Source organism: Malus domestica, chromosome 12 (assembly GCF_042453785.1).
Source record: "Malus domestica chromosome 12, GDT2T_hap1".
Classification (NCBI taxonomy): domain Eukaryota; kingdom Viridiplantae; phylum Streptophyta; class Magnoliopsida; order Rosales; family Rosaceae; genus Malus; species Malus domestica.
Window position 1 is genome coordinate 7,963,110 of NC_091672.1, and position 141,666 is coordinate 8,104,775.

Genomic DNA, 141,666 nt, shown 5'->3' on the forward strand with positions numbered 1-141,666 from the left:
TCTAATACACTACTTGACACACCCCGTCCCGAAGGAGAGCATGCTGGCCGTCACGTGAGAGTGACGTAACCATTTACACAGTTCGGAAGCTTTAAAAAAAATACAATTACTAAGATGAAACACCCGAGGGTGAGTCCTACTTTTGTGAATTCTGTCAGAACACCGTTGGATTCCTCGTGGCCACCAAAGCTCTGCTATCTAGAACCTGGAGGGGCGCAAAACAAAGTTGAGTGGGTCAGTAAAACAAAGTTTTTCGAAAACATTTCAATTAACACATTTCTAACCCCTCGCTGTAAAACCTGTATACTTTCCCAGAAATTAACATATATATACCATATATAATCTCAAACTCAAATCTCAAGTCTTTAACACTTTTCAAGAAAATATGCCATGCTATGCATCAAAACATAATAAAGATGCATCAATATAACAGGTGAAATAAGGAATCAACCGGAGACCCTGCAGTTGGTCCTGTACGGTTAATTCTATAGCTCAATATCTAATCCAGCCGGAGTCACCACGGTGACCTGTACGGCACTGCTGGAGTCACCAACTGTAACCTGTACGGCACTACACTGCACATAAGTCGGAACTACCTGAAGTAGTCTGTACGACAAGAATGGTGAAATAATACGCTCTAGTGCTTCTCTCATCAATCATCTGCGCGCATAATCTAAGGTCACCTACTAGTCGGAACCACCTCTAGTGATCTGTACGACTAGCATGTTGGAACCCTCTCATGGTCTGTACGACATGCACCTACTTGGATCCAAGGTGAGCGTGTGGTGCGGTGAATACTATAAGCACTAACACCAGGGGTGCAGGTTATGAGCTCTCAACACAAATCACATCATCATTAATTCATATAAACCATATAAACTCACCTGTGCGTCCACAACACCAATTCACACATATATATACATCAATTATCAATTCATATATTTCATAATGTGCATGCATGGCATTTTAAATCATACTTTCATTTAAATTCAATTTCTAGGAAAAATCAATAGTATATAGGTAAATACAAAAAATACTGCCCACTCACTTGGAGTTCGCCCTACAACTCCCTAGCACAATACATCAAGGCGTCATCACGATCGGCGCCTAGAACAATAATCAAATCCAACCTCAGAAATCATATCGATAGAATATATAACTTATATAAAACACGTCACTACGCAGTTCGATCCGGAAGATCTGCAACTCAGATTTCCAATCCATAACTTCCAGAGGTCCACAATATACCTCTAGGACAACATCCTAAAATTTCATTACCATCCAACGGTCTGATCTCCGTCAATTTCCAAAACCAAGTGACGGTTAACATTCTATTTTATGAACTTACAACTCAAATTCCAGAAGATCCGTAAATTCCCGATCCGTAAGTTCCTATAATCCTCAAATATTACGTACTACGACGTATCAAAGTTTGGTGACGATCCAACGGTCGGATCGTAAATTCACATTTTCACCTAACCACGAATCGTAACGAACTTAGGTTCAATTACTCAATTTACGTCCATCAATTATCAAAACTGAACCTAGAGCATTAAACACATGCTAAGAATGACATTGGTGGGCCACTGGCCATGCGCCGCCGGAAAATCCAACTATTTCAAAAAATTCTCAAAAAATACAGAATTTAAGATCTCAACGAGTAGAGCAAACTTTATACCTGAGGCGAAGGACAATTTGGCCTGGAAACACTTCAATTTCACCAAAATCCGTGCGGAACCCTAGAATTGGGTGAGTTCCAATTCGTCTTCAAATCAACTCCGACGTCCCAATAAATGCTTGGGCTTTGTTCTAGGCCTCAAGAGGAAGCTATGGGTGGTGGCAATTGAAAGAAATTGCCTCGGGATTGGGTGATTCGAAGCCAAAGTCGCCGCACCCCTTCTTGCGGTTTTCTCCATTTTCAAGGCCAAATGTCTCCAAATTTGAGATGGAATGGATAGAGGAGAGGTCATGGAGAAGTTTCCAAGTGATTTCTTGAAGCAATTCGCTGGAAAAATGGTGGAATTTCGACGGAAATGTGTAGAAAACCCGACGGGTCGCGGGCGGGTCAAAATGGGTCCGGCCGATCCCCTCCTTTTCCTTCTCCCTTCTTTCCTCCTTTCCCTGATTCGGATTGGTCCTTCCCTTCTCTCACTGTTCCGATTGGTCCATCTCCTCCTTCCTTGGTTGGGCAGCCAATCCCCCTTCTTCTTTCTTTTATTTCTGATAGGGCAGTCCACCTCTCTCCCCTCTCTAACTGGGCAGTGCCCAACCTTTAATTCCCCTTCTTAAAACTGAAATTCTACCACAAATAATTGAATTACTAAAATGTCCCAAACTTTAAACGTTAATATCTTCTTCGATATAACTCCAAATCATGAACCGTTTGCGCCCACGAGTCCGTAGCGACGAGTACTACGAGGATATGCCAAGAAAACAAATCTTAGATGACACGACACAACGATTAACCTCGAACAATGCGCGTGCCTCAAAGGGCATTTTTTTGTAAAATCCTTTATTAAAACTTTAGAAACTCTTAAAATCAGGGACGGGCTGTCACACTACTATTGTGATATTTTGTACTAATAATATAATGTCAAGTAAAATTTTATGCACGTAACATTGTATTATTAATGCTATGGTACAACTTATTCATAACTACTCGTGGCATAAGAGAAATTTTTTATTATTTTTGGAACATGGATGATACATTATGTGTCATTATAGAAGTGGACGCAATTTTTATTTTTGAAGTTGTTAATTCTTTAACACAAATAACACCAATTGTATTGTGTCATATGATGTACCAACTGTGTTCCGGTCATATTGAAAAATCTCTTGTGGCATAGAAGTTGATGTCTTTATATTGCGGCACTGAGTCCGTTTACTTTGATTCTTTGCAGCTATACCAACCTAGCTGATTCTTCAAACACTTTGAAGTAACCACTTGCCAAAACTTCCATTAATTACCAGTTTGGTTGCTGGTGATTAGTCTCCAATGGCTGATCCCATGGCCACCCAAACGTCGTCACCTTTGCCTCATTTTCCGACCCCTCCACTGAAATACGAGGTTTTCGTGAGTTTTAGAGGTTTGGACACTCGGAAAACTTTCACTGACCATTTGTACAAGGCTCTAGTTCGAGACGGAATCCACACTTTCAGGGATGAAGAAAAGCTGGAGAGCGGAAAACCCATATCAAAGGAACTCGCCAGAGCAATCGCAGAATCGCAAATTTTCGTCGTCGTTCTTTCGAGAAACTACGCAACCTCCACATGGTGCCTGGATGAACTTGCAAATATGGTTGAACTTGCGGCAAACGATGAGTCTAGACTGATTCTGCCGGTATTCTATGACGTGACACCGCCGGAAGTCAGAAAACAGACCGGAGTTTGTTTTGAAGAGGCGTTCGCTAAACATGAAAAAGATTTCGAAGGAGAAACAGAGAAGGTGACAAGGTGGAAGAGTTCACTGACTACAATAGCCGACCTTTCAGGATTTGATCCAAGCCATTATAGGTATGTGGTGCTTCTATTATGTATTTCATTTGTTTAGGTTGAAAATTTCTCATTTCAATATATGTTTTTCTTAATGTTCGTTTAACTAATGTGTACCTTGAGCAACCGTAATTTCCCTTCTTGTGCTCAAAATTCTATGCTGCAGGAATTTCATATTTGAGCTTAGAATATAAAACACAACAAAAACCATCTTATATAGAAGTTAATGAAATTCAAAACATTTTAGCAAGAAGTAAACATATAACCATCATCTTTGAGTACACAGCAATGTGCCACTTTTAAACTAAACCAAATGGGTTGCATCTTAGTCCAAATAAAATGGTCCTTAATTTGAATCAATAGAAGTTACATTTGGTCAAGAATCTTTAAGGCCAAACAACTTATATGTCATGCTTCATTTCCTTAAAATTGGTATATGAGATTTAATGTGGTTCATATCGGAAACATTTAAAACTTGAAGACATAGAACTATCCTTCCCAATTCTTTCTAGGTATTTTTTATATATTTATTTTTCTCTCTTTCCTTGTTTAGAAAGGGCATCTTAATTCACCAAGAAAGAAAAGGCACTTTATTTATGATTCAACGATATATTCACATTCAACTCAACTATGAAACCTAAAAACCAAAACCTACAGATAAACAAATAGATCATCAACCCATGCTTTTCTTGTATTTGAGTACATGCCAAGTGATTGTAAATTATTTAATGCCCAAAAACTGTATCTTGAGAAACTAAATGGCTGTAACCCATGTTTCACTGTTCGGCAAATACTTAACATTATGCTTCAACTGTTTGGCAGATACGAGACAGAACTGATTGGAAAGATAGTTGAACGTATTTTCCGTGAATTGCATAACACAAATCACACGTTCTCTGATGATCTAAAGGACTTCGTTGGTACGGTTCAAGTAGATAAAATCGAATCCAACATGCGTTCGTCTATAGGGTCGGAAGAAGTTTGTATGATTGGGATTTGTGGGATGGTAGGGGTTGGTAAGAGTACCATTGCAAAAGCTCTTTCTCAAAGAATTCGCAATCATTTTGAAGCTTTCAGTTTCATTTCTAAGGTTCGAGAGATATCTAAAAAACAAAGTTTATTTCACATCCAAGAACAACTATGTGCTCACTTGTTGGATAGAAAAGTAACTACGATGAATGTCAACGAAGTGATAAGTAAGGGATTGTGCAGCAAACAGGTTCTGATAATTCTCGACAACGTGGATGAATTAGAACAAATAGAAGCTGTAGCTGGAAAGGATGGCAAAGATTTTTATAACCGGTTTGGTAAGGGTAGCAGAATCATTGTAACCACAACAGATGAATGGTTGTTGATCAAGTATAAGCCAAGAATATACATGGTTGAGAAACTTACTGACAAGGAAGCTCTTCTTCTCTTCTGCCGGAAAGCCTTCAACGAGGATTGTCCTATAAATGGCTATGAGAAATTGTCTTATGAATTTGTAGATAAATGTGATGGTCTTCCTTTGGCTCTTGAAGTGTTGGGTTCCTCCCTCCTGGAAAGAAGTGTGGAAGAATGGTCCAGTACGTTGGCTTCTTTGAAAGATCATAATTGTTCTGGCTTGGAGAGAATTATTGGTAATCTTAAAGTAAGTTATTATGGATTAACGCATTCAGAACAGAAGAAAATGTTTTTGGACGTTGCATGTTTCTTCAATGGGGAGGATGTTTATCGGGTAAAAAAGATATTTGAAAGTTGTGGCTACCATCCAGGTATCAATATAAAGATTCTCCGCGAGAAAAATTTGGTAAGCATCATAGGAGGAAAATTGTGGATGCATGATTTACTACAAAAAATGGGCAGAGAAATTGTTCGTGGAGAAAATAAAGAGAAGGGAAAATGCAGCAGATTGTGGCTTTGCACAGATGCCCCTCATGTAATAAAGAAATATAAGGTGAGAAGTTTAATGAAATGCTCATGTTTTTATCTCGATTAAAAAGTTGTCTAGTTATAATTTTAGAGGTAAGATACATACTTCATTTGAATTTGATTTTTTTTAATTGGATTTTCAATGTTGTCTTTTTTTTCCAATGGCTATTAGGGGACAGATGCTGTTAAAGGCATTTTCTTAAGCTCGCCTAAGCAAGAGAAAGTACACTTGAAGAAAGACACATTCTTAAACATGGACGATCTAAAACTGTTGAAAATTCACAATGTGATATTTTCTGGATGCCTGGAGTCTCTTTCAGATGAGTTAAGGTTCTTGGAATGGCACGCATATCCTTTAAAATTGATGCCTTCAAGTTTTGAACCGGAAAACCTTGTTGAACTGCACTTGCCTCGAAGCAAAATAGAGAAATTATGGGAGGAATTTGAGAAGGTAATAATGTTTATATACTCCATGCATTTCTTATTGCTGAATTTATTTGACAAATTTGAGGCTTTCGGAGAATGCTACTTATACTCAAACATATACATTTTCCTCCCTTTTTCTTTACAGCCTTTGGAAAAGTTGGTAATACTCAACCTTACTAATTGTGAAATGTTGATCGAGACCCCCGACTTCGGCAAAGTCCCAAACCTTGAGCAGCTAATCCTTAAAGGTTGCACATGCTTGTCTGAGGTTCCCGATTAATCAACTTGAGATCTCTTATGACTTTCATTCTTTCGGGATGTTCCAGACTTGAAAAGCTTCCAGAGATTGGAGAAGACATGAAACAATTAAGGGAACTGCATTTAGATGGGACAGCTATAGAAGTGCTACCGACGTCAATCAAGCATCTGACCGGACTTACTGTGCTCAATCTCAAAGACTGCAAAAACCTTTTGTGTCTGCCTGACATCATTTGTACTAGTTTGACATCCCTTCAAACTTTGACCATCTCAGGGTGTGCGAATCTTAGAGAGTTGCCAGAAAACCTTGGTTGTTTAAAATGTTTACAGGAGCTTGATGCAAGCGGGACAGCTATAAAACAGCTACCAGCATCAATCAAGGATCTGACCAGGCTTAGCAAGCTTTATCTCAGATATTGCAAAAACCTTTGCAGTTTGCCAGCAACCATTTGTACTAGTTTGACATTACTTCAAATTCTCAACCTCTCAGGGTGTTCGAATCTTGACGAGTTGCCGGAGAACTTGGGGAGTTTAGAATGTTTACAGGAGCTTTATGCTGGCGGGACTGCTATAAGTGAAGTACCTGAAAGCATCTCTCAACTTTCTCAACTTGGAGAACTTGTATTGGATGATTGTAGCAAGCTTCGGTCCTGGCCAAGACTTCCATTTAGTATAAGATGGGTAAGGGCACATAATTGTCCCTTGTTGGAGGGAGCACATTCAGATAAAATAATGGTATGGAATTCACCTGCTGCTGGATTTAGTTTTATAGATCGCCGAAGTGATAAAACCAAAGGTCAGGCATATTGGCTACCGCCTAAATATCTTTTGAGGGAGTCCTATCAAACATACTTTGAGGTCCTCTCTCTCTCTCTCTCTCTCTCTCTCTCTCTCCATCCACCTTTCTAATTAGCTGTTTTTATTTTTATTTTTTATTTTTAACTTATCTCGCTTCTATTTTACAGGATGCAATTCATCGCAGTACTATGTTAGAATATTCTTATCGATCAAATAAAATTCCAGCATGGTTGAGCCGTCAGAGTACTGAATCCACTGTAACAATCCCACTGCCTCGTGATGTTGATGGTATAAGTAAATGGATGGGACTTGCTCTATGTTTTGTCTGTGTAGCTGCACCGAAGCATGATAATTTGGAAGATGAGCCAGAATTTGATGAGAAATCGCAATCAAACCTCACTCGCAATTTCCGCATTGATCATTATACAACTGAAGATCCTCATGAACGTCCGCAAGTGCTTAATTACGGTGATCTTGATTTCACTGGACCATTTATACATTGGTTGTATATACCACGAACTGGCCTTGAAGAATGTTCAAATAAACGCTTCATCCGAGCTTTGATTACACCTGATAGCCCAGAAGTAAAAGTGAAAGAGTGTGGGGCGGGCGAGTCAAATAAACTCGGAACACGTGACCACATTTGTCAGTAAAATGATTAAGCACAATAAAAATTTCTATAACGGCCATCAGCCTGAAGAAGAAGACGAAAACGAAGATGGTATGAGAAGTGTTCCGTCGACAAGTGGGGTTCAAATTCAACAAGAAATACAAAAAGAAGAAACTACTAGTTCAACTCCCATTGTAGGTCAATTGAGAAGAAACGTAGTGTCATTGCTTGAAAAACTATTTGAGGTACTCTCTCTCTCTCTCTCTCTCTCTCATACGCACACAACAAAAATGACAACTTGATTACTGATATCATGAGTGTGAATACATGTAGGGATTGCGGAGGGGCCTTCCAAATATCTACGATTATGGTTTTATTTTTTCCCGACGAGAAAAATTACAATGGTTCAGTGAACAGAGAACTACGTCTGCATGCACGGTCAACTTAACTCTACCTCCGTATCTGCATAATGATGAGAAATGGGCGGGACTTTCTCTATATGTTGTTTGCAGTCTGCCTCAAGGTGTTCAATTTGGCCGCATTTACTATGAGTGTCATTTGTATACACCTAATGAAGCTGTGGGTGTGGAAGCACTGATGCATCGACTAATGTTATGGTCCCCGTTGGATAACAATGTGGGGTCACATCGACTCCTTATTGTTCATATACCACGAGTACGTTTTCCGGAACGCTTGAATCGGTGTCATTTCATTCAAGCTTTATTTGGATGTAGAACTCCAGGTGTGAAGGTTGAAATGTGCGGGATACGTATACGACCAAGACTTGAAAGGGTTAATCCAAACAATAACCCATTGCACCACCACAACGGGTCGCCCTGTTTACTACGGAACTGGTGATTTTACAGATACCAAGAAATATAATGGAACTAGTTTGGGATTTACAAGTTTGTTAATGAATTTTCTTGAAGCAGCCAAATCCACGGAGCACAGCTCAGTGAGCGAAGTTTGTCCTCGTTTCATGCCATTTGATTTTCGCAGAGAAACTTATTCTGCAGAGGAATCTCAACACGAAAGAAAAAGAACATCAGCTTGTCAGGATGAAGCAAGAGGAAGTAATTGGGACTTTCTACGACGGGAGATTGCCCTTTCTTTAGGAATTGATTACGAGTTTCTACAGCAGGAGATTGCTCGTTCTTATGATCATGTCTACAATATAAGCTTGGATCAGAGTCGGCTCCTGGTAAAATTATAGTTTGAGTTTTTGCGCTCTTTCTGTCTCTGTCTCTGTGTGTGTGAGTGTGTATATATATATCTACCGATATATATGTGTTTGGATCAAAACTTGAACTTTGGGCTCAAGTTAGGAGCTGGCCCAAAAGGAGGCCCAAAGGGAAAGTCAGCCGAAGCCCAGTCGAAATCCAGAAAAGCAGAAAGGGCATTTTCTGACTTGGTGCAGCTCATGAAGACCACTTGCTTACCTACCCAAAGGTCAAGTGGTATAAACTGACCAGCTACACAGCCCATAAAATACTTTATGATGGCAGTACATGTAAAATAGTTGATGAGTCATTACCCTTCAAACCGCATTCGAGCAAGGTTGCTGCTACAGGAGAACAAACCGAGTTGTCTATATAAGAAGAAAGAGAAACGAGGAACGAGGACACTCAATCAAACAAACAAATGCAAGAACAAACTCTGCTCAAAGCCAGATTTGCCTTCAAAACGAAGCTGTAGTCAGCCCAAGCCTTCATCCCTCTCGGGACAAGCCTTCATCCCTGGCGGGATAAACCTTCACTCAAACCCTTGTAATAGCTCTGCTACCTTGTTCAACCTTGCTGTAGTATTGATTCATCTTTTGTAAATCTCTCTCCCTCTCTGAAGCTTTCAAACCCTTACCCTTGATAAACTACAAAGATAGGAACCTGCAAGACGACCAGGCTTGCCCGACCTTCTTTGTTTTTGTCTTTTCATTCATTAGCCTAGCAATATGTTGTATACTTCCAGTTATATTCAAGTTATTTCTAGCAAGATGACTATTAAAAGGCTTGCTCAGTACTTGGATCCAATTTGAATATATCTTCAGTGTTCAAACCAAATCCAAGTCCTAAACCCTCGGGCATGTAAATCTGATTAGTTAAAAGTCCTTGGCCTCAAGGCATAAAAAAGAACCTTATGTGGACTTAACCCATCCACGACAATCCTTGATAAACGAAAAGTCCGAAGTTACTTGGGGCGCAAGTAATTGACCTACCTCTTAGTCTTATTTCTATTACATTATGATTATCATAGAACGCTTAAGCATGGGAAGGATTCTGATAGGAAGCCTCAAGGCCTACACCTAAGGCCTCACGAAGGCACCTATTTGGATTCATTCCGTTCTGCGGTCTAGAACGTTTGAGTATAAGAACGAACTCTAATGGGAAGCCTCAAGGCCTACATCTAAGGCCCTACAAAGGCACCTATTTGGGTTCATTCTACCTCTCGAACTTGGGTAATCAGAAGTATAATAGTTATAAGACTCATGCATTCATGAGAACAAATATGATGTGTTCGAGCACTGATTTAGTTATTGATAGGAAGCCTCAAGGCCTGCACCTAAGGTCCCACAAAGGCACCTGTTATAACTAACATGGTTTCTCGGGTATATACATATACAACCAAAACTCGACATCCATTTCACATCTGCCATACTGAAGATGGCAGTGGCACGCCTGAGCACTTAAAAGTTAACCTTGATTGTGAGCCTTAAGGCCTACACCTAAGGCCCCACAAATGCACATCTCAAAGTTAACTCTGTCCTTCTCTTTCAGCTTGCCCGACGAGCCTTGCCCGAAGAGTTTTGCCCGACGAGACTTGCCCGACAAAGCTCGACAGTGAAGCAGAAGCCTGACAGCAGCCCTCAACCGGCGCCAACCTCCCGGGGGGCTGTGTGCTCGTCGGCCAGGAAACATCCCCGACGGAAATTCCTGACGCGAACATAGTTTTGGCACGCCCGGTGGGATCTCATTTGATCAGAAGATATATGTCAAAATGCCAGAAGATTTGCAAACCACGTTGCTACAAATGTTGCAAAGATTGGAGAAAGCTTCCACAGGCTCCAGAAAAGAAACAGACCTGGTTCCTCCCGAGGGAAAGAGACTTAAAACCAGCCCTCCAGAATAGTTGGTGGTAGACCAACCTACAGTTCCCTTTTCAGAAGCCCCTGTAAATATGATTAATATGGCATGGGTTGGGAAGGGAAAAGAAAGAATCACAAGGGAACCAGAGGAAGAAAGATTGGCTAAAAAACCTACTGGAGGGGTGATTAAATCGCCCGAATATCCAAAAGCAGCCATAATCAAGGGGATGGTTATGTGTAGTAAGTGCCAATGCGAGTGTGAGCTTGAAATTCCTCCGGCTGGAATCCTCATTGATCATGAACTGATCAGGAGGAAGGAAGAAGATGAAAGGAGGAAAGCCCACGAAAAGATCAAGCAGGCTACGAAAAAAGACACTTCCCGAAGCGTTTTTCAACGATTAGGAGGTGATTCCCAACCCAAAGCTTTGTCAGAAGTATTTCGAAACCATGAGTCTTCTGAAGAGGCAGAAGATATAGAGGCTAAGATACGGAGGGGTACAGATCATCCTCAATATGGCCAGATGGGAAGGGAAATCAAGAGGATGGATGGGATAACAAATCCTATCAGAAAAGAAAAACCTGCCCACCTCGGGCGAAAATGGTACGTAGTTGGAAAGAACGGACAGCTTACCAAACAAATGGGAGCCTCCATGGTCAGGAGGGTTCAAAGGCAGCACAAAGCCTACATGAATTCCCTGAAGACGCCCGCAAAATCCGAAGCCTCCAAAAATAAAAAATTGGAGAAAACATCATATGGGGGAAATAGTCAGCTCCGCTGGAGAAGTAAGAGAGATGTGGAAAAAGCCAATAGCAAGAATGAAGGCGAGGGGAATCACGTGCCGCAGAGCCAGCACCCTGGGAAGTATCAGATCTTGATGAGAGCTCAAGAAGATCTGGTCATGGTGCCAAACCCCGGGTGGAAGCCAGAACCTATTTGCGTTGGAGCTGTTTCATCTGAAAGGAGACCACCTTCTCTGCCCTTGGTGGATCTTTTTGGTGAAGTTCCAAAGCAAACGCTGTATGCGGGCATGAATCAACAGGAGGGGGCACCAGAACCACTACTTCCAGCTGATGCAATGGCCTGGTTGGACGAATTTATGGACCAGATTGGGGGCAATAAAGAAGATCTGCCCGAGCCTAGTAATTTTCATATCAACATGGCGTATGTATTATCCGCCATGTTTGGTGCCAGACCTGATCAGCCCGCTACTATGGAGGATGATTACTTGACAACTGAGCCAATGATGACACATGTCAATGTGGAGGTAGTCGAAGAAGAAGAGTCGGGCAAGGCTGAATCCACTGAAGCGTCCAAAGATAGTCCTTTCAGGATTTATACAGACAAAATGGTGTTTAGCCGCCCGAACAGCTCGTTGGCCAATCATTTGAAGCCCATATATGTTGCTGCTCATTTGGAAGGTGTGCCCTTTAAAAGAATTCTAATTGATGGAGGAGCAGCTGTTAATGTGTTACCAGCCAAGCAAATGAGGAAAATGGGAAGAGGCACAAATGATCTTATTCCCACAGACCTCACGGTCTCTAGCTTCTCAAGCGTTATCACCAAAACTCATGGGATATTGCCTTTAGAAGTGGATTTGGGATCTAAATAGATCATGCTGGCATTCTTTGTGGTGGACTGCACTTCCACTTATGGGGCCTTACTCGGAAGAGATTGGATCCACCAAAGTCTGGCTATACCCTCCACTCTTCATCAACAAGTGGCTGTTTACCATGAAGCGGGCACATAAGGACCAGGCTTTTGGGAAATGGTAGAGGCCGAATCACGGCCATTTCTCCCCACAGCCAATGTTGCGGAAGCAAGTTTCTACAACCCCAACGTAGGAATCTTGAAGTGTTCAGGAGCTGACGAGAACGGCCGCCCTACCAAGATGACGGCCCAAAAGCTTTTGGAACAAGGAATGCTCATTACTAGAGAGGAGTGGGATAAACCTTGGATCCTCCCAAATCCCCTACACCATCAATGACTAAACAAAAGAAGAAAGATCAGGTAACGGCAGTCAGATCCCTGATTAAAAGACTGTTGGTATATGGGAAGGGAAGAAAACAAGAAAGGGAGCTCTTGGACAAGGAAGAGCAGGAATGGCAGGTGGGAACTTCAACCAGCTAGCATGAAAGCAAGGAGGAATCTTGCAGAGAAGAATTGGAAAGGGCCATTCAAATGGCCGAGTGCATTTATGACCTAGATGGGCCAGATGACTTGCCCGAGAGCCCGGAGTTGGTCGAATTTTTATGTGCAGAACCTGATAAGCCACCACCAGAAGTCCAGGATCCTCTGGAAATTATTGATCTAGGAACAGAGGAGGATCCAAGACCAATACAAATTAGTGGTTTATTGGGGGTCGATGATCGGGCGAAGATTATCTACCTTTTGCAAGAGTTCAAAGACTGTTTTGCTTGGCATTATACTGAGATGCTAGGTTTAGATTCAGCCTTGGTGGAACATAGAATGCCCATCAAGGAGGGATACAAACCTGTTAAGCAAGCACCACGAATGATGTCAAAGGAGATAGAAGAAAAGGTCAAAGAAGAGATTGAAAGGCTAGTAAAAGCTGGCTTTATCAGACCAGCCAAATATGTGGAGTGGTTGGCCAACATTGTACCCGTTTTAAAAGTTATAACAAAAGCAGTATGATGTTGTGTGGATTACAGAAATATTAATGGCGCTACACCAAAAGATGAATATCCCATGCCCATGGCTGATTTATCCATAGATGCAGTAGCAAAACATAAAGTCCTATCTTTTATGGATGGGAATGCCGGGTATAATCAGATAAAGATGGCTCCAGAAGATATACACAAAACAGCTTTTAGGTGTCCCGGTCATGTGGGGGCATATGAATATCTGGTCATGCCATTCGGGCTCAAGAACGCTGGTGCAACTTACCAGAGGGCAATGAATGCCATCTTTCACGATCTTATTGGCCAGAGCATGGAGGTATACATCGATGACATAGTGGTGAAGTCCAAGACAGAAGAACAGCATCTGGAAGATCTCAGACAAACATTAGCAAGGATGAGGATCCACAAATTAAAGATGAATCCAAAGAAGTGCGCGTTTGGAGTAAGAGCGGGCAACTTCTTGGGATTTCTGGTGCATCAAAGAGGTGTAGAAGTGGACAAGAACAAATCTCGGGCAATAATGGAGTCACCTTCACCCACCAACAAGGTGAAACTCCAGAGGCTACTGGGCAAAATTAACTTCTTAAGAAGATTCATTGCTAATTTAGCAGGCAAGATCCAGCTGCTGACTCCTTTACTAAGATTGAAAGATAAAGAGAACTTCGAATGGGGATCATCGCACCAACAGGACTTTGACAGCATCAAGGCCTATTTGACTTCTCCACCAGTGTTGGTGCCACCTCAAAGGGGAAAACCCTTGAAGCTGTATATTTCTGCCTCAGAAAAGTCAATCGGGAGTTTGCTAGCCCAAAATAATGAAGATGGGAAAGAGCAGGCAGTGTACTACCTCAGTAGAATTCTGACCGAGGTAGAGACAAGGTATTCCCCGGTAGAGAGATTATGCTTGGCTTTATATTTCACTGCCAGTAAATTAAGGCATTATATGTTACCTTGTCACGTGTACATCATCGCCAAGACAGATGTGATAAAATACATGTTGTCAAAGCCAATGCTCACATGAAGGATTGGGAAATGGATTCTAGCATTATCAGAATTCAGTTTTCAGTACGTACCCCAAAGGGCAGTCAAAGGCCAAGCAATTGCTGACTTCCTGGCCGAGCACCAAGAATCTCAAAGTGAGGTAATCAATATCCCAGGAAGCCTGGAGGTTACTAGCATTTGGATCCCGCCAAGAAAAGATATTTCGGGCAAAAAAGACTGGGTCTAGCAAGAGATAAGAAGAGTAGCTGGTCTCTGGATCACTTATTGGAAGTTGTATTTCAATGGATCTCACACTCATAAGGCTTCAGGAGCGGGGATTGTAATTGTAAGCCCTCAGGGAGTTTATCATTATTATTCATTTCTCCTGGACTACCAAGGAAATACTAATAATCGGGCAGAGTATGAGGCCTTAATAATTGGTCTGGAAATCTTGATGGATCTGGGGGCAGTAGAGGTAGAGGTCTTTGAGGATTCAGATTTGGTAATAAACTAGTTAAATTGGGAGTTCAAGTGCAGACATATTACCATGGCGGGGTATTACTTGGCAGCTACGCAATTGTTGAGTTTCTGGGATTCTGAGATATCTGTCAATCATGTTCCCAGGGGATCCAACTTAGCGGCCAACGAGATGGCACAACTAGCCTTAGGAGTGCCAATACAGGAGAGAAAATATGGGGTAGATGTCGAGATCCAAAGAAGAAACCTTCCTTCCATTTTAGAAAGGGGATTCAATCTAGATATAATGGTGCTAGAAGCCGAGATAGAAGATTGAAGGTCACCTATCATCCATCATTTGAAGGATCCCTTTTCGCCTTCGCCTACAAGCAAGAAGGATAGACAGCAAGCAACCAAGTATGTCTTATGGGCGAAGAACTTGCTAAAAAAAACTCCAGATGGGTTAGTGTTGAAATGCTTGGGCCAAGAAGAATCCATGAGGGTAATGGCCGAAGTACATGAAGGAGTATGTGGAGCACATCAGGCTGGAACGAAGATGAGATGGTTGCTTAGAAGGTATGGTTATTTATGGCCCGACATGGAAAAAGATTGCAAGTCTTATGCCCGAGGTTGTGAAGAATGTCAAAGGCACGGACCTTTCCAGCATGTGCCCTCGGTACCTTTAAATCCAGTGGTCAAACCTTGGCCCTTCAGAGGATGGGCGATGGACTTCATCGGGCAAATCTATCTAGCTTTTAGTAAAGGGCATACCTTCATAATTGTATCAACGGATTATTTCACCAAGTGGGTGGAAGCATCAGCAGTAAAATCCATAACTTCAGCCACAGTCAAGAATTTTATCGAGACCAAGATTCTGCACAGATATGGGGTGCTCGAAACTATAGTGACGGATCGTGGGCCATCTTTTATTTCAAAAGAAGTTGAGGAGTTTGCAAGTAAGTACAAAACAAAGATGATCCAGTCCAGTCCGTACTACCCTCAATCAAATGGCCAGGCAGAAGCCAGCAATAAGATCCTGGTCAACATTATCAAGAGAATGGTGATTGATAGTCCAGAAAAGTGGCATGAAAATCTGGGGAACACTTTGTGGGCATACAGAACTTCCAAGAAGGCAGGAACAGGGACAACTCCTTATGCTTTGACTTTCGGGCAAGATGCAGTGCTCCCCGTGGAAATCAATGTAAGTTCTGTAAGAATTCAAAATCAATTTGGGTTGCATAATGAAGAGTACATCGAAGCCATGTGTCAAGGAATTGAAGACTTGGATGTAACCCGAATTGAAGCTTTGAACCAGATTCAAGAAGGAAAGCGAGCCGTTGCCTGAGCTTATAACAAAAAGGTGAAGATGAAGTCTTTCGAGGAAGGGGATTTAGTATGGAAGACAGTCCTCCATCTAGGAGCTCAGCTCAGGGGCTTTGGAAAATGGAGCCCGACATGGGAAGGTCCTTTCATTATTAGTCGCGTTTTGGATAGAGGGGGATACTACTTGGCAGACCTTGAGGGAAACATGCATAAACATCCCATTAATGTTAAATTCTTAAAGAAATATTGTCCTACGTTGTGGGATGTTAGAGATTGTTATATTGAAGAGGATGCAAGGTAAAGCAAGCTTCGGGATATCAATGTGCAGTGTATATTTATCAATCATTCAAGAAGATGGAAAGACAAGAGTTGCTGAGATAATGTATATTTCATTTTGACAAATTGATGAAATTTACAAAAGATTCAAAGCCGACGTATTACAATCAATTCTCCTTCTAGATGCAATGGTATCTTCAGCTGATTTTCCGATGTTTTCATGGATAGAACCCGATCAGGTGATGATCGGGTTGTGCGGCCAACATGAGCCTGGTAGAGGATCCTCAGACAGGACCATCACCATAAGTGATGGTGAAGCCCGACTTATCACCGCAACAAGCAGGAAGACAAGCCTTCGAGAGGAAACCGCCTGACCAAGGGTGTTGGAGATAGCGGGGTGTTCGACCAAGGGTGTTGGAGATAGCAATCCTTTGATGAAAGCCCTTTTTCTCACGAAAAGGGAGTTTTAGGAAACCCTACTCAAAGCTTGAGGAACCCATTTCTTAGTTTCTGAACGCTCGAGGAAGATGGAAGAGAAGGCTGAAGAGGATTTGATGGCTTGACAGAAGAAATTCCGAGCCAGAATTTATAGAGCCCCCAGATGATAGTTCAAAGGTCGTGAGGAGAGCAAGGGGCACAGGGTTGCCTTCATCCTGTCTAGAAAACACAAAGTTCCAAAAGAATGATATACACGCATGCGGATATTCAATCAATGATGGCGTCTGGGATTCCAATCTTAATATTGATTGAAGGGGGCACTATTTGGATCAAAACTTGAACTTTGGGCTCAAGTAAGGAGCTAGCCCAAAAGGAGGCCCAAAGGGAAAGTCAGCCGAAACCCAGTCGAAATCCAGAAAAGCAGAAAGGGCCTTTTCTGACTTGGTGCAGCTTATGAAGACCACTTGCTTAACTACCCAAATGGCAAGTGGTATAGACTCACCAGCTACACAGCCCATAAAGTACTTTATGATGGCAGTACATGTAAAATAGCTGATGAGTCATTACCCTTCAAACCGCATTTGGGCAAGGTTGCTGCTACAGGAGAACAAACCGAGTTGTCTATATAAGAAGAAAGAGAAACCAGGAACGAGGACACTCAATCAAACAAACAAATGCAAGCACAAACTCTGCTCAAAGCCAGATTTGCCTTCAAAATGAAGCTGTAGTCAGCCCAAGCCTTCATCCCTCTCGGGATAAGCCTTCATCCCTCGCGGGATAAACTTTCACTCAAACCCTTGTAATAGCTCTGCTACCTTGTTCAACCTTGCTGTAGTATCGATTCATCTTTTGTAAATCTCTCTCCCTCTCTAAAGCTTTCAAACCCTTACCCTTGATAAACTACAAAGATAGGAACCTGCAAGACGACCAGGCTTGCCCGACAAGGTTAAACCTTGCTCGACCTTCTTTGTTTTTGTCTTTTCATTCATTAGCCTAGCAATATGTTGTATACTTCCAGTTATATTCAAGTTATTTCTAGCAAGATGACTATTAAAAGGCTTTCTCAGTACTTGGATCCGATTTGAATATATCTTTAGTGTTCAAACCAGATCCAAGTCCTAAGCCCTCGGGCATGTAAATTTGATTAGTTAAAAGTCCTTGGCCTCAAGGCATAAAAAAGAACCTTATGTGGACTTAACCCATCCACGACAATCCTTGATAAACGAGAAGTCCGAAGTTACTTGGGGCGCAAGTAATCGACCTACCTCTTAGTCTTATTTCTATTACATTATGATTATCATAGAACGCTTAAACATGGGAAGGATTCTGATAGGAAGCCTCAAGGCCTACACCTAAGGCCCCACGAAGGCACCTATTTGGATTCATTCCGTTCTGCGGTCTAGAACGTTTGAGTATAAGAACGAACTCTAATGGGAAGCCTCAAGGCCTACATCTAAGGCCCTACAAAGGCACCTATTTGGGTTCATTCTACCTCTCGAACTCGGGTAATCAGAAGTATAATAGTTATAAGACTCATGCATTCATGAGAACAAATATGATGTGTTCGAGCACTGGTTTAGTTATTGATAGGAAGCCTCAAGGCCTGCACCTAAGGCCCCACAAAGGCACCTGTTATAACTAACACGGTTTCTCGGGTATATACATATACAACCAAAACTCGACATCCATTTCACATATGCCATATTGAAGATGGCAGTGGCACGCCTGAGCACTTAAAAGTTAACCTTGATTGTGAGCCTTAAGGCCTACACCTAAGGCCCCACAAAGGCACCTCTCAAAGTTAACTTTGTCCTTCTCTTTCAGCCTTGCCCGACGAGCCTTGCCCGAAGAGTCTTGCCCGACGAGACTTGCCCGACAAAGCCCGACAGTGAAGCAGAAACCCGACAGCAGCCCTCAACCGGCACCAACCTCCCGAGGAGCTGTGTGCTCGTCGGCCAGGAAACATCCCTGACGGAAATTCCTAACGCGAACAATATGTATAAATATTCATCTATCCTATCTCTCATGTTTTGCAGGACTTCGACCGTGACTTGATAAATAATTCTTGTTTCCCTCCCAATGAGATTATAGACTGGTTCGAGGGTAAAAGCAGAGATCACTCTGTAAAAGTCTCTCTACCACCAAATCTATATGAAGACAGCAATTGGAGTGGACTAGCTTTATGTGCTTACTTTTCAGTCCTCATCCGTTCAAATACCGACCATGAAAATTTGGATCTTGATATTTCTCACAATCTTACATGTCGTTTAGAAACTGATAAAGGTTCTCTGGATTCTCCCCATAGCTATTGCACCCCCAAGCAAGAATTCAAGTGGTTGAATCGTATGGGAGGATTCATTTGGTTGTCCTATATACCACGATGTTGGTTTTCGAATCAGTTGAATGAAGGAGGGCACCTGGAGGCTTCAATTGTAAGCGATTGTGGAAGCTTGGGTGTGCATAGGTGTGGGCTCCGTCTTATATATCTGAAAGATGAAGAAGGGCTCAAGGAGACCATAATGCACTGCATGACTTCCTTGTCTGATACCAATGAAGGGGAAGAAAAACAACACCAGAACTGTGAGGTAGGATCATCTAGTATTACAAGCGTCGACATTGTAAATCCTTGAGAAATCAGAGCAGCCCAGTGATAAGAAATGGGTAGGGTTCCCTCACACACACACACACACACACACACACACACACACACATATATATATATACATATATATTTAAATGTATATCTCACACCTTGTCTATCCTTACAGATTTTTTACTGTTATTCGATCTATAATTCTTGTTTCCCTTCAAGCATCAGTCTAGAGTGGTTTGGGGATCAGAGCAATGGTTCCTCAGTAATAAATCCACTACCACCAAATTTGTATAGTGACACTAATTGGAAAGGATTGGCTCTATGTGCTTACTTCTCCGTTGGGGAAAATCCTACTGCTGAGCTAGACAATTTGAATCGAGATATTCCCCACCATCTGATTGTCATTTGGAATAAGAAAGAGGTACAATAATGGATTAAGAAAATCTATTTGCAGAAATTCTATGTGCAGGACATCCCCTTATGCATTAAGAAAATCTCTTTTCTACTTAATTCTCTTCAACTTTGATCCCATTTGGTTGATTATTTAGGGTATATAATGATCCTTTGGGTTTTTAGTATCACATTTTGCTCCTAACATCAAAGTGATTAACTAATACGAGATCAGAAACCTAAAGTCTAAGGTCTAAATGATGATTCCATAGCATAAAACAATCAAGCTTGTCAATAATGGGATCAAAGTAGGATTATTGAGTAGAAGACAGGTTTTCTCACTCGTCAAAGACAAGACATCTTGCACAAAGTCAAACTGAATTATATAAACTGTTGAATTAGTGGCCAACTTTCGGCTAATAAACAATCAATAGTATAAACAAAAGGAAGGAGGACAACATCATGTCTTTAGTGAAAAGAAAATGATGATGTCTATTAGGAATGATTATGTTTCCTTTTGCTTTGGCTTTTTCAAAGGTAGAAAATTCAGCTTTTGTCCCCCACTTATTGCCTTTAGAAATGAGAGAAACAGAAGGACAGTTGAAGAAGTGTAGCAGAAAAATAAAGGCGGCAGCAGAGAAGAGAAAGAAGAGGTAGTGCCGAAGCCTCTCTTTGAAGAGAAGAAGAAAGTGCTTATCTCTTTGGTTAGTAATCATCCACTAAGGTAGTTGTTGTTGTAATAGCTTTGAGTTTTGTATAGAGAGGAAATTATTCATTATATTTCTCTCTATTAGTTTCTTTGGTGTGTGAGAGCTATTGGTTGTATTGGAGTTTGGGTTGTAAGCTTGCCAACACTTTGTAAACTTCCATTTGGTTGATAGTGGATTATTGGGTGAGCTCCTACTGCTCCGAGGACGTACTCCAGTTATACTGACTGTTGAGGAACCTCGTTAAAATCTTGGTGTCTTTTATATTTTGTTCTTGCATTCCATTTGATATATTTTCTGTGGGTTAGCTTGAGCTGGTTCCAACGGGTTTGGTGCTATCCTAGCACAACATAAACATGTACATATATCTACATATCTGACTCCTTGTCTCTCTTCCGTTACAGGACTTCGATCGTTTCTTTGTATACAATACAATTCATGTTTCCCTTCAAACATAGATCTAGAATGGTTTGGCCATCAAAGCAATGACTACTCGCTAACAATCAGTCTGCCACAAAATCTAAACATGGACAGTAATTGGCTCGGATTGGTTGTATGTGCAAACTTTGCAATCCTGGAGGATCTGACTTCCGAGATTGACAAATTGGATATCCCAGCAATTTCTCACAACCTTAGTTGTCATTTTGAATCGGACAAAGGGAATTCTCTGCATCACTACTACACAAGCAAAGAAGAATTCCTGTGGTTGCATCTAGGAGGATTCGTTTGGGTATCCTACATACCACGAGTGTGGTTTTCAAATCAGTTGAATGAATGCAGTTCCCTAGAAGCTTCAGTCGTAAGCGATCACGAGGCCTTCAGTGTCCATAAGTGTGGTCTCCGCCTACTATACCAGCATGATGAAGAAGAGTTTACTCAGGCCATATTGCAGTATATGACGTCATTGTACGATAAGAAAGGGAAAAATAAGCAAACACCCTCATAAGGGTGAGACAGGAATGATCATGTAGTAGAACTCACAAAGCAGCATTGAGGAACATCACCAATAAAGAAAGGCTTGTCAATGTCACTAATAATTTCTCCCCTTCCGCAGACGTGGGTGTAGCTACATTCGCTAGAGCAGATATGCTCCCTCTATGATGCAGTGCATTAAGGAGATTGATTTATTACCGATCTTGATATTCAGGATGGTCCATTGAGTTTTCAAATCTAGTTAATATCTCAAGTAATCAAGTATTTGGAATATTGTGTTTTTAATTATATGGTTGGATTAAGACTTGGTGATTATTATTTCTTATGTTCTAGTGGACTAGGAAGTTGTGTTAGTGTTTAACTATCTTGTTGCTAGGCCTATTGAAAGGCTAGAATTGTTAAGGAAGAAACAAATTATGCATTTTGAATGAGTTTATGTAAACAAGGACTAGTTCTCTATATGTTCATTGGGTCATAGTTGTGCTTGATATTTCAATAAACATCTCTTTGTTTTCCTCCCTGCATCACCTAAGCACCCGAATTCGAATGCGCTAACTCCACCCCATCAATTTATTTGTTACTTAGCAAATTTTTCTACCTTGGCAATGCCTTCCCTTTTTATTTATCTGGTCTCAGCTAATTAATTGTCTACTTCATGTTAAAATGCAACAATGCAGCCTCTTATGTTTAATCCATCATTAGGGCTTGACAAAACTCAATACGGAATCGTAGAGATTAGACGTGAAAAATAAAGAGCCAACTATTGACTATCTGACCCCTCCTCCCTCCTACATTATCCGGACTTGGGACCGGCATCGTAAAATAAACTCAATACAAAAGCCTTGAATATTTTTCTTCTTCTGAATCAAAATTCCGGAAAAATCAACACGAATTAATTATGCAAATAATTAAATAAGGGGATGTTTTGATATAGCCCCCTCGTTTTTAGGCTTCTTAGACTAAACGTATGTTTTTTTTAACAATTTTATTAACCATTCTTTTACAATTTTGGTGTCATGTGTATCTTAATTTACCCATTTTTATGTACCTAAATTACATGACCTACCATAGCTTTTAACAAATCAAATTTCGATGACTACTACAAAAGCGGATATCACTAGCGATGTAAAAACCGATAAGAAACCCCAATTATTGTCGGATTTTTGGTAAAAATCCAACATTAAATCGTGCAATGTCGGATAGGGGAACTGCCACCAATGCTACCATCACGAAAAGGGTATTGACGTTGCTTATCAAAATTATGCTCATCTAATCTTGATTGTTTGTTCAATTCAAGTTTTGAATATCCTCGTAACAATTAGAGTGCAAAACAAAATTAATTTAACATAATATATTCTTATATTACTAAATATTATCAGTTTAAGTTATATTTAATATTGTTAATTTAACAGAAATGCTTATAAATATTATTTATTTCCATTTTCTCTTAACAATTCAAGTGACAAAATTAATTAATTTGACTAAATATTTATTAATTTAACATAAACCGTAAAAATTTATCTAAATACTTAAATTAGAATTTTTAAATAAATAAACTTGTGCATTATACAATTTAAAAATTAAGGAATTTAGTGATACAAACCTGAATTATGGAAGAATTCCGTCGTCGATCAATTCTTTATGTACTCAATCAACTCAAATAAAATCCCTACAAAATTAAAGACTTTTTATATTAGCACCCCACAAAATGTTGAATGCACCCCACATTAAAATTTAATATTAATGACTAATTTACTCTACTATGTAATGACAATTTTGACCTTAATTAGGTTTAAAAAATAATAAAAAATTTATAAATACATTCCAAATCATTTTTAACGTATTATTTATCTATTTCAACTATCAAAACCCCTCCCATTCTCCATTGTTGAATAAAACCCTAAGCAATGAAACTACAAACATGTTGATTGAGAAAAATAATTTTTGATGAATGGAATACGAAATCGATGTTTCGAAAGCTTTAAAATCATTATTACTGTTATTGAAAAACGTTCAAATGAACCTAAACATTTTTTAAAATCATTCAATTTGAAATCATTCAGAAAACTAACATTCAGATAGTTTGAAATCATTCGGCAAAATAAAAAATGAGTGCTATAAGATTTGAGAAATGTGGGGTGTGTGTAGAAAATATAAGGTGTATATTAAGAATGTGGGGTGTGAGGGTATTAGAAGTGGGGTGTATTAAGATAATTTTTAATTGAAAAAGTAAATGTGGGGTATATTAAGTATGTGGGGTTTATTCAACAATTTGTGGGGTGCTAATATAATAAGCCATATTAAACATAAGAGGAAAAAATAAAAATACTAGAAGCAAGAAAAACTTACTATGGAGAAGAAGGAATTAATGAAGTTGGAAGAACAAACAAGAAATATGCGAGAGATCAAGAAGAAAACATGGGGGAGGGTTTATAAATTGGAAGAAGAAATAAGAAAGATGCGAGAGAGGAAGAAGAAAACACGGGGATGGTATATAAAGGCCACCAATCTGTCGCCTAAAACCGACACCGGGTTTCAAAATATTTTTAAAAAATTTATACCTATGTCGGATACAACCAACATCGGCTTTGAAAATATTTAAAAACTATCGTTAGTGTCGGGCAGAAGCGACACAAGTCTTCCTTTAACCGACGCTAATGTTTTGTTGGTTACAATCGACCCCAGGTTTCAAAATATTTAATAAAAATTAAAACCGATGTCGGCTACAACCGACACCGACTTTGAAAATAAATTAAAAACAATCATTAGTGTCGGCCAAAAGCGACACCAATCTTCTTTTAACCGACGCTAACGTTATGTCGGCTAAAAGCGACACGGTTTTTTTTTATGCAACACCACTATTAAAAAATATTAAAATATATGTCGGTTATAATCAACATTAACAGTTTATGTCGGTTACTACCGACAGTAATTCCGACACCATGTTAAGTAGGTGTCGGAATGTCTTATTTGCCACTATATTATATAAAACCGACAACAACCACTGATACAATAAGGCCCTTTTGTAGTAGTGGGTATCCAGTTTCTTCACGCCAAAAGAGAGGTTCCTAAATTCTTGCTAAATGATGTCTCAGATTTTTAATTTAAGAACAATACTGATTGTTCAAGATAATAAGAATTTGAATTTAAAGATATTAATCTTGTAAATTTAAAGATTTGAATTACATTAGTACACTAGTTCCTCATTTAATTTGTCGATTTGGAAAACTAAAATTAGAATTCACTATTGTTCACCTAGGCTATTAAGATGGTCGACAACGATAAACTTCTGAACTCAACACCCCTACGATCAACTATAAATCATGAATGAATTGTTTTTCTGAACTCAACGTACTGTAAGTTTTAAACGCCCTTTTTTCATAACAAATTTGTAACATACCAGGAGTTTATTACATTAGTGAACCTTATGTTGACACATATTGATCATTGAGTTCATGAAATAATATGAATTTAGAACGTACCAAATATTTGGTACGTAAAGTTTTTATTTTTGAAATGTATCCTTCCAATGAAACGTTATACATTGTGCCTTTGAGACGTACCTATTGTTTGGCATGTCTTTATGTTATTTCGACAAGTAATGATTTTTTGGTATTAAACTCCCAACTAATTGGTACGTTAATTAATGTTATGTTGATACATATTGATCATTTGCTTCATGAAATAATATTGATTTAGAAGGTACCAGACGTTTGGTATTTAAAATTTTTATTTTTGAAACGTACCCGTCTGATGAAACGTGTGTGTTTGAAAAGTACCAATTATTTGGTATGTCTTTTTACGTTATTTTGACGAGTAATGATCATTTGGTATTAAACTACCAACTAACTGGTACAATAATTCATGTTAATTTGGTACATAACCGTGCCTTATTTGGTAGGTCTTTTAGCGTTATGTTAATTTAAAAGATACAAATCATTTGGTATATAAAGTGCACATCGCGCCAAGTAAAAACATGGTGCACTTTCGACAACAACTAGTACATAAGGTGCACTTTCGACGACAATTGGTACGCAAGGTGCACATCTTTCGTAAAAACGTAATGATTTATTACCAAAAATTGCTTTAATCTACAACTGCATGTGAGAAATCTTTAATCTACCAGTGATGACATGAACAATACCAATTTTTCAAGTCCACCATCACCAAATCATCACTATGTACTTCAAATATAAACTCGCTTGACCGGCTAATATATGTGTCAATGTCTTCCCATCTCCAATAACTTATTAAATTGGTTTTCCATTTCAGGACATAATTTAGAGTTCCATTTCTCTGCAGCAATACGTTTATCCTTATTCACCACTAGGGATAGGCAAAATATCCATGGGTATGGGTAACCGTGGTTACCCGCCCATTTAAAGTTGACGGTTATGGTTATGGGTAACCGTTTAGACAAATAAACGATTATGGGTATAACCGTTTATCCATGAAATTTAAATGGGCGGTTATGGGTATTATCCATTTACCCATTTAATTTAATATATGTAAAATTAAAAAAAAAATTAAAAACCCTTAGAGAATAAGTTACAACTCCGTCACTCTCTCTCTCCGCCTCTCGACTTCGTCACTCTCTCTCTCCGCACTCTCTCTCTCCGTCGCTCTCTCTCTGCGCCTCTCTCCAATACCGGCCAGCCGTCCAGCCAGCGGAAACGTATAGCCGTATCAATTGTCCGGCAGCTGAAAGTCCTGCAAACCAAAAATTTGATGGGAAAGGTTCTGAACAAAGAGGGCCATGCCACATTTGGCTGGATTGTAACCGTCCCACAAGGAGAAGTTTATGGTTCCAGAAATGGTCTTCTTTGCAGCAATGTCTTTGACAGTGCAGAGCTTTTCAAGTTGTCGGACGACGAAGTCATTGGACAGGACACGTCCTTGGTTCTCTCCCTTGGGGCAGTCGGTAATCAGCCCGTTCTCGTACAGTGCCACCATCACATTGGCACCGTAGTTGTCCACCTTCGACCTCAATGATCCTGTTAGGGATACTTGCAAGGAGGCCGGTGATGGCCTTTGGAATGTTGCCTATTCATCCACAACAAAACCAAGTTGCTAGTATTTATCCTTCACAACAAAACCAAATTGTTAAAAAAAATAATGTAAACAGGCGAAAAAAGGGTAAAAGGGTAAAAAAGGATAAACGGGTGAAAAAATGGGTAAACGGGTAAATGGTTATGGTTATGGTTAAATGGGTAAATGATTATGGGTAAATGGGTATACGGTTATGGGTATGGATAACCGTTTATAAACGGTTATGGTTATGGGTATAACCATTTATGTAATTACCCAACGGGTAAACGGTTATTCGGGTATGAACATAAACGGTTATGGGTAAATAATCGCAGTTACCCGCCCGCCATAACCGTTGCCCATCCCTAGTCCCACGCACCGCCACACATGGTGGTAGCCAAGGTGGAGGGTTTAGAAACCCCAAAATTTCAACATTAACTAAATGAGCTCAAATTTATATGGTAGCTAGAGCTCAACGAGGGAAACACTTTTCACAACTAGGCCGACGATAAATTCTAATCGGAAACCGTCCAAATTCACCGGAGAAAACCGGAATTCTAGGGTTCTAAACACCCAACTCTAAAATGAATATGAAAGCACGAACCAAGCATATCAACTTGAAGATTATGAAGAGTATATGAAGTTTCATACCTCACTCGAACGAAATGATTGTCGGAATCACTGGAAAATGACAAAATCGCCGGAAACCCACGGAACTTTGCTGCCTCGAACTGGAAAAATGGATAAGAAACTGGAAAATCTAAGACTACAAAGATGTGGGGCTCGTCAAGAGCTTTCCATGGACACCAAGATCACCCAAAACGGAGCTAGGATGAAGGAGATATGAGTGGATCAAGTTGGAGGGTTAAAGGGTTGAAATCACCCAAAAATGGGTCAAAATCAGACCTCTCCTTCTTCCTTTTTTTTTTCCAGAAACTTTCCCCTTTTTAAACTAACTTAACCTTTCACCCACATGTGGGAATTAAATAATTCCCACAATATAGTTCACACCTTCAAACGACTGTAACTATACCGTTATAACTTGGACTCGCAAACGGGTTTCGCCTATGCGTTCCTGGGTTCGAGATCTATTTAAAAACACTAGTTAAAACTTCAAAAAGTCAACAAAAGATAAAGATTGATTACGAAAATTCAAACTCGATAACTATTCAATTTAATTCCCAAAATTTACGGAATTAAAATTAAGTAATAAAAATGACGTAAACGTGAAATACGAACTTAAATTACAAGATACATACTGAATAGTGAAATTCCAGGGACGGGATTTCACATGCACGTCATTTATTACCGAGTCTCGTGCTTAGGAGATGAAAGAAAGGAATGAGAAAGAATATTAATTCTATTTTTTTGAGTTTCGAGGGATTGTCTTGATTAATTTTCCTCGGGAGATGAAAGAAATGGATGAGAAAGACTATTAATTATATTTTTTAAATTTCGAGGGATCGTCTTGATTAATATTTTCGAATTTCGTGCGAACGTTTAGAGCCGATGTAATTTGCACATGCATAGAGGTTATGAGGTCATTGCCAAAGAAATGGTTATATACAATTACAAGTCATAGACCAACGGATACGATCATACCAACTCACATGCACCGGATCCTATCAAAACTCCAAATTTAAGCGATTTTGGGCAAGAGTAGTACTAGGATGGGTGACTTCCTGAGAAGTTCTCGTGTTGCATCCCCCCACCTCTTTTTTTTTTTTCATAATTCTTTTTTGCATATTTCTAGTGGCTTATTATTTTGTTATAGTTCTTTTTTGCGTATTTTTAGCGGCTTCTTTGTGGTGTGCGGTGTTTATTACCGAGTCTCGTGCTTGAGAGATGAAAAAAAGGAATGAGAAATACTATTAATTCTTTTTTTTTTTTTTTGAGTTTCGAGGGATCATCTTGATTAATATTCCTCGGGAGATGAAAGAAATGGATGAGAAAGACTATTAATTATATTTTTTAAATTTCGAGAGATCGTCTTGATTAATATTTTTGAATTTCGTGTGAACGTTTAGAGCCAATGTGATTTGCACATGCATAGAGGTTACGGGGTCGTGGGCAAAGAACTGGTTATATACAATTACAAGTCATAGACCAACGGATGCGATCATACTAACTCACATGCACTGAATCCCATCAAAACTCCAAATTTAAGCGAGTTTGGGCGAGAGTAGTACCAGGATGGGTGACCTCCTGGGAAGTTCTCGTGTTGCATCCCCCCACCTCTTTTTTATTTTTTTTATCTTTTCATAATTATTTTTTGCGTATTTTTAGCTGCTTATTATTTTGTCATAATTCTTTTTTGAGTATTTTTAGCGGCTTATTTGTGGCACGTGTCATTTATTACCGAGTCTTGTGCTTGAGAGATGAAAGAAAGGAATGGGAAAGACTATTAATTCTATTTTTTTTTAGTTTCGAGGGATTGTCTTGATTAATATTCCTCGGGAGACGAAAGAAATGAATGAGAAAGACGTTTAATTATATTTTTTAAATTTCAAGGGATTGTCTTGATTAATATTTTTGAATTTCGTGTGAACGTTTAGAAGAAAGTGGGGCTACTCTGCTGATTGGAAGAAAGTACTAGTCTTCTTTTGTCCAAAATTTGTACACTGCAGTGTGTACTGGTAATGAATCTATACTAGGAATGAATTTTTGAGAATTTGAGTGATTTTTTAGTAAACTAAAAAAAAAAAAAAGGACCTGTGGACTCGGCCCGAACTAGCCCATTTCAAACGGGCCGGGTTAGGTCTGGTTCCTATATTAGAAAATGTAATCCTTGGCTTGGTCTGGCTCGTCTCTTCTAAGTCCAGGTCCGGTCTGGTCCCTTCAAAATTCGGCTCGGCTCGGCCCGATCCGGCCTGTGCCCACTCCTATCTTAATGTACTCTTTTCCCTACGATTAGGAGCATTTATCCCACTGGGTTTTTGCTACCTAACTAGGTATTAACGAGGCACCCACCTTGGGTTGATCATTTCCCTGATGACGTCCCGTAGACGTTTCATTTGACTTTGCATTACTCATGCATTTTTCCTTAAACTATGGATTTTGTCCCTACTCGGGTTTTTGCCATAACCTTAGGGTTTTTCAGTGAGACTTACTACTTTATGCAAGGTCTTACCTTATTGAGAATAAGCGTTGTTCCCATAATTAGTGCCGACAAGTCGACTTCCTCAACTTCTGCATGATGCTGAAATCTACCTTGAGTATTTACACACTCAAAGGGGAGTGTTGTGAACTTTTCTAGTTTAAGTGTGATTGTGTAAATCATATATTAGATTTGATTCTAGTTATTCTTTCCTATATGAACTTGTATTCCTTGGGGATGAAGGAGTTATTCTCTCATTTTACTACTATAAATAAATGCACTACGTAGAGTGAATAACAAATCATCAACATATAATTCTTCTATAATTCTACAAACACATCTCTCCTCTCTCTACCCTTGCCGCCGGCCTTCTCCTTCTTGTCAGATAAAATAGCCACATTAAGACTAAGGATTCAAACGCGTGGTTGTATATTTTCAAATCTCTTTTAATAAATCAATGGAATTGGCAATGCAATGGCATCCATTGTGGACTTGCTTGATTTATTAATTCTCGAACGTCGAGCCCCACAAAAAAAAAAGGGCAAGCAGGTTCACGTTCACACTATCATTTTGTTTTTGTCTCCGTATTTTTTAAGATCTCAGACAAGAAAATCAAACAACTTGCCATAAAATAAAACTAAAATTCCTATTTACACGAGATAATCAAACAAGTTAACATTAAAAAAACTAGTCATCGTGGAGGGACTTTGAAGCTTGTGCTCTTTTGGCTGTTTAAATATAAAAATTCCCAGCTTTTGATTAACATATAATATTAACATAGTACTAGGTTGCCCTGCATTCAGCTGCGGGGTATGCACTCCACCAGTCCGAGAGTTATTTTCGTATTCTTGTCGTCGAAGTCTTATAATATATATGGCTCTCCTACATTACTATCTTCATGTTTTGTGTTAATAATATGATGTCAAGTACAAATTTTTATTCACATAACATTATATCATTAATTTAAGGTATATTTGTCGATATGAAAAAAAGGGAAGCAGGTTCACGTTCACACTATCATTTTGTTTTTGTCTCCGTATTTTTTTTAAGATCTCAGACAAGAAAATCAAACAACTTGCCATAAAATAAAACTAAAATTCCTATTTACACGAGAAAATCAAACAAGTTAACATTAAAAAAAACCAGTCATCGTGGAGGGACTTTGAAGCTTCTGCTCTTTTGGCTGTTTACCTATAAAAATTCCCAGCTTTTGCTAACATATAATATTAATATAGTACTAGGTTGCCCTTTATTCAGCTGCGGGTACGCACTCCACCAGTCCGAGAGTTATTTTTGTATTCTTGTCGTCGAAGTCTTATAATATATGTGACTCTCGTACATCATGTTTTGTGTTAATAATATAATATCAAATACAATTTTTTATTCACATAACATTATATCATTAATTTAAGGTATATTTGTCGATCTATCATCTGAATTTGTATAGAGCTGTTAATTTTTCCCTGTGAACTTTAATTTTAGTCAATTACCTCCTTAAACCTTTATAATTAGCTAATTTCCCCCATGAACTTTAATTTTAGTCTATTACCCCCTGAACTTTTATAAATAGCCAATTTCCCCTTGCTTTAGATTTTAAAAGTTTTCATCCATCTTGATCACGGAAACAACACATGACAACTGTATGAGGGCAAAAAGGATGAAACATTGGATGGATGAAAAATTGAATGAAAGTTTTTAAAATCTAACGCCAAAGGAGGAATTGGCTATTTATAACAGTTCAGGGGGTAATCGTCTAAAATTAAAGTTTAAGGAGGAAATTGGCTAATTTAAAAAGTTCATAGGGGTAATCGGCTAAAATTAAAGTTCAGACGAAAAATTGGCAGCTGCATACAAGTTCAGAGAACAAAGCAACAAATACCTCTTAATTTAATGATGCAGATGTACAATGTACTCGTAACAAGTTCAGAGAACAAAGCAACAAATAACTCTTAATTTAATGACTCTTAATTTAATGATGCAGATGTACAATGTACTCGTAACTACTCGTGTCATAAAAGTTGATGTCCTTGTATTGCGGTTCTGAGTCCGTTTACTTGTGATTCTTCGCAGCTATACCAAGCTAGCTAGTTCTGCAAACACTTCTAAGCAACAACTTGCCAAAGCTTCCATTAATTACCAGTTTGTTTGCTGGTGATTAGTCTCCAATGGCTGATCCCATGACCACCAAAACCTCGTCACCTTTGCCACCTTTTCCGACCCCTCCACTGAAATACGAGGTTTTCGTGAGTTTTAGAGGTTTGGACACTCGGAAAGGTTTCACTGACCATTTGTACAATGCTCTAGTTCGAGACGGGATCCACACTTTCAGGGATGAAGAACAACTCGAGAGCGGAAAACCCATCTCAAAGGAACTCGCCGAAGCAATCGCAGAATCGCAAATTTTCGTCGTTGTTCTTTCGAGAAACTACGCAACCTCCACATGGTGCCTGGATGAACTTGCAAGTATGGTTGAACTTGCGGCAAACGATGAGTCTAGACTGATTCTGCCGGTATTCTATGACGTGACACCGTCAGAAGTCCGAAAACAGACCGGAGTTTGTTTTGAAGAGGCGTTTGCTAAACATGAAAAAGATTTCGAAGGAGAAACAGAGAAGGTGACAAGGTGGAAGAGTTCACTGACTACAATAGCCGACCTTTCAGGATTTGATCTAAGACATTATAGGTATGTGGTGCTTCTGTTATGTATTTCATTTGTTTAGGTTGAAAATTTCTCATTTCAATATATGTTTTTCTTAATGTTTGTTTGACAACTATTTTAATTTTCGGTTTTTAGTTTTTGGTAGCTATTTTCGATTATCAATTAGTTCAATTTTGAAACTCGCAAAAATATAGCTCATTCGGTAACTATTTGGTTTGGTTTAATTTTTTATCTTTAAGATATAGGAAAAGTATATGATGAAAAGGAGAAACGAACACTACAAGAAAAACACCCTCTTTCCAGATGAAAGGATTTCTGTGAGCCAAATAAGGTTTCATCGCCTAATGTTCTGCCCTACACAAATTCATCTGATAAAACTTGTCACACAAACGTTTGCTCGATGAATTTTAAAACTTTGTCAGGCAAACATTATTTGCCCGATGAAATTACCAACGACAATTTTGTCGAGCCAAGTGAATTGACCAATTTGGGCTAACGAATCTAATTGTCCGACGACAATATTTGGTTGGTAAAACCTATTGATGAACTACAATGGTATCCTAAATGACGAAAATTTTACAATTTTGCCTAACGAATTTTCTACTATTTCGTTGCCCAAAGTTCTATTTTCTAGAAATTTATGTCCTGATGGTCATTCATCCTATATTTTTCTCTCCGTTTGTGAGAGCCTCTCTCTCCGTATGTGAGAGTTCTTCTCCCCTTTGTGTGAGTGCATCCAATCTTTGAAGCCAACTCTAGCTGTGGCTAGGGTTGGTGGCAGTCCCATGGTTCTCCTCTGTTTTTTTCTTTTCCTTTTCTTCTTGTTGTTTGCTTGCTTATCTTCCCTGTTTCTTTCCTCCTGCTATCATCACTATGTTGCCCTATTTTCCTTTTGATCCTACCATCTTAATTCCACATCACCCGTTTCCTCCATATCCATCTCCATCATTTTCATCAATGGGTTCGATCATATTTCCAAACATCTACAATTTCGATCGATTGCCATCTATTTTCTTTGTGATTCATCGCACAATCTTTGGAGGGTGTGTAGAGCTTCGGCTCTAGTGTTTACACCACCACCTTTGTTGGCTTGTGTTGGTCTTTCCCCCTGTTCGCCTTTGTTGGCGATGTTGGCCGTGAGATTTGTCTTGCCGCAGTCTTCGTGTAGCTACAAAGTCTGTAGCTTCTTTAATATGCGGCGGCGATCGTTGTTGTGGTGGTCTTGGAAGGATGCTGCAACCTTTCTCTTAATCAGATTTGGGGTTTGTGTTGGTGTGGTTGCAAGACATCGAAGGGGGCAACTAATCGGGTTGCTCGTGGCGTGGAGCGAGAAGTATGATGCGGCGGTGATGGCTACAAGGACTATAGTTTTGTTAGGGTTTTTTTGTATGCTGGGCTCCAAAACTGTCTTTGGGCCATTTTGTATTTTATGGTTCATCTTCTTTTTGGACTTCTCTTCTATTTGGACCTTTTGTTTTGTAATTAGTGGTGTTGGTAATAAATTTATCCTTTGACGAAAAAAAAAATCTATTTTCTAGAAGAAAAAAAATTCCTAAAGAAATTGTCATCGAGCAAGAAATTTGAAAAAAAAAAAAGGAAAAATGCATGCTCGACGGAAGTATTCGTTGGCCAAACTTTACAATTTCTTTTTTATTTATTTTATAATTCATAATTATAAATTATATTTGATTTAAATAAAAGAGAATTGTTATTAGCACTCCAAAAATCTCATTGGCACTCCAAACTTTCTATAATTAGAAAGAAAAATACATTTGTGAGGAGTGTAGAATGAGATTTTTGGAGTGCTAATAATAGTTCCCAAATAAAATAATTTGTTTTAATTATATTAATTTCAAAAGAAATCACAATATAAAAAAATAAGTGAAGCACATATCAATATAATAACCTAACGTTCCTTATGGCATAAGCTATAAATTGTAGCAAATAGAATGAGAACAAATTTAATTAAATGTTAAACAACAAAAATTGGCAACATAAACTATAACATCTCACATCGTCCAGGGGAGTGGATCTTGTAAGTCTTATATGTATATTCTCATCTCTACCTAGCACGAGGCCTTTTGGGAGTTCAATGGCTTCGGGTTCCATCAGAACTCCAAAGTTAAGCGAGTTCGTGCGAGAGCAATCCCATGATGGGTGACTCTATTTAATGTCAGCATATGTATTCAATGTCTCTCTTTTTTATTTATAATTTTATGGTGTTCATAAATTAAACTTTATGAAAATATTATAAATTTTAATTCTCATTATGGGAAGTATCTTATATAAGAAAATATTTTCGTAGAGATTTTTCTATACACTAATATTTTTGCATATTTTCTTGTGTGCCACAAATTCTTTATAATATATTTAGGTACGAACATTTCGGTACACTAGGTTGGTATAATATGTTTCGGTACGAACATTTCGGTATACTATTTTAGTATAATATATTTAGGTACTGACATTTTGGTACACTAGTTTAGTATCATATATTTAGGTAAAGAATTTTCGTGTACATTTATGTTTTTGCATATTTTCTTATGTGCCACTAATTCAGTACATATATTTAGGTACGAACATTTCGGTACACTAATTTAGTAAAATATATTATGATACAGACGTTTAGGTACACTAATTAGAGGAAGTAAAATCAAATTAATGAATTAAAATGTGTATAATAATGAATTTAAAATTTTATGTAATACATTAAATACGATATCTATTAAATATTAAAAAATATATATAATATAAATTTGATTAAGTACACATTAAATGACTAAAATCAATATCCAATCTAACACTAGATTTTTATTAAATTTTAATATTCTTCAAGAATTAAAGTTCAAAACCCCTAAATAAATACACATCCAATAATCATTATATTTCCAGGTTTATATTATAAAAATTAAGGTAATTTGATGGGCATTATATCAATCGTTTCTGAAACTTACATCAAAATCCGTAATCTGTCAAAAAAAATTGATTGATTTGTGTCAACTTGATAAAACCATCAAAATTCAATCTTTAATGTAATTCCTTAAAAGATTAGTTTGAATTACAGTGACATGCAAATAAACAACATAGCAAATTAATAAGACAAACGAGCCTGAAATTTTACTAATGTGTACCTTGAGCAACCGTGATTATATTTCTTGTGCCCAAAATTCTACGCTGCAAGATATTTCATATTTGAGCTTAGAATATAAAACACAACAAAAACCATCTCATATAGAAGTTAAAGAAATCCAGAACTTTTTTAGCAAGAAGTAAGCATATAACCATCATTTTTGAGTACACAGCAATGTGCCACTTTTAAACTAAACCAAATGGATTGCATCTTAGTCCAAATAAAATGGTCCTTAATTTGAATCAATAGAAGTTACATTTGGTCAAGAATCTTTAAGGCCAAACAACATATATGTCATGCTTCATTTCCTTAAAATTGGTACCCATATGAGATTTAATGGGGTTCATATCAGAAACATTTAAAACTTGAAGACGTAGAACTATCCTTCCCAATTTTTTGTAGGTATTTTTATATACTTATTTTTCTCTCTTTCCTTGTTTAGAAAAGGCAGGTTAATTCACCAAGAAACAAAAGGCACTTTATTTATGATTCAACGATATATTTACACTCAACTCAAATATGAAAGCTAAAAACCAAAACCTACAGATACACAGATAGATCATCAACCCATGCTTATCTTATATTTGAATACATGCTAAGTGATTGTGAAATTATTTAATGCCCAAAAACTGTATACTGAGAAACTAAATGATTGTAACCTGTTAACGAGTATGTTTTAACCCATATTCTACTGATCCCAAATACTTAACATTATGCTTCAACTGTTTGGCAGATACGAGACACAACCGATTGGACAGATAGTTGAACGTATTTTCGGTGAATTGAATAACACAAATCACATGTTGTCAAATGATCTAAAGGACTTCGTTGGTACGGATCAAGTAGATAAAATCGAATCCAACATGCGTTCGTCTATAGGGTCGGAAGAAGTTTGTATAATTGGGATTTGTGGGATGCCAGGAGTTGGTAAGAGTACCATTGCAAAAGCTCTTTCTCAAAGAATTCGCAATGAATTTGAAGGTTTCAGTTTCATTTCTAAGGTTGGAGAGATATCTAAAAAACAAAGTTTATTTCACATCCAAGAACAACTATGTGATCACTTATTGGATAGAAAAGTAACTACGAAGGATGTCAACAAAGTGATAAGTGAGAGATTGTGCCGCAAACGGGTTCTGATAATTCTCGACAACGTGGATGAATTAGAACAAATAGAAGCTGTAGCTGGAAAGGATGGCAAAAATTTTTATAACCGGTTTGGTAAGGGTAGCAGAATCATTGTAACCACAACAGATGAAACGCTGTTGACAAAGTATAAGCCAAAATTACTATACAAGGTTGAGAAACTTACTGACAAGGAAGCTCTTCTTCTCTTCTGCCGGAAAGCCTTCAACGAGGATTGTCCTATAAATGGCTATGAGAAATTGTCTTATGAATTTGTAGATCAATGTGATGGTCTTCCTTTGGCTCTTGAAGTGTTGGGTTCCTCCCTCCTGGAAAGAAGTGTGGAAGAATGGTCCAGCACGTTGGCTTCTTTGAAAGATCATAATTATTCAGGCGAGGAGAGAATTATTGGTACTCTTAAAGTAAGTTATTATGGATTAACGCATTCAGAACAGAAGAAAATGTTTTTGGACGTCGCATGTTTCTTCAATGGGGAGGATGTTTGTCGGGTAAAAAAGATATTTGAAAGTTGTGGCTACTATCCAGGTAGCAATATAAAGATTCTACGCGAGAAAAATTTGGTAAGCATCATAGGAGGAAAATTGTGGATGCATGATTTACTACAAAAAATGGGCAGAGAAATTGTTCGTGGAGAAAATGAAGAGAAGGGAAAACGCAGCAGATTGTGGCTTTGCACAGATGCCCTTCATGTAATAAAGAAATATAAGGTGAGAAGTTTAATGGAATGCTCATGTTTTTATCTCGATTAAAAAGTTGTCTAGTTATAATTTTAGAGGTAAGATACATACTTTATTTGAATTTGATTTTTTTTTATTGGATTTTCAATGCTGTGTTTTTTTTTTCCAATGGCTATAGGGGACAGATGCTGTTAAAGGCATTTTCTTAAGCTCGCCTAAGGAAGAGAAAGTACACTTGAAGAAAGACACATTCTTAAATATGGACGATCTAAAATTGTTGAAAATTCACAATGTGATATTTTCTGGATGCGTGGAGTCTCTTTCAGATGAGTTAAGGTTCTTGGAATGGCACGAATATCCTTTAAAATTGCTGCCTTCAAGTTTTGAACCCGAAAACCTTGTTGAACTGCACTTGCCTGGAAGCAAAATAGAGAAATTATGGGAGGAATTTGAGAAGGTAATAATGTTTATATACTCCATGTATTTCTTATTGCTGAATTTATTTGACAAATATAAGGCTTTCGGAGAATGCTACTTATACTTAAACATATACATTTTCCTCCCTTTTTCTTTACAGCCTTTGGAAACGTTGGTAATACTCAACCTTACTGATTGTGAAAAGTTGATCGAGACCCCCGACTTCGGCAAAGTCCCAAACCTTGAGCAGCTAATCCTTAAAGGTTGCACATGCTTGTCTGAGGTTCCCGATATAATCAACTTGAGATCTCTTATGACTTTCATTCTTTCGGGATGTTCCAGACTTGAAAAGCTTCCAGAGATTGGAGAAGACATGAAACAATTAAGGGAACTGTATTTAGATGGGACAGCTATAGAAGTGCTACCGACATCAATCAAGCATCTGACCGGACTTACTGTGCTCAATCTCAAAGACTGCAAGAACCTTTTGAGTCTGCCTGACATCATTTGTACTAGTTTGACATCCCTTCAAACTTTGACCATCTCAGGGTGTGCGAATCTTAAAGAGTTGCCAGAAAACCTTGGTTGTTTAAACTGTTTACTGGAGCTTGATGCAAGCGGGACAGCTATAAAACAGCTACCAGCATCAATCAAGGATCTGACCAGGCTTAGCAAGCTTTATCTCAGATATTGCAAAAACCTTTGCAGTTTGCCAGCAACCATTTGTACTAGTTTGACGTTACTTCAAATTCTCAACCTCTCAGGGTGTTCGAATCTTGACGAGTTGCCAGAGAACTTGGGGAGTTTAGAATGTTTACAGGAGCTTTATGCTGGCGGGACTGCTATAAGTGAAGTACCTGAAAGCATCTCTCAACTTTCTCAACTTGGAGAACTTGTATTGGATGATTGTAGCAAGCTTCGGTCCTGGCCAAGACTTCCATTTAGTATAAGATGGGTAAGGGCACATAATTGTCCCTTGTTGGAGGGAGCACATTCAGATAAAATAATGGTATGGAATTCAACTGCTGCTGGATTTAGTTTTATAGATCGCCGAAGTGATAAAACCAAAGGTCAGGCATATTGGCTACCGCCTAAATATCTTTTGAGGGAGTCCTATCAAACATACTTTGAGGTCCTCTCTCTCTCTCTCTCTCCATCCACCTTTCTAATTAGCTGTTTTTTTTTTTTTTTTTTTTTAACTTATCTCGCTTCTATTTTACAGGATTCAATTCATCGCAGTACTATGTTAGAATATTCTTATCGATCAAATAAAATTCCAGCATGGTTGAGCCGTCAGAGTACTGAATCCAGTGTAGCAATCCCACTGCCTCGTGATGTTGATGGTATAAGTAAATGGATGGGACTTGCTCTATGTTTTGTCTGTGTAGCTGCACAGAAGCATGATAATTTGGAAGATGAGCCAGAATTTGATGAGAAATCGCAATCAAACCTCACTCGCAATTTCCGCATTGATCTCTATACAACTGAAGATCCTCATGAACGTCCCCAAGTGCTTAATTACGGTGATCTTGATTTCACTGGACCATTTATACATTGGTTGTATATACCACGAACTGGCCTTGAAGAATGTTCAAATAAACGCTTCATCCGAGCTTTGATTACACCTGATAGCCCAGAAGTAAAAGTGAAAGAGTGTGGGGCGAGTCAAATAAACTCGGAACACGTGACCACATTTGTCAGTAAAATGATTAAGCACAATAAAAATTTCTGTAACGGCCATCAGCCTGAAGAAGAAGACGAAAACGAAGATGGTATGAGAAGTGTTCCGTCGACAAGTGGGGTTCAAATTCAACAAGAATTACAAAAAGAAGAAACTACTAGTTCAACTCCCATTGTAGGTCAATTGAGAAGAAACGTAGTGTCATTGCTTGAAAAACTATTTGAGGTACTCTCTCTCTCTCTCTCTCTCTCTCTCTCTCTCTCTCTCTCATACGCACACAACAAAAATGACAACTTGATTACTGATATCATGAGTGTGAATGCATGTATAGGGATTGCGGAGGGGCCTGCCAAATATCCACGATTATGGTTTTATTTTTTCTCGACGAGAAAAATTACAATGGTTCAGTGAACAGAGCACTACGTCTGCATGCACGGTCAACTTAACTCTACCTCCGTATCTGCATAATGATGAGAAATGGGCGGGACTTTCTCTATATGTTGTTTGCAGTCTGCCTCAAGGTGTTCAATTTGGCCGCATTTACTATGAGTGTCATTTGTATACACCTATTGAAGCTGTGGGTGTGGAAGCACTGATGCATCGACTAATGTTATGGTCCCCGTTGGATAACAATGTGGGGTCACATCGACTCCTTATTGTTCATATACCACGAGTACGTTTTCCGGAACGCTTGAATCGGTGTCGCTTCATTCAAGCTTTATTTGGATGTAGAACTCCAGGTGTGAAGGTTGAAATGTGCGGGATGCGTCTAGTATACGACCAAGACTTGAAAGGGTTAATCCAAACAATAACCCATTGCACCACCACAACGGGTCGCCCTGTTTACTACGGAACTGGTGATTTTACAGATACCAAGAAATATAATGGAATTAGTTTGGGATGTACAAGTTTGTTAATGAATTTTCTTGAAGCAGCCAAATCCACGGAGCACAGCTCAGTGAGCGAAGTTTGTCCTCGTTTCATGCCACTTGATTTTCGCCCAAAAACTGACTCTGCTGAGGAATCTCAACAAGAAAGAAAAAGAACATCAGCTTGTCAGGATGAAGCAACAGGAAGTAATTGGGACTTTCTACGACGGGAGATTGCTCTTTCTTTAGGAATTAATTACGAATTTCTACAGCAGGAGATTGTTTGTTCTTATGGTCATGCCAACAATATAAGCTTGGATCAGAGTCGGCTCCTGGTAAAATTATAGTTTGAGTTTTGGCGCTCTTTCTGTGTGTGTGTGTGTGTGTGTGTGTGTGTGTGTGTGTGTGTATATCTACCAATATATATGTATAAATATTCATCTATCCTATCTCTCATGTTTTGCAGGACTTCGACCGTGACTTGATATATAATTCTTGTTTCCCTCCCAATGAGATTATAGACTGGTTCGAGGGTAAAAGCAGAGATCACTCTGTAAAAGTCTCTCTACCACCAAATCTATGTGAAGACACCAATTGGAGGGGACTAGCTTTATGTGCATACTTTTCAGTCCTCGACCATTCAACTACCGACCATGAAAATTTGGATCTCGATATTTCTCACAATCTTACATGTCTTTTAGAAACTGATAAAGGTTCTCTGGATTCTCCCCATAGCTATTGCACCCCCAAGCAAGAATTCAAGTGGTTGAATCGTATGGGAGGATTCATTTGGTTGTCCTATATACCACGATGTTGGTTTTCGAATCAGTTGAATGAAGGAGGGCACCTGGAGGCTTCAATTGTAAGCGATTGTGGAAGCTTGGGTGTGCATAGGTGTGGGCTCCGTCTTATATATCTGAAAGATGAAGAAGGGCTCAAGGAGACCATAATGCACTGCATGACTTCCTTGTCTGATATTAATGAAGGGGAAGAAAAACAAAACCAGGACTGTGAGGTAGGATCATCTAGTATTACAGGCGTCGACATTGTAAATCCTCATCTTGAGAAATCAGAGCAGCCCAGTGATAAGAAATGGGTAGGGTTCCCTCTCTCTCTCTCTCTCTCTCTCTCTCTCTCTCTCTCTCTCTCTCTCTCACACACACACACGCATATATATATTTAAACGTATATCTCACACCTTGTCTATCCTCTACAGATTTTTGACTGTTATTCGATCTATAATGCTTGTTTCCCTTCAAGCATCAGTCTAGAGTGGTTTGGGGATCAGAGCAATGGTTCCTCGGTAATAATTCCACTACCACCAAATTTGTATAGTGACACTAATTGGAAAGGATTGGCTCTACGTGCTTACTTCTCCGTTGGGGAAAATCCAACTGCTGAGCTAGACAATTTGAATCGAGATATTCCCCACCATCTGATATGTCATTTGGAATCAGAAAGAGGTACAATAGAACCTCTCCATGACTACTGCACCACCAATGAAGAATTCCAGTGGTTATATTTCGGGGGATTCATTTGGGTAGCTTATATACCACGAGCATCATTTTTGGATCAGTTGAATGGATGCAGTATCCTGAAGGCTTCAATTGCAAGCGATCATGAAGCATGTAATGTGCATAGTTGTGGGCTAGGCCTTGTAAATCAGCATGATCAGGAAGAGTTTGAGGAGGCCTTATTTCACAATATGATGTTGTTGTCAGATAAGAAGGGCAAAAATAAGCAATGCGCTGAGGGTAACTCGGAATCATCTAGTAGATGTAGCAGCTACATTACGAAACCTCATCTTGAAAGATTAGTAAAGCCGAGTCACAGAAAATGGGTATGATTTTCTTTATACTCTCTCGCTCTCTTCCCACACACATTTATAATTATTTACACACCTGAACTATTTGCAGAAATTCTATGTGCAGGACATCCTCTTATGCATTAAGAAATATTTTCTAATTAATTCTCTTCAACTTTGATCCCATTTGGTTGATTATTTAGGGTATATATGTTAGTGTGAAATATTCATCTGAGTTATGCAAAGATGGTGATAAGAAAAGGATTGTGGGATGCAAAAGGAATGAATGTTCTTCTTCTCTACTGCAAAAATGGCAGAGAGGATATATTTCACTTAATGGAAGAAATGAGCATGCACGTGTGCACTTCACAACTGTTTTTGCCTTAGCTGGATCCATACACATCACATTTGATCTCAGCCACACATCTAGCTAACTTCTAGGATTGCTACACATGGATATTTTGGCCTTACATAATGGAGCCTCACACTTGTCATTCTATAAGACTAAGTGCATACACAATTAACATTGAAGACTTCTTACTTACTAATCAGCTCATTACTTACAATTCTACACTCCCCTTTAAGTTTTGAGCTGATTTCACTCCAAGTTTATTCCTGAGATAGCAGAACCGGTCCTTAGCCAATGACTTTGTGAAGATATCTGCTAGTTGCTCATTTGTAGGACAGTAAACAAGATCAATGATTCCTTCCTGTAAAGCATCCTTGATGAAGTGATATCTTCGATCAATATGCTTAGTTTTCTGATGAAACACAGGGTTCTTTGTGATGGCAATTGCAGCAATATTATCACACTGAAGAGGAGTATTGAAGAGAAGTAGCCTTAGTTTGGAATTCACCAAAGTGCTCTAACACAAATTTGAGCCAAATTGCTTGTGCAATTGCCTCTGATGCACTAATATACTCTGCTTCAGCAGTAGAGAGCTACACAGTTCTGTTTGATTGAAGCCCAAGAGAAAATCCCACTACCAAAAGAGAAAGCATACCCTGTGGTGCTTTTACTGTCATCAATTGAGCTACCCCAATCACTGTAACATCCCACATCGCCCAGGGGAGTGATCCTTAAATGTATATTCCCATCCCTACCTAGCACGAGGCCTTTTGGGAGCTCACTGGCTTCGGGTTCCATCGGAACTCCGAAGTTAAGCGAGTAGTACGCAAGACCAATCCCATGATGGGTGACCCACTGGGAAGTTCTCATGTGAGTTCCCAGAAACAAAAATTGTGAGGGCGTAGTCGAGGCCCAAAGCGGACAATATCGTGCTACGATGGTGGAGTGGGCCCGAGAAGTGATCCGCCCCGGGCCGGGATTTGACAGTCACTATCACAGTAACCAATTAGAATTGCATTTCTTCCCTTCACATATTCCAAACCATAGTCAAGTGTTCTTTTGATATACCTGAGAACTCTTTTGGCAGTTCCATAGTGTTTATTGGTGGGGCAGTGCATAAATCTTGCCAATAAGCTTGCTGCATACATTATATCCGGCCTTGTAGCAGTGAGATATAATAAGTTTCCCATGATCTTCCTATATTGTTCTTCATTTGCTGAACCACTGCCATCATCTTTACTAAGCTTCTCAGTTGTAACCAAAGGTGTAGCAACATATTTACACTCACTCAAGCCAAATTTGTTCAACAAAGATATAGCATACTTTCCTTGATGAATAAAAATGCTTGTGTGTGTTTGGATGACTCATATTCCCAGAAAATGATGCAAGAGCCCTAAATATGTCATTTCATACTTTGTCATCATGTCTCTCTTAAATTCCTCCAACATTGGTTGACCGTGTACACAATGTCATCTACATATAGAGATACAATCAGAATTTCTGTTTCTCCTCTGGTTTTAGTATATAGAGTGCCTTCACTTTGACTCTTTTCAAATCCACATTGAGGAAAGTAAGAGTCAATTTCACTATACCAGGCCCTTGGTGCCTGTTTTAAGCCATACAAAGCTTTATGAAGCTTGTACACTTTGTCTTCATTCCCCTTGATCACAAAACCATTTGGTTGTTCTACATAAACCTTCTCTTCAAAAACTCCATTCAGAAAAGCAGACTTGACATCAAGTTGGTATAGTTTCCAATTCTTCTGTGCTGCCAATGCAACTAGTGTTCGAATTGTATCGAGTTTAGCCACAGGTGCAAAAGTCTCATTATAGTCAACACCTAGTTTCTGAGCATATCCCTTGGCTACCAGCCTTGCTTTATTCTTCTGCATTGATCCATCAAGGTTAAGCTTGGTCTTGAACACCTATTTAACCCCAATTATAGGTTTATCAGTTGGTTTGTCCACTAGCTCCCATGATGCATTCTTTTCAATCATTTGCAATTCATCTTTCATAGCTATCATCCATGATTCATCCTTAGCTACCTCATCAAACTTTTCAGGTTCCATAATGCAGAGATTGCATTGAGTTAGAACATCATCCAGGTTCCTCCACCTCAATGGAGTGTGATCAAAGGCTTGAGACTTTCTCATACTGCTACTTATATCACTTGCTAATTCATGGGAAGACAACAAGCTTGGTGATTGAGTATGGTCCTGACCTTCAGGAGTTTCTCCAAGTGATGTACTCTTAGGCATCTCAGATAGCTCATCATGATTAAGCACAGTTACATAATTCTCAGAGACCTTCTTCCACTCCCAAGCTGCATTTTCATCAAACACAACATCTCTCGAGAGTATAAGTTTCTTAGTAAGAGGATCATACACTATGTACCCCTTTTCACAAGTGGCATAACCCACAAATATGCCCTTAACACTCTTTGCATCTAGTTTCTGTCTCAACTCACTTGATATGTGTACATAGCACAAATAACCAAAGATTTTGAGATGTGCAATCCCTGGTTTTCGACCATTGAATACTTCAAAATGAGTTATATCTCTGAGAGCTCTTGTAAGACACATATTCAGTATGTAGACAGTTGTGTGTACAGATTCTGCCCACAAATAGTAAGGTAATCCTTTATCATGAAGCATAGCTTTTTCCATTTCAACTACCGTTCTGTTCTTTCTCTCTACAACTCCATTCTGTTGTGGAGTATAGGCCATAGAGGGTTGTCTTTAAATACCCTCATCTTCACACAACTTGTTAAACTCACAAGATGTGAATTCACCCCCTTTGTCACTTCTTAGACACTTCACTTTGAAACCACTTTGTAGCTCTACCATGGATTTGAACTTTCTAAAACAATTCAATGCATCTGACTTGTATCTGAGAAAATAAACACACATCATTCTTGTGCAGTCATCTACAAGAAGCATGAAATATTTATTACCAGCTATGGACTCATTTTGTATAGGTCCACATAAATCCACATGAATCAACTTTAGTGGATTGCTTACTCTCCATGCCTGATTCTTTGCGAACCACTCTCTATGTTGCTTTCCAAGCTAACAACCTTCACACACTTCATCAACTTCTTCTAAGTATGGAAGTCCATGCACCATTTCCTTCTCTTTGAGTTGTTTTAACCCCTTTAGATGCAGATGGCCTAGCCTTTTGTGCCAGGTCCAAGTAGAATGAGACAAACTTGTTTTCAAGGCTATATGATCATCAGGTAATAGTGCTAAAGGATAACATCTATTCCTCTTCATTTCTACTTTGATTACAAGACATTATAGTGAATGACTATAAAAAATGCTACACATTTTTCCTCCAAACAACAAATAATACCCATGCTTATCCATTTGTCTTACACTCAGTAAGTTCTCCTTCAATCCAAGTAGATAAATTACCTCCTTGATGTATTTTCTGCCCTTACAAGTATCAATTACTAGTGTTCCCATTCCAGCTACATTCATAAGCTCACCAGTTGGCATTTGTACTTTGCCTACCACATTTGTCCTTATATCAACCAATAACTTCTCATTTCCAGTCATGTGGTTGCTACAGCCATTGTCAATATACCATTCACCATTGTCAATTGATCCATAAATAGTGTTATTTGCATAAAACAAGTTCCCTGTCACCTCTATTTGATTAGCACTGTTAGCTTTTTGTACTGATTTGCATGCAGTACACTCTCAAGCCCAGTGTCCAAACTTTTCATAGTTATAGCATTTAGGCTTCCCCTTATATCTACACTCACCAAAGTAAAACTTAGAGCATACCCTGCATTGTGGTTTTGTAACTGTCGAACCCATTAATTGTGCATTTTGTGCAGGACTAGCATGAAATTTCTTTTGAAACTTGGGTTTTGAATCCCATTTCTTGCCCTTAGAATTCCAATTCTTCTGAAACTGAGATGAACCAGATTGAACTCCACTTATATTCTGTCCATTTGGACTCACTGAGGGAGATGTAAATGCCTTCCCAGTAGTATCAACAATATGCAGATCAAACCGTTGTTCTTGGCTCTTTAAGATTGCAATTACCTCCTGCAAGTCTACAGTCTCCAAGCATTTTGTATTTTCTATAACCAAATAGATAGGATCATATGGTTTACTTAAACTAATAAGAACCTTTTGCACAAGTCTCTCATTAGAAAGAGATTCACCAAATGTTTTCATCTGATTAATTAAATCATTCAACCTTGTAAGATAACCAGATAGAGATTCATCATCTCGCATCCTAGCATATTCAAATTCTCGTCTAAGATTTTGAAGTTTTACCGATCTAATCTGATCACTACCGTGGTATTCTCCATACAACAGATCCCATGCCATCTTAGCTAAATCAGCATTGGCAATCCGAGGAAAGATCTGGTCAGAGACTGCATTTTGTATGATTCCTAAAGTCTTCGCATCCCTCATGAACACAGTAGTCATTTCTTCATCGACTGCATCTTCTGATGACCCTTCAGCTTCCTTCTTCTTCTTTGAGTCGGGGGTTGTAATCCCCTTTTCTATTAGATTCCATAACCCAAGAGATTTGAAAACCGTTACCATCTTAATTCTCCAGAACTCATAGTCCTCACCGGAGAAGATTGGCCTGAATGTTGATTTCTCTTCTCAGATAAATTTTGAATTTCGGCGACCTTCACCGAGCTTCGAGTTAACTCAGTGGCTTCACAGATTCACACCCAGATTCAATTGATAGAACCTGGCTCTGATACCATGTTAGTGTGAAATATTTATCTGAGTTATGCAAAGATGGTGATAAGAAAAGGATTGTGGGATGCAAAAGGAATGAATATTCTTCTTCTCTACTGCAAAAATGGCAGAGAGGATATATTTCACTTAATGGAAGAAATGAGCACGTACGTGTGCACTTCACAACCGTTTTTGCCTTAGCTGGATCCACACACATCGCATTTGATCTCAGCCACACATCTAGCTAACTTCTAGGATCACTACATAGGGCTATTTTAGCCTTACATAATGGAGCCTCACACTTGTCATTCTATAAGACTAAGTGCATACACAATTAACATTAAAGACTTCTTATTTGCTAATCAGCTCATTACTTACAATTCTACAATATAATGGTCCTTTAGGTTTTTAATATCACACTTTGCTCCTCACATCAACGTGATTAACTAATACGAGATTAGAAACCTAAAGTCTAAGGTCTAAATGATGATTCCATAGCATAAAACAATCAAGCTTGTCAATAATGGGATCAAAGTAGGATTATTGAGTAGAAGAGAGGTTTTCTCACTCGTCAAAGACAAGACATCTTGCACAAACTCAAACTGAATTATATACACATGTACATATATCTACATATCTGACTCCTTGTCTCTCCTCCTTTACAGGACTTCGATCGTTTCTCTGTATACAATTCATGTTTCCCTTCAAACATAGATCTAGAGTGGTTTGGCCATCAAAGCAATGACTACTCGCTAACAATCAGTTTGCCACAAAATCTAAACATGGACAGTAATTGGCTAGGATTGGCTGTATGTGCAAACTTTGCAATCCTGGAGCATCTGACTTCTGAGATTGACAATTTGGATATCCCAGCAATTTCTCACAACCTTAGTTGTCATTTTGAATCGGACAAAGGGAATTCTCTGCATCACTACTGCACAAGCAAAGAAGAATTCATGTGGTTGCATCTAGGAGGATTCGTTTGGGTATCCTACATACCACGAGCGTGGTTTTCAGATCAGTTGAATGAATGCAGTTCCCTAGAAGCTTCAGTCGTAAGCGATCACGAGGCCTTCAGTGTCCATAAGTGTGGTCTCCGCCTACTATACCAGTATGATGAAGAAGAGTTTACTCAGGCCATATTGCAGTATATGACGTCATTGTGCGATAAGAAAGGGAAAAATAAGCAAACACCCTCATAAGGGTGAGACAGGAATGATCATGTAGTAGAACTCACAAAGCAGCATTGAGGAACATCACCAATAAAGAAAGGCTTGTCAATGTCACTAATAATTTCTCCCCTTCCGCAGACGTGGGTGTAGCTACATTCGCTAGAGCAGATATGCTCCCTATGATGCAAGAAATATATATGCGAGATAACAAGAAGAAAACACGGGGGAGGGTTTATAAATTGGAAGAATAAATAAGAAAGATGCAAGGGAGGAAGAAGAAAACACGGGGATGGTATATAAAGGCCACCAATCTGTCGCCTAAAACTGACATCAGGTTTCAAAATATTTTTAAAAAATTAAAACCTATGTCGGATACAACCAACACTGGCTTTGAAAATATTTAAAAACTATCATTAGGGTCGAGTAGAAGCGACACTAGTCTTCTTTTAACCAACGCTAACGTTTTGTCGGTTACAACCGACCCCGTGTTTCAAAATATTTAAAAAAAATTAAAACCTATGTTGGCTACAACTGACACCGGCTTTGAAAAGAATTTAAAAACAATCATTAGTGTTGGCCAAAAGTGACGCTAGTCTTCTTTTATCCGATGCTAACGTTATGTCGGTTAAAAGCGACACGTTTTTTTTTATGCGACGCCACTATTAAAAAATATTAAAATATATGTCGGTTATAAGCGACATTAACAGTTTATGTCGGTTACTACCGACAGTAATTCCGATAGCATGTTAAGTAGGTATCGAAATGTCTTATCTACCACTATATTACATAAAATCGACACCAACCACCGACACAATAAGGTCCTTTTGTAGTTGGTATATCCAGTTTCTTCACGCCAAAAGAGAGGAGGTTCCTAAATTCTTGCTAAATGATGTCTCAGATTTTTAATTTAAGAACAATACTGATTGTTCAAGATAATAAGAATTTGAATTTAAAGATATTAATCTTGTAAATTTAAAGATTTGAATTACATTATTACACTAGTTCCTCATTTAATTTGTCGATTTGGAAAACTAAAATTAGAATTCACTATTGTTCACCTAGGCTATTAAGATGGTCGACAACTATAAACTTCTGAACTCAAGACCCCTACGATCAACTATAAATCATGAATGAATTGTTTTTCTGAACTCAACATATTGTAAGTTTTAAACGCCCTCTTTTCATAACAAATTTGTAACGTACCAGGAGTTTATTACATTAGTGAATCTTATGTTGACACATAGGCCTTGTTTGGCACGCCGTATAAAGCATCAGAAAGGATAAATAATACGAGAGCAGTTGTTTGGTGCACTCTTGTACTAAATAAGCACCCGCTTAATTATCCGGCCCATCAAATTTTATACGGTTGACACCGTACTATTAAAACAGCCCAAAAGCTCGGGATAATTAGTCGGGGCGCTGTCCTCTCCAACTTCACGAAGCCGCCGTTAACGACTTCTCAAAGTGGGCCTTCGAGCAGTTCCTCGACGAGTTCTCCACCCCGGGCGCCACTCCTTTGCAGTCATTCGCCGACTAATTTCCCATCTCGTCCGACAGAAAGCACACAGAGGAACAAAGAAGAGAGTGAGAGAGAGACAAAAGGAGACCAGTAGTGAAACAACATATTCCACAGGGATATACAGAAAGGGGCGGATGGAAGCTGAGGAATTCGCCAACTAGAGGCGTCACTCAGCTCTTCCCCTCCTCCAAATTGAATTTTGTCAATGCTTTTCCCCAACCTAATGCCCAAAATCACAGTCAGCCCCATTTTTCTCTCCGATGAGTGTTCTTGGTTTGTTGAAAAAAAGGTGTCCTCCGTGAATTTCCTTCCAATTGTTTTTTAGGACTAATAGAAAACAAAGTCCTTTGTGTGATTTTTCTTGGTTTGTGGTGTGTTTTTTTGCTGGGTTGATTTGTAGCTAAAAAAAAGAGAAGGATTGGGAAAAAAACGATGAGAATTTGAAAGGTGGGTTTTGCTGGGTTTCTTGTTGCTGCCTTTGTGGTGGGGTTGAGTTCAGGGGAGCAGACGAGGAAGAAGAAGAAGGGATAGAAAGGGAGGGAGTTTTGGGGGGGGGTGCGAGTTTTGGGGGGGGGTGCGGCGGAGAGATCTGGAACAAGAGAGATGATTTCAGTTTTTTTTTAATTTTATTTTAAGTTTGATTCCTTTTATGTTGATACATATTGATCATTTGTTTAGTGAAATAATATTGATTTAGAAGGTACTAGACGTTTGGTATTTAAAATTTTTATTTTTGAAACGTACCCGTCTGATGAAACGCGTGTGTTTGAAAAGTACCAATTATTTGGTATGTCTTTTTACGTTATTTCGACGAGTAATGATCATTTGGTATTAAACTACCAACTAACTGGTACATTAATTCATGTTAATTTGACACATAATGATCGAATAAGTTAATTTAGAACGTACCCGACTTTTGGTACATAACCATGCCTTATTTGGTAGGTCTTTTAACGTTATGTTAATTTAAAAGATACAAATAATTTGGTATATAAGGTGCACATCGCGCCAAGTAAAAACATGGTGCACTTTCGACAATATCTAGTACATAAGGTGCACTTTCGACGACAATTGGTACGCAAGGTGCACATCAAACGTAATGATTTATTACCAAAAATTGCTTTAGTCTACAACTGCATGTGAGCAAGAGAAATCTTTAATCTACCAGTGATGACATGAACAATACCAATTTTTCAAGTCCACCATCACCAAATCATCACTATGTACTTCAAATACAAACTCGCTTGACCAATGTCTTCCCATCTCTAATAACTTATCCAATTGGTTCTCTATTTCAAGACATAATTAAGAGTTCCATTTCTTTGCAACAATACGTTTCTCCTTATTCACCACCATCAACTTAACTCCTATGCTTTCTACCAACTGGAATTGAATGACTCGGCAACGTTTGACCACATCTCACCGTACTTGCCAAAAAAATATCAATCAAAAGACTGCATAATCCTAACATTGTATTGTTCAATATTATACTTTTCATACTTAAAACTGAAAACCCCTAAGCTTTCTACCAACTGGAATTGAATGACTCGGCAACGTTTGACCACACTTTCTACCAACTGGAATTGAATGACTCGGCAACATTTGACCACATCTCACCGTACTTGCCAAAAAAATATCAATCAAAAGACTGCATAATACTAACATTGTATTGTTCAATATTATACTTTTCATACTTAAAACTGAAAACCCCTAAAAACTATACTGTTCACTAAAAGCATAAAAAGAGAAGAGAAAAAAATGAAGAAAATGAATAATGGTGGGACGGCAGGTCTTAATGATCTCTGAACTTGCAATCGCAGTAATCCTTATTTGTTTTCATGTTGTACCAAAGCCGACGTCTTAAATTCATCTCAAAGAAATATTTACTTTATTTCTTATTTCCGCTGCATGAATTGTTCTCTGCCAATATTGATCATATGTTTAATAATGAAAGATGATTGAACAAGTGAATCATTTTATATAGTAAAATATCTTCCGTCAGTTGGGTTCCATGAATTTCAACTCTTCAATAGAAGATGAAAAGGTCTAGTTGTTTAATTAGATGACATTAGAAGTAAATTTTAGTCTAATGCTAATAATTGTTAATCAATCTCGTGATTAACTCAATTGGAGGTCCTTAGTAATGTCATTAGATGAGCTTGGATTTCAATATTTGTGTAGTTGACCTAACGAATTCCACTTCGCATACAAAGTACCAGCATTTCTTTTCATATCCCAACTAATCACATTCCCTTTAGTATACATCCGTAAACTTTCGGATCTCTAATTCCAAAGACAAAATGGCTATCAAATGACCCCCTACTTCAAATTGTTTACAATTTTTGGTCTACATGTTGTGTATTCATGTGCATTTCTTCCGTACTATTCCATATCCTTTCCACCACCCACCCTTTCTCTATTCATCCCTTTCTTTCTTCGTTGTATTTTCTTTTATATCTAACCAAAAGTAAAAATTAGAAACCATAAACGAAATGATCATCAAACGGGTCTTTTAACTTTTATTTTGTTTGTGTAGTAGCCTTCTTGATATATAGTCTACAAACTGTTGGAAAATTAGTTATTTATTTTATTGTTTGAATTTGGGCTTATCCCGTTAGTATTAGGGTTTCGTTTTCTTGCTTATTAGGGTTAGGTTAGTTCTCTATATATATGATGCTTTGTAGCTCGTAGAATTATCAAGTCATTCACAATGTAGTCTCTTAGGGTATTGTAGCCGTTTCGTCATTCTTAGTTAGTTTAATAATATTCTTATTATTTTGTTAGTCTTGTTCGTTCCGCATTCTAATATTCAACTCAAACAAGTAGGGGAATGGCTGAAATTCGAATTTGTTCATGCTACACGGATAAGTTTTGGTCCAAGAGCAACTTCATGTTCGAGCTTCATAAGATTCCAGAAATCTATTTCTGCAAACTTATGGGCCCTTTGCTGTATATTCATGTTCTGGTCCAAGAGCCACTTCATGTTTGAAAAGAAAGTACGAATAAGAAATCAAAGTTGTCATCTTTCGGGGTTGAAATCTTTATCTCACTGATTAATCCCAGTCAGACCGTCTAAAAAAAAGTCCATGGTATATATGTCTAGCCTTCTAATCCGCCCAGGCGCCCCTCCTTTGAGGGCTGACACATCCAGCACGATCCTGCTCATCAGACCGTGCATACGTGTAAACAGCTAAATATCTTACGCTATATATTGATTAAACGAGCAATGAAAAAAGAAACTTACGTGTTAGTGGATGCTTTTTCCAGTTCTGGAGTTCTGGAGTTTATGATGATTTTGTTATCAATCTTGGTCAACGAATGGTCCATTGGCAAATCAACCACTTTACTTGCTGAAGTGAAATTTTAACACATTAAATTTCGATTTAATGTAATATAACCAAGTTCATTTGAAACGCTTCTTACCTGATGTAGGAGCAGCAGTAACAGTTCCATCTAGCCCCAAGAGTTTCTACACAAACAGATGAATTTGGCATCAGTAATAAGTAAAAGTAACTGACAAGGTAATTAGTAAATATATAAGTTCATAAGAAGCATCGGTGCAAATCCAATGACGGTGGGAACAGCTACCTTTAGACTCTAGTAACAATCTTCCAGGTTATCATTATACAACATATGATCAAAGATGCCTGATGATTGCCCTTGCTAAATCTCAGCCTTGGTGTTACGAAGTCGCTTCAGGACCTGTTCCTCTGTCTTAGTTCCCCTGTTTCCATATTCAACCATGCTCAGAACAGGAACATGGAAAGTGCAATTTGAGGATGACAAATAATAAATGGCATATTAAACTACCTTGCCCGAAGGCGCTTCTCAAGCTCTTCCATTGAGGGTGGACATACGAAGATGAAGATAGCTTCAAGTGAACTAGCCTTAACGGATCTTGCCTTGGCTTATTATTTTGTCATAATTCTTTTTTTGCATATTTTTAGCAGCTTATTTGTGGCACGCATCGTTTATTACCGAGTCTCGTGTTTGGGAGATGAAACAAAGGAATGGGAAAGACTATAATTCTATTTGTTTTTTAGTTTCAATGAATCGTCTTGATTAATATTCCTTGGGAGATTAAAGAAATGGATGAGAAAGACTATTAATTATATTTTTTAAATTTCGAGGGATCATCTTGATTATGTTTCCTCGGGAGATGAAAGAAATGAATGAGAAAGACTATTAATTATATTTTTTAAATTTCGAGGGATCGTCTTGATTAATATTTTCGAATTTCATGCGAACGTTTAGAGTCGATGTGATTTGCACATGCATAGAGGTTACGGTGTCATGGCCAAAGAAATGGTTATATACAATTACAAGTCATAGACCAACGGATGTGATCATACCAACTCACGTGCACCGGATCTCATCAGAATTCCGAAGTTAAGCGATTTTGGACAAAAGTAGTACTAGGATGGATGACCTCCTGGGAAGTTCTCGTGTTGCATCCCCCCACCTCTCTTTTTTTCATAATTATTTTTTGCATATTTCTAGCGGCTTATTATTTTGTCATAGTTCTTTTTGTGTATTTTTAGCGACTTATTTGTGGTGCGCGTCGTTTATTACCGAGTTTCATGCTTGGGAGATGAAAGAAAGGAATGAAAAAGACTATTAATTCTATTTTTTTTTAGTGTCAAGGGATCATCTTGATTAATATTCCTCGAGAGATGAAAGAAATGGATGAGAAAGACCATTAATTATATTTATAAATTTCGAGGGATCGTTTTGATTAATATTTTCGAATTTCGTGCAAACGTTTAAAGCCGATGTGATTTGCACATGCATAGAGGTTACAGGGTCATCGCCAAAGAAATGGTTATATACAATTACAAGTCATAGACCAACGGATGCGATCATACCAATTCATATGCACCGAATCCCATCAGAACTCCGAATTTAAGCGAGTTTGGGCGAGAGTAGTACTAGGATGGGTGACCTCCTGGGAAGTCCTCGTGTTGCATCCCCCCACCTCTTTTTTTATTTTTTCATAATTCTTTTTTGCTTATTTTTAGAGGCTTATTTGTGGCGCGCGTCATTTAATATCGAGTCTCGTGCTTGGGAGATGGAAGAAATGAATGGGAAAGACTATTAATTCTATTTTTTTTTTTGAGTTTCGAGGCATCGTCTTGATTAATATTCCTCGGGAGATGAAAGAAATGAATGAGAAAGACTATTAATTATATTTTTTTAAATTTTGAGGGATATTCTTAATTAATATTTTCGAATTTCGTGCGAACGTTTAGAAGAAAGTGGGGCTACTCTGCTAATTGGAAGAAAGTACTAGTCTTCTTTTGTGCAAAATCTAGGGAGTGAATTTGTGCTGTGAATGAATTTCTGCAAATTTGAGTTTTTTTTTTTTTTTTTACTAAATTGAAAAAAAAAACAAAGGACCCGTGGACCCAGCCCGAACCAGCCCATTTCAAACGGGCTAGGTTAGGTCTGGTTCCTATATTAGAAAATGTAATCCCCGGCTCAGCTTGGCCTGTCTCTTCTAAGTTCAGGTCCGGTCCGGTCCTTTCAAAATTCGGCCCGCCCAGGCCAGTGCCCACCCCTATCTTAATGTACTTTTTTCCCTATGATTAGGAGCATTTTTCCCACTGGGTTTTTGTTACCTAACTAGGTTTTAACGAGGCACCCACCTTGGGTTGATCATATCCCTGATGACGTCCCGTAGACGTTTCATTTGGCTTTGCATTACTCACGTATTTTTTCTTAGACTATGGATTGTCCTTGGGTTTTTGCCATAACCTTAGGGTTTTTTAGTGAGACTTACTACTTTATGCAAGTTCCTACCTTATTGAGAATAAACGTTTTTCCCAGAATTAGTGCCGACGGGTTGACTTCCTCAACTTTTGCATGATACTGAAATCTACCTTCAATATTTACACACTCAAGGGGGAGTGTTGTGAACTTTCATAGTTTAAGTGTGATTGTGTAAATCCTAGATTAGATTTAATTCTAGTTATTCTTTCCTATATGGACTTGTATTCCTTGGGGATGAAGAAGTTCTTCTCTCCTTTTACTACTATAAATAAAGGCACTACGTATGGGAGATAACAGATCCTCAAACACACAATTCCTCTATAATTCTACAAACACATCTCTCCTCTCTCTCTCTATGCTTACCGCCGGCCCTCTCCTTCTTATCAGATAAAATAGGCTACCACAGTTGTTGCTTTGTCCAATAATACGCGACATTAAGACAAAGGATTCAAATGCGTGGTTGTATACTTTCAAATCTCTTTTAATAAATCAATGGAATTGGCAATGCAATCGCATCCATTGTGGACTTGCTTGATTAGAGTGAATGCATGTGGATTGGTCCTTGATTCATTAATCCTCGAACGTCGAGGCCCACAAAAAAAAAAGGGGCAAGCAGGTTCACGTTCACACCATCATTTTGTTTTTGTCTCCGTATTTTTTAAGATCTCAGACAAGAAAATCAAACAACTTGTCATAAAATAAAACTGAAATTCCTATTTACACGAGATAATCAAACAAGTTAACATTAAAAAAAACTAGTCATCGTGGAGGGACTTTGAAGCTTCTGCTCTTTTGGCTGTTTACCTATAAAAATTCCCAGCTTTTGACTAACATATAATATTAATATAGTACTAGGTTGCCCTGTATTCAGCTGCAGGTATGCACTCCATCAGTCCGAGAGTTATTTTTGTATTCTTGTCGTCGAAGTCTTATAATATATGTGGCTCTCGTACATCATGTTTTGTGTTAATAATATAATGTCAAATACAAATTTTTATTCACATAACATTATATCATTAATTTAAGGTATATTTGTTGATCTATCCTCTGAATTTGTATAGAGCTGTTAATTTTCCTCCGTGAACTTTAATTTTAGCCAATTACCTCCTAAAACCTTTATAATTAGCTAATTTCTCCCATGAACTTTAATTTTAGCCTATTACCCCCTGAACTTTTATAAATAGCAATTTCCCCTTGCTTTAGATTTTAAAAGTTTTCATCCATCTTGATCACGGAAACAACACATGACAACTGTATGAGGGCAAAAAGGATGAAACATTGGATGGATGAAAAATTGAATGAAAGTTTTTAAAATCTAACGCCAAAGGAGGAATTGGCTATTTATAACAGTTCAGGGGGTAATCGGCTAAAATTAAAGTTCAAGGAGGAAATTGGCTAATTTAAAAAGTTCAAGGGGGTAATCGGCTAAAATTAAAGTTTAGACGAAAAATTGGCAGCTGCATACAAGTTTAGGAGACAAAGTAACAAATACCTCTTAATTTAATGATTCAGATGTACAATGTACTCGTAACTACTCGTGTCATAGAAGTTGATGTCCTTGTATTGCGGTTCTGAGTCCGTTTACTTGTGATTCTTCGCAGCTATACCAAGCTAGCTAGTTCTGCAAATCCTTTTAAGTAACAACTTGCCAAAGCTTCCATTAATTACCAGTTTGTTTACTGGTGTTTAGTCTCCAATGGCTGATCCCATGACCACCAAAACCTCGTCACCTTTGCCTCCTTTTCCGACCCCTCCAATGAAATACGAGGTTTTCGTGAGTTTTAGAGGTTTGGACACTCGGAAAGGTTTCACTGACCATTTGTACAATGCTCTAGTTCGAGACGGGATCCACACTTTCAGGGATGAAGAACAACTCGAGAGCGGAAAACCCATCTCAAAGGAACTCACCGAAGCAATCGCAGAATCGCAAATTTTCGTCGTTGTTCTTTTGAGAAACTACGCAACCTCCACATGGTGCCTGCATGAACTTGCAAGTATGGTTGAACTTGCGGCAAACGATGAGTCTAGACTGATTCTGCCGGTATTCTATGACGTGACACCGTCGGAAGTCCGAACACAGACCGGAGTTTGTTTTGAAAAGGCGTTTGCTAAACATGAAAAAGATTTCGAAGGAGAAACAGAGAAGGTGACAAGGTGGAAGAGTTCACTGACTACAATAGCCGACCTTTCAGGATTTGATCTAAGACATTATAGGTATGTGGTACTTCTATTATGTATTTCATTTCTTTAGGTTGAAAATTTCTCATTTCAATATATGTTTTTCTTAATGTTCGTTTGACAACAATTTGCATTTTCGGTTTTTAGTTTTTGGTAGCTATTTTTTATTATCAATTAGTTCAATTTTGAAACTCGCAAAAATATAGCTCATTTGGTAACTATTTGGTTTGGTTTAATTTTTTTATCTTTAAGATATAGGAAAAGTATGTGAAGGAGAACCGAACACTACAAGAAAAACACCCTCTTTCCCGATGAAAGGATTTCGGCGAGCCAAATAAGGTTTCATTGCCTAATGTTCTGCCCTACACAAATTCAAAAATAAAACTTGTTGCACAAACATTTGCTCAATGAATTTTAAAACTTTGTAAGGCAAAAATTATTTGCCCGACGAAATTACCAACGGCAATTTCTTCGAGCCAAGTGCGTTGACCAATTTGGGCTAACGAATGTAATTGTTTGAGGACAATATTTTGTTGGTAAAACCTATTGATGAGCTAGAATAGTATCCTAAACTACGAAAATTTTACAATTTTGCCTGACGAATTTTCTACTATTTCATCGGCCAAAGTTCTATTTTCTAGAAATTTATGTCCTGGTGGTCACTCATCCTATATTTTTCTCTCTGTTTATGAGAGCCTCTCTCTCCGTATGTGAGAGTTCTTCTCCTCTTTGTGTGAGTGCATCCAATCTTTGAAGATTCACGTCACAGCCGGCTCTAGCTGTGGCTAGGGTCGGTAGCAGTCCCATGGTTCTCTTCTATTTTTTTCTTTTCCTTTTCTTCTTGTTGTTTGCTTGCTTATCTTTCCTGTTTCCTTCCGGTTCTTTTCCTCCTACTATCATCACTATGCTGCCCTATTTTCCTTTTGATCCTACCATCTTATATCCACATCACCCGTTTCCTCCATATCCATCTCCATCATTTTCATCAATGGGTTCGATCATCTTTCCAACCATCTACAATTTTGATCGATTGCCATCTATTTTCTTCATGATTCATCGCGCAATCTTGGGAGTGTGTGTAGAGCTTCGGCTCTGGTGTTCGCACGACCACCTTTGTTGGCCCGTGTTGGTCTTTCCCCCTGTTCGCCTTTGTTGGCGATGTTGGCCGTGAGATTTGTCTTCCCGCGGTCTTCCTGTAGCTACAGAGTTTGTAGCTTCTTTAGTATACGGCGACGATCATTGTTGTGGTGGTCTTAGAAGGATGTTGCAACCTTTAGATTTGGGGTTTGTGTTGGTGTGATTGCAAGACATCGAAGGGGGCAACAAATCAGGTTGCTCGTGGTATGGAACACAAAATGTATCGTGGTTCACCCCAATGTTTGGGCTACATCCACACTGATATTGTATTTCTTTGAGATGTTGAAGAGGATTGTGAGGGTGAGAGCCCTGCTCTGAATATGAGAGGCTTGAAGATTGTGAGGGTGAGGAATCCCTTTTATAGACTAAGGGCTCCTCACTTATTACATATTTGCCCCTTCATTTATTACATAATTACATTTGAGTCCCCCGAGTATTTATACGAGATCTAAATATGGAGGCCCTAAGTATGATACAAACAAAAACCAATTAAAATTATTGATTATAATTTTTAAAATTTTTAAGTGTAATGAAATTTGAAATTAAATTCTTGAACGGAATACTTATATAAATGTTATCAGCCACCTGACTGCCATAATTGGCATGCTTATCCCGATAGGCGTTGACTTCATAGAAAAGCGAACCCTTCACACACCATTCATCAACCCAGTAAGTGAGGAGCCGAGCATCGGAGTGACAAAGATACTGCTTCGCATCCTAGTTAGCCTTATTTGCCAAAGATTTTCATTGTGAATAAAAAAAGCAATTAAAATGAAAAAAAATAGAATAGTGAAATGAAATTTAAAAAAAAAACTTACCAAAAAGTTCAGGCTTTGAAAATGATCGCATAGCCAGTGTCATTCATCCATCCTTTCTATAAACTCCGGAGGTGGATCGGTCAGAGCTTCAGTAAGAGATGCACAAGTCTCATAGTACTTGTGAAGCTCGTACTTCCACTACTTGAATTAATCGGTCCACACTCGGGTTATATACTCAGACACACCCAACTCTTCCATGTCAATCTCAAAGGATTTTGTCTCATTACCTAATCCCAAAAATTATCATTTGGGTGATTTTTAGCATATGTCATCTCAGAGCATATGCCAACTACATTGACTGTTGGATTGTTGAAATTAATTTCGAAGACTGCAAAAATTATTGAAAGAATTGAATATGCGAAAATGTCCCTCACATTTGCCCGACGAAATCTTGCATTTTTTCTGGAAGAACTGAACTGTAAACCCTAAAAGCTAAATCATAAAATATACCTTCATATGTCGATGTCGTAGGATTGTCGAATGACTGGTTAGTAGGAGAAATGGGTGTAGATATCAAACTCGACATCTACAAAATAATAACTTCAAACTATAAGTCTCTGCTCCTTTAAGTGCACAACTAAACAAAAGATATTAACAAATAATAAAAAAACCTTAAATTAATTGGGAGGTTGAGAGATGGGTGATGAGGTGGCTGAGAGAGAGAGAGAGAGAGAGAGAGAGAGAGAGAGAGAGAGAGAGAGAGAGAGAGAGAATAAAAATAAGAAAGAAAAGAGGAGAAGTAAAAAGAAAAGGAGAAGGTTGCATGACCTATTTTAATGAATTGGAGTTTGCCCAAAAGGCCATTTTGTTGGGTAAAGTATATGGGTCATCGAACCAAAAAAGTGTAGGTAGGATTATGACAAGTAATTGTGGATCTTTGCCCAATGACCCATATGGTTAGCCCGACAATATTTTATCGGGCAAAGATAGCTCTGCAGACTTGCCTTTTTGTTGGGCAAAAGGTGGCATAATATGCATAAATTTTTTTTCTTGGCATGAAACCTTTGCCCATTGAAATATTTAATCGCCTAAAGTCTTTGAAGAAAAAAACCAAAACGTTGATCAGTTTTGTCTGTCCAAATTTTTATTTGATTTGTAGGACAAACTTTGGTCGGATAAATGGTAATTTCTAGCTGTAGAAGAAGAATGGAGGTAGAATGTGAGAAAGATACATAAGAAATGTAGAGTAAATAATTTAAGGGACACTTTGGATGCGGTCCCTAACTATCAATATTCTTTGATTGAAACCTTGTTAGTTTTTAGTTTTTGATTGAGGTCCCTGACATTAATGTAATAATGTAAGTTACTATATTTTTTAAATTAAAAATTAAAAATTGAAATTTGTAATTGTTTATATTAATGAGATTTTAAATAAAACCCATAATTTATGGGATCAAAAATAATAAAATATAAATTATACTCTCTATTATATTGTGTGTGTGTGTGTGTGTATACATATATGTATGGGTACATTAACCAAAATTAACAAAAAAGGTTATTGTACCAAAACATGGATACATTCTCAAATCAACGAAAAAGAATGTACCCATATAAGTTTAAACATGGATTAAAAAATTTGAAAGGATTTTATATTTAAAAAAGGGTACATTTTAAATATAACAAATTGATATAGAGGTGTGAGTACATTTTAAATGGGTACATTTAAGATTAAAAAAATTGAAAAATTATATGAATGGGTACATTTAAGATTAAAAATTGAGAATCTTTATATATATATATATATATATATATATATATATATATATATAAACTAATAGGTACAAACTTAATTTAATTTAATTTATTATTATTTTGGAAATGTTTGAATTGAAAATTAATTAGAAGTTTAATAGAGGTGTGAGTATTAAACCCTAAATTAATTACTAATTTTTATATTAAAAAATTATATAATAAACATGTAAATTCATTATCACATTAATGCTAGGGACTTGAATCAAAATTTGAGAACTAATAAGGTCTTAGTCAATGAACAGTAAGAACTAGGGACCGGATACTAATTTTTCCATAATTTAAAAACAAAAACTCTTCCAAGTTGTTTTCACTTTTCAAAGTTTTGTCTCTTTCCCGGTACTGTTTATTTTAATGAAAAACCACATTTTTACACTAAAAAGTCAATCATGGTACTATTCACTTTACCCTTTATTTTGTCATTATCGTTAAAATTCAAAGTTTTCAAGCTCTTTTCATTAGTTTTCCTTTATATTTATAGGCAAAACCCTAGTGAATTTATTAATTAGCCATCATCGATATCATTAGAGTTCTTTCATCCAATAAGATTGGTCCACCAAGTCCAATCCCTAATAGATTGTAATTTGGAGCCAAAGCGTAAAGACTTATTAGGCAACACTAGGTCAAACAATTAATCCAAGAAAAAGTTCAATGGAATTTGAGCAAGATTACTTTATTGGGCAATTAATTTAAGTAAAGATAAGCTTCCTATATGTTTCTGTCAAATAAAGTTTACTCGTTTTGGGATTATTTAGGTTAATTAACTTAAATCACCCATTAAACTTTACAATCACACAAATAAGCTCCATGTAACATACTTCATAAATTTATTAGTAGTGAAGAGCAAAGACCCGAATGTATATCAGTTCGTTCACTCCAGGGTCCTCCTTAATTATCAATCTTTACAAGATTGCATTATGCTTCGAACGAAAGCTCACAAACGGTAAAACCAATCAGCTGTAAACATTTGATGCCTCCTTTACTGCCATGAAATCATTTAAGCAAATTAAAATTTTAAAACATAGTCCAATGTAGCTAATAACTTTTATGTACTTCTGCCAATGCCGTGAACCTTAACGAAGTGCAAAATTTAAAACTTACGAGCACTTAACTAGCAGCTGCATAAAACCTTCACAAGTCAGTAATTCACGACGAACTTATATGAATGCGCAATACCAATATGAAATTGTTCGACCATCATAATTACTGGCCATTTTCAGCACTATATCAAACTGAAATTTATACCCACATTCACAATATGTTGTTTTATGACTCTAAAACAGTCTTCTTATAGATTCAAAATTGAAGCCTTGATGTCTAAAAGACTTTCACAAACATACACAAAACAAATAAGTGAAGCACATATCAATCTAATAACCTAACGTTCCTTATGGCATAAGTTATAAATTGTAGCAAACAGAATGAGAACAAATTTCATTAAATGTTAGGGATGTAATATCCACACACCCCTTTTTACTTCTCCCACACTTTTTTTGTTTTCGGCCGTCAGATCGAATGAATAGAAGAAGATCAACGAACATGAATTAACAAGGGGTGTGTGAAAAGTAAAAAGGGGTGTGTGGATAGCACACCCCCAAATGTTAAACAAGAAAAATTGGCAACATAAACTTCTTACTAAACATAGGTTAATAATAAAATCACCATAAATAAAGTAGTAAACTAGATTTTAATCCTTAAATAAGATGAAGTTTAGAAAATGTCTTATACAAGATTAAAAATTGATTTTAGTCCCTAAACTCTATTTAATGCGAGCATATGTATTCAATGTCTCTCTTTTTAATTTATAATTTTATGGTGTTCATAAATTAAATTTTATGAAAATATTATAAATTTTAATTCTCATTATGGTAAGTATCTTATATAAGAAAATATTTTTTGTAGAGATTTTTCTAAACACTTATGTTTTTGCATATTTTCTTGTGTGCCGCTAATTCTTTACAATATATTTAGGTACGAACATTTCGGTACACTAGGTTAGTATAATATGTTTAGGTGCGAACATTTCGGTACACTATTTTAGTATAATATATTTAGGTATTGGCATTATGGTTGTCACATCCCGGCCCGGGGCGGATCACTTTCCGGGCCCGCTTCACCACCATAGCACGATATTGTCCGCTTTGGGCTTACCATTCTCTCACGGTTTTGTTTTTGGGAACTCACGAGCACTTCCCAGCACGCCTTGATTCTAGGATCGGGGTGTGTCAATGGTACACTAGTTTAGTATCATATATTTAGGTAAAGAATTTTCGTGTACACTTATGTTTTTGCATATTTTCTTATGTGCCACTAATTCAGTACATATATTGAGGTACAGACATTTTGGTACACTAATTTAGTAAAATATATTATGATACGAACGTTTAGGTACACTAATTGGAGGAAGTTAAATCAAATTAATGAAATAAAATGTGTATAATAATAAATTAAAATTTTTATGTAATACATTAAATAAGATATCTATTAAATATTAAAAAAATATATAATATAAATTTGAATTAAGTACACATTAAATGACTAAAATCAATATCCAATCTAACACCACATTTTTATTAAATTTTAATCTTCTTCAAGAATTAAAGTTCAAAACCACTAAATAAATACACATCCAATAATCATTATATTTCCAGGTTTATAAGTAGACACATTAATGAATAGCATTATAAAAATTAAGGTAATTTGATGGTCATTATATCAATCGTTTCTGAAACTTACATCAAAATCCGTAATCTGTCAAAAAAATTCATTGATTTGTGTCAACTTGATAAAACCATCAGAATTCAATCTTTAACGTATTTCCTTAAAAGATTAATTTGAATTACAGTGACATGCAAATAAACAACATAGCAAATTAATAAGACAAACAAGCCTGAAATTTTACTAATGAGTACCTTGAGCAACTGTGATTATCTTTCTTGTGCCAAAAATTCTATGCTCTGCAAGATATTTCATATTTGAGCTTAGAATATAAAACACAACAAAAACCATCTCATATAGAAGTTAATGAAATCCAGAACTTTTTAAGCAAGAAGTAAACATATAACCATCATTTTTGAGTACACAGCAATGTGCCACTTTCAAACTAAACCAAATGGGTTGCATCTTAGTCCAAATAAAATGGTCCTTAATTTGAATCAATAGAAGTTACATTTGGTCAAGAATCTTTAAGGCCAAACAACTTATATGTCATGCTTCATTTCCTTAAAATTGGTACCCATATGAGATTTAATGGGGTTCATATCAGAAACATTTAAAACTTGAAGACATAGAACTATCCTTCACAATTTTTTGTAGGTTTTTTTATATACTTATTTTTCTCTCTTTCCTTGTTTAGAAAAGGCATCTTAATTCACCAAGAAAGAAAAGGCACTTTATTTATGATTCAACGATATATTTACACTCAACTCAAATATGAAAGCTAAACCTACAGATACACAGATAGATCATCAACCCATGCTTGTCTTATATTTGAATACATGCTAAGTGATTGTAAAATTATTTAATGCCCAAAAACTGTATCCTGAGAAACTAAATGATTGTAACCTGTTAACGAGTATGTTTTAACCCATAGTTTACTGATCCCAAATACTTAACATTATGCTTCAACTGTTTGGCAGATACGAGACACAACCGATTGGACAGATAGTTGAACGTATTTTCGGTGAATTGAATAACACAAATCACATGTTGTCAAATGATCTAAAGGACTTCGTTGGTACGGATACAACAACAACAACAACAAAGCCTTTTCCCACTAAATGGGGTCGGCTATATGAATCCTAGAACGCCATTGCGCTCGGTTTTGTGTCATGTCCTCCGTTAGATCCAAGTACTCTAAGTCTTTTGTTAGGGTCTCTTCCAAAGTTTTCCTAGGTCTTCCTCTACCCCTTCGGCCCTGAACCTCTATCCCGTAGTCACATCTTCGAACCGGAGCGTCAGTAGGCCTTCTTTGCACATGTCCAAACCCATTTTGTGTACGTGTTGATGCTTCACCGCCCAACATTCTGTGCTATACAGCATCGCCGGCCTTATTGCCGTCTTATAAAATTTTCCCTTGAGCTTTAGTGGCCTACGACGGTCACACAACACACCGGATGCACTCTTCCACTTCATCCATCCAGCTTGTATTCTATGGTTGAGATCTCCATCTAATTCTCCGTTCTTTTGCAAGATAAATCCTAGGTAGCGAAAACGGTCGCTCTTTGGTATTTCCTGATCTCCGATCCTCACCCCTAACTCATTTTGGCCTCCATTTGCACTGAACTTGCACTCCATATATTCTGTCTTTGATCGGCTTAGGCGAAGACCTTTAGATTCCAACACTTCTCTCCAAAGGTTAAGCTTCGCATTTACCTCTCCTGAGTTTCATCTATCAACACTATATCGTTTGCGAAAAGCATACACCAAGGAATATCATCTTGAATATGTCCTGTTAACTCATCCATTACCAACGCAAAAAGGTAAGGACTAAAGGATTGTTGATGCACAAAATCAGTGAGGACTTTGGTACAACAGAAAGTATTAAGTTTGTGATCTTCGCTAGATTATTCTGATCATTAGTGTGGATAAGTATGTAAATGGATAGAGACAGGAAAGCAAACACCTGATGTACGTGGTTCACCTAGATTGGCTATGTCCACGGAGTAGAGGAGTTCTCATTAATTGTGAAGGGTTTACACAAGTACATAGGTTCATGGTCTCCTTTAGTGAGTACAAGTGAATGATTTAGTACAAATGACATAGGTTCAAGCTATCATCTTCACTTGCCTTATTTGTCTCATAGGTAGATGTGGCATCTTCTCTGGAAGTACTCTTCCTCCATCCAGGGGTGGTATCTTTAACTGGTGAAGATGCACAAGGTAATGTATCAATTTCACTTGAAGCTTACTTGTAGTTTCAGGCTTGGGCAAGCGCGATACAAACCATGTAGTAGGAGTCCCCCAAGACGCCGAGCTAGGGGATCTGCTGAAAGAGGCGACAGACAAGGTAAGCAATCAAAGCTCCAAGCAATCAGTCCCAGATCAGAAGTTTGATTTCGAGTTCCGGCTGATTGTTCTCATTCTCCCTATCTTGCAGGCAGCATGAAGGATAAAGAGAAGAAAAGGAGAATAGATGATATGAGATACTTTTGCTTTTGAAGAAGTAACTTTCCACAGGCTTATTCTTGAACTGGGCTGGAGGATTTTCTGGTTTCCTCCAGAGTATAAGGCCGACTGAAGAATTTGAGGGTCAAAACAAGTCCATCAAATCTAGAGTATGTTCGACCCTGCTGATATGGGATACTTTTGCTGTTGACAAAGTAGTGGATGTATCGGCGCGTGTTCTCTTACGCTTGTCTCCACATGCTTCCTTGTATCCTTCTCACTTTCCCTATATGTTCCTCAGGCAGATGTGGTATCTTCTCTGGAAGCATAAGATGTTGAAGATGAGTACTCGAGAGCAATGCCAGGTAAGTAATCAGGTAAGGGGTTCCAGGCAGTCAGTTCATGACTAGAAGCTTGATTCCAAGTGCTGACTGATTGCTCTCTTTCTCCTTGTCTTGCAGGTAAGAACAAGACCAAAGGAAAAGACAGGGAAAAAGCATGATATGGGATACTCTTGCTTTTAACCTTGATGATATGAGATATTCTTGCTCTGGTGTAGCTTGTTTGCAGAGGGATTATCGGGGGGGAAAGAAAGCTGAGTATTTCGAGAGGCTTCGTTGGGAGTGCCCTCTCAGATATGAGGAAGGGTTGAGCATTTTTCCAGGTCTGCCTGTCTGTTGAGGATGGAGGTCGACATATATAGGAGTTTCCCTAACAACAAGTAGTAATGTTATTCCTTTACCCTGCTTGGTCATAGCACGATAGTGGGAGCTGCCAGCTTCACATGTGTCAGAGCACTTTGAAAAAATGGTATGTGGTATCTGGAAAGCTGATGTTGCGTGTGAAGATTACAGACAAGCTTTATCCAAGGAGATCTGGCTCTCGAAGTTGAGAAAGCGGTGCCTCTTCAGTTTTCGAACAAGCAATCCTGTCGGGGATCTGGCTTTCGAGATTCGGAGAACGGTGCCTCTTCGATTTTTGAGAGAGCAATCTTACTGGGAGTCTGGCTCTCGAGATTCGGAGAGCGGTGTCTCTTCGATTTTTGAGAAAGTAATCATGTTGGGAGTCTGGCTCTCGAGATTTGGAGGACGGTGCCTCTTCGATTTTGGAGCAAGCAATCTTGTTGGGAGTGTTTTCTCGAATGTGGGTAAAGGTTAGGCATGTTTGCTAGTCTACCTTGCCACGGAGCATAGAGGTTGACACATAGGGACTTTCAATTATCCAGCAGTGGTGTTGTTCCTTTACCCTTGTGGGTAATAATATGGTAGCTAGACCTTCAAAATTTATATGTCTAAACTTTGTTAGTGCTGTTTCTTTGCTATTCTTTTACCCTTCTTGGTCATAGCGATGTAGTGGGAGCTACAAGCTTCACGTGTCTAAACTTTGTCAGAGATCTTTGGCAAAGTTATATGTGGTACCCATGAGCTGATGGTGCGTGTGGAAAGTGAATGATTGAACAGTAAGATTCACGTGCTTTCTACTTCACCAGAAATCTTCAACAGAATGCCCGTAATTTCAGCGAAGCTGAGTGTGCATGTGACAGATGCTGACAAGGCTGAGAAAAGCAGGTGCCTCTTCGATTTCTGAGATCGACCCTCGTGGTCTCTGAGCAGCCTAGCTTTTGAGAAAACAAGCGCTTTTTCGATTTCTAAGATCGGCCTTCGTGGTCTTTGAGCAGCCCAGCTTTTGAGAAAGCAAACGCTTTCTCGATTTTTGAGATCGGTCCTCGTGGTCTCTGAGCAGCCCAGCTTTTGAGAAAGTAAACGCCTCTTCGATTTCTGGGCAGGCGCCTCTTCGATTTCTGAAGCTCTGTCGAGTGCAGATTTTTATAGGGGCTGGCATTAAGTTCCAAAGAACACTTGAATCTTCACCAGTAGAAGCTCCCTTCTTGCACTTCTAAGATTTTGATTTGCCCGACCTTTTCTCTCTTCAACACCTTTGAAAATGTCTGGTCCCTCCGACCGTCGTTTTGACTTGAACCTTGTTGAAGAGGCAGCCACGCCTTCTCCAGACAACATATGGCGCCCATCCTTCTTATCCCCTACTGGTCCTCTTACCGTTAGGGATTCCGTGATGAAGAATGATATGACTGCTGCGGTGGTGGCCAGGAACCTTCTCACTCCCAAAGATAATAGACTACTTTCCAAACGGTCTGATGAGTTGGCTGTTAAGGATTCTCTAGCTCTAAGTGTTCAGTGTGCAAGTTCTGTGTCTACTATAGCCCAACGCCTATTTGCTCGAACCCGCCAAATTGAATCATTGGCGGCTGAAGTGATGAGTCTCAAACAGGAGATTAGAGGGCTCAAGCATGAGAATAAACAGTTGCACCGGCCCGCACATAATTATGCTACAAACATGAAGAGGAAGCTTGACCAGATGAAGGAATCTGATGGTCAGGTTTTACTTGATCATCAGCGGTTTGTGGGTTTGTTCCAAAGGCATTTATTGCCTTCGTCTTCTGGGGCTGTACCGCGTAATGAAGCTCCAAATGATCAACCTCTGATGCCTCCTCCTTCTAGGGTTCTGTCCAGTACTGAGGCTCCGAATGATCCCCCTCTGGTGCCTTCTCTTTCTAGGGCTCTACCGACTGCTGAGACTTCTCCTAAGCAACCTTTGTGAAGGCTCTCTCTTGTTTGTTTATTTTGACTCATGTATATGTACATATTTGTAACTTATCAGAGATATCAATAAATAAGTTTTGCTTCATTTCAACGTATTGTGTTAAATACACCAAAGCCTTCTTCACTGAGTGGGGTCGGCTATATGAATCTTAGAACGCCATTGTGCTCGGTCTTGTGTCATGTCCTCCGTTAGATCCAAATACTCTAAGTCTTTTCTTAGAGTTCTTCCAAAGTTTTCCTAGGTCTTCCTCTACCCCTTCGGCCCTGAACCTCTGTCCTGTAGTCACATCTTCTAACCGGAGCGTCAGAATGCCTTCTTTGCACATGTCCAAACCACCGTAACCGATTTTCTCTCAATTTTCCTACAATTTCGGCTACTCCTACTTTACCTCGGATATCCTCATTCCTAATCTTATCCTTTCTCGTGTGCCCACACATCCAACGAAGCATCCTCATCTCCGCTACACCCATTTTATGTACGTGTTGATGCTTTACCGCCCAACATTCTGTTCCATACAGCATCGCCGGCCTTATTGCCATCTTATAAAATTTTCCCTTGAGCTTCAGTGGCATACGGCGGTCACACAACACGCCGGATGCACTCTTCCACTTCATCCATCCAGCTTGTATTCTATGGTTGAGATCTCCATCTAATTCTCCGTTCTTTTGCAAGATAGATCCTAAGTAGCGAAAACGATCGCTCTTTGGTATTTCCTGATCTCCGATCCTCACCCCTAACTCATTTTGGCCTCCATTTGCACTGAACTTGCACTCCATATATTCTGTCTTTGATCGGCTTAGGCGAAGACCTTTAGATTCCAACACTTCTCTCCAAAGGTTAAGCTTCGCATTTACCCCTTCCTGAGTTTCATCTATCAACACTATATCGTCTGCGAAAAGCATACACCAAGAAATATCATCTTGAATATGTCCTGTTAACTCATCCATTACCAACGCAGAAAGGTAAGGACTTAAGGATGAGCCTTGATGTAATCCTACAGTTATGAGGAAGCTTTCGGTTTGTCATTCATGAGTTCTTACGGCAGTTTTTGCTCATTCATACATATCCTTTATAGCTTGGATATATGCTACTCGTACTCCTTTCTTCTCTAAAATCCTCCAAAGAATGTCTCTTGGGACCCTATCATACGCTTTTTCCAAATCTATAAAGAGTGTAAATCTTTTTTCCCATCTCTATATCTTTCCATCAATCTTCGTAAGAGATAGATTGCCTCCATGGTTGAGCGCCCTGGCATGAATCCGAATTGGTTGTCCGAAACCCGTGTCTCTTGCCTCAATCTATGCTCAATGACTCTCTCCCAGAGCTTCATTGTATGACTCATTAGCTTAATACCCCTATAGTTCATGCAATTTTGTACGCCGCCCTTATTCTTGTAGATAGGCACCAAAGTGCTCTTTCGCCACTCATTTGGCATCTTCTTCGTTTTCAAAATCCTATTGAAAAGGTCAGTGAGCCATGCTATACCTGTCTCTCCCAAGACCTTCCACACTTCGATCGGTATATCGTCTGGGCCCACTGCTTTTCTATGTTTCATCTTCTTCAAAGCTACAATCACTTCTTCATTCCTGATTCGACGATAAAATGAGTAGTTTCTACACTCTTCTGAGTTACTCAACTCCCCTAAAGAAGTACTCATTTCATGTCCTTCATTGAAAAGATTATGAAAATAACCTCTCCATATGTCTTTGACCGCATTCTCTGTAGCAAGAACCTTTCCATCCTCATCCTTGATGCACCTCACTTGGTTTAGGTCCCTTGTCTTCTTTTCCCTTGCTCTAGCTAGTTTATAGATATCAAACTCTCCTTCTTTGGTATCTAGTCGCTTATACATGTCATCATAAGCCGCTAACTTAGCTTCTCTCACAGCTTTCTTCGCCTCTTGCTTCACTCTTCTATACCTTTCACCATTTTCATCGGTCATGTCCTTGTATAAGGCTTTACAACATTCCTTCTTAGCCTTCACCTTTGTTTGTACCTCCTCATTCCACCACCAAGATTCCTTTTGGTGTGGAGCAGAGCCCTTGGACTCTCCTAATACCTCTTTTGCTACTTTTCGGATACAACTAGCCATGGAATCCCACATTTGGCTAGCTTCCCCCTCTCTATCCCACCCACACTAGGTGATTACTTTCTCTTTGAAAATGGCTTGTTTTTCTCCTTTTAGATTCCACCATCTAGTCCTTGTACACTTCCAAGTCTTGTTCTTTTTTCTCACTCTTTTGATATGTACATCCATCACCAACAAGCGATGTTGATTAGCCAAGCTCTCTCCCGGTATAACTTTGCAATCCTTACAAGTTATACGATCCCCTTTCCTCATTAGAAGAAAATCTATTTGTGTTTTTGACGACCCACTCTTGTAGGTGATCACATGTTCTTCTCTCTTCTTAAAGAAGGTGTTGGCTAAGAAGAGATCATATGCCATTGCAAAATCCAAGATAGCTTCCCCATCCTCGTTTCTCTCCCCAAAACCATGGCCACCATGAAAACCTCCATAGTTGCATGTCTCCCTGCCCACGTGTCCATTTAAATCTCCTCCTATAAATAACTTCTCCGTCTGGGCAATTCCTTGCACCAAGTCTCCAAGGTCTTCCCAAAATTTCTCCTTTGAACTCGTATCCAACCCTACTTGAGGTGCGTACGCACTAATCACATTGATGAGTTCTTGTCCTATTACAATCTTGATTGCCATGATTCTATCTCCTACCCTCTTGACATCTACAACATCTTGTGTCAAGGTCTTGTCCACAATGATGCCAACATCGTTTCTCGTTCTATTTGTGCCCGAATACCAAAGATTAAACCCTGAGTTTTCTAGATCCTTTGCCTTAAGACCAACCCACTTAGTTTCTTGTAGGCACATAATATTTATCCTTCTCCTCACCATAACTTCCATTACTTTCATAGATTTTCCCGTTAAGGTTCCTATATTCCACGTTCCTAAACGTATTCTACTCTCTTGAACTCTACCCTTCTGTCCTAGCTTCTTTACCCTCCCCCATCCAATAGGATGAAAGTACTTCTTTTGTGTGTCCTGTGTAAAGTTGATAGGAGCATATGCTCCCAAACAACTTTGAGTGGAGTCGTTCGAAAAGAAGTTTTTATGGCCCCCTTGCTCATTTAACACTGCATCCGGGTGCCGATGGAGATACAGCGACCCTTACTCACTTATCACTGTGCTCGGGCCACACAGCGCGCCACTTACGGGTGACGCCCTAGCTTTAGTGCAATTTCGTTCTGGATTCATTTTCATAAGGATTCGACGTAACTGAGGAGTGCCGGCTGTCGACTACCTGACGCCCTCCCCCTCCTCCTTTACCCGGGCTTGGGACCGGCAATGTAAGATAAACTTACACAGGCGGAGTTTCGTTGGTACGGATCAAGTAGATAAAATCGAATCCAACTTGCATTCGTCTATAGGGTCGGAAGAAGTTCGTATAATTAGGATTTGTGGGATGCCAGGAGTTGGTAAGAGTACCATTGCAAAAGCTCTTTCTCAAAGAATTCGCAATCAATTTGAAGCTTTCAGTTTCATTTCTAAGGTTGGAGAGATATCTAAAAAACAAAGTTCATTTCACATCCAAGAACAACTAAGTGATCACTTGTTGGATAGAAAAGTAACTACGAAGGATGTCAACAAGGTGATAAGTGAGAGATTGTGCCGCAAACGTGTTCTGATAATTCTAGACAACGTGGATGAATTAGAACAAATAGAAGCTGTAGCTGGAAAGGATGGCAAAAAATTTTATAACCGGTTTGGTAAGGGTAGTAGAATCATTGTAACCACAACAGATGAAACACTGTTGACAAAGTATGAGTCAAAATTACTATACAAGGTTGAGAAACTTACTGACAAGGAAGCTCTTCTTCTCTTCTGCCGGAAAGCCTTCAACGAGGATTGTCCCATAAATGGCTATGAGAAATTGTCTTATGAATTTGTAGATCAATGTGGTGGTCTTCCTTTGGCTCTTGAAGTGTTGGATTCCTCCCTCCTGGAAAGAAGTGTGGAAGAATGGTCCAGCACGTTGGCTTCTTTGAAAGATCATAATTATTCTGGCGAGGAGAGAATTATTGGTACTCTTAAAGTAAGTTATTATGGATTAACGCATTTCGAACAGAAGAAAATGTTTTTGGACGTTGCATGTTTCTTCAATGGGGAGGATGTTTGTCGGGTAAAAAAGATATTTGAAAGTTGTGGCTACTATCCAGGTAGCAATATAAAGATTCTCCGAGAGAAAAATTTGGTAAGCATCATAGGAGGAAAATTGTGGATGCATGATTTACTGCAAAAAATGGGCAGAGAAATTGTTCGTGGAGAAAATGAAGAGAAGGGAAAACGCAGCGAATTGTGGCTTTGCACAGATACCCTTTGTTTGCTCCCTAAATCCGCCATGGGTCTCGCGGGCAAGCCGGGGATTTACTTCACATACGAGATTGGTGGGTGCGGGCGTGCCACTACTAGATGCCGCTAGTAGACGAGATTTGAATGATTGAGATTGCGCCTTTTGACTTCAAATCAAGAGATTGTGCCATTTGAGTGGGAGTTGCTCAAATCAAGGTTCTTTGTTTGCCTTAAAAATAAGGACTTTACTTATATGGAGAGGTAGAACAATATGTAAATGACAAAGGAAAGTAAATGACTAATATTGTAGATTGCTTGTAAATTAAATGACTGAAGATGAGTTGTACATGAAAACTACAAAGGAGATCGATACTGCAAGTGAGCAGCAGAGCTAATAAACTAGATAAAAGAAGGCTTTTGGTGAAGGTTGATCCTGAAAGGGATGAAGGCTTGGTGCTGACTACAGCTTCGTATGCAAATCTGGCTTGAGCAGAGTTTGTGTATTTGTTTGTTTGATTGAGTGTCCATAATCCTTGTGCATCTACTTCTTTTTATAGGGATCTGAGGGAGCCCTTTGTTGAGAACAATGCACTTGCCCTAAAGAAACTTGGGCAGTTTGTATTCCATTGCTTGGGCAGCTTGCATTTCACTTGCCAACTTGCGTGGAGAAATAATATTAAAAGAGGAACTTGCATTTCCACCACATGTTTTTATCACATGTTTTCCCACTTGTAATAAACTAACATTTAAAAGAAGTAAGTTGGCTTCTTTCACATGTCCCTTACCCGAAAGCTCTCATGGTGCATTCTCATCCACTTGCATGAAAAAGCATGCACTTGTCTTGATTAAACAATTCTTTTGGCAAACCTCCACCATCCAAACCAAAAGGAAAAACATTATTTTAATGCCAAACTCTCCCACTTGACAGACAAATATCTCTTCAGGTTCAATGTTTTGCCTCATCACCCTCCAAATGCCATATTTTATTCAAATTGCCCAAATAAGTAAAAATGGGTACATTTTGGGTGCAAACACCCTTCATGTAATAAAGAAATATAAGGTGAGAAGTTTAATGAAATGCTCATGTTTTTATCTCGATTAAAAACATCTTGCACAAAGTCAAACTGAATTATATACACATGTACATATATCTACATATCTGACTCCTTGTCTCTCCTCCTTTACATGACTTCGATCATTTATCTGTATACAATTCATGTTTCCCTTCAAACATAGATCTATAGTGGTTTGGCCATCAAAGCAATGACTACTCGCGAACAATCAGTCTGCCACAAAATCTAAACATGGACAGTAATTGGCTAGGATTGGCTGTATGTGCAAACTTTGCAATCCTGGAGCATCTGACTTCCGAGATTGACAAATTGGATATCCCAGCAATTTCTCACAACCTTAGTTGTCATTTTGAATCGGACAAAGGGAATTCTCTGCATCACTACTACACAAGCAAAGAAGAATTCATGTGGTTGCATCTTGGAGGATTCGTTTGGGTATCCTACATACCACGAGTGTGGTTTTCAGATCAGTTGAATGAATGCAGTTCCCTAGAAGCTTCAGTCGTAAGTGATCACGAGGCCTTCAGTGTCCATGGGTGTGGTCTCCGCCTACTACACCAGCATGATGAAGAAGAGTTTACTCAGGCCATATTGCAGTATATGACGTCGTTGTGCGATAAGAAAGGGAAAAATAAGCAAACACCCTCATAAGGGTGAGACAGGAATGATCATGTAGTAGAACTCACAAGGCAGCATTGAGGAACCTCACCAATAAAGAAGGCTTGTCAATGTCACTAATAACTTCTCCCCTTCCGCAGATGTGGGTGTAGCTATATTGGCTAGAACGGATATAGTACCCCTATGATGCAGTGCATTAAGGAGGTTGAGTAATTACGGATCTTGATATTCAGGATTGTCCATTGAGTTTTCAAATCTAGTTAATATCTCAAGTAATCAAGTATTTGGAATATTGTGTTTTTAATTATATTGTTGGATTGAGACTTGGTGATTATTATCTCTTATGTTCTAGTTGACTAGGAAGTTGAAGTTGTGTTAGTGTTTAACTATCTTGTTGCTAGGCCTATTGAAAGGCTAGAATCGTTAAGGAAGAAACAAATTATGCATTTTGAATGAGTTTATGTAAACAAGAACTAGTTCTCTATATTGCTCATTGGGTCATAGTTGTGCTTGATATTTCAATAAACATCTCTTTGTTTTCCTCCCTACATCACCTTAAGCACCCGAATTCGAATGCGCAACTCCACCCCATCAATTTATTTCGTTACTTAGCAAATTTTTCTACCTTGGCAATGCCTTCCTTTTTATTCATCTGGTCTCAGCTAATTAATTGTCAACTTCATGTTAAAATGCAACAATGCAGCCTCCTATGTTTAATCCATCATTAGGGCTTGACAAAACTCAAGACGGAATTGTAGAGATTAAACGTGAAAAATGGAGTGCCGACTATCAATTATCTGACCCCTCCTCCCTCCTACATTATCCGGACTTGGGACCGGCATCGTAAAATAAACTCAATACAAAAGCCTTGAATATTTTTCTTCTTCTGAATCAAAATTACGGAAAAATCAACACGAATTAATTATGCAAATGATTAAATAAAGGGATGTTTTGATATAGCGGATGTTGGCGAACTGACGACTCGTATCGAAACAAACTGAGCCAGCGTACGATGATTGCATAGTCCAGACTCAACTGCAAATGATTTTAAATACCGATCAAACATGCTTTGTTCCACTGTGATCAAATAGAGAGACAGACTTTCCTCACGAACAAAAAGCGTCATCAAATCAACCAAAGCTTGCACGCCACCATTATGTATGGACTTAATATATAGTTAAATTTAAGGCTTATTATATTAACACTCCATAAATTGTTGAAGAAACCCTACATACTTAATACACCCCACATTTGTTTTTTCAATGAATAATTATCTTAATACACTCCACATACTTCCCCATAATACCCTCACACCTCACATTCTCAATATACACCTTACATTTTCTACATGCACCCCATATTTTCTATACACCCCACATTTCTCAAATCTTATAAAGCTTTTAATTTAGACAAAAAATGCCGACTAGAATTTTGACAAAAGATGCCGCCTAAGATTTAAAGCATATGTGAGCTGTTTTCAATTCCATCATTAAAACTCGTGTCGTCTGTTTTTAATATTTGGTGGTAATTTTAGATGTTTAATTTTTCATGTAGTCTCTATGGTTCCTAAAAAATGAATATGAACATAGAAACTTGAATAACGCAGCAAAAACAAGATTAAATAATTATCGATGTCGTCAAAATCACTAAAACAATAAAAAATATGAAGTCTTACCTCATTTGAAGCTTCGAAAAAATCGTTTCCGTGTTTCATTCGTCAAAAATAATTTTTCTCAATCAACATGTTTGTAGTTTCATTAGTTAGGGTTTTGTTCAACAATGCAGGATCGGAGGGATTTTGATAGTTGAAAATGATTTGGGGTGTATTTAGAAATTTTTTTTTTAACCTAATAAGATCAAAATTGACATTGCATAGTATGGTAAATAAATCATTTAATATTAAATTTTAATGTGGGATGCATTCAACATTTTGTGAGGTGCTAATATAAAAAGCCAAATTTAATTAACTACTATTGAAACCACTCAATACTACGGTCTAGTGATATTCCTCTTCACTTGGAAGTGAGAGGTCTTAGGTTCAAATCTCGTGGATGGCGAAATCGATATCAAATTATGTTGCCTATTATGTGGCTTAGCCAAACTCCCCCTTCCCTTAGTGTAAAAATATCGATGTACTAAAAAAAAATAACTACTATTGGAGGGAAAAGTATATTGAACTCAAATTTGAAACTAAGAAATGATAACAAACTCTTAAAACCGACAGGAACTTCCTCCATAATAGGTGGAGCAGTTACACCACATATACAGATAAGTCTCTTTCTCTTCGTTTTTTTTTTTTTTTTTTTTTTGGACAAACGATAATGTTAGTAGATTAAATTGTTAGTCGTAGGGGAGGGGACCGATGGAAATTAAATCCACGCCAGGATGCATAGGCATCATTGCTTTCTAGCACTAGAGTAAAGCATGATTTGTTGTAAGTCCCTCTTTTTGGGTTACATGTTCATTATGAATGCTAGTCCTATTGTAAGCAAGAACATAAGGAACTCTAAAGAAGAGAAGATTGATCTCCAAACATGACCATGGTGTACCTTGTTGAGAATGAGTCCCACATTTATGAGATGAGTGATTTTGCATGGGCTTGTAAGTAGGTTGAACTATTCTCCATATTGCCAATTCGTTTTTTTTGTAGAACCTCAACTTTCTCCATGGTATCAGAGCAAGTTGTCTCTTGTGTGAAGCCCAACTGCCACACGTGCTCCACATCACCCGATTTGTGTTGTCCACGTGTTAGGCTTGACACTCATGAGGACGCGTGTTGAGAATGAATCCCACATTGATGAGAGAAGGGACCTTGCATCTCCATATTGCCAATTGGTTTTATGATGGAACCTCAACTTTCTTCGTAGTATTAGAGCAGGTTGTCCCACGTGTGAAGCCAAACGGCCACGCGCGCTTCACGTCACCTCGTTGTGTTGCTCCACGTCACCCAGTTGTGTTGTCTATGTGTTAGGCTTGAAAATTCGTCACATGTGAGGGGACATGTTGAGGTTGGGCTACTCTCCATATTGACAATTGGTTTTATGGTGGAACCTCAACTTTCTTCATGGTATTAGATCATGTTGTCCCATGTGTGAAGCCAAACAGTCACACGCGCTCCACGTCACCCCTTGTGTTGTCCACATGTTAAGCTTGAAAATTTGTCACACATGAGGGAGCATGTTAAGAATGAATCTCACATTGATGGGAGGAGGAACCTTGCATGGGCTTATAAATAGGTTGGACTACTCTTCATATTGCCAATTAATTTAATGGTAGAACCTCAACTTTCTTCATTCCTTTGCTGCAGACTAATGTAAATATGATTTTACTAGTTATGGTTTTACGATATTAGATGTTTGAAACTTGGTCGAATCGATTCTAGGTCCTCTTCCGCAATCCTCATTCGTTAACATGCTATCCGATAGAATTGTCATGCGGTCGCTGCTTAATGACCTCTTAATAACCTTTTAATGATCTCTAAACTTGCAATCGGAGTAATCCTTATTTGTTTTCATGTGGTACCAAAGCCGACGTCTTAAATTCATCAGAAAGAAATATTTACTTTATTTCTTATTTCCGCTGTATGAATTGTTCTCCGCCAATATTGATCATATGTTTAATAATGAAAGATGATTGAACAAGTGAATCATTTTATATAGTAAAATATCTTCCTTCAGTTGGGTTCCATGAATTTCAACTCGTCAAGAGAAGATGAAAAGGTCTAGTTGTTTAATTAGATGGCATTAGAAGTAAATTTTAGTCTAATGCTAATAATTGTTAATCAATCTCGTGATTAACTCAACTGGAGGTTCTTAGTAATGTCATTTGTGTAGTTGACCTAATAAATTCCTCTTCGCCTACAAAGTACCAGCATTTCTTTTCCTTGCTCATATCCCAACCAATATCACATTCCCTTTAGTATACATCCGTAAACTTTTGGATCTCTAATTTCAAAGACAAAATGGCTATCAAACGACCCTCTACTTCAAATTGATTTCAATTTTTGGTATACATGTGTATTCATGTGCATTTCTTCCGTACTATTCCACATCCTTTCCACCACCCACCCTTTCTTTCTTCATTGTATTTTCTTTTATTTATAACCAAAAGTAAAAATTAGAAACCATAAACGAAATGATCATCAAACGGGTCTTTTAACTTTTATGTTGTTTGTGTAGCAGCCTTCTTGATAGTCTACAAACAAGTAGGGGAAGGGCTGAAATTCGAATTTGTTCATGCTACAACAAGTTTTGGTCCAAGAGTCACTTCATGTTCGAGCTTCATAAGATTCCAGAAATCTATTTTGGCAAACTCATGGGCCCTTTGCTGTATATTCATTTTTTTTTTTTTTTTTCAATCTTCATGCTATATATCGAAGAAGGGAAGTGATTTTTGCAAATTTATATTTCTCCCAACTCAATCATGTTTAATTTTAACATTTAAATTGAATAAACAAGAAAATCAGCAAACAAAAATATATAAAAGTGTGCGAAAATTATTTCCATTCAAACACTGTTAACCGTTAAATTTAAACTTAGACATCCTTAAACAAAGTAGATACCGAGTTGATAGTCCACAGCCATAGCTTTCAAACAAAAGATACCAAAAGCTGCACTCTACCTGTTGCTACATAGCATGTGAAATTTTGAAGTGTGTGAATAGAACCTACACAAACTGAAACACAAATCACCGGATCTCCCACTTGCCCTGTGTGGCCTCATTCAGGCATCAGGGTTCCCCACTGAACCACCGAAAAAAAATTGGTACAAGATTCCAACTTTTACAGACACATGAATAGGAGTACTCTCAGTGCAGAAGCTTCTCATATGGGCCATCTCCAACTGCTCTAGATAGATAGGATATGCGAGAAAGATTTCCGAGCAACTAGAATACTAAGAGCTTGTTTGGATGTGCTTTTGAAATAATTAAAAGTATTTTTAGTGAAAATGTTTTTTAAACTAATTTTTTAGTATAAATGTAAGTAAATTCTAGAAAAACACTTTAAGTGCTTTTAAAACTAAAAAAACATTTTCTCTAAGAGTATTTTCAGTAATTTTAAAAGTACATTCAAACGAGCCATAAAATAGCGGTGTTTATAATCTATTACACGTATTCATGTAATCAATCAAGTAGGATTGCGTAGAAAACACAAAACACGCGTTATTGTTCTAAAATATCGCAATAACGTCTCGAAACTATAGGTAAGTCATTCTCACCACCTTAGCACCCTTTAACGACCCACGCCCATGCTCCCTTGCCCTAAAATATGTGGCACATAATATATGGAAACACTCGAGCCTTGTAAAATTCCAAGCCTAATTTGCAATAAGTTTGTATGCCCAACTAGACCTAACGTGCGAAACTGGACCATGTGAACTTACACAACTTACGGCTGTGTCACAACCCACCAAAGACCCCACTCCAAATCACGACAGCAAGGGACTTCTGGAATCTGTCATTTATTTTCTTTTTTCTCTCCTTTTTTTTCTTTTAGATTTAAGAAAATAAATTGATTGGTTGGGAGGTTGTCTGCAAATTGAGGTCATTGGTAGGTCAATTCACAACTGATGAAATTCAACTAACGGCCATTGTTAAATATTCGGGGTATCTTGTCAATTGTTAAATATTGGGGAAACTTCAGCCTCAGCTTCTACTAATTTCCAACTACGATTCCTTATAATTGTTGGTATATTTGAATTTGGATTGTATGCTTGTTAGATTGCAGCTGGTTGATAGTTACATATGCAAATTCTTTAATTGTATCTAATGCCATATGGAAGCATCACTAGGTGAATATGTCTGCATTTTTTATCACGTGACTTGATTTGAGCAGAAAACTTGATTGCTGACAAATCACGCGATAATATATGCGTGACTAAATTGCGGGATGGAAATTGGGCAAAATTGCTTATTGGCGGTCATATATGTGTGACTAAATTGTCTATTGCTGGTTGATAGTTACATTGGCAAACTCTAGTTGTACATGTAGAGGGCATTTTTCTTCCGAAATATTTTTGTTCACCATTCTTGTTAGATGAGTTTGATTAAATTTATCAACTACAAAAATATCAAAATTCGAACTCCAATTTCCTAAGTTTGAATTCTATGTAAATAGTTGTCATTTTCAAATTTCTATGAGTGAGAGTTAAAAACAAAAATACAAGAGAACTAAATGGCCACCATCACCAGCACATACCCTTGTCACTACTACCTACACCACCATCACCACCTACCACCATCATCACCACCATCACCGATGTCGCCACCACCACATAACACCATCATTACCGCTGCTACTGCCACACTAATGTCATCGCCGCCATTGTCGTCACTGCCACGCATTGTCATCACCATCCCACCACCACCAAACGTCATCACCGCCATTGTGACCACTACTATTAGCACATTTTCTAACTACGATCTTATTTATATATTAATAAATCTATTTACACATTGAATTTTGTATTTAAATTTCATTGTTCTTTTAGGTTAGCCGAACAAGGAAATTCACAAATTCTAGAAAATAAAATTTTGTCCTTTCAATTTCGGAATTCCTTAGTAATCTTAAATTTCTTCATTCAAACGCAGTTAAAAAATTGGAGGAAGTCACGCGTCACCAGTCAATCCACCTTTTTGTCTACGTATCTCATCGAACAACATAAGAAAAGCACATCTAAACAGAAAACTTGACTATTTATGCGCCACGTGATAAAAAATGTAGACACAAGTGTATACACGGTGACCTTGCCGAATCCCTCATTTAACAGCTAACCAATTTGACCGGTTCATATATGAAAACAAAAACCGAAACAAAAATTGACCAATTCTTCCCTACCTTTCTGACTAAACGACCAATTTTTGGAGAAGTTTTTACAGTGAACCAAGACCCTCTCAAAGTCCAATCTATTTGCCGACTTTGCGGCTTTCAGTCCTTTCTGGTAAGTGGATTGCGTTATGGTTAGTAAAACCAGATTAACAAACTTAATAATGTTTAATAATAAACAAGGCTGACTATGCAACCATTAGCATTACAATCTGTATCGCATTTGTAAAGTTGGACGGCCTGATTTCTAGGCATGACAAGCGGTGATTTTCTTAAAGGCGACTGATTGTTGACCAATTCCAAGACTTGCTAAAAGGTCGACAATCGGTCATGCGCCCACGAGCTCTAACTCAACAAGATTCAAGGAGTTTAATAAACTGTGGAATGGAAAATGAAGGCTACAACTACATTAGAGAACGTTTTACGGCATCCGTAAGAACGGTTCTTAGTTCAACGTCCAAATTGCCGCACAAAATCATAAACCGGCTCTCATTGTAATTGTTCAACACTGCGCCGGAGTCCAACGTCATTTCTATTCTAAACAAACAAAGAATGGGAAAGAAACAATTCAAGTTATGGAAGATCTCGCACATTCACATATGAATAGTCGTCACTTTTCTCTTAGATTAAAATTGAACGAGATGAAAAGAAAGTACGAATAAGAAATCAAAGTTGGCGTCTTTCGGGGTTGAAATCTTTATCTCATTGATTAATCCCAGTCAGACCGTCTAAAAATGAGTCCATGGTATATATGTCTAGCCCTCTGGTCCGCCCAGGCGCCCCTCCTTTGAGGGCTGACACATCCAGCACGATCCTGCTCATCAGACCGTACATACGTGTAAACAGCTAAATATCTTACGCTATATATTTGATTAAACGAGCAATGAAAAAAGAAACTTACGTGTTGGTGGATGCTTTTTCCAGTTTTGGAGTTCTGGAGTTTATGATGATTTTGTTATCAATCTTGGTCATCGAATGGTCCATCGGCAGATCAACCACTTTACTTGCTGAAGTGAAATTTTAACACATTAAATTTCGGTTTAATGTAATATAACCAAGTTCATTTGAACCGCTTCTTACCTGATTTAGGAGCAGCAGTAACAGTTCCATCTAGTCCCAAGAGTTTCTACACAAACAGATGAATTTGGCATCAGTAACAAGAAGCATCGGTGCAAATCCAATGACGGTGGGAACAGCTACCTTTAGACTCTGGTAACAGTCTTCCAGGTTATCATTATACAACATATGATCAAAGATGCCTGTTGATTGCCCTTGCTCAATCTCAGCCTTGGCGTTACGGAGTCGCTTTAGGACCTGTTCCTCTGTCTCAGTTCCCCTGTTTCCATATTCAACCATGCTCAGAACAGGAACATGGAAAGTGGAATTTGAGGATGAGAAATAATAAATGGCATATTAAACTACCTTGCCCGAAGGCGCTTCTCAAGCTCTTCCATTGAGGGTGGACATACGAAGATGAAGATAGCTTCAAGTGAACTAGCCCTCACAGATCTTGCCCCTTGAACATCAATGTCAAGAATGCATCTCTACATTGAAAGAAAACAACACCACACAGGCAATGAAAATAACACAGTTCCTTACAAGACAAAATTATGCCGGTGCCCGATGTATTAAGGGTTGAGTTTGATGGGACACCCTACTTTTTCCCCAAATGCGGTAATTTGTGAATAAATTCATGAGAGGTCACAATGTCCCACAGCTAAACCAGACTATAACTAGAGCAATTCCAAAGACAACCAATCATCATACGGGTGCTGTGTAATCTTGCCACAAGGTGTGTGTTTTAAAAACATTGAGGCAGATCCAGATATTAAATCCAACATGACAACAAAAACTGAGCCAGACCCCAACACTCCATAATCGTCATAAAATAGAAACCGAACTTTCAAAGAACACCAAATTACAAACATTTACCTTCCCAGCATCTGCTACGACTTCTACTGCTTCAACACTAGTTCCGTAGAGATTTCCATGCACAGAAGCGAACTCAAGGAACTTGCCGTCTTCTATTTCTTTCTCCATGACACTCCTCTCAATGAAATGATAATGGACCCCATCCTTCTCCATAGCTCTTGGAGCACGGGTTGTGTGGCTCACCGAGAATCCAAACATGGATGGATACTCTTTCATGAGCATGGATATTAGTGTCCCCTTTCCTACCCCGGAAGGACCACTAATAACAATTGGCTTCTCAGCATAGCCCCTCACTCCCTTACTCCACGCAACCACCTCAGTGCCCAAAATCTTCTTCTGCTGCCTAACGTATTGGGTGTCCACCTAACACAACAAAGCATTTTCAGAAGTTCGGATAATTAATACATAATGGCTAGAATGGTGTTAACTGAACAACTTCTGTTCCCTTATCATATCTGAATGGTTTCATAGGTACCAACCTCGAGAAACCAGGCAAAATCGTCTGTGCTGGAACCATTCTTGGTAATCAATACCCGGTCTTCACTTAAAAGCACTGCTGAATGGCCTTTAGATGGCTTGGGTTTGGTTCCCAACACGACAGGATTTATCCTGCAAATTTGAACCAGATATTAGTAACAGAAAATTACCAGAAAGCAATTCATTACCAAGAGATATGCACATACCATTCACCACTGGATTGGTCAAGAATACAAACTCCAAATGACAATGCCGATTCCTCACAGGCTCCACCAATCACATACTGTCAAAAAATGCACTGGCAATATGATTGACCTGGTGGTAAATCATTGAAGGACAAACAGGGGCATTGGACGAGAAAAACATATTGATATATTAAATATCATACTGTTCTGTTGCCCACGACAACGGACGTTTCACCGCCTTTTGATTTTACATCAAAACCATTTGCAAATCCCTTCTGCAGCTCATCAACAAAGAATGCTGGTGCTTCTCCCTGATGACAACAACAACCAATATCTATCAAATCACAGCAACTCAAAGCAACCACCTTGGTTAACATGTAGGCATCATTTCTAATCACATTCCTTATCAAAGTTCAATTTTTTCACACAGAAGTCGAGCATAAAACAGGTATGAGGGGCTTACCATGGAAAAAGCTATTCCTGCAACTCTAGATTCCCCCTGATCAGTAGACATGGAGAGAGATCAGAATAATTCAATGTTTCCTGGATCTAAGTAATATACAAAAAAAAAATATTCAAACCAGAAAAAGCATAAGAGGGTATATTGCAATAAAACGATAAAAATCTATCACATTTGACAAAATGACAATAGAACACCAATAGAAAACAGATAAATTGAGCTGGAAAAGAACTCTGGGATCAAAACCCAAATGGCCCATCAACATATACACAGACAAGAAAAAAAATAAGAGAAAATGATGCCACACAAACACAACTGTTAATTTTTGTCAAAATCTCTTCAAAACCCACATAAAACTAAAGAAAAATAGATGGGCAGAGAGCAAAGAACATCAAAATGCAAAAAACCCACAAAACCCACCTCAAAAAACCCAAAACATATGGATCAAAACCCTTAGAAATCCCAAAACAATATTGGGTAACAAGGAAGAGGACCCAAATACCTTTCTGTGAGCAGCAGTTGCTCGGTGACAAAAAGCAAGCTTGTGTCTTGGGAGGGATGCAAATTTCAGAAGGGAAAACAACGATTTAAAAGGCCAGTTAGTATACAACTTTTTCAAGGTGAAGTTTTGGGGAGGCTTAGAAATCAAATCAACACAAACTTGTGTAGGAAAAAATCACAGGAGTGGTAGAATAAGGTGGAAGAAATCTGGTGTAGCGTTCTCATATTTGTAGCAAGGGAAAGGGGGAATCTTTGAATTTAGTCCAAAAGTTGTCGTGGAGGAAGTGGGTGGGGGGAGGCGGAAGAGGAGCGAGAAGAGGAGAGAGAAAGAGAAAAGGAGTGAAACCCTGTTGTTGTGGTCGCATTCAATTCACGACACAGAGAAGACCGGATTTCGTTTTCTTGTAAGGTGCATAGGAAGTTTCTTCCCTTCCCCCACCGCTACTCGTCCTTTAGTTTTTTTCCTTTCTTTTCTTATCGATTTTAGGGCTTCTGGATTTTATATAGGCGTTTTCCCCTTGGGAGCACAGAAACCGAAAAAACAAACCCTAATTTTTTTTTTTTTTAAAGTCCCCATTTGGCATTGGTATCCTCATATACACAAAACAAAATGGGGACAAATTCCACGAGTGAATGTGAAGGCAAGGCATTGAAATGTAAATTGGTGGATCGACACGTGTACTAATAGAACCATTGCAATCGTGACACGTGTGATGGGAATAATGTGTGACAAATTTGTTGCTTGCCAAATTGGTTAAAGAAGGTAGTGTATCAATTCATCTTGATTTCGTAACGTTATGAAGATTAATTTTATAAATAAATTTTACAAACTAAATGATATATCATTAATAATAATGAACACGTTTACTAATGTTTAAGTAATAATCGTATCATCAATTTTTATATTATTTAATTTATAAAATTTTGTCTCCTTTGTTGCATTACCCTCGTTTTAAACCATCCTCCTTTTTCTAATGTAAGTTAAAGTAGTATTACTGTTTTACTAAAAAAATAACAAAGGTAAAAGAAAAATCCACCAACTCTTGGAAACAGACTTCGAAAAAGACTCATGGCGCGTTTACGTAACGGTAATGAAAATATAAGGAATTGAATTGAGAGAGAATTGAATTGAAAATGAGTTGGAACGAGTAGAAGTCAGAATCGAATTCCTTTTGAAGCTGTTTACTTAAATGTTCTGGAATCGGAATAGAATTCCATAAAACTGTTTACTAATTCAGCAGAATCGGAATATAAACCAGTAGGATTACTAATATGCCCTTGTCCCAAATCAAATATTTTATATACTTTAATGGGTTTATAAAGGATAGTCTTGGAAATAAAAAAAGTAAGTGAGGGCATAAAGGGAACAAAAGTGTCATTCCGATTACCCAAACAATCAGAAATTGGATTACCACCTATATCTAGGGAATCCAATTCCACCAATACAAGGAATTGAATTCCAAAATTTGTGTGGACCCCACTGCTTTTTTGATTTCTCCATGTTTAGTAAACACCGGAGTATTCAGTAATCGGAATTCAATTCCACATTCTTATTCCGATTACGGATACGTAAACGCGTCATAGTTCAACAAGTTATAAGCACTATTCTTGTATTCAAGGATTCATGTCTATTTTCTCTTTTTGTGATGTCGCTTAATCAAAGAGAAACTTGCTTTGCAATTTATATGTTTGCATTCTATTATTGAAGGATTGTTCCTCAATCTTAGCTAAAGAATTAAGAAGGAAAAAAAAAACTTGATTGTCGACATGCATTAGTATCTAAAGTGTTGGTTGAACCAAGTTGTCAAAACTTAGATAAAGGCATAAAAATTGAGGTGACGTTGGCTCTAGAATACTTAAAAGGCAACAAATTTAAAGTGTTATTCAGTAATTAGTCACTGGAGCCAACACTCGACTTTTCAACAAGTTAGTCACTACTGGAGCCAACGCTCGACTTTTCGAAGGACCAGTTTTCAAACGTCCATGTTTGAAAAAGGAAAATTAAAAATGCATATGTACCACAGTCAAGTCTGTTTATATCTGCTACCAATTTTTAGGCTTCCATCATCTAGAGGAATGCAACAACGCGTAGCAACATGAGCAAACTTTTTCCAAGCTAGTATTCAAATTTAGTCTACAAATTTAGTTTACTTAATGTGATTAGTAGTGTACCAACGCGTATCTAGATATGTAGATGGATAAATTAGAATAATATGGATATAATTAATAGTGCACCACCAGTCCTACTCTAAAATTCTAGCAGAACAGTCCAAAGCTAGCAAAGTTTGTTCCACATATATTTTTAGTAGTCTAAACCGATTTCATCACCTTCATGATCACCACTTGCTGAGAAATAAAGCAAAACTGCAAAATTATTTATTAACTGTAGCAGGTGCTAACTTTCCTAGTCTATAATTTTCTGGAGTGTAGTAGGGACGTGCTATGGAGCCAGGAATCAAAACTTCCACTTGCTGACCAACTATCTCAGAAAAAATGCATGCACAATGGGGCGTAAAGTAAACCCTAGATGACCCTAAACCCTAACTACAAAAGTCGGCAAATTGTATCTACTATAAATTGTCAACATCATTTCGACCATTTGCTAGGTCAAGTCACAGAAGCAAAACCAACGGAAAATATAGAATTCTCTCACCTTCTGTTCTCGTTCATTTCTCTCTTCTTTTTTTTTTAACATTTTGCTTTTTGTATTTTTGTTCATGTTAAAAAATTAATATAAGATGTTGACTTGACTTCATCGTAACCGTTCAAGTAGAAAGTAAGGAAAAAGAAGAAATATTAGGAGGGGAGAGAATCTTCTCCCATCAAATATAGATTCAAATCTACAATGCTTACATTTTTTTACAAATAAATTGTAAAACCATCTCTTACCCTTGGAGATAAAGCATAAAAATTTAAGCCAGAAAATTTTAAACCATAACCTAGAAAACTATTTTTCTCCTCCAACCCTTTTAGTGCTTAAAATTTTAGCCCGAGATTCTTAAATAATGATTTTAGCCTAACTTTTTTTTTTTTTGGTAACTGTTTTGAAAATAAAATTTATGTAGATTATCCTAATTTATTTTTATGAACATCTTAATTTAAAAATATATAAATTCCAAGAAGTAATTTAAAATCATACAAATACATAGGTATTTATAATATTTTAAGTTAAATTTGATTTAAATAATTTTAGACATTAGATTTAATTTTGAGCTGTCAAACCTTGTTTTTTATTATTAGATTTGATCTCATTTTATCATTGCCGTTAGATTATAAGTAAAAAAAAAAAGTTTGAAATATAACAATTTGGTGGGTTCAGAATAATTTAAGTCAGACTTAAATCCTGGAAGAAATTTAGCTCAGATATAAATTTTCTCTCTAAGACTTATTTTAGCTCATAATTAAAGATGATTTAGAGAAAATTTAAAGCTTATATTTTAAACTGTATCCTATGAATCGGAGATGATCTAAAATTTCCAAGCAAAAGCATCAGCCATCAAGTAGTGATTAGTGCACTACAATACAAAAAGGACGTGCTACTTGTTCTATATATTTATATTTTAGGTCAGAAATGGTTTGGTCAAAAGAATTCACCATTTTCTTTCGGCGGCATGAGACCTGGTCTTTTGGCGTTGTGGATGATGCTTGAGAATGAATTAGTTGGCTAAAAAACGGGTGTAAGCCATTTTGTACCAAGCTCGAATACCCGTAATCATAAATTAAAATAATTTAAATATTACCTTAGACCATCTCCAAACCTGGGCTAAAAGCTAAATTACCCCCCAAACACTCTCCAACCCATGTTAAAATTTTAGGCTAAATGCCAAATGTTATTTCTGGGCCAAATACCCCCCAGCTTTCCCCCCGGGCTAAATCCCAAATGTTTATAGGAATTTAAATTTTTTTAGATTAAAATGTTCATAAAATTAATTTACAATAATCTACATATTTATTTATTTTTTTTAAAAATTGATTTAAGAAAAAAATTAGCCTAAGTTCATTCTTTAATAATTCCGGGCTAAAATTTTAGGGCAGAAGGGTTGGAGCAGAAAATATGTTTCTGGCTAAAAGCCAAATTTTCCGGGTTAAAAAATTTGGCTTTTAACCCAAGGGTTGGAGATGGTCTTACAAAGGATAAATGGCTTAATAAAAATAAAAATGGTAGAGAAATCATATTTATGGACCATAGTAGTGTATCATGTGATAAGTAATGTGTACATGCCACGTCAATTTATAAACTTATCTCATTAAATATTGATTGTATATATTCACCCTCCAATTATGCACATTTACAAGGCACAAGTCATGTCAATTTACATAATGTTGATTGTACATATAGGAAAGGGATCATCTCCGGATCCCTTCCACCAAGTCCACCAAGTTCACTCATTCGGGTGATTAAAATTTGATTCAATAGCTACAAATAGGGGGTCCCTTTCAAAGTTATAATAACTTTAGTTGTTAGATCAAATTTCAACGGTCCGGATAAGTGGACTTGGTGGAAGGGTCCGGAGATGATCTCTTTCTGCATATATATTATGCACATTTACAAGAGAAAAAGGTGTAAGACGGATTTCAGGGAATTAACTTCCCTCCACAATGGATCAGGAAGAGTTTGTTCTCAAGATGCTTTATTAGTACCGATTACAGAACTTCATGCTTATGATCGGAACCGTTTATATTATAAATTATCCTGTAAATATCATCTTTGGAAAAAATTGATAAAATATAATATCGTTTAGTCATTTGAACTATATAAAAGCATTACAAAATGTCAATATATTTGCTACAATTGATTAACTATACGATCTTATTTTAAATTGAGTTTTTTTTCTGCAGATTTATGGAAAAAATCAATAAAATATGAGATCGGTTAGCCATTGAATTATGTAAAAATGAATAAATGGATCCATTATAAGGGTTAAGAACCATCTGTCTATTTGCTATCATTGATTGATTAAATAATCATGATTTTAAGTAAATTGGGAAAGAACTCCTTCTCAATTAATCTTGAAGAGCCAAACATTGCTTAATATCAAATGTATGATTGGGGCAAGAATTGGTAGCCGTTGTAGGCCTTCTGTAACATCCCACATCGCCCAGGGGAGTGATCCTTAAATGTATATTCTCATCCCTACCTAGCACGAGGCCTTTTGGGAGCTCACTGGCTTCGGGTTCCGTCGGAACTCCGAAGTTAAGCGAGTAGCCCGCGAGAGCACTCCCAAGATGGATGACCCACTAGGAAGTTGCTCGTGAGTTCCCAAAAACAAAACCGTGAGGGCGTGGTCGGGGCCCAAAGAGGACAATATCGTGCTACGGTGGTGGAGCGGGCCCGGGAAGTGATCCGCCCCGGGCCGAGATGTGACAATTGGTATCAGAGCCTAACCTTGGCCGTGGTGTGCCGACGAGGACGTCGGGCCCCTAAGGGGGCGTGGATTGTAACATCCCACATCGCCCAGGGGAGTGATCCTTAAATGTATATTCTCATCCCTACCTAGCATGAGGCCTTTTGGGAGCTCACTGGCTTCGGGTTCCGTCGGAACTCCGAAGTTAAGCGAGCAGCCTGCGAGAGCACTCCCAAGATGGGTGACCCACTGGGAAGTTGCTCGTGAGTTCCCAGAAACAAAACCGTGAGGGCGTGGTCGGGGCCCAAAGCGAACAATATCGTGTTACGGTGGTGGAGCGGGCCCGGGAAGTGATCCGCCCCGGGTCGGGATGTGACACCTTCCATTGCATAAATAAACTAAAATGTTTCTCCATCCTGAAAACTTTTCTAAATGCGGAAGTGGTTTTGAAAACTTGGTTTGATTGCTGTCACATTTATGGTGACATCAATTGTCATGCAAAGAACAGTTTGTTTTTATGTTTGTTTTTATTTAATTACTCTATTAGTATTGGTCATTTTGTGTCTGAAAAAAAAAAAAAAAAAAAAAGCTCTTTTCAGTCGAATTATTACTTTTTTTGTTCTTCTCTACCACTCATCCTTTTTCTTTATACCCATTCAAACTGGATCGTCCTCAGAAATCTTTTTGGGGGAAAAGCACCCAGTGGACAAGTTGGCATAAGGCCAGTGGACAACTTGATATGAAAAGCACAAGCACTTTACAAAGTGACAATCTAGAAAAAGCCACTAGTATTTCAACTTTAGTACTGTTTGCTAGGTACTGTTATATTGTCTCGTCCAAGTACTCGGAATTCCTTTATAAGGCCATCTCCAACCGAGGGCTGGCCTTGAGCCCTCTAGCCCTCCAAGATTCCCCAAGATATTAATATTTTAATGAACAGTACAGGGCCATATTTGCCTCCGTCTCCAACCGAGGGCCAGAGGGCCAAAGGGCTCGTTTTAGCCCTGTCACAAAAAACCGTCTCCAACCGAGGGCCAAAGGGCCATAGGACCAAACATAATTTATTATTTAAATTTAAAAACTACAACAACTTAAAATTAAAAACAACAACTTATATTTAAACACTACAAATTAAATTTAAAAACAACATTAACTTAAATTTAAAAATTACAACGACTTAAATTTAATATCCATAATTAATATCATCTTCATCATCCGCCATTGTAGGAGTATAGTCAGAGGTAAACAATTGCCGCCGAGCCATAATTTCTTTTTTTTTCCTATCAAAATAGGCCTTACTCATTGGAGTGTAATCCGAAGTGTTCCTTTCCATATTCTTATCATCCATCTCTTCTTGTATTTGTTTGGCTCGCTCTTCATGTCTACACTTCCTTTCTTCCGCCTCACGGGCATTTTGCTCCGCCAGTAATCGAAATGAGGCCGCCACTTCATGTTGAGCGGCGTAATCAGCATTTGCCTTGCCCTTTTCCCTCAACCTTCGGGCCTTGTTTCGTCCCATAGCCCTAGGTAAAGAAATTTCGGACAGAGTCGGATTTTCTACCCTTGTTTGTTGAATGGTAGGAGATCCATCTTCATTCATATCTACAGATGGGGATGCAGCTTCCAAAGGATCCACTCTATGTTGAGGTGGATCTTCAAATAACACCCATCCTTTACAAATTTCCCAACAACCGTGAAACTGAAAGGGTTTTGAGCTGCCCTCCATATACAATTCCTCCGCTTGGCGTACCTAAAAAATATAATTAAAAAAATTTTAGGAAATTAATTCACGAAATTAAATGTAATATAATTAAACATTTAAAATAAACTGTAAAAACACTAACTTCGTCATAGTAATTGGCGCCGCTTTCATGTCTACGTGCTGCTGCTAATAGTGCTTGATGCCATTTATTCAAACTTGGATGAAGATGTTTCTTCCATCTTGAAGAACAACTTTCGTGGTTTCGGGTATTCGGTGGAGTGGTGCCTTCGTAGAACTCTAAGTATTTTTTAGACACACGAGTCCAAACACCTTCACTTGTTTGAGAAATCCCCCTCACACTATCTTCTGAGATCCATCTATAAGCCTTGCAAAGAGCTTCATCTTCTTTTCGGGTCCAAGCCCTACCTTTCATTGCAGATGAGGCCATTTTTTTTGAAAAAAAATGAAGGAAATATTGCAAATGAAGTGAAGAAATATTATAGATGAAGGAAATATTGAAAAATTGAAACAAATATTATAGATGAAGGAAATATTGAAAAATTGAAATAAATATTATAGATGAAGGAAATATTGGAAAATATATTGAAGGAAATATTGAAAAATTAAAACAAATATTATAGATGAAGGAAATATTAGAAAATATATTGAAGGAAATATTGAAGGAAATATTGAAAAATATTGAAGAAGGAAATATTGCAAATGAAGTGAAGAATTGAAAGAACTTCACCATATTTATAGAAGAAAAAAATGTTTAAAATAAATTAAAAAAAAAAAAAAAAAACCAACGGCTAGTTGCAACGGCTAGCTGACTCAGCTAGCCGTTAGATTCAAAAATATTTCAAACTATTAGTGTCGGTTATAACCGACACTAATAGCAGAACTATTAAAAAAAAAAACCCTTTAATGCTGTCGGTTTTAACCGACAGCAATAGGAAATATTAAAAAAACAAATAGCCAGCTAGCGGGCTGGCTGGCTGGTCGAAAGCAGCCAGCCCTCCAGCCCTCTCCGATCCCGTGGGACCCTCCCAGATTCCAGAGCCCTCTGGCCTAGCCCTCGGTTGGAGACGGTTTTAGGGCTATTTTCGGCCCTCTGGCCCTCTGGACCCTTCGGTTGGAGATGGCCTAAGTGTGGGTTGAATAGACCTGGCAATTTTTGACACGACTCGATAACTTGACACGACACGACACGAAATTAACAGGTGTTCAGGTCAACACGATAATGAATCGGGTGTTATCGGGTAACCCGATAAGCACATGTTAAAATAACGGGTTGGTTCGGGTATACACATGGGTAACACAATACACGATAAGCAGAATTTTAATTTAATAATTTTATAACCCTAAAAAATACTATAATAATTATATATATTAATTTAACAATTTTATACCCCTAAAAAGTTTAAAACTATAATAATTATATATATATATATATATATATATATATATTAAATTAACTATAATAATTATATATACTATAATAATTATACCCCCAAAATATTAACTAAAATAATTATAATAATTATATATACTATAATAATTATACCCGCAAAATATTAACCATAATAATTATATATATATATATATATATTAAGTTTTAAATTAAATTTTATACCCCTAAAAACTATAATAATTATACGTACAAAATAAATAGATTTAAATCTACATAATAAATATATATATATACACACACCATTGAACTTGATGGAATACACAAAACTAATTTCAATGATTCAACCGTTAAACTTGTTTGTATATGCTTCGAGATCGCATTAACAAAAAATCGTAAAAAACAAACATTCAGATATCAAGTAACAGGATAAAACTTTTCGATGGTTTTAAAACAAAAAAGCACGATTTAACGGCTATTTTAACTTCGATTTTAATGATTTTTTACAGCTACACTCGTTGACCCTATATGAATACAATGAATGAATTCGATTTTCAATTTAAAATATTTACACTAGTGGATACCACAAAATCTTATGTTATACTTAATGAAAGTATAAATAAACTCCAAGTGTTAGTGAATCTATCGTTTTAATGGGATACGAATTCTATGAAACTAATTTTAACGATCCAACCGTCAAACTTGTTTGTATATGCTTCGAGATCGCATACGCCAAAAATCACAAAAAAAAAACATTCAGAGATTAAGTAACGAGACAAAACTTTTCGACGGTTATAAAACAAAAAATCACGATTTAACGGTTATTTTAACTCCGATTTTGATAACTTTTTACAACTACACTCCTTGACCCTATATGAATACAATGAATGAATTCGATTTTCAATTTAAAATATTTACACTAGTGGATACCACAAAATCTTATGTTATACTTAATGAAAGTATAAATAAGCTCTAAGTGTTAGTGAATATCGTTTTGATGGGATACGAATTCTATGAAACAAATTTCAACGATCCAACCGTCAAACTTGTTTGTATATGCTTCGAGATCGCATACACCAAAAATCACAAAAAACAAACATTCAGATATCAAGTAATTAGACAAAACTTTTCGACGGTTATAAAATAAAAAATCACGATTTAACGGTTATTTTAACTCTGATTTTGATGATTTTTTTACAACTACACTCCTTGACCCTATATGAATAAAATGAATGAATTCGCTTTTCAATTTAAAATATTTACACTAGTTGATACCACAAAATCTTATGTTATACTTAATGAAAGTATAAATAAACTCTAAGTGTTAGTGAATCTATCGTTTTGATGGGATACGAATTCTATGAAACTAATTTTAACGATCCAACCGTCAAACTTATTTGTATAAGCTTCGAGATCGCATACGCCAAAAATAATAAAAAACAAACATTCAGAGATTAAGTAATTAGACAAAACATTTTGACGGTTATAAAACAAAAAATCATGATTTAACGGTTATTTTAACTCCGATTTTGATGATTTTTTATAACTACACTCCTTGATCCTATACGAATACAATGAATGAATTTGATCGTCAATTTAAAATATTTACACAAGTGAATACCACAAAATCTTATGTTATACTTAATGAAAGTATAAATAAACTCCAAGTGTTAGTGAATCTATCGTTTTGATGGGATACAAGTTCTATGAAACTAATTTTAACGATCCAACCGTCAAACTTGTTTGTATATGCTTCGAGATCGCATACGCCAAAAATCACAAAAAACAAACATTCAGAGATCAATTAATTAGACAAAACTTTTCGACGGTTATAAACTAAAAAATCACGATTTAACGGTTATTTTAACTCCGATTTTGATGATTTTTACAACTACACTCCTTGACCCTATATGAATACAATGAATGAATTCGATTTTCAATTTAAAATATTTTCACTAGTGGATACCACAAAATCTTATGTTATACTTAATGAAAGTATAACTAAACTCCAAGTGTTAGTGAATCTATCGTTTTGATGGGATACAAATTCTATGAAGCTAATTTTAACGATCCAACCGTCAAACTTGTTTGTATATGCTTCGAGATCGTATACGCCAAAAATCACAAAAAACAAACATTCAGAGATCAAGTAATTAGACAAAACTTTTCGAAGGTTATAAAACAAAAAATCACGATTTAACAGTTATTTTTACTCCGATTTTGATGATTTTTACAACTACACTCCTTGACCCTATATGAATACAATGAATGAATTTGATCGTCAATTTAAAATATTTACACAAGTGGATACCACAAAATCTTATGTTATACTTAATGAAAGTATAAATAAACTCTAAGTGTTAGTGAATCTATCGTTTTAATGGGATACGAATTCTATGAAACTAATTTTAACGATCCAACCGTCAAACGTGTTTGTATATACTTCGAGATCGTATACACCAAAAATCACAAAAAACAAACATTCAGAGATCAAGTAATTAGACAAAACTTTTCGACGGTTATAAAACAAAAAATCATGATTTAACGGTTATTTTAACTCCGATTTTGATGATTTTTTACAACTACACTCCTTGACCATATACAAATACAATGAATGAATTTGATCGTCAATTTAAAATATTTACACAAGTGAATACCACAAAATCTTATGTTATACTTAATGAAAGTGTAAATAAATTCCAAGTGTTAATGAATCTATCGTTTTGATGGGATACGAATTATATGAAACTAATTTTAACGATCCAACCGTCAAACTTGTTTGTATATGCTTCGAGATCACAACCGTCAAACTTGTTTTTTTATTAGGCTCTTATTTTCGAGTGTAGATGCAGTGCTTAAATGACAAATATGTTTTAATGTTTTGAAGTAATATTTATGTGGTAATGTGTGGTATGTGCAAATTTAAGAAAATTTATATTTTTCTTAACGGGTCATAACGGGTTGGGTCACTTTACCTGTTGGGTAAAGTGACCCGACCTGTTAAGGACCCGTTAAGATAACAGGTGTGATACGACACGACCCGTTAAGATAACAGGTGTTACACAAAAACGATACGAACACGACAGACATGACTCGTTTGCCAGGCTTAGTTGAACCTAATATTTAATTGACAATATTTGATCGGTTGTTACTCATGAGAATCCATTTGGTGCACTTAAATAGTAACAGGTATACAATTATTAATATCTAAGTCACTTAGTACTACGTTCTAATGATATTTCTCTTCAATTATAAATTAGAAGACTTATATTCGATTATTTCCAAAAACGAATTTGAACCCCATTATTATTAGCTCATTGTGAGGCCTTGTGCATTCTCCTACTCCTTTGGTGTAAATAATATCATTTGTTCAAAAAAAAAAATCATGTACTTTGAGCATCTCTAATGAAAAACTCACATTTTAAACCTACATTCTTATATTTTTTTTTTGCGAAGACACCTACATTCTTATATTTAGGTTCAAAAAAGAAAGTGAGTTTCATCATTTTGATTTCTCCTCCAATGTAAAGACTTATATATATAGGGGTGTATTATCCACACATCCCTTTTTACTTCTCTCACACCCCTTGTGAATTTCTATCATTTGATCTTCTTCAATTCATTCGATCCGACGACAGAAAATTAAAAAGGTGTGAGAGAAGCAAAAAGGGATGTGTGGATATCAAACCCCATATATATATATATATATATATATATATTATTGGGAAACCTCAATGGTACGAGGGAAATTTTATTAATAACGAAAAAAGAAGTTACACCTAGTCAGAGGGGGACATAAACCTTAACCCTTTTAAAACAGAGATAACAAAAACAATACATGAAAAAAAAGGGGGACATAAACCGTACCATTCTAGAAACGAAAACAAGAGAGATACAAAGAAAAGAGGAGGGGACATGAAACGTAACCCCTCTAAAACCAAACCTAAAGGTCTAAACCTGCAAAACAAGTTGAGCAACACCACAAAGTTAGGAAGAAAAAAAAGTAAGACAAACCTGGAGGCCAAGATGCACATTAATTTGAGGAGCGGTAACCAGACAAGCCAACATAGTCTAAAAACAATACAGCACGAGCCGCTGGCGAAGGAGAATCAGGCCAAGTTAAAGTTGGAGAAGACAAGCCCATGTTAGGAAAATTGTCTGCAACAAAATTTCTCTCCCGATATATGTGAGATGAGTAGAAAGTCATTTTCAGAATGCAGTCCAAACAAATAGACCATTTTTATCCTTGCTTGCTGTTAATAACATCAAATTAGAGATGCTCTTAGGAGCTCCAACTTGAGATGCTCTTGGGATTTTGGAACATCAAATTTTTGGGACCAAAAGAACAAGGGAACATGTAATTTATTTGAACCACAATGTTAAAGTTTTTTAAAATAGTAGAAATTTATACTGTAACAAAGTGCATATTTCAAAAGGTTGAGGGAGTGAAATCTGCCATGCCTTGTTTGCAGCGCTTCCTAATTCAGCCGGTGGAGGAGGTGAGATCTACAATTCAAACTCATCGGGATATCGGTAGGGCATAAGTTTGCTTTGGACTTAGGTAGCTCCATTGTTGTATATAAACGTTGGGTATTCTAAGAATTTGAAAGGAAAGAGAACATAGTCCCACATCGACGAAGTCCAGCGCCTACAAGTGCCTTATAAGTAATAGTGTAAATAAGCATCAAGTTTAAAAGTATGCGTGTCATTAGGAATAATTAAATAATCATAGACGGGCCTTGGGTCTAGGGGATCTTGGGAGATGAAAAAGACTATTAATAGTATTTTCTAAATTTCCAAAAGATCGTTTTGATTAAAATTTTCGAATTTCATGATGACCAAAGAAATGGTTATAAATAATTACAAATCATAGACCAACGGATGCGACCATACCAATTCCCACCAAACTTTCGCAATTAAGCGAGTTTGGGCGAGAGTAGTACTAGGATGGGTGACCTTTAGGGAAGTCCTCGTGTTGCATCACCCACCTTTTTTTTTGTTTTCTTAATTCCTGTTTTGGTTATTATGTTTACGTGATTCTTGTTTTGCGTATTTTTAGCAGGTAATATGTGGCGCGCGTCGTTTTTATCGAGCCTCATGCTTGAGAGATGAAAGAAAGGAATGTGAAAGACAAATAATTCTATTTTTTTGAGTTTCGAGGGATCGCCTTGATTAATATTCCCTGGGAGAAGAAAGACATGGATGAAAAAGACTATTAATCGTATTTATTTAAATTTCGAGGAATCGTTTTGATTAGTATTTTAGAATTTCGTGATGACCAAAGAAATAGTTATAAACAATTACAAGTCATAGACCAACGGATGCGTTCATACGAACTCACATGCACCGGATCCCATCAGAACTCCGTAGTTAAGCGAGTTTGGGCGAGAGTAGTATTAGGATGGGTGACCTCCTGGGAAGTCCTCGTGTTGCAACCCCCACCTCTTTTTTTGTTTTCGTAATTCCTGTTTTGCGTATTTTGTTTGCGTCTTTTTTGTTTTCGTAATTCCTGTTTTGCGTATTTTGTTTGCGTGATTCTTGTTTTGCGTATTTTTAGCGGGTAATTTGTGGCACGCGTTGTTTATTATCGAGCCTCGGGCTTGGGAGATGAAAGAAAGGAATGGGAAGGACTAATAATTCTATTTTTTTGAGTTTCGAGGGATTGTCTTGATTAATATTTTCGAATTTCGTTATGACCAAAGAAATGGTTATAAACAATTACAAGTCACAAACCAATGAATGCGATCATACCAACTCACATGCACCGGATCCCATCAGAACTTCGCAGTTAAGCGAGTTTGGGCGGGAGTAGTACTAGGATGGGTGACCTCCTGGGAAGTCCTCGTGTTGCATCCCCCACCTCTTTTTTTTAGTTTTCGTAATTCTTGTTTTGCGTATTTTGTTTGCGTGATTCTTGTTTTGCGTATTTTTAGCGGGTAAATTGTGGCGCGCGTCGTTTATTATCGAGCCTCGTGCTTGGGAGATGAAAGAAAGGAATGGGAAAGACTAATAATTCTATTTTTTGAGTTTCGAGGGATCGTCTTGATTAATATTCCTTGGGAGATGAAAGATATGGATGAAAAAGACTATTAATTGTATTTTTTAAATTTCGAGGGATCGTTTTGAATAATATTTTCGAATTTCGTGACGACCGAAGAAATGGATATAAACAATTACAAGTCATAGACCAACGGATGCGATCATACCAACTCACATGCACCGGATCCCATCAGAACTACGCAGTTAATCGAGTTTGGGCGAGAGTAGTACTAGGATGGGTGATCTCCTGGGAAGTCCTCGTGTTGCATCCCCCACCTCTTTTTTTGTTTTCGTAATTCTTGTTTTGTGTATTTTGTTTTCGTGATTCTTGTTTTGCGTATTTTTAGCGGGTAATTCGTGGCGCGTGTCGTTTATTATCGAGCCTCGTGCTTGGGAGATGAAAGCAAGGAATGGGAAAGACTAATAATTCTATTTTTTTGAGTTTCGAGGGATCGTCATGATTAATATTCCCCGGGAGATGAAAGACATGGATGAAAAAGACAATTAATCGTATTTTTTAAATTTCGAGGGATCGTTTTGATTAATATTTTCGAATTTCGTGATGACCACAGAAATGGTTATAAACAATTACGAGTCTTAGACCAACGGATGCGATCATGCCAACTCACATGCACCGGATCCCATAAGAACTTCGCAGCTAAGCGACTTTGGGCGAGAGTAGTATTAGGATGGGTGACCTCCTGGGAAGTCCTCGGGTTGCATCCCCCACTTTTTTTTTTGTTTTCTTAATTCCTGTTTTGCGTATTTTGTTTACGTGATTCTTGTTTTGCGTATTTTTAGCGGGTAATATGTGGCGCGCGTCGTTTTTATCGAGCCTTGTGCTTGAGAGATGAAAGAAAGGAATGGGAAAGACTAATAATTCTATTTTTTTGAGTTTCGAGGGATCGTCTTGATTAATATACCTCGGGAGATGAAAGAAAGGGATGAAAAAGACTATTAATCATATTTATTTAAATTTTGAGGAATCGTTTTGATTAATATTTTCGAATTTCGTGATGACCAAAGAAATGGTCATAAGCAATTACAAATCATAGACCAATGGATGCGATCATACCAACTCACATGCATCGGATCCCATCAGAGCTCCGCAGTTAAGCGATTTTGGGCGACAGTAGTACTAGTATGGGTGACCTCCTAGGAAGTCCTGGTGTTGCATCCCCCACCTCTTTTTTTGTTTTCGTAATTCCTGTTTTGTGTATTTTGTTTGCGTGATTCTTGTTTTGCGTATTTTTAGCAGGTAATTTGTGGCGAGCGTTGTTCATTATCAAGCCTCGTGCTTGGGATGAAAGAAAGGAATGGGAAAGACTAATAATTTTATTTTTTTGAGTTTCAAGGGATCATCTTGATTAATATTCCTCGGGAGATGAAAAACATGGATGAAAAAGACAATTAACCGTATTTTTTAAATTTTGAAGGATCGTTCTGATTAATATTTTCGAACTTCGTGATGACCAAAGAAATGGTTATAAACAATTACAAGTCATAGACCAACTGATGCGATCATACCAACTCATATGCACCGGATCCCATCAGAACTCCGCAGTTAAGTGAGTTTGGGCGACAGTAGTACTAGGATAGGTGACCTCCTGGGAAGCCCTCGTGTTGCAACGCCCACCTCTTTTTTTGTTTTCGTAATTCTTGTTTTGCGTATTTTGTTTTCGTGATTCTTGTTTTGCGTATTTTTAGCGGGTAATTTGTCGTGCGCATTTTTTATTATCGAGCCTTGTGCTTGGGAGATGAAAGAAAGGAATGGGAAGGACTAATAATTCTATTTTTTTGAGTTTTGAGGGATCGTCTTGATTAATATTCCTTGGAAGATGAAAGACATGGATGAAAAAGACTATTCATCGTATTTTTTAAATTTCGAGGGATCGTTTTGATTAATATTTTCGAATTTCATGACGACCAAAGAAATGGTTATAAACAATTACAGGTCATACACCAACAAATGCGATCATACCAACTCACTGGCTCCGGATCCCATCAGAACTCCACAGTTCATCGAGTTTGGGCGAGAGTAGTACTAGGATGGGTGACATCCTGTGAAGTCCTCATGTTGCATCCCCCACCTCTTTTTTTGTTTTCGTAATTCCTGTTTTGCGTATTTTGTTTGCGTGATTCTTATTTTGCATATTTTTAGTTGATAATTTGTGGCAGGCGTCGTTTATTATTGAGCCTCGTGCTTGGGAGATGAAAGAAAGGAATGGCAAAGACTAATAATTCTATTTTTTTGAGTTTCCAGGGATCGTCTTGGTTAATATTCCTCGGGAGATGAACGACATGGATGTAAAAGACAATAACCGTATTTTTAAAATTTTGAGGTATCGTTTTGATTAATATTTTCGAATTTCGTGATGATCAAAGAAATGGTTATAAACAATTGCACGTCATAGACCAACGGATGTGATCATACCAACCCACATGCACCGGATCCCATCAAAACTCCGCAGTTAAGCGAGTTTGGGCGAGAGTAGTACTAGGATGGGTGATCTCTTGGGAAGCTCTTGTGTTGCAACCCCCACCTCTTTTTTTGTTTTCGGAATTCTTGGTTTGCGTATTTTGTTTTCGTATTTTTAGCGGGTAATTTGTGGCACGCGTCGTTTATTATCGAGCCTCATGCTTGGGAGATGAAAGAAAGGAATGGGAAAGACTAATAATTCTATTTTTTTGAGTTTCGAGGGATTGTCTTGATTAATATTCCTCGGGTGATGAAAGACATGGATGAAAAAAACTATTAATCGTATTGTTTAAATTTCGAGGGATCGTTTTGATTAATATTTTCGAATTTCGTGACGACCGAAGAAATGGTTATAAACAATTACAAGTCATAGACCAACGGATGAGACAATACCAACTCACATGCACCGGATCCCATCAGAACTCCGCAGTTCATCGAGTTTGGGAGAGAGTAGTACTAGGATGGGTGACATCCGGGGAAGTCCTCATGTTGCATCCCCCACCTCTTTTTTTGTTTTCGTAATTCCTGTTTTGAGTATTTTGTTTGCGTTATTCTTGTATTGCGTATTTTTAGCGGGTAATTTGTGGTGCACGTCGTTTATTATCGAGCCTTGTGCTTGGGAGATGAAAGAAAGGAATGGGAAAGACTAATAATTCTATTTTTTTGAGTTTCAAGGGATCGTCTTGATTAATATTCCTTTGGAGATGAAAGACATGGATGAAAAAGACAATTAACCGTATTTTTTAAATTTCGAGGGATCGTTTGATTAATATTTTCGAATTTCGTGATGACCAAAGAAATGGTTATAAACAATTACAAGTCATAGATCAACTAATGCGATCATACCAACTCACATGCACCGGATCCCATTAGAACTCCGCAGTAAAGCGATTTTGGGCGAGAGTAGTACTAGGATGGGTGACCTCCTGGGAAGTCCTCGTGTTGCATCCCCCACCTCTTTTTTTGTTGTCGTAATTCTTGTTTTGCGTATTTTGTTTTCGTGATTCTAGTTTTGCGTATTTTTACAGGGTAATTTATGGCCCGCGACATTTATTATCGAGCCTCGTGCTTGGGAGATGAAAGCAAGGAATGGGAAACACTAATAATTCTATTTTTTTGAGTTTCGAGGGATCTTCTTGATTAATATTCCTCGGGAGATGAAAGACATGGAAGAAAAAGACTATTAATCGTATTTTTGAAATTTCGAAGGATCGTTTTGATTAATATTTTCGAATTTCGTGATGACCAAAGACACGGTTATAAACAATTACGAGTCCTAGACCAACGGATGCGATCATACTAACTCACATGCCTCGGATCCCATTAGAACTCCGCAGGTAAGCGAGTTTGGGCGAGGGTATTACTTGGATGGGTGTCCTCCTGGGAAGTCCTCGTGTTGCATCCCCCACCCCATTTTTTGGTTTCGTAATTCTTGTTTTGCCAATTTTGTTTTCGTGATTCTTGTTTTGCGTATTTTTAGCGGGTAATTTGTGGTGCTCGTCGTTTATTATGGAGCCTCGTGCTTGGGAGATGAAAGAAAGGAATGGGAAAAACTAATAATTCTATTTTTTTGAGTTTCGAGGGATCGTCTTGATTAATATTCTTCAGGAGATGAAGGACACGGATGAAAAAGACTATTAATCATATTTTTTAAATTTTGAGGGATCGTTTTGAATAACATTTTCGAATTTCGTGATGACCGAAGAAATGGGTACAAACAATTACAAGTTATAGACCAACAGATGCGATCATACCAACTCACATACACCGGATCCCATCAGAACTCTGCAATTAAGCGAGTTTGGGCGAGAGTAGTACTAGGATGGGTGGCCTCCTGGGAGCCCCTCGTGTTGCATCCCATACCTCTTTTTTTGTTTTCGTAATTCTTGTATTGCGCATTTTGTTTTCGTGATTCTTGTTTTGCGTATTTTTAGCGGGTAAATTGTGGCGCGCGTCGTTTATTATCGAGCCTCGTTCTTGGGAGATGAAAGCAAGGAATGGGAAATACTAATAATTCTATTTTTTTGAGTATCGAGGGATCGTCTTGATTAATATTCCTCGGGAGATGAAAGACACGGAAGAAAAAGACTATTAATCGGTTTTTTTAAATTTCGAGGGATCGTTTTGATTAATATTTTTGAATTTCGTGATGACCAAAGAAATGGTTATAAACAATTAAAAGTCATAGACCAACAGATGCGATCATACTAAATCACATGCACCGGATCCCATCAGAACTCCGTAATTAATCGACCATGGGCGAGAGTAGTACTAGGATGGGTGACCTCTTGGGAAGTCCTCATGTCGCATCCCCCACCTCTTTTTTTGTTTTCGTAATTCTTGTTTTGCGTATTTTGTTTTCGTGATTCTTGTTTTGCGTATTTTTAACGGATAATTTATGGCGCGCGTCGTTTATTATCGAGCCTTGTGCTTGGGACTTGAAAGCAAGGAATGGGAAAGACTAATAATTCTATTTTTTTGAGTTTCGAGGGATCGTCTTGATTAATATTCCTCGGGAGATGAATGACATGGATGAAAAAGGTTATTAATCATATTTTTTTAAATTTCGAGGGATCGTTTTGATTAATATTTTCGAATTTCGTGATGACCAAAGAAATGGTTATAAACAATTACAAGTCATAGACCAACGGATGCGATCATACCAACTCACATACAACGGATCCCATCCAAACTCCGCAGTGAAGCGAGTTTGGGCGAGAGTAGTACTGGGATGGGTGACCTCCTGGGAAGTCCTCATGTCGCATCCCCGACCTCTTTTTTTGTTTTCGTCATTCTTGTTCTGCGTATTTTGTTTTCGTCATTCTTGTTTTGCGTATTTTTAACCGATAATTTATGGCGCATGTCGTTTATTATCGTGCCTCGTGCTTGGGACTTGAAAGCAAGGAATTGGAAAGACTAATAATTCTATTTTTTTGAGTTTCGAGGGATCGTCTTGATTAATATTCCTCGGGAGATGAAAGACATGGAACAAAAAGACTATTAATCGTATTTTTTAAATGTCAAGGAATCGATTTGATTAATATTTTCGAATTTCGTGATGACCAAAGAAATGGTTATAAACAATTACAAGTCATAGACCAACGGATGCGATCATACCAACTTACTTGCACCGGATCCCATTAGAACTCCGCAGTTAAGCGAGTTTGGGCTAGAGTAGTACTATGATGGATGACCTCCTGGGATGTCCTCGTGTCGCATCCCCCACCTCTTTTTTTGTTTTCGTAATTCTTGTTTTGTGTATTTTGTTTTCATGATTCTTGTTTTGCGTATTTTTAACGGATAATTTATGGCGCGCGTCGTTTATTATCGAGCCTCGTGCTTGGGATGTGAAAGCAAGGAATGGGAAAGACTAATAATTCTATTTTTTTGAGTTTCGAGGGATCGTCTTGACTAATATTCCTCGAGAGATGAAAGACATGGAAGAAAAAGACTATTAATCGTATTTTTTAAATTTCGAGGGATCGTTTTGATTAATATTTTCGAATTTCGTGATGACCAAAGAAATGGTTATAAACAATTACGAGTCATAGACCAACGGATGCGATCATACCAAATCACATGCAAAGGATCCCATCAGAACTCCGCAAATAAGCGAGTTTGGGCGAGAGTAGTACTAGGATGAGTGACCTCCTAGGAAGTCCCCGTGATGCATCCCCCACCTTTTTTTTTGTTTTCGTAATTCCTTTTTTGCGCATATTGTTTTCGTGGTTCTTGTTTTTCGTATTTTTAATGGGTAATTTGGGGCGCGGGTCTTTTATTATCGAGCCTCGTGCTTGGGAGATGAAAGAAAGGAATGGGAAAGACTAATAATTCTATTTTTTTGAGTTTCGTGGGATTGTCCTGATTAATATTGCTCGGGAGATGAAAGACACGGATGAAAAAGACTATTAATAATATTTTTTAAATTTCGAGGGATCGTTTTGAATAATATTTTCGAATTTCGTGACGACCGAAGAAATTGATATAAACAATTACAAGTCATAGACCAACGGATGCGAACATACCAACTCATATGCACCGGATCCTATCTGAACTCCGCAGCTAAGCGAGTTCGGGCGAGAGTAGTACTAGGATGGGTGGCTTGCTGGGAAGCCCTCGTGTTGCATCCCCCACCTTTTTTTTTGTTTTCGTAATTCTTGTTTTGCGCATTTTGTTTTCGTGATTCTTGTTTTGCGTATTTTTAGCGAGTAATTTGTGACGCGCATCGTTATGATCGAGCCTCGTGCTTGGGAGATGAAAGCAAGGAATGGGAAAGACTAATAATTCTATTTTTTTGAGTTTTAAGGGATCGTCTTGATTAATATTCTTCGGGAGATGAAAGACATGGAAGAAAAAGACTATTAATCGTATTTTTTAAATTTCGGGGGATTGTTTTGATTAATATTTTCGAATTTCGTGATGAATAGAGAAATGGTTATAAACAATTAAAAGTCATAGACAACCAGATGCGATCATACCAACTCACATACACCGGATCCCATCAGAACTCCGCAGTTAAGTGAGTTTGGGCAATAGTAGTACTAGGATGGGTGACCTCCTGGGAAGTCCTCGTGTCGCATCCCCCACCTCTTATTTTTGTTTTCGTAATGCTTGTTTTGCGTATTTTGTTTTCGTGATTCTTGTTTTGCGTATTTTAACGGATAATTGATGGCACACGTCGTTTATTATCGAGCTTCGTGCTTGGGACTTGAAAGCAAGGAATGGGATGACTAATAATTCTATTTTTTTTACTTTCGAGGGATCCTCTTGATTAATATTCCTCGGGAGATGAAAGACATGAAAGAAAAAGACTATTAATCGTATTTTTTAAATTTCGAGGGATCGATTTGATTAATATTTTTGAATTTCGTGATGACCAAAGAAATGGTTATAAACAATTACAAGTCATTGACCAACGGATGCGATCATACCAACTCACATGCACCGGATCCTATCAGAACTCCGCAGTTAAGGGAGTTTGGGCTAGAGTAATACTATGATGGGTGACCTCCTGGGATGTCCTCGTGTCGCATCCCCCACCCCTTTTTTTGTTTTCGTAATTCTTGTTTTGTGTATTTTGATTTCGTGATTCTTGTTTTGCGTATTTTTAACGGATAATTTATGGCGCGCGTCGTTTATTATCGAGCCTCGTGCTTGGGACGTGAAAGCAAGGAATGGGAAAGACTAATAATTCTATTTTTTTGAGTTTCGAGGGATCGTCTTGATTAATATTCCTCGAGAGATGAAAGACATGGAAGAAAAAGACTATTAATCGTATTTTTTAAATTTCGAGGGATCGTTTTGATAAATATTTTCGAATTTCGTGATGACCAAAGAAATGGTTATAAACAATTACGAGTCATAGACCAACGGATGCGATCATACCAACTCACATGCAAAGGATCCCATCAGAACTCCGCAAATAAGCGAGTTTGGGCGAGAGTAGTACTAGGATGGGTGACCTCCTAGGAAGTCCCCGTGATGCATCCCCCACCTTTTTTTTTGTTTTCGTAATTCCTTTTTTGCGCATTTTGTTTTCGTGGTTCTTGTTTTTGGTATTTTTAGCGGGTAATTTGTGGCGCGGGATGTTTATTATCGAGCCTCGTGCTTGGGAGATGAAAGAAAGGAATGGGAAAGACTAATAATTCTATTTTTTTGAGTTTCGAGGGATTGTCCTGATTAATCTTGCTCGGGAGATGAAAGACACGGATGAAAAAGACTATTAATAATATTTTTTCAATTTCGAGGGATCGTTTTGAATAATATTTTCGAATTTCGTGACACCGAACAAATGGATATAAACAATTACAAGTCGTAGACCAACGGATGCGATCATATCAACTCACATGCACCGGATCCCATCAAAACTCCGCAGTTAAGCGAGTTCGGGCGAGAGTAGTACTAGGATGGGTGGCTTGCTGGGAAGCGCTCATGTTGCATCCCCCATCTCCTTTTTTGTTTTCGTAATTCTTGTTTTGCGCATTTTGTTTTCGTGATTCTTGTTTTGCGTATTTTTAGCGAGTAATTTGTGACGCGCATCGTTATTATCGAGCCTCGTGCTTGGGAGATGAAAGCAAGGAATGGGAAAGACTAATAATTCTATTTTTTTGAGTTTTAAGGGATCGTCTTGGTTAATATTCTTCGGGAGATGAAAGACATGGAAAAAAAAGACTATTAATCGTATTTTTTAAATTTTGGGGGATCGTTTTGATTAATATTTTCGAATTTCGTGATTAACAAAGAAATGGTTATAAACAATTAAAAGTCATAGACAACCGGATGCGATCATACCAACTCACATGTACCGGATCCTATCAGAACTCCGCATTTAAGTGAGTTTGGGCAATAGTAGTACTAGGATGGGTGACCTCCTGGGAATTCCTCGTGTCGCATCCCCCACCTCTTTTTTTTTGTTTTCGTAATGCTTATTTTGCGTATTTTGTTTTCGTGATTCTTGTTTTGCGTATTTTAACGGATAATTTATGGCGTGCGTCGTTTATTATCGAGCTTCGTGCTTGGGACTTGAAAGCAAGGAATGGGATGACTAATAATTCTATTTTTTTGAGTTTCGAGGGATCGTCTTGATTAATATTCCTCGGGAGATGAAAGACATCGAAGAAAAAGACTATTAATCGTTTTTTTTAAAGTTCGAGGGATCGATTTGATTAATATTTTCGAATTTCGTGATGACCAAAGAAATGGTTATAAACAATTACGAGTCATAGACCAACGGATGCGATCATACCAACTCACATGCAAAGGATCCCATCAGAACTCCGCAAATAAGCGAGTTTGGGCTAGAGTAGTACTAGGATGGGTGACCTCCAAGTATGTCCCCGTGATGCATCCCCCACCTCTTTTTTTGTTTTCGTAATTCCTTTTTTGCGCATTTTGTTTTCATGATTCTTGTTTTGCGTATTTTTAGCGGGTAATTTGTGGCGCGGGTCGTTTATTATCAAGCCTCGTGCTTGGGAGATGAAAGAAAGGAAAGGGAAAGACTATTAATTCTATTTTTTTGAGTTTCGAGGGATTGTTCTGATTAATATTGCTTGGGAGATGAAAGACACGGATGAAAAAGACTATTAATAATATTTTTTAAATTTCGAGGGATCGTTTTGAATAATATTTTCGAATTTCGTGACGACCGAAGAAATGGATATAAACAATTACAAGTCATAGACCAACGGATGCGATCATACCGACTCACATGCACCGGTTCCCATCAGAACTCCGCAGTTAAGCGAGTTCGGGCGAGAGTAGTACTAGGATGGGTGGCTTGCTGGGAAGCCCTCGTGTTGCATCCCCCACCTCTTTTTTTGTTTTCGTAATTCTTTTTTTTGCGCATTTTGTTTTCGTGATTCTTGTTTTGCGTATTTTTAGCGAGTAATTTGTGACGCACATCGTTATTATCGAGCCTCGTGCTTGGGAGATGAAAGCAAGGAATGGGAAAGACTAATAATTCTATTTTTTTGAGTTTTAAGGGATCGTCTTGATTAATATTCTTCGGGAGATGAAAGACATGGAAGAAAAAGTCTATTAATCGTATTTTTTAAATTTCGGGGGATCGTTTTGATTAATATTTTCGAATTTCGTGATGACCAAAGAAATGGTTATAAACAATTAAACGTCATAGACAACCGGATGCGATCATACCAACTCACATGCATCGGATCCCATCAGAATTCCGCAGTTAAGTGAGTTTGGGCAAGAGTAGTACTAGGATGGGTGACCTTCTGGGAAGTCCTCGTGTCACATCCCCCACCTCTTTTTTTTGTTTTCGTAATGCTTGTTTTGCGTATTTTGTTTTCGTGATTCTTGTTTTGCGTATTTTAACGGATAATTTATGGCGCGTGTCGTTTATTATCGTGCCTCGTGCTTGGGACTTGAAAGCAAGGAATGGGAAAGACTAATAATTCTATTTTTTTGAGTTTCGAGGGATCGTCTTGATTAATATTCCTCGGGAGATGAAAGACATGGAAGAAAAAGACTATTAATCGTATTTTTTAAATTTCGAGGGATCATTTTGATTAATTTTTTCGAATTTCGTGATGACCAAAGAAAAGGTTATAAACAATTACGAGTCCTAGACCAACGGATGCGATCATGCCAACTCACATGCACCGGATCCCATCAGAACTCCGCAGTTAAGCGAGTTTTGGCGAGGGTAGTACTAGGATGGGTGACCTCTTGGGAAGCCCTCGTGTTGCATCCCCCACATCTTTTTTTGTTTTCGTAATTCTTGTTTTGCCAATTTTGTTTTCGTGATTCTTGTTTTGCGTATTTTTAGCTCGTAATTTGTGGTGTGCGTCATTTATTATCGAGCCTCGTGCTTGGGAGATGAAAGAAAGGAATAGCAAAGACTAATAATTCTATTTTTTTTCAGTTTCGAGGGATTGTCTTGATTAATATTCCTCGGGAGATGAAAGACCTGGATGAAAAAGACTATTAATCATGTTTTTTAAATTTCGAGGGATTGTCTTGATTAATATTCCTCGGGAGATGAAAGACCTGGATGAAAAAGACTATTAATCATGTTTTTTAAATTTCGAGGGATAGTTTTGATTAATATTTTCGAATTTCGTGATGACCAATGAAATGGTTATAAACAATTACGAGTCATAGACGAATGGATCCGATCATACCAACTCACATACGCAGGATCTCATCAGAACTCAGCAAATAAGCGAGTTTAGGCGAGAGTAGTACTAGGATGGTTGACCTCCTAGGAAGTCACCGTGTTGCATCCCCCACCTCTTTTTTTGTTTTCGTAATTCGTGTTTTGCGCATTTTGTTTTCTTGATTCTTGTTTTCGTATTTTTAGCGGGTAATTTGTGGCGCGCGTTGTTTATTTTCGAGCCTCGTGCTTGGGAGATGAAAGAAAGGAATGGGAAAATTAATAATTCTATTTTTTTGAGTTTCGAGGGATCGTCTTGATTAATATTCCTCGGGAGATGAAAGACACGGATGACAACGACTATTAATCATATTTTTTAAATTTCGAGGGATCGTTTTGAATAATATTTTCGAATTTCGTGATGACCGAAGAAATGGATATAAACAATTACAAGTTATAGACCAACGGATGCGATTATACCAACTCACATGCACCAGATCCCATCAGAACTCTGCAGTTAAGCGAGTTTGGGCGAGAGTAGTACTAGGATGGGTGGCCTCCTGTGAAGCCCTCGTGTTGCATCCCCCACCTCTTTTTTTGTTTTCGTAATTCTTCTTTTGAGCATTTTGTTTTCGTGATTCTTGGTTTGCGTATTTTTAACGGGTAATTTGTGGCGCGCGTCGTTTATTATCGAGCCTCGTGCTTGGGAGATGAAAGCAAGGAATGGGAAAGACTAATAATTCTATTTTTTTTGAGTTTCGAGGGATCGTCTTGATTAATATTCCTCGGGAGATGAAAGACACGGAAGAAAAAGACTATTAATCGATTTTTTTTTAAATTTCGAGGGATCGTTTTGTTTAATATTTTTGAATTTCGTGATGACCAAAGAAATGGTTATAAACAATTAAAAATCATAGACCAATGGATGCGATTATACCAACTCACATGCACCGGATCCCATCAGAACTCCGCAGTGAAGCGAGTTTGGGCGGGAGTAGTGCTAGGATGGGTGACCTCCTGGGAAGTCCTCGTGTCGCATCCCCCACCTTTTTTTTTGTTTTGTGGCGTGGGTCGTTTATTATCAAGCCTCGTGCTTGGGAGATGAAAGAAAGGAAAGGGAAAGACTATTAATTCTATTTTTTTAAGTTTCGAGGGATCGTCTTGATTAATATTCCTCGGGAGATGAAAGACACGGATGAAAAAGACTATTAATTGTATTTTTTAAATTTCGAGGGATCGTTTTGATTAAAATTTCGCAGGATCTCATCAGAACTCCGCAAATAAGCGAGTTTGGGTGAGAGTAGTACTAGGATGGGTGGCCTCCTAGGAAGTCCCCGTGTTGCATCCCCCACCTTGTTTTTTGTTTTCGTAATTCTTGTTTTGCGCATTTTGTTTTCATGATTCTTTTTTTGCGTATTTTTAGCGGGTAATTTGTGGCGCGGGTCGTTTATTATCGAGCTTCGTGCTTGGGAGATGAAAGAAAGGAATGGGAAAGACTAATAATTCTATTTTTTTAAGTTTCGAGGGATCGTCTTGATTAATATTCCTCAGGAGATGAAAGACACGGATGAAAAAGAATATTAATCGTATTTTTTAAATTTCGAGGGATCGTTTTGATTAATATTTTCAAATTTCGTGATGACCAAAGAAATGGTTATAAACAATGACGAGTCATAGACCAACGGATGCGATCATACCAACTCACATGCAAAGGATCCCATCAGAACTCCGCAAATAAGCGAGTTTGGGCGAGAGTAGTACTAGGATGAGTGACCTCCTAGGAAGTCCCCGTGTTGCATCCCCCACCTTTTTTTGTTTTCGTAATTCTTGTTTTGCGCATTTTGTTTTCGTGATTCTTGTTTTGCTTATTTTTAGTGGGTAATTTGTGGCGCGGGTCGTTTATTATTGAGCCTCGTGCTTGGGAGATGAAAGAAAGGAATGCGAAAGACTAATAATTCTATTTTTTTGAGTTTCGAGGGATCGCATTGATTAATATGCTCCGGAGATGAAAGACACAGATGAAAAAGACTATTAATCATATTTTTTAAATTTCGAGGGATCGTTTTGAATAATATTTTTGAATTTCGTGATGACCGAAGAAATGGATATAAACAATTACAAGTCATAGACCAACGGATTCGATGATACCAACTCACATGCACCGAATCTTATCAGAACTCCGCAGTTAAGCGAGTTTGGGCGAGGGTAGTACTAGGATGGGTGGCCTGCTGGGAAGCCCTCATGTTGCATCCCCCACCTCTTTTTTTGTTTTCATAATTCTTGTTTTGCGCATTTTGTTTTCGTGATTCTTGTTTTGCTTATTTTTAGCGAGTAATTTGTGGTGCGCGTCGTTTATTATCGAGCCTCGTGCTTGGGAGATGAAAGCAAGGAATGGGAAAGACTAATAATTTTATTTTTTTGAGTTTTGAGGGATCGTCTTGATTAATATTCCTTGGGAGATGAAAGACATGGAAGAAAAAGATTATTAATCGTATTTTTTAAATTTCGAGGGATCGTTTTGATTAATATTTTCGTATTTCGTGATGACCAAAGAAATGATTATAAACTATTACAAGTCATAGACCAATGGATGCGATCATACCAACTCACATGCTCCGGATCCCATAAGAACTCCGCAGCTAAGCGAGTTTGGGCGAGAGTAGTACTAGGATGGGTGACCTCCTGGGAAGTCTTTGTGTCGCATCCCCCACCTCTTTTTTTTGTTTTCGTAATTCTTGTTTTGCGTATTTTGTTTCCGTGATTCTTGTTTTGCATATTTTTAGCTGCTAATTTGTGGCGCGCGTCGTTTATTACCGAGCGTCGTGCTTGGGAAATGAAAGAAAGGAATGGGAAAGACTAATAATTCTATTTTTTTGAGTTTCGAGGGATCGTCTTGATTAATATTCCTCGGGAGATGAAAGAAATGGATGAAAAAGATTTGTAATTTTATTTTTTAAATTTCGAGGGATCGTTTTGATTAATATTTTCAAATTTCGTGATGACCGAAGAAATGGTTATATACAATTACAAGTTATAGACCAATTGATGCGATCATACCAACTCACATGCACCGGATCCCATCGGAACTCTAATGTTAAGCAAGTTTGGGCGAGAGTAGTACTGGGATGGGTGACCTCCTGGGAAGTCCTTGTGTTCCATCCCCCACCTCTTTTTTTTTGTTTTTTTTTGTTTTCGTATTTCTCGTTTTGCATATTTTTAGTGGCTAATTTGTGGCGCGCGTCGTTTATTACTTAGTCTCGTGCTTGGGAGATGAACAAAAGGAATGGGAAAGACTAATAATTCTATTTTTTTTGAGTTTCGAGGGATCGTCTTGGTTAATATTCGTCGGGAGATGAAAGAAATGAATCAGAAAGACTGTTAATTGTATTTTTTAAATTTCAGGGGATCGTCTTGATTAATATTTTCGAATTTCGTGCGAACGCCTTGAGCCGATGTGATTTGCACATGCATAGAGGTTACACGGTCATGGCCAAAGAAAGGGTTATATACAATTACAAGTCATAGAGCAACGGATGCGATGATGCCAACTCATATGCACCTGATCCCATCAGAACTTCAAAGTTAAGCGAGTTTGGGCGAGAGTAGTACAAGGATGGTTGACCTCCTGGGATAACCTCGTGTTGCATCCCCCACCTCTTTTCAGATTTTTTTCATAATTATTTTATCCGTATTTTTAGCGGCTTATTATGTTTTCATAATTTCTTTTTGCTTATTTTTAGCGGCTTATTTGTGGCACGCGTCGTTTATTACCAAGTCTCATGCTTGGGAAATGAAATGAAGGAATAAGAAAGACTATTAATTCTATGTTTTTATGCTTCGAGGGATCATCTTAATTAATATTCCTCTGGGGATGAAAGAAATTGATGAGAAAGAGTATTAATTGTCGTATTTTTTTAATTTTATGGGATCATCTTGATTAACAATTTCAAATTTTGTGCGAACGTTTAGAGCCGATGTGATTTGCACATGCATAGGGGTTACAGGGTCAAGGCCAAAGAAATGATTACATACAATTACAAGTCATAGACCAACGGATGCGATCATACCAACTCACATGTACCAGATCCTATCTGAATTCGGAATTTAAGCAAGTTTCGACGAGTGTAGTACTAGGATGGGTGACATCCTGAGAAGTCCTCGTATTGCATACCCCCAGCTCTTTTCTTATTTTTTTTTCATACTTCTTTTTTGCGTATTGTTAGCAGCTTATTATTTTTTCATAACTCCTTTTTGCGTATTTTTTGCAGCTTATTTGTGGCACGCGTCGTTTATTACCGAGTCTCGTGTTTGGGAGATGAAAGAAAGGAATGGGAAAGACTGTTAATTCTATTTTTTTGAGTTTCAATGGATCGTCTTGTTTTAATATTCCTCGGAAGATGGAAGAATGGGATGAGAAAGACTATTAATTGTATTTTTTAAACTTTGAGGGATCTTCTTGATTAATATTTCGAATTTCGTTGAACGTTTAGAGCCGATGTGAGGTTACAGGGTCATGGCCAAAGAAATGGCTATATACAATTACAAGTCATAGACCAACAGATGCAATCATGCCAACTCACATGCATCGGATCCTATCTGAACTCCGAAGTTAAGTGAGTCTGGGCGAGTGTAGTACTAGGATGGGTGACCTCCTGGGAAATCCTCGTGTTGCATCCCCCCACCTTTTTTCTTATTTTTTTCATAATTCTTTTTTGCGTATTTTTAGCGTCTTATTATTTTTTTCATAATTCCATTTTGCGTATTTTTAGCGGCTTATTTGTGGTGCGCATCGTTTATTACCGAGTCTCGTACTTGGGAGATGAAAGAACGGAATGGAAAAGACTGTTAATTCTAATTTTTTTTGAGTTTCGAGGGATCGTCTTGATTAATATTCCTCGGGAGATGAAAGAAATGGATGAGAAAGACTATTAATTGTATTTTTTAAATTTCAAGGGATCGTCTTGATTAATATTTTCAAATTTTGTACGAACGTTTAGAGCCGTTGTGATTTGCACATGCACAGAGGTTACGGGGTCATGACCAAAGAAATGATTATATACAATTACAAGTCCTAGATCAACGGATGCGATCATTCCAACTTACATGCACCGGATCCCATTTAAACTCCGAAGTGAAGCGAGTTTGGGCGAGTGTAGTACTAGGATGAGTAACCTCCTGGTAAGTCCTCGTGTTGCATCCCCCCACCTTTTTTTTTTTGATAATTCTTTTTTGCGTATTTTTAGCGGCTTCTTATTTTTTTATAATTCTTTTTTGCGTATTTGTAGCGGCTTATTTGTGCCGCACGTCGTTTATTACTGAGTCTCGTGCTTGGGTAATGAAAGAAAGGAATGTGAAAGACTATTAACTCTATTTTTTTGAGTTTTGAGGGATCATCTTGATTAATATTCCTTGGGAGATGAAAGAAATGGATGTAAAAGACTATTAATTATATTTTTTAAATTTCGAGGGATTGTCTTAATTAATATTTTCGAATTTCGGGCAAACTTTTAGAGCCGATGTGATTTGCACATGCATAGAGGCGACGGGGTCATGGCCAAAGGAATGGTTATATACAACTACAAGTCATAGACTAACTGCTGTGATCATACCAGCTAACATTCATCGGATCCCATCAGATCTCTGAAGTTAAGCGAGTTTGGGTGAAAGAATGGCTGACCTCCTAGGAAATTGTCGTGTTGCATCCTCCCATCTCTTTTTTATTTTTTCATAATTCTTTTTTGCTTATTTTTAGTGGCTTACTTGTGGCCCGCGTCGTTTATTACCGAGTCTCGTGCTTGAGAGATGAAAAAAAGGAATGCGAAAGTCTATTAATTCTATTTTTTGAAGTTTCGAGTGATTGTCTTGATCAATATTCCTCGGAAAATGAAAGAAATGGATGGGAAAGACTATTAATTATATTTTTTAAATTTCGAGGGATTGTCTTGATTAATATTTTTGAAATTCGTGCGAACGTTTAGAGCCGATATGATTTGCACATGCATAGAGGTTACAAGATCATGGCCAAAGAAATGGTTATGCTCAACTACAAGTCATAGACTAACGGATGCGATCATACCAACTCACGTGCACCGGATCCCATAAGAACTCCAAAGTTAAGTGAGTTTGGGCGAGACCAGTACTAGGATGGGAGGCCTCCTAGGAAGTCCTCGTGTTGCATTCCCCCACCTTTTTTCTATTTTTTCATAATTCTTTTTTGTGTATTTTTAGCTACTTATTTGTGGCACGCATTGTTTATTACTGAGTCTCTTATTTGGGAGATGAAAAATCGGTAGAGATTGAATCCGCACCATAATGCATAGACATAATTATTTTTTGTCACCACTGCAAAATGCTAGTTGCGTAAATATTAGATTTAAGATACATATAATAATTCGCGGTATTAAATTATTATAACAAATAGTCAACATACAATATGGTGTCACCATTTAGCATAATATCTTTTTTGGTAAAAAAAACAGAAGGAAAAATAATGAAAAAGGCTTGAAAACTTTGAGTTTTAACGATAAGGACAAAATAAAGGGTAGTGAATAGTACCGGTTTGACTTTTTAATGTAAAAATGTGATTTTTCGTTAAAGTGAATAGTACCGCGGACCTTTCATTAAAACTTTAAAAAAAAAAAAGTATCTATTGAAAATTGCAACACTTTTAACAATTTTTTACGATTGGGCCATATTTTACTATTCGAGCCGACGCTGAATTCTAGCCCTATGCAAATAAGGCCCAAAACCCTTGACGCCTACAATTTTCAGGTAGTTTGTATGAAAGGCTTCATAATCATAAATTAGGAGCTCTTCTTTATCACCTTCAATGGAAGAAATCAATCAGTTCAACTATAATATGGTTCCAGTTCTCAATGAAGTAGGTTCGGTTGATGCACACATTGATTCTCCTCCACCGACGATGAGGTAGGTTCGGTTGATGCACACATCGCTTCGTCCCTACCGACGATGAGTTGATTTTACACTACTTAATTAGGAAGTTTATGAATAAGCAGCTTCCCATTAACAGGTTTCGTAATGTTAACATCTACCAGTGCAACCGGTTCTATTGCACAGGGTTCCAAAATTTTGGGGGCTCCCAAAAATAATTTTTTATTGAATACAATAATATATAAAATAATAATATATAAAAATAATATATAGAAATACTAAATCAAAAAAAAAAAAAAAAAAATATATATATATATATCTCTCTCTCTGATGGGCTCTAATAGCCATCAGACTACAACAACAACAACAAAGCCTTTTCCCACTAAGTGAGGTCGGCTATGTGAATCCTAGAACGCTATTGCGCTCGGTTTTGTGTCATGTCCTCCGTTAGATCCAAATACTCTAAGTCTTTTTTTAGGGTCTCTTTCAAAGTTTTCCTAGGTCTTCTTCTACCCCTTCGGCCCTGAACCTCTGTCCCGTAGTCACATCTTCGAACTGGAGCGTCAGTAGGCCTTCTTTGCACATGTCCAACCCACTAATTCCTAATCTTATCCTTTCTCGTGAGCCCACACCTCCAACAAAGCATCCTCATCTCCGCTACACCCATTTTGTGTACGTGTTGATGCTTCACCGCTCAACATTCTGTGCCATACAGCATCGCCGACCTTATTGCCATCCTATAAAATTTTCCCTTAAGCTTCAGTGGCATACGACGGTCACACAACACGCCGGATGCACTCTTCTACTTCATCCATCCCACTTGTATTCCATATATTCTGTCTTTGATCGGCTTAGGCGAAGACCTTTAGATTCCAACACTTCTCTCCAAAGGTTAAGCTTCGCATTTACCCCTTCCTGAGTTTCATCTATCAACCCTATATCGTCTACGAAAAGCATACACCAAGGAATAACATCTTGAATATGTCCTGTTAACTCATCCATTACCAATGCAAAAAGGTAAGGACTTAAGGATTGTTGATGCATAAAATCAGTGAGGACTTTGGTACAACAGAAACTATTAAGTTTGTGACCTTCGCTAGATTGCTCCGGTCATTAGTGTGGATAAGTATGTAAATGGATAGGGACAGGGAAGCAAACACAAGATGTAAGTGGTTCACCTAGATTGGCTACGTCTACGAAGTAGAGAAGTTCTTATTAATTGTGAAGGGTTTACACAAGTACATAAGTTCAAGCTCTCCTTTAGTGGGTACAAGTGAATGATTTAGTACAAATGGCATTCGGAAATATTTTGGGAGAATGATCTCCTTTTATAGAAGAAAGTTTCTAGCCTTGTTCTAACATTGTTGTGATTGGCTTCTGAAGTTGACACGTGTCGTGCTATGATTGACTTCTGATGTCGACATGTGTCGCTCTGTGATTGGCCTCCTAGTTGGAGGGGAAGCTCATCGGTTGGGGACTTGCAAGATCCAAGTCGCTGAGTAATCACGAAACTTCTAAGTACCGAAATGTGGTATCGTCTTCACTTACCTTATCTGTCTCATAGGTAGATGTGGCATTTTCTCTGGAAGTACTCTTCCTCCGTCCAGGGGTGGTATCTTTAACTGGTGGAGATGCACAAGGTAATGTATCAATTTCACTTGAAGCTTACTTGTAGTTTCAGGCTTGGTCAAGCACGATACAAACCATGTAGTAGGAGTCCCCCAAGTCGCCGAGTTAGGGGATCTACTGAAAGATGTGACAGACAAGGTAAACAATCAGAGCTCCAAGTAATCAGTCCCAGATCAGAAGTTTGATTTTGAGTTCTAGCTGATGGTTCTCATTCCCCTTATCTTGCAGGCAGCATGGAGGATAAAGAGAAGAAAAGGAGAAGAGATGATATGAGATACTTTTGCTTTTGAAAAAGTAACTTTCCACAGGCTTATTCTTGAACTGGGCTGGAGGGTTTTCTGGTTACCTCTAGAGTATAAGGTTGACTGAAGAATTTGAGGGTCAAAACAAGTCCATAAAATCTAGAGTACGTTCGACCCTGCTGATATGGGATACTTTTGCTGTTGACAAAGTATTGGAAGTATCGACACGTGTTCTGTTACGCTTGTCTCCACATGCTTCCTTGTATCCTTCTCAATTGCCCTATCTGTTCCTCAAGCATATGTGGTATCTTTTCTGGAAACATAAGATGTTGAAGATGAGTACTCGAGAGCAATGCCAAGTAAGTAATCAGGTAAGGGGTTAAGGCCAGTTAGTTCCTGACTGGAAGCTTGATTCCAAGTGCGGATTGATTGCTCTCATTCTTCTTGTCTTGCAGGTAAGAACAAGGCCAAAGGAAAAGACAGGGAAAAAACATGATATGGGATACTCTTGCTTTTAACCCTGATGATATGAGATATTCTTGCTCTGGTGTAGCTTGTTTGCAGAGGTATTATAGGGGGAAATAAAGCTGAGTATTTTGAGAGGCTTCATTGGAAGTGCCCTCTCAGATATGAGGAAGGGTTAAGTATTTTTGCAGGTCTGCTTGTCCGTTGAGGATGAAGGTCGACATATATAGGAGTCTCCCTAACAACAAGTAGTAATGCTATTCATTTACCCTTCTTGGTCATAGCACTGTAGTGGGAGCTGCCAGTTTCACGTGTTTTAACTCTGTCAGAGCACTTTGAAAAAGTGGTCTGTGGTATCTGGGAAGCTGATGTTGAGTGTGAAGATTACAGACAAGCTTTATCCAAGGAGATCTGGCTCTCGAAGTTGATAAAGCGATGCCTCTTCGGTTTTCGAACAAGCGATCCTGTCGGGGATCTGGCTCTCGAGATTCGGAAAACGATGCCTCTTTGATTTTTGAGAAAGCAATCCTGCTGGGAGTCTGGCTCTTGAAATTCGGAGAGCGGTGTCTCTTCGATTTTTGAGAAAGTAATCCTGTTGGGAGTCTGGCTCTCGAGATTCGGAGAGCGGTGCCTCTTCGATTTTGGAGCAAGCAATCTTGTTAGGAGTGTTTTCTCGAATGTGAGTAAAGGTTGAGCATTTTTGCCAGTCTACCTTGCCACAGAGCACAGAGGTTGACACACAGGGACTTTCCAATTATCCAGCAGTGGTGTTGTTCCTTTACCCTTGTGGGTAATAATATGGTAGCTAAACCTTCAAAATTTATGTGTCTAAACTTTGTTAGTGCTGTTTCTTTGCTATTCTTTTACCCTTCTTGGTCATAGCGATGTAGTGGGAACGGCAAGCTTCACGTGTCTAAACTTTGTCAGAGATCTTTGGCAAAGTTATCTGTGGTACCCATTAGCTGATGTTGCGTGTGGAAAGTGGATGATTGAACAGTAAGATTCACGTGCTTTCTACTTCACCAAAAATCTTCGACAGATTGCCCATAATTTTCGCATAGCTGAGTGTGCATGTGACAAGTGCTGACAAGGCTGAGAAAGCAGGTGCCTTTTTTATTTTTGAGATCGGCCCTCGTGGTCTCTGAGCAGCCCAGCTTTTGAGAAAGCAAGCGCCTCTTCGATTTTTTAGATCGGCCCACGTGGTCTTTGAGCAGCCCAACTTTTGAGAAAGCAAACGCCTTTTCGATCTTTGAGATCGGCCCTCGTGGTCTCTAAGTAGCCCAGCTTTTGAGAAAGCAAACGCCTCTTCGATTTCTGAGCAGGCGCCTCTTTGATTTCTGAAGCTCCGTCGAGTGCAGATTTTTATAGAGGCTGGCATTAAGTTCCAAAGCACACCTGAATCTCCACCAGTAGAAGCTCCATTCTTGCACTTTTAAGATCTTGATTTGTCCGACTTCTTCTCTCTTCAACACCTTTGAAAATGTCAGGCCCTTCCGACCGTTGTTTTGACTTGAACCTTGGTGAATAGGCAGCTGCGCCTTCTCCAGACAACATATAGCGCCCATCCTTCTTATCCTCTACTAGTCTTCTTACCGTTGGGATTCCGTGATGAAGAATGATATGACCGTTGCGGTGGTGGCTAAGAATATTCTCACTCCCAAATATAACAGACTTCTTTCCAAACGGTCTGATGAGTTGGCTGTTAAGGATTATCTGGCTCTCAGTGTTCAGTGTGCAGGTTCTGTGTCGAATATGGCCCAATGCCTATTTGCTCGAACCCGTCAAGTTGAATCATTGGCGGCTAAAGTGATGAGTCTCAAGCAGGAGATTAGAGGGCTCAAGCATGAGAATAAACAGTTGCACAGGCTCGCACATGACTATGCTACAAATATGAAGAGGAAGCTTGACCAGATGAAGGAATCTGATGGTCAGATTTTACTTGATCATCAGAGGTTTGTGGGTTTGTTCCAAAGGCATTTATTGCCTTCGTCTTCTGGGGTTGTACCGCGTAATGAAGCTCCAAATGATCAGCCTCCAATGCCTGTTCCTTCTAGGGTTCTGTCCAGTACTAAGGCTCCGAGTGATCACCCTCTGGTGCCTTCTCTTTCTGGGGCTCTACCGACTGCTGAGACTTCTCCTAAACAACCTTTGTGAAGGCCCCTTCTTGTTTGTTTATTTTGACTCATGTATATGTACATATTTGTAACTTATCAGAGATATCAATAAATAAGCTTTGCTTCATTTCAACGTATTGTGTTAAATACACCAAAACCTTCTTCACTAAGTTCTTTGAATTTTTCTTTTGTTGAAGCTTGTATGTTGAAGCTTTGTGAGTGAAGCATGTAGGTTGAGGTAGTGTTCCCTTAATTTCTCGAGTGAGGAAAACTTCTCGGTTGGAGACTTGAAAAATCCAAGTCACTGAGTGGGGTCGGTTATATGAATCTTAGAACGCCATTGTGCTCGGTCCTTTGTCATGTCTTCCGTTAGATTCAAGTACTCTAAGCCTTTTCTTAGAGTCTTTTCCAAAGTTTTCCTAGGTCTTCCTCTACCCCTTCGGCCCTGAACCTCTATCCCGTAGTCGCATCTTCTAACCGGAGCGTCAGTAGGCCTTCTTTGCACATGTCCAAACCACCGTAACCGATTTTTTCTCAGCTTTCCTACAATTTCGGCTACTCCTACTTTACCTCGGATATCCTCATTCCTAATCTTATCCTTTCTCGTGTGCCCACACATCCAACGAAGCATCCTCATCTCCGCTACACCCATTTTGTGTACGTGTTGATGTTTCACCGCTCAACATTCTGTGCCATACAGTATCGCCAGCCTTATTGCCGTCCTATAAAATTTTCCCTTGAGCTTCAATGGCATACGGCGGTCACACAACACACCGGATGCACTCTTCCAATTCATCCATCCAGCTTGTATTCTATGGTTGAAATCTCCATCTAATTCTCCGTTCTTTTGCAAGATAGATCCTAGGTAGCGAAAGCAGTCGCTCTTTGGTATTTCCTAATCTCCGATCCTCACCCCTAACTCATTTTGGACTCCATTTGCACTGAACTTGCACTCCATATATTCTGTCTTTGATAGGCTTAGGCGAAGACCTTTAGATTCCAACATTTTTCTCCAAAGGTTAAGCTTCACATTTACCCCTTCCTGAGTTTCATCTATCAAAACTATATCGTCTACGAAAAGCATACACCAAGGAATATCATATTGAATATGTCCTGTTAACTCATCCATTACCAACGCAAAAAGGTAAGGACTTAAGGATGAGCCTTGATGTAATCCTACAGTTATGGGGAAGCTTTCGGTTTGTCCTTCATGAGTTCTTACGGCAGTCTTTGCTCCTTCATACATATCCTTTATAACTTAGATATATGCTACTCGTACTCATTTCTTCTCCAAAATCCTCCAGATAATGTCTCTTGGGACCCTATCATACGCTTTTTCTAAATCTATAAAGACCATGTGTAAATCCTTTTTCCCCTCTCTATATCTTTCCATCAATCTTCGTAAGAGATAGATTGCCTTCATGGTTGAGCGCCTTGGCATGAACCCGAATTGGTTGTCCGAAACCCGTGTCTCTTGCCTCAATCTATGCTCAATGACTCTCTCCCAGAGCTTCATCGTATGACTCATTAGCTTAATACCCCTATAGTTCATGCAATTTTGTACGTCGCCCTTATTCTTGTAGATAGGCACCAAAGTGCTCTTTCGCCACTCATTTGACATCTTCTTGGTTTTCAAAATCCTATTGAAAAGGTCTGTGAGCCATGCTATACCTGTCTCTTCCAAGACTTTCCACACTTCAATCGGTATATCATCTGGGCCTACTGTTTTTTTATGCTTCATCTTCTTCAAAGTTACAACCACTTCTTCCTTCCTAATTTGACGATAAAAGAAGTAGTTTCTACACTCTTTTGAGTTACTTAACTCCCCAAAAGAAGTACTCCTTTCATGTCCTTCATTGAAAAGATTATGAAAATAACCTCTTCATCTGTCTTTGACCGCGTTCTCTATAGCAAGAACCTTTCCATCCTTATCCTTGATGCACCTCACTTGGTTTAGGTCATTTGTCTTCTTTTCCCTTGCTCTAACTAGTTTATGGATATCCAACTCTCCTTCTTTGGTATCTAGTCGCTTATACAGATCGTCATAAGCCACTAACTTAGCTTCTCTCACAGCTTTCTTCGCCTCTTGCTTCGCTCTTCTATACCTTTCACCATTTTCATCAGTCATATCCTTGTATAAGGCTTTACAACATTCCTTCTTAGCCTTCACCTTTGTTTGTACCTCCTCATTCCACCACCAAGATTCCTTTTGGTGTGGAGCAAAGCCCTTGGACTCTTCTAATACCTCTTTTGCTACTTTTCGGATACAACTAGCCATGGAATCCTACCTTTGGCTAGCTTCCCCCTCTCTATCCCACATACACTGGGTGATTACTTTCTCTTTGAAAATGGCTTGTTTTTCTTCTTTTAGATTCCACCATCTAGTCCTTGGGCACTTCCAAGTCTTGTTCTTTTTTCTCACTCTTTTGATATGTACATCTATCACTAACAAACGATGTTGATTAGCCAATCTCTCTCCCGGTATAACTTTGCAATCCTTACAAGCTATACGATCCCCTTTCCTCATTAGAAGAAAATCTATTTGTGTTTTTGACGACCCACTCTTATAGGTGATCACATGTTCTTCTCTCTTCTTAAAGAAGGTGTTGGCTAAGAAGAGATCGTATGCCATTGCAAAATCCAAGATAGCTTCCCCATCCTCGTTTCTCTCCCCAAAACCATGGCCACATGAAAACCTCCATGGTTGCTTGTCTCCTTGCCCACGTGTCCATTTAAATCTCCTCCTATAAATAACTTATTCGTCTGAGCAATTCCTTGCACCAAGTCTCCAAGGTCTTCCCAAAATTTCTCCTTCGAACTCGTATCCAACCCTACTTGAGGTGCGTACGCACTAATCACATTGATGAGTTCTTGTTCTATTACAATCTTGATTGCCATGATTCTATCTCCTACCCTTTTGACATCTACAACATCTTGTGTCAATGTCTTGTCCACGATGATGCCAACACCGTTTCTCGTTCTATTTGTGCTCGAATACCAGAGTTTAAACCCTGAGTTTTCTAGATCCTTTGCTTTAAGACCAACCCACTTAGTTTCTTGTAGGCACATAATATTTATCCTTCTCATAACTTCCACTACTTCCATAGATTTTCCAGTTAGGATTCCTATATTCCACGTTCCTAAACGCATTCTACTCTCTTGAACTCTACCCTTCTGTCCTAGCTTTTTCAACCTCCCCCGTCTAATAGGATCAAAGTACTTCTTTTGTTTGTCCTGTGTAAAGTTGATAAGAGCATATGCTCCCAAACAACTTTGAGTGGAGTCGTTCGAAAAGAAGTTTATATGGCCCCCTTGCTCATTTAACACTGCATCCGGGTGCCGATAGAGATACAACGACCCTTACTCACTTATCACTGTGCTCGGGTCACACAGCGCGCCACTTACGGGTGACGCCCTAGCTTTAGCGCGATTTCGTTATGGATTCATTTCATAAGGATTCGACGTAAACTAGGAGTGCCAGCTGTCGACTACCTGACGCCCTCCCCCTCCTCCTTTATCCGGGCTTGGGACCGACAATGTAAGATAAACTTACACAGGCGGAGTTCCAATAGCCATCAGACTACTACCTAAAATTTGTACGCAAATTATATAAAATAATAATTAACAAAGGGCAAAGCTAATCTAGCAAAAAAATAAAAAGGCAAAGCTAATCAATTAAAAGTGGATAAGTCCACTAACTGAGGCAAACAATTCAGAAACTCGAACTTCTTCTCTCATGCCAATGTCTAATCGCTGCTTCCCATTTTCTTTTCTTCTTTCACACCATACTAACAGAGCACCAGAAGTCAGAATTCCAGACGTTGTCGCCAATGTCCCAATCTACTTCCCATTCTCTCTTCGTCCCATTGTTATATTTCCCACAAATTATTAAACCCTAATTTATAAATTTATGAAATTGAAGAGAAAATTCCGAATCATAAAGACAATTCAACTGATCAAAGTGATGTAGACTTCGATCAAAGTAAGATATTTGCTAATTTAAGTATATTGACTTGAAATTTGAAGATTTGGGTATTTCTCATCTATAATGATTTTTTTTTTGTTCTTTTGTACATTTCGGGGCAAAATCAAGAGAAAATGAGTCACAAAAAATTGCTAGATGTACACGCATTACGGACTATCAAGTTTCATTGTTCATACTTACTGTAATTTTATTGTGATCTTATTTGAGATATAAAAGATGGCTTATAAGAAAGGCCCCTTTTATGAATTTCGCATAAGACCCCCGAAATTTAAGAGACAACCCTGACCAACACCATCCTCGAGAACTTACCGGTTAGATTCTTGTGATATTCTTCTCTTTATAATCTCTTTTTCTGCAATCCTCTTTATCATTATTCTCTTTTTACATACTAAAAATACAATAAATCTTGCCCTAACAAGTAGTGCTTTTTGTTTCTTGTGTTTCAAGTATCTTTTACGTTTCTTTTTTGTTTGTCTTACCTATATCTTCTTTTCTTTACTTTCTGAAATTTTATATTGTCTAAAACAAACAATATTGCTCTACCCTTTTAGTTCTTTCCATGACTGCATAACTGTAAGTATTTTGTATACAGAAGTACGTATTTTTGTGTCTCATATAGTTAATATTGTCAGGTTAAGTTTTGAAATGTATTTTACCTTTTAGTTTATTAGTCAGTAGCCAATCTCTGTTGATCCTGCAATTCCTTCGAAATCTAGGCATGCCAACGACAATCGGTTTTTCTTCTTTGGCAATATATAACTGGAAGCCATTGAAGTACGATGTTATACTTACTAGACTACTAGTAAATAATACTACTCTAAATCGGTTCTCTATTCATGACTTGTAATTGTAACAATTAAGATAGAAAAGACAAGTTCTGAGGTTTTAACAAGATTGGTATGTTTTTTTTTAAGGGAAACTTTTTATCCTTTCAGGAGAGTGCCATTTGTTTAGAGAGTGAGTGGTACTTTTTCACTCCATGAAGACGGAAGTACCCGAGAGGAGGACGGCCAAATCGAACAACAAATAATGGATACTGGAAGGCAACTGGAAAGCCTGAAAACATTTAAGACGCTAATGGCCAAGTAATTGGGTCTAAAGGTACTCTAAATTATTATGAAGGGATACAACGAGAAGGGACAATGACAGACTGGAAAATGCATGAATATAAGCTCAGTAATGAGACTGATCCTCCAAAGAAAATAGATGGTACTGACATGAAGGTATGGAAGTGTGCACGTATGTGTGTGTTGTCTGATAGAAGTATTTGCGTGGTTACATTTGTGGACTCTTTATATTGTGAATCACAATTCGGAATTTTCTAGTATATGCTCTGGTGTGGCTCTAACTTTTTTGTACCTTGGTTCTGCAATTGAATGATTGTGTTTTGTGTAAGATTTACAACATTAGCAGAGGCAAGACGGACAAGAAGAACGACAATGCAGCTAAGAGTACTATAGAATCTGATCAAGAGGCTATTGATCTGCCTGCAGTTTCAAATTGTTAGTGTATATGACGTTTTTATATTGATAGAGAGAAGGAAAATAAGATGAATGATGCAAACTGCAAAGAATTTGCAGTGTAGTTTCTGGAAATCCTAGCCTTTGCAAGTAGCTAAGGAGTATTTCATTTCTCTCTCTTAGACATGGAATCGTGCATTACAACGGTTAGTTATGCAGCTAGAGCCCACACATTCATCAAGTGATCTCAGCCATACATCTTCCTAAACTCTAGGATTCTAACACATGGCATTCATAGCCTTACAATAAGAGTCTTACACTTGTCACTCTAAGACTAAGTGAGTACACAATTAATCTCAAGGCTTATAATTTCTAATTAAAAACAGCTCACAACTTATAATTCTACACTCCCCCTTAAGTTTTGAACTGATTTCACTCCAAGTTTATCCCTGAGATAGTAGAATCGATCCTTGGCCAATGCCTTTGTAAAGATATCAACTAGCTGCTCATTTGTAGGATAGTACATCAGATCAATAATTCCTTCTTGTAAAGCATCCTTGATGATGTGGTATCTTCGATCAATATGCTTGGTCTTTTGATGCCGGATTTTTAATGATGGCAATTGTTGCAGTATTATCACACTAAAGTGGTGTTGCTTCAGTTTGAAGTTCACCAAAGTCTTCCAACACAAACTTAAAGCCAAATTGCTTGTGCAATTGCCTCTGTGGCACTAATGTACTTTGCCTCTGCAGTTGAGAGTGCTACACGATTTTGTTTAATTGAAGCCCAAGAAAAGATTCCACTACCAAAAGAAAAAACATACCCTGAGGTGCTTTTGCTATCATCCACAAAGTCTCCCCAGTCACTATCACATAAACCAATTAATATAGCATTCCTTCCTTTCACATACTCCAGACCATAGTCTAGTGTTCCCTTGATGTACCTGAGAACCCTTTTGGCAGTTCCATAATGTTTGTTAGTAGGACAGTGCATAAATCTAGCAAGTAAGCTTGTTGCATACATCACATCTGGTCTTGTAGCAGTTCAATACAATAAACTTCCCACAATATTCCTATATTGATCTTCACTTGCTGGACCACTGTCATCATCCTTACTAAGTGTATTAGTTGTAACCAAAGGTGTAGAGACATATTTACAATCACTCAAACCAAATTTGTTCAACAAAGATGCAGCATATTTTCTTTGGTGAATAAAGATACTTGAATGAGTTTGAATGATTCACATACCAAGAAAGTGGTGAAGAAACCCCAAATCTTTCATTTCATACTTCTCCATCATATCTTCCTTGAATTCTTTCAACATTTCTTTGCTATTCCTTGTGTACACAATGTCATCCACATATATGGCGACAATCAAGATTTATGTTTCCCCTTTGGTTTTGGTATAAAGAGTGGCCTCACTTTGACTCTTTGCAAAACCACATTGTGCAAAGTAGGTGTCAATTTCACCATACCATGCTTTAGGAGCTTGCTTTAGGCCATAAAAAGCCTTATGAAGCTTGTAAACCTTATCTTCACTCCCCTTGACCAAAAATCCATCTGGTTGTTCTACATAAACTTCCTCTTCCAACACACCATTCAAGAATGCAGACTTTAGATCTAGTTGGTACAATTTCCAACTTTTTTGAGCAACCAAAGCTACAAGTGTTCAAATTGTGTCAAGCCTAGCTACAGGTGCAAATGTTTCATTGTAGTCCACACCTGGTTTCTAAGCATAGCCCTTGGCTACAAGCCTTTCTTTGTTCTTCTAAACTGAGTCATCAAGATTAAATATAGGTTTATCAATTGGTCTATTCACTAGTTCCCATGTTACATTCTTTTCAATCTTGGATATCTCATTTTCCATAGCACTCATCCATGATTCATCTTGAGCCGCTTCCTCAAACTTCTTAGGTTCTACAATGTAGAGATTGCATTGTGCTAGAACATCATCTAGATTTCTCCATTTCAGTGGAGTGTGAACAAAATCTTGAGCAACTCTCGGATTTTCACCTGTGCCATCTAAGGATTTACATGAAGATGACAATCTTGATAACTGAGTACATTCATTTGTGTGAAGAGTTGTTTTGTGAGTTCTTGGGGATATGGAACTTGAACCAGACATTGCTTCTACATTTCTGTCAATACTGGGAGTGATCCCAAATACTTCTTCATAATTAGTCATAATCAAGGAGGAAAAAATCGATAATATCGGCGAAATATCGCCGATATTATCGTTTTTTTGAAGTTCCGAAATTTTTTTAACTATCCAACCTATTTTCGTCAAAATATCGCGATATTATCGATAATATCAATAATATCGCAATATTTTCGAAATTATTGACAATATCGCGATATTTTATTTACAAAATACTTAAATATGTTAAGAAAACTCAACACACTCAACACATAGTTAACTTGATCATGGCCCAAAGGCCAAACAAGTTTTGGTTATCTCACCAGAGGAGTGTGAGTTTTATAGGAAAAATTCATTGCTCACTTCCTTGCATGGGCGATGTGGGACTCGCCCAATGGGGGAAAAAATCAAAATTTCGGCCGAAATTTTACACCCACTTTAAACGGCCATAACTTTGTCAAAACTCAACGAAATCAAGCAAGACAAAAACGAAAGTTGTAGCCCTCGAAGAGATGAAGAGAATGGCACCTCACACGATGTCTGAATCGTAGTGGTTTGGCCGGAAAATGCCTCGAAAATCACTGAGGTCGCTGAGGTCGTCGGAAACTGGGTAAGATTCAAATGAGTATAACTTTTTCAATACGCAACGAAATTAAGTGAAACAAATAGAAAAGTTGTAGCCCTCGAAGAGACGAAGAGAATGGTACCTCACACGATGTCTGAATCGTAGTGGTTTGGCCGGAAAATTCCTCGAAAGTCACTGAGGTCGCTGAGGTCGTCGGAAACTGGGTAAGATTCAAATGAGTATAACTTTTTCAATACGCAACGAAATTGAGTGAAACAAAAAGGAAAGTTGTAGCCCTAGAAGAGACGAAGAGAATGGTACCTCACACGACGTCTGACTCGTTGTGGTTGGGCCGGAAATTGCCTCGAAATCTACTGAGGTCGCCGGAAACTGGGTAAGATTCAAATGAGTATAACTTTTTCAATACGCAACGAAATTGAGTGAAACAAAAAGGAAAGTTGTAGCCCTCGAAGAGACGAAGAGATTGATACCTTGCACGTCAGCCAAAATTCAATTGACACACTCCTAGCTTCCAAAATTCAATACTTTTACTTTATATCAAGTTGAAAAAACATAATCGGCATCCAAATTAAAGTTTAATCTTATTCAATGTATTGATTTTCAATCGTTAATTGATATACTATAATTTGGAACTTCAACGCCTAGACGCATGCTTATGTGTAAGAAATTTAAATTGTCAAATTCGGCACATTATTCTTCATCATTTTATTCACTTCCTTTTTTTTTTTTTTAATATCCTAAATAAAACCTCCAAATATTGTACTAATTAATTATATATAAATGATTATGGTGTGTTTAAACTTCTTTCATTAATTACTACATATTTTCTACACTCACAATGTTTGCCAGCTCGCTATATAATCAACTTAAATCAGTTAAATCCATCATGCAATGCATTTCCTTCCAATTTTTTGTGATAAACTAATAGATAATTGACTAAATAAACATCCTACAAAGTTTCATTAAAAATTTCCAAGTTTTTCTTACAATTTCCGTGGTTTCCATGTAATTTTTATCGATATCGATATTATCCCGATATTTCCATCGATATTTCCGTGTTTTCGGACTACCGATATTTCCGATATTACCGATATTTTCTTCCTTGGTCATAATCACATGCTTCTCTGAGATGCCCCTCCAATTCCCAGATGAACCTTCATTAAATATCGCATCCCTTGACAAGATCAACTTCTTAGTGGCGGGATCATACACCCTGTAACCTTTTTCATAGGTTGCATAGCCTACAAATATACACTTGGTACTTTTCACATCAAGCTTTTGCCTTAGTTCATTTGGTATGTGTACATAACACACAAAACCAAAGACTTTAAGGTGAGCAATCCCCGGCTTCCTACCACTATAGGCTTCAAATGGAGTTATATCTCCAAGAGCTCTTGTGGGACACCTATTTAAAATGTAGACTCTTGTGTGTACAGTTTCAGCCCACAAGTAATATGGTAAACCCTTGTCATGAAGCATAACTTTTGCCATTTCAACCACTGTCATGTTCTTTCTCTCCATCACTCCATTTTGTTGTGGAGTGTAGGCCATGGTGAGTTGTCTTTGCATACCTTCCTCCTCACATAGTTTATTAAACTCACAAGATGTGAATTCACCACCTCTATCACTTCTCAGGCATTTCACTTTAAAATCACTTTGTAGTTCCACCATTGACTTGAATTTCTTAAAGCAATTTAGTGCATTTGACTTATATCTGAGAAAGTATATTCACACCATTCTTGTATTGTCATCAATAAAAAGCATAAAATATTTGTTACCAGCAAGAGAGTCATTTTTCATAAGACTACAGAGATCTAGCTCTAGAGGATTTGTTGCTCTTCATGCTTGTTCCCTTGGAAACCATTCTCTATGTTGCTTTCCCAATTGACATCCCTCACAAACTTCATCAACTTTTTCCAATTGTGGAAGTCCATGCACCATATCTTTGTCTTTGAGCTATTGGAGACCCCTGAGATGCAAATAACCTAGCCTTTTTAACTTATAGTTTTGAACTCTATCTCTGACAACACCACACACATAACTTTATTAAGGTGAAGTTCAAAAAGCCAGCACATTACGGCCATGTGCTTGTATCCCAGTATAGTGAACGCTCTAGAAACTTGCCCAAGATTTCATAGGAAGCGGCCTCACTTCCACATTCACATAGGTAAGACTATCAAAGATATTCCTGTAGCTCGATATCCCACTCAACATAGAGTATAAACCTTATTAAGAGAAAAAATCTCAACCTAAAAACGCTTCAGGATGTCATGCTTCTTAGGGATTGACATGGAATAATATTCCAAATTAAAATTAGCAAGACTTCACTCATATCACTTGTGACTTGTTATTACCCTTTGAACCTATTTCTTGGGATCTCCATCCTATAGGTTGGGTTGCTATCACAAATGACTCAATTTTCTACGGGCTTTAGTCCCATGGCCTTGGCCCAATTCTTTTCTCATGTTAGTCCTTTCGTCAAAGGATTTTTCCAAACTTTTTCTCATGTTAGTCCTTTCGTGAAAAGATCAACTAAATTTTCTTCAGACCGTATATGACTGAAATCGTTTTATCCCATAAAAGGGTATCTGACAGTAGGTTTTTCAACCATCTTGCTTCTTCTCCCATAAAGGGGTACGTATCTAACAGTAGGTTTCTCAACCATCCTGCTTCTTCTCCCATAAAGAGGTATCTGACAGTAGGTTCATAATTTTTCAAAGAATTAGAACCCCCACTATTTTGAAGATTAAAAGAATTAACTGATTACAAAAATCACAAGATACATTTTCATAATTGATATCAAATTAAATATAAAACATAAATTGTTATCAAATTAAAGAACATGAAAAATCAGTGATTAAAAATTAAATAAACTCTCTCTTTAAAAACACTAAGCAATAAAACTACTGATTTTTCTGAAATGAAAGTAGCTCTTTGTGCACTTAGAGATGCTAACATACTTTTGAGCTCCAATGATATTTCATGCAGCGATAGAAAGTATAATACAAATATCAATGCATACAGCAGCAAAAACCAAAACCCAAAAGCATGTTAATTCGAATACATGCAGCAGCAGCCAAAACCAAAGCCTATTCTAATGCATGCAGCGCAATGCATGAGAGAAACATATGACTTGTAAAAAAAAACCTAACGCATGCAGCAACACTCTTAAACAAACAATGAAGAAAATATGATTTTCTTTTCTTCCTAATGCATGGCAGATTGAAAACGTCTTAAAATTGTTGTAAACTGAAAATAGAAAGGAACGAAGTTACCCGAAAAAATGTAAAAGCCTTGAGTGGTGAATGATTCTTGGGATGAGTCGCGAATTAAGTCGCTCTCTTTAAGACGTTTCGCGGCTCTGCCCAAAGTGTGCAAGCAGTTCACAAACACCACGTCGTCCCTAGGATAAAACAGCCCAGAACCTTCTTCTGATAAGATTCTTCCTTGCACATCGGAAGAACCTTCGAACTTACACCTTACCAATATGTTGCTTTTTATAAATCAATATATATAAAACTTTTCTTACTTCATCTATGTTCTGCCCTTTTCCTAACCTATATATAATCTATATATATATATAAAGAAATAGACATTGGAGGGTTTGAAACCGTAAGAAATCATGGATGTTTATGGGATGCACGTTGGAGGGTGTGAAACCGTACGAAATCAAGGATATTTATGGGGATTTATGGGATGCAAAACTGTCTGCAATCAAAGGATGATAACAAATTATGTTTTATATTTAATGTTTGTAATAAACTAAAATATAAATATTTAAAATATTTAAATAAAAACATTACTGCTCCAACACCATGGTTGGCTGCCCTAGGCGACTTGTGTTGGTTGGTTGTTCCTCTCATTTCTCATATAATGGGTTTGGGTTCTCGTTAATGGTCTATTGCCTGAAAAATGTTTTAGGCCCAAGTCATGTAAATCACTGATTCAATTTGAATCTCCTGCGTTACATGATCTTCTCCATACAGATAGACATAGCATCATTAATCTACAATTTCCAAATAATAATACAAATGAAAGATGATGATGGTTTGTGTCTTTTGAAGGGCATATATTCTTAGATTTCCGGTAATAATGCTCATTAATCTTGTGTCGTGCATGTCTCTTAACAAGAAGTCGTCATTTTAGACATACATAATTGACTGCATTCGATAGAAAAAATGAACAATTTCCAAATTCTACAACCTTCATCAAAACTTCGGTATCAAGTTTCGTGTCCTTCTGTTGGTCAGTGCAAGCACTAATATTTTGAAAATCTTAAAAGCTGACCAAAACTTACTTTTGTGTCAAATGGAAAAGAGAAATATTAGAAAACTCTCTTAAAAGTGGAACTCTTCATAAATTATCTGTCATTTCATGTACAATCATTTGGTCTTCTTATCATTACCTTTTCGCAAAATGTTTGTTAATGTTGGCATGGAAATTGATGCTAAACTGTGAGATAGTAGAGAATCCATAAAGAATCTCACTTTAAAAGAGTTTCTTTAGTATTTCTCAAATAAAAAATCAAAAAACACTTATGCAAGCTTATAGTTTGATTAAATTATCTTTAAAAATACCTCTCCATCCTTGTCTTCCTGGAAAGTCCAAGTCTACGGCTTTACAAATTATATTATCACCAGTTCATAACAGACAGATGAATGGGTTATTTTCAGTTCCAAATTTCTAATCAAAAGAGAAAACAACTCCACACCAAACTTTATTATTTTATTGTTAATTTGTTAATAATAGTGGACACTTGTCAAGCTCCACTTTACATATTAACACTTCAATTACATCACTAAACAGCTCCAAAACATCAATCCCCAAATGTTGATCTCTAATTGGATGCTAAAACCCAACCCCCAAAATTTAAAATTAAAGACTCAAAAGATGCATTATTCTAAGCATATTTGATCTTTTCCTACATGTCACCGATAAGATAAAACAAATTTTTAGACTAATCACGGGATTAATATGCATATTAATCATATTTAAACGTGTCCTTGATCTAGTGGTATGATGTCATCGCTTGCATGGAGGGAACATACGTGCACATCTGATGGGTGCATCATCCATTGGGTTTATTCCACGTGTATCCCATAAACAAGACCTTGATAGTTACAGTGTGACGCGTGATTAGCGTCTGAATCGTCCATCCCCACTAAACCTATTTCATTATATTTGTGGGCTCTCTGAATCTCTTTTATTTTTGTTCTTTTTTCAGATAAAATCCTTTCGGCCGACACTACTAAATAGAATATGGTAAAGATTTGGATAAATTGTACTTCTTCACTAGTGCCCATTGATCTTTTTTCCCACGTCTTCCTCTTTGTTCTACAAATCAGAAATGCTAAAATGATTCTTTCAAAATGAAACTCTCTATAGATTTTTTGTTATCTTATATTTTAACATAATATTTTATAACGTTGATCTGAGAATTAATATTAAAATGTAAGATATTTGAGAGTTTATGAAGAATTCTAATTTGAGAAAGCCCCTTAGCATTCCTCTTCTACAAATTACCTAAACTTAAGATTTTGACCATTGCCCGTAGACATATAGTTCTAACTTTAAGGGTTAGTTTAGCGAATAACAAATAAGGTTTGGAATCTTCAATTTGAATTCCTACAAACACTTTTTTTTTCTTTTTAATAAAAAAGGGGTTTTGCTTTGATATACTGTTTAACCAAGGAGTTAAAAGTACATTGTCGTCTTATATGGTAGAAAACTGAATGAAGAGGAAGATTACTTTATTATCAACGTATGATCAGATACATCTATCCTAAAAGAAAAATAATCTAGCTCATAAGTGTGGATGCAAATTTTCTCCTCTTCGATCTTGGACGATTTTGCACCTACAAAACAACTAGCACCTTAGGTTAAGGCCAAAAGCCTCACGCGCCCACGATGAATGGGGGGGGCTTTGGCCGAAGAACCTCCGATGCCAAAGTTAGAAATTTAGAGAGAAATAGTGTTTAGAGTGTTTTGGAATTTTTGCAAGAGGTTTTGAATGAGTGTTTGGTAGAAATGGGTGACTATTTATAGGACCAAATTGGTCCACATTTTCAAGAAAAGGGCCGGCCCCTTTGTGTGCTTTTGGGTGAATTTTTTGGTTTTATTAGCCACTTTATTGGCTAATAAAATACAATAGAAATAAATGGGAAGTTACTAAATTGAAAGGTTATCATTATTTGGCTAATGAAGTGGAGGAAATATGAAAAGATAAGGAAAAAGAGAGGGAATGTGGCCGGCTCCTAGATGGGAGTTTTGGGTTTTATTTTTGGTTTAATTAGCCAATTAATTGGCTAATTAAATATGAAAGGAGATATTTTATTATTTATGGTATTGATTGGCTAATTTAAAAGGGAAAGAAAGGTGGAAAAGGTAGAAAAAAGGTGATGGAATAGATTTTGAATGGGGTAGCCGGCCCTATGCCATTTTTTAGGTTTGAGTGGATGTTTCAAATTGGTAATTAAGAGATGATTTTAGGAGATATGGGAAGAATATATTATTTAGATAATTAATTAACTAAATAATATATTAGGGAAATTAAGTTTTGGAAATAATTACCTATAATAAGATAATTTGGAATTGGTTACCTCTTTTGGAGCATTTTTGAATTGGTTGAGGATGATTACCCACTATTTGCGCATAGGAATCCCGGTATGCCTCAAGGGTATTTTTGTCCTCTTTCGTTCAAAAGTCCACGTGTCGCCTGGTGAATATTTTTGGTTCCACAAATGCCCCCACACCTGTTGAGCTGTTTGCAGAAAAGGGCAATAGGTGTAGAGATTTTCTTGCTTTAGGAAATTCTGAACTGTTTCCTATTTTGTTGTTGATTCTCTTTTTCAATAGGAAATTAAATCCTTCTAGGAAAAGGAAATAAATTTCCCCAAAGCTTATTTAAGTCCACCTTAAGTGGATTGTTAAATCAACTTTTTTAGAGAGAAACTTATTCATCCTTACAAGAGAAAAAGAGAGCTTAGAGGATATTTGTTCCCCCTCCTCTAACAATCTTCTACGTCTTGTCCGTGTAAAGGATCGCTCTTCGTTGCTTCCAGGTAAGAAGAAATTGATTTTCTTGTCTTCTTGATTTTTTATTTTGGTTTTTCTTGCTGGGCTATGGTGAATGGATGATTAGCCAAGCTGTGGGGCTTGGCAATTTGGCTGGTTCCTGCGGCTGTGGCTTTCAACTCTTTTTTTTTTTTTTTTTTTTTTTTTTTTGCCGAGAGCTGTTTTGCTTTTTTTTTTTTTTTTTTTTTAAACAACTCTCTAACAAATCTTCCTTGTACTTTTGTAGAATTTTCAAGCATGTCTTCCTCGAGCCGTAAGAATGATGATGGTGTGCCCCCGCTGTACCGTCAAGGCGGGTCTTTGAGCAAGATTGGCTACTTCAAAGCTGCTCACATCAAGATTAGCTCCGACAATTTGTTTAGAGATTTTCTTGAAACGTATTGGCATGCCATTCCGTCGGGAGTGCGTGTGAGACGAGTTAAAGATGGTAGCAGCCGAGAACCATGCAATGGAACTCGGAGAACTATCAAGTTCCATCCTTACTATTTTGTGTTAGGGTTTACTTTCCCTATGCCGCGTTTCTTCCAAGAAGTGCTTTGCTCTATGAAATGTGCGCCTGCCCAATGTTCCCCGAATGCGGTCCGAGTGATGGTGGGGTTCCACAATTTGAACCAATTCTTTGACTTGGGACTAACCACCAACGAATTTTGGTATTTCTTTGACATAGGTCGTATTGATGGAGTTGGACAACTGCGAATCCGTCATAAGCTTTTTGATAATTCGAGTAAAGGAGATCATGATTGGGCCAAAGAGACTTTGGAGATAAGTGGAGAATGGGAATCTGATTCTTCTCCCGAGCTGCGTGTATCAACGGTCTTCATATCTGGTAAGCAGACTGCTTAGTCTTTTCGGCTGCTTTGCTTTAGTGCCAAATCATTCTTCAATTTTCTGATTGTCTTCTGTTTTTTTTTTCTTTTTTTTTTGTAGATTCGGAATTTGGCTCAACTCCTAGGGTTTCTCCAGATATGAAAAAAGTGCATGTCGCTCTGGGTATTCCTTCCGAGTATCGTGAGTGGCGTTGGCTGCTTAGTCCTCTTCGTAGGGAAAAAGGTGGACTACCCCCAGAAGAAGAAATAAAACGGATCAAGGCAGACGCGATGGCTCGTCCTATCACTGTGGTGGAGCCTACTACCAATGAAGGTGGGAAAAAGAAACATTCCCCGCCTGCTCAAGAGATGCCTGCTGAGAAGAAAACGAAGACTGCTCGTGGGGATTCTCCGGCTGCTCCCAAGATTGTGATTGACCTGACTTCCTCTAAGGGCGAGAAAGAGCGAACTGCTACATTTGTGCCAATAACGCCTATTGCTTCGAAGTGTGCTAGCTCGATTGCTGAAAAAATTGCTCAGCGTAAAAGTTCTTCCGTGCCTTTGGTACCGAAGTTTGTGCCAAAACGTCCGTCCGGGACTAAACCTGACTTACCCTTGAAGAGATTTGCTACTATGAAGAGTGATAAGGTGCCCCTGTCTGCTAAAGTGGCACCGAATACTGCTTCTTCCGCTGCTGCAACCATCTCGTCTGCTGATAAGAATGAAGCTGCTCGCTCAGGCAGGCTTGAAGAATCTGCCAAGGCCGTTTATAAGGAGGCTGCTAAGATTTGTGCTCTTTTGAAACCAGATCTTCTTGAAGACATGGATGTATGCGCCCAGTTTGTTGATGGCGTCAAAGAGATTGTTGGTCCGAGTCTTTTTGCAAAGCATACACCCGAGTATAGGAAGACTGCTCTGCTAGCCATGATGCAGAAAACAACAATTCTGGCTGCCGAGTCTATGTTCCTTGACCAAGAGGACACCAAGGCTGCTAAAGAGATGGCAAGAACTATGGCTGCCGAAGCTTATTCCTCGGTCGAAAAAATCAAAAAATTGGAATCTGAGCTTGCTGCTTTGAAGGAATCTCATACTTCTGACCCCACTTCTCTGCAGCTTGAGGCCGCTCACCAGGAGATCATGGATTTGAAGACTAGGTTTGATGCGGTCCAAACAAAGAATGAAAGTGCAGAGAAGGAAATCGAGCGTTACATACCTCAGATTCGAGATCTTGAACGCTCCATATCTGAACTTCGCTCCGCTGTTTATGCAAAGGATGAAGAATTGATTGCTACTTACAACCAAGCGATCCACTTCAAAGAGGTTGCTGACAGGCTTGAGCCTCAAGTGTCGGAACTTCAAGGTGTTTTGAAGACCAACGACAATCTGAAGAAAGAAATTGAGGAGTTGCAGCGAGTTCGTGCTTGCCTGCTTGAGGAGAATGAGCAGTTGAAGAGTGAGAAAAATGGTTTCGAGGCTTCGCTTATTCAGAACCAATCTGATTTCTACAAGCTGGGCTATGTAGATCATCTCTATAGGCGGCCGTCTGACTTTGAGTTTTCCGGTAGAGACTTCGAGACCTTCTCTATTTCCCCAGAAGACTTGCTCGATTTTACCTTTGAGTCTTCTATCGGTGAAATAGCTGGAGGAGTTGATACCCAGGCTGGAGCAGTCGAGGGTAAAAGTTCGGAGGATGCCGCTGCTGAGAACACCAAGGCTGCTGAAGGTGTAACAACCGAGCAGTTGGGAGATGTCCAAACTACTGAAGAGTAGTCTTCTAGGTAGCTTTTAGGGTTTCCTTTTCTTTCCTTTGTTGTTTTTGCTTGAACTCCTTCGGTATTTGCTTGTTGTTTATCAATTTTGCTATAAAATTTAATAAACTCGCTTCTTTTGCTTTTCCCAATTTTTTTTTTTTTTTAACCTTTAGACCTTATAAGCCAGTGGCAGGCGTGCTACTTTTCTATAAGCAGACAAGCCCACATAGCCTATGCAGCCGTAGGTGTTGATGTAGAACTTTTGCAAAGTTATTAACCATAGGGTTGGCAGCCGGATGCCTTACTTACAGAAGCAGACGAATCCGCGTAACCACTTGGCTATTCAACCTTGGATCTTTCCAATTCCGTAGGCTGTGTAGCAAGTATCACAACACTTTAGGATTTGGTATAAGTTATTCTGCGTTTGACAGAGGTGAAGCTTATCAACTACGTAGCATGTCGGTAGTGGATAAAATCTTCGTGTGTGCACGCTAACTTGTTTAACCTTTCACAATAATGTGCGGTTGCATAAGTCTAGCGTGGTTCTACTGCTCGAAGGGCAAGCCGTAGGCAGTCTTCTGGAAATCCGTAGGCTACCTTAGTGCACTCGGTAGCAGCTTTAGGTTTCCAGGGCAGCCGCCCATTGGGTGTGCTGCATAATGTGCCCCCTCCGTATCTAGGGCCCGGTTCCCTGCGGATTAAGCCGATAGACCCATAATCCTTCAACTAGCTAAGCCTTGAAACAGACCATTGTGGCTACTTCTAGGAATCCCGGCGCAAGCCATCATGCACCTAGTCATTCTAGGGCAGCCAAGCTCATCCACGTCTGGATATTCGGAGTGTTGAGTTTATCCTCCCTCCTTGGAGAGCACAGTTGGTCCCTTGGGGGGTGTAATTTTCTTTTGAAGTGCAGAAAGAAATAAGTTGTTGTAGACATATATTAAAGCCAAATTACAAATTACTTTTGAATTCTTTATTGAAAAATAAAATGAGCGAATAACTTGGTTGCAAAAACTGCATGATGATTGGATAGTCCTCGGTTTACGAGGTGGTGACCGTTGAGATGCTCGAGTCTTCGGGTCTTGATATAGTGTGAAGTCACACATGGTATTTCCTCAAATTGTAGGCGTTCCATTGCTTCTCGATCTCTTTATCATTCATGGTAGCAAGAGTATAACTGCCTTTGCCGCCGACTCTGTTGATCTTGTAAGGACCTTCCCATATGGGGTCCATTTTTTTCGAGCCTTCTCTGCGGGCAGTGATGAAAGCTTTTCTTAGGACTAGGTCTCCGGGTTGGAACTGCCGGATCTTGGCCCTTTTGTTGTAGCTGGAAATGAGCTGCTGCTGGTAGGCTGCGATGCGGGTGATGGTTTGTTCGCGCCTTTCTTCTGCCAGATCTAAATCTGTGGCCATTTCTTTACTGTTCCGCTCAACGTTTGGCAATAGAGTGTTGATGCTTGGCACGATGATGTTGGGAGGTATGATTGCCTCCGAACCAAACGCCAAAGAGAAAGGAGTTTCACCGGTTGCTCGTCTTTTGGTGGTGCGATATGCCCATAAACATCC

At 38.0% G+C, this 141,666-nt stretch overlaps 4 protein-coding genes, 1 long non-coding RNA gene, 28 other non-coding genes and 15 pseudogenes across 35 annotated transcripts; 45 read left to right on the forward strand and 3 right to left on the reverse strand.

The window, feature by feature from the left end:
• Positions 1-2,995: 2,995 nt before the first annotated feature.
• On the forward strand, positions 2,996-21,826 carry LOC103413605 (TMV resistance protein N-like; annotated as a pseudogene).
• Positions 21,827-25,558: 3,732 nt separating this feature from the next.
• LOC139190099 (uncharacterized) lies at positions 25,559-27,275 on the reverse strand. Its single transcript, XR_011574089.1, has 2 exons — positions 26,991-27,275; positions 25,559-26,393 (listed from the first exon to the last, which is right to left on the reverse strand). It is a non-coding gene; the product is annotated as an uncharacterized lncRNA (long non-coding RNA).
• Positions 27,276-27,927: 652 nt separating this feature from the next.
• Positions 27,928-28,046, forward strand: LOC114820306 (5S ribosomal RNA; annotated as a pseudogene).
• A 404-nt stretch (positions 28,047-28,450) lies between these two features.
• LOC114820259 (5S ribosomal RNA) lies at positions 28,451-28,569 on the forward strand. The gene has a single exon (XR_003767754.1). It is a non-coding gene; the product is annotated as a 5S ribosomal RNA (ribosomal RNA).
• Positions 28,570-31,391: 2,822 nt separating this feature from the next.
• LOC103449735 (disease resistance protein RPS4-like) lies at positions 31,392-48,166 on the forward strand. Its single transcript, XM_029090680.2, has 9 exons — positions 31,392-32,119; positions 35,959-37,075; positions 37,224-37,502; positions 37,623-38,594; positions 38,685-39,368; positions 39,475-40,347; positions 40,479-41,108; positions 41,229-41,852; positions 47,539-48,166. Exons 1-9 carry the CDS (start codon positions 31,602-31,604, stop codon positions 48,073-48,075), a joined length of 6,234 nt encoding a protein of 2,077 aa, XP_028946513.1. The 5' UTR covers positions 31,392-31,601; the 3' UTR covers positions 48,076-48,166.
• Positions 48,167-52,550: 4,384 nt separating this feature from the next.
• On the reverse strand, positions 52,551-85,944 carry LOC103423260 (guanylate kinase 2). Of its 3 annotated transcripts, none has more exons than XM_070809233.1 (11): positions 85,376-85,930; positions 84,877-84,912; positions 84,617-84,724; positions 84,435-84,511; positions 84,231-84,360; positions 83,752-84,114; positions 83,242-83,363; positions 83,020-83,155; positions 82,900-82,945; positions 52,809-52,914; positions 52,551-52,722 (listed from the first exon to the last, which is right to left on the reverse strand). In XM_070809233.1, exons 2-11 carry the CDS (start codon positions 84,877-84,879, stop codon positions 52,611-52,613), a joined length of 1,203 nt encoding a protein of 400 aa, XP_070665334.1. In that variant the 5' UTR covers positions 84,880-84,912; positions 85,376-85,930; the 3' UTR covers positions 52,551-52,610. The 3 variants fall into 3 exon arrangements, with proteins under 3 accessions (XP_070665334.1, XP_070665333.1, XP_028946329.1); XM_070809232.1 differs by lacking the exon at positions 52,809-52,914 and adding an exon at positions 82,721-82,826 and having other exon boundaries at positions 52,589-52,722; XM_029090496.2 differs by lacking the exons at positions 52,551-52,722; positions 52,809-52,914 and adding exons at positions 82,205-82,633; positions 82,721-82,826 and having other exon boundaries at positions 85,376-85,944.
• On the forward strand, positions 53,903-54,021 carry LOC114820265 (5S ribosomal RNA). Its single transcript, XR_003767760.1, has one exon. It is a non-coding gene; the product is annotated as a 5S ribosomal RNA (ribosomal RNA).
• Positions 54,416-54,534, forward strand: LOC114820249 (5S ribosomal RNA). The gene has a single exon (XR_003767743.1). It is a non-coding gene; the product is annotated as a 5S ribosomal RNA (ribosomal RNA).
• On the forward strand, positions 56,802-65,019 carry LOC103449736 (toll/interleukin-1 receptor-like protein). The gene is made up of 2 exons (XM_070809792.1): positions 56,802-57,547; positions 64,854-65,019. The coding sequence occupies exons 1-2, from the start codon at positions 57,030-57,032 to the stop codon at positions 65,017-65,019; spliced, it is 684 nt and encodes a 227-aa protein (XP_070665893.1). The 5' UTR covers positions 56,802-57,029.
• Positions 85,945-91,826: 5,882 nt separating the features above from the next.
• LOC139190207 (uncharacterized) lies at positions 91,827-92,896 on the reverse strand. Its single transcript, XM_070810137.1, has 2 exons — positions 92,564-92,896; positions 91,827-92,469 (listed from the first exon to the last, which is right to left on the reverse strand). The coding sequence occupies exons 1-2, from the start codon at positions 92,867-92,869 to the stop codon at positions 91,903-91,905; spliced, it is 873 nt and encodes a 290-aa protein (XP_070666238.1). The 5' UTR covers positions 92,870-92,896; the 3' UTR covers positions 91,827-91,902.
• Positions 92,897-99,148: 6,252 nt separating this feature from the next.
• LOC114820255 (5S ribosomal RNA) lies at positions 99,149-99,267 on the forward strand. The gene has a single exon (XR_003767750.1). It is a non-coding gene; the product is annotated as a 5S ribosomal RNA (ribosomal RNA).
• A 299-nt stretch (positions 99,268-99,566) lies between these two features.
• On the forward strand, positions 99,567-99,685 carry LOC114820258 (5S ribosomal RNA). Its single transcript, XR_003767753.1, has one exon. It is a non-coding gene; the product is annotated as a 5S ribosomal RNA (ribosomal RNA).
• A 336-nt stretch (positions 99,686-100,021) lies between these two features.
• Positions 100,022-100,140, forward strand: LOC114820257 (5S ribosomal RNA). The gene has a single exon (XR_003767752.2). It is a non-coding gene; the product is annotated as a 5S ribosomal RNA (ribosomal RNA).
• Positions 100,141-100,475: 335 nt separating this feature from the next.
• On the forward strand, positions 100,476-100,594 carry LOC114820260 (5S ribosomal RNA). The gene has a single exon (XR_003767755.1). It is a non-coding gene; the product is annotated as a 5S ribosomal RNA (ribosomal RNA).
• Positions 100,595-100,929: 335 nt separating this feature from the next.
• LOC114820304 (5S ribosomal RNA) lies at positions 100,930-101,048 on the forward strand (annotated as a pseudogene).
• A 333-nt stretch (positions 101,049-101,381) lies between these two features.
• LOC114820253 (5S ribosomal RNA) lies at positions 101,382-101,500 on the forward strand. The gene has a single exon (XR_003767748.1). It is a non-coding gene; the product is annotated as a 5S ribosomal RNA (ribosomal RNA).
• Positions 101,501-101,835: 335 nt separating this feature from the next.
• Positions 101,836-101,954, forward strand: LOC114820307 (5S ribosomal RNA; annotated as a pseudogene).
• A 334-nt stretch (positions 101,955-102,288) lies between these two features.
• On the forward strand, positions 102,289-102,407 carry LOC114820261 (5S ribosomal RNA). The gene has a single exon (XR_003767756.2). It is a non-coding gene; the product is annotated as a 5S ribosomal RNA (ribosomal RNA).
• A 319-nt stretch (positions 102,408-102,726) lies between these two features.
• LOC114820263 (5S ribosomal RNA) lies at positions 102,727-102,845 on the forward strand (annotated as a pseudogene).
• Positions 102,846-103,179: 334 nt separating this feature from the next.
• Positions 103,180-103,298, forward strand: LOC114820271 (5S ribosomal RNA). The gene has a single exon (XR_011574354.1). It is a non-coding gene; the product is annotated as a 5S ribosomal RNA (ribosomal RNA).
• Positions 103,299-103,633: 335 nt separating this feature from the next.
• LOC139190264 (5S ribosomal RNA) lies at positions 103,634-103,752 on the forward strand. The gene has a single exon (XR_011574360.1). It is a non-coding gene; the product is annotated as a 5S ribosomal RNA (ribosomal RNA).
• A 335-nt stretch (positions 103,753-104,087) lies between these two features.
• Positions 104,088-104,206, forward strand: LOC114820309 (5S ribosomal RNA). The gene has a single exon (XR_011574357.1). It is a non-coding gene; the product is annotated as a 5S ribosomal RNA (ribosomal RNA).
• A 335-nt stretch (positions 104,207-104,541) lies between these two features.
• On the forward strand, positions 104,542-104,660 carry LOC139190266 (5S ribosomal RNA; annotated as a pseudogene).
• Positions 104,661-104,996: 336 nt separating this feature from the next.
• LOC139190262 (5S ribosomal RNA) lies at positions 104,997-105,115 on the forward strand. Its single transcript, XR_011574358.1, has one exon. It is a non-coding gene; the product is annotated as a 5S ribosomal RNA (ribosomal RNA).
• A 335-nt stretch (positions 105,116-105,450) lies between these two features.
• On the forward strand, positions 105,451-105,569 carry LOC114820313 (5S ribosomal RNA). The gene has a single exon (XR_003767795.2). It is a non-coding gene; the product is annotated as a 5S ribosomal RNA (ribosomal RNA).
• A 335-nt stretch (positions 105,570-105,904) lies between these two features.
• LOC139190267 (5S ribosomal RNA) lies at positions 105,905-106,023 on the forward strand (annotated as a pseudogene).
• A 335-nt stretch (positions 106,024-106,358) lies between these two features.
• Positions 106,359-106,477, forward strand: LOC139190263 (5S ribosomal RNA). Its single transcript, XR_011574359.1, has one exon. It is a non-coding gene; the product is annotated as a 5S ribosomal RNA (ribosomal RNA).
• Positions 106,478-106,811: 334 nt separating this feature from the next.
• LOC139190258 (5S ribosomal RNA) lies at positions 106,812-106,930 on the forward strand. The gene has a single exon (XR_011574352.1). It is a non-coding gene; the product is annotated as a 5S ribosomal RNA (ribosomal RNA).
• Positions 106,931-107,264: 334 nt separating this feature from the next.
• On the forward strand, positions 107,265-107,383 carry LOC114820262 (5S ribosomal RNA). The gene has a single exon (XR_003767757.2). It is a non-coding gene; the product is annotated as a 5S ribosomal RNA (ribosomal RNA).
• Positions 107,384-107,718: 335 nt separating this feature from the next.
• Positions 107,719-107,837, forward strand: LOC139190265 (5S ribosomal RNA). The gene has a single exon (XR_011574361.1). It is a non-coding gene; the product is annotated as a 5S ribosomal RNA (ribosomal RNA).
• A 334-nt stretch (positions 107,838-108,171) lies between these two features.
• On the forward strand, positions 108,172-108,290 carry LOC114820256 (5S ribosomal RNA; annotated as a pseudogene).
• A 334-nt stretch (positions 108,291-108,624) lies between these two features.
• LOC114820252 (5S ribosomal RNA) lies at positions 108,625-108,743 on the forward strand. The gene has a single exon (XR_003767747.2). It is a non-coding gene; the product is annotated as a 5S ribosomal RNA (ribosomal RNA).
• Positions 108,744-109,078: 335 nt separating this feature from the next.
• LOC139190268 (5S ribosomal RNA) lies at positions 109,079-109,197 on the forward strand (annotated as a pseudogene).
• A 335-nt stretch (positions 109,198-109,532) lies between these two features.
• On the forward strand, positions 109,533-109,651 carry LOC139190261 (5S ribosomal RNA). The gene has a single exon (XR_011574356.1). It is a non-coding gene; the product is annotated as a 5S ribosomal RNA (ribosomal RNA).
• Positions 109,652-109,986: 335 nt separating this feature from the next.
• On the forward strand, positions 109,987-110,105 carry LOC139190259 (5S ribosomal RNA). Its single transcript, XR_011574353.1, has one exon. It is a non-coding gene; the product is annotated as a 5S ribosomal RNA (ribosomal RNA).
• A 335-nt stretch (positions 110,106-110,440) lies between these two features.
• On the forward strand, positions 110,441-110,559 carry LOC139190269 (5S ribosomal RNA). The gene has a single exon (XR_011574362.1). It is a non-coding gene; the product is annotated as a 5S ribosomal RNA (ribosomal RNA).
• A 416-nt stretch (positions 110,560-110,975) lies between these two features.
• On the forward strand, positions 110,976-111,094 carry LOC114820310 (5S ribosomal RNA; annotated as a pseudogene).
• A 333-nt stretch (positions 111,095-111,427) lies between these two features.
• LOC114820314 (5S ribosomal RNA) lies at positions 111,428-111,546 on the forward strand. The gene has a single exon (XR_003767796.1). It is a non-coding gene; the product is annotated as a 5S ribosomal RNA (ribosomal RNA).
• Positions 111,547-111,884: 338 nt separating this feature from the next.
• LOC114820288 (5S ribosomal RNA) lies at positions 111,885-112,003 on the forward strand. The gene has a single exon (XR_003767779.1). It is a non-coding gene; the product is annotated as a 5S ribosomal RNA (ribosomal RNA).
• Positions 112,004-112,644: 641 nt separating this feature from the next.
• On the forward strand, positions 112,645-112,763 carry LOC114820266 (5S ribosomal RNA; annotated as a pseudogene).
• A 332-nt stretch (positions 112,764-113,095) lies between these two features.
• On the forward strand, positions 113,096-113,214 carry LOC114820305 (5S ribosomal RNA; annotated as a pseudogene).
• A 335-nt stretch (positions 113,215-113,549) lies between these two features.
• LOC114820248 (5S ribosomal RNA) lies at positions 113,550-113,668 on the forward strand. The gene has a single exon (XR_003767742.1). It is a non-coding gene; the product is annotated as a 5S ribosomal RNA (ribosomal RNA).
• A 336-nt stretch (positions 113,669-114,004) lies between these two features.
• LOC114820264 (5S ribosomal RNA) lies at positions 114,005-114,123 on the forward strand. The gene has a single exon (XR_003767759.1). It is a non-coding gene; the product is annotated as a 5S ribosomal RNA (ribosomal RNA).
• Positions 114,124-114,492: 369 nt separating this feature from the next.
• Positions 114,493-114,611, forward strand: LOC114820294 (5S ribosomal RNA; annotated as a pseudogene).
• A 403-nt stretch (positions 114,612-115,014) lies between these two features.
• LOC114820308 (5S ribosomal RNA) lies at positions 115,015-115,133 on the forward strand (annotated as a pseudogene).
• Positions 115,134-115,519: 386 nt separating this feature from the next.
• Positions 115,520-115,638, forward strand: LOC114820251 (5S ribosomal RNA). The gene has a single exon (XR_003767745.1). It is a non-coding gene; the product is annotated as a 5S ribosomal RNA (ribosomal RNA).
• Positions 115,639-116,042: 404 nt separating this feature from the next.
• Positions 116,043-116,161, forward strand: LOC114820282 (5S ribosomal RNA; annotated as a pseudogene).
• Positions 116,162-117,023: 862 nt separating this feature from the next.
• LOC114820254 (5S ribosomal RNA) lies at positions 117,024-117,142 on the forward strand. Its single transcript, XR_003767749.1, has one exon. It is a non-coding gene; the product is annotated as a 5S ribosomal RNA (ribosomal RNA).
• The last annotated feature ends 24,524 nt before the right edge of the window (positions 117,143-141,666 follow it).

Bases quoted from the DNA above. Each gene is read 5' to 3' on its own strand.
- LOC103449735 (XM_029090680.2), top strand. From the start codon at position 31,602: ATGGCTGATCCCATGACCACCAAAACCTCGTCACCTTTGCCACCTTTT. The intron at 39,369-39,474 runs GTACTCTCTCTC...ATGCATGTATAG, and splicing joins TGCTTGAAAAACTATTTGAG to GGATTGCGGAGGGGCCTGCC. The intron at 41,109-41,228 runs GTAGGGTTCCCT...TATCCTCTACAG, and splicing joins AGCCCAGTGATAAGAAATGG to ATTTTTGACTGTTATTCGAT.
- LOC103449736 (XM_070809792.1), top strand. From the start codon at position 57,030: ATGGCTGATCCCATGACCACCAAAACCTCGTCACCTTTGCCTCCTTTT. The intron at 57,548-64,853 runs GTATGTGGTACT...ACTGTTTGGCAG, and splicing joins TTTGATCTAAGACATTATAG to ATACGAGACACAACCGATTG.
- LOC103423260 (XM_070809233.1), bottom strand. The intron at 83,156-83,241 runs GTAGTTTAATAT...ATATGGAAACAG, and splicing joins GAGAAGCGCCTTCGGGCAAG to GGGAACTGAGACAGAGGAAC. The intron at 52,723-52,808 runs GTAAGTTTCTTT...TCTGATGAGCAG, and splicing joins GAAAAAGCATCCACTAACAC to GATCGTGCTGGATGTGTCAG.
- LOC139190207 (XM_070810137.1), bottom strand. From the start codon at position 92,869: ATGGCCTCATCTGCAATGAAAGGTAGGGCTTGGACCCGAAAAGAAGAT. The intron at 92,470-92,563 runs GTTAGTGTTTTT...TATATTTTTTAG, and splicing joins GCGCCAATTACTATGACGAA to GTACGCCAAGCGGAGGAATT.